This window comes from Amblyomma mixtum, chromosome 1 (genome assembly GCF_055824585.1).
Source record: "Amblyomma mixtum isolate Tamu chromosome 1, ASM5582458v1, whole genome shotgun sequence".
NCBI lineage: Eukaryota > Metazoa > Arthropoda > Arachnida > Ixodida > Ixodidae > Amblyomma > Amblyomma mixtum.
The window spans coordinates 86,773,282-86,885,049 of NC_143012.1; the positions used below are offsets into that span (position 1 = coordinate 86,773,282).

Here is a 111,768-nt window from a genome sequence, read left to right on the forward strand (position 1 = left end):
CCATCCATCCATCCATCCATCCATCCATCCATCCATCCATCCATCCATCCATCCATCCATCCATCCATCCATCCATCCATCCATCCATCCATCCATCCATCCATCCATCCATCCATCCATCCATCCATCCATCCATCCATCCATCCATCCATCCATCCATCCATCCATCCATCCATCCATCCATCCATCCATCCATCCATCCATCCATCCATCCATCCATCCATCCATCCATCCATCCATCCATCCATCCATCCATCCATCCATCCATCCATCCATCCATCCATCCATCCATCCATCCATCCATCCATCCATCCATCCATCCATCCATCCATCCATCCATCCATCCATCCATCCATCCATCCATCCATCCATCCATCCATCCATCCATCCATCCATCCATCCATCCATCCATCCATCCATCCATCCATCCATCCATCCATCCATCCATCCATCCATCCATCCATCCATCCATCCATCCATCCATCCATCCATCCATCCATCCATCCATCCATCCATCCATCCATCCATCCATCCATCCATCCATCCATCCATCCATCCATCCATCCATCCATCCATCCATCCATCCATCCATCCATCCATCCATCCATCCATCCATCCATCCATCCATCCATCCATCCATCCATCCATCCATCCATCCATCCATCCATCCATCCATCCATCCATCCATCCATCCATCCATCCATCCATCCATCCATCCATCCATCCATCCATCCATCCATCCATCCATCCATCCATCCATCCATCCATCCATCCATCCATCCATCCATCCATCCATCCATCCATCCATCCATCCATCCATCCATCCATCCATCCATCCATCCATCCATCCATCCATCCATCCATCCATCCATCCATCCATCCATCCATCCATCCATCCATCCATCCATCCATCCATCCATCCATCCATCCATCCATCCATCCATCCATCCATCCATCCATCCATCCATCCATCCATCCATCCATCCATCCATCCATCCATCCATCCATCCATCCATCCATCCATCCATCCATCCATCCATCCATCCATCCATCCATCCATCCATCCATCCATCCATCCATCCATCCATCCATCCATCCATCCATCCATCCATCCATCCATCCATCCATCCATCCATCCATCCATCCATCCATCCATCCATCCATCCATCCATCCATCCATCCATCCATCCATCCATCCATCCATCCATCCATCCATCCATCCATCCATCCATCCATCCATCCATCCATCCATCCATCCATCCATCCATCCATCCATCCATCCATCCATCCATCCATCCATCCATCCATCCATCCATCCATCCATCCATCCATCCATCCATCCATCCATCCATCCATCCATCCATCCATCCATCCATCCATCCATCCATCCATCCATCCATCCATCCATCCATCCATCCATCCATCCATCCATCCATCCATCCATCCATCCATCCATCCATCCATCCATCCATCCATCCATCCATCCATCCATCCATCCATCCATCCATCCACCCACCCACCCACCCACCCACCCACCCACCCACCCACCCACCCACCCACCCACCCACCCACCCACCCACCCACCCACCCACCCACCCACCCACCCACCCACCCACCCACCCACCCATCCACCCATCCACCCGTCCGTCCGTCCGTCCGTCCGTCCATTCATAGGCAAGGCATATAAACGCGGATCAGAGGCCAACCAAACCGAGCACAACACAGCGCCTGCGACGATGCGCTGACAACTGCTCGTTCTCCAAGTTCGTTACAACAAATCTGCAGCACGTATTAGAAGTTGTAATTACTGCCTGCTCGTGGCGTCTTGCCCACGCGGGGTTCTTCGTGTGTTTTAGAGGTTTTTATGTTTGTCGCGTTGTTGGTGGCAATGATTGCCTGACGTACTCTTAATTCTTACGGATCAGGTTGAGTTAATCCCATCCTACGGTGAAGGCTATAGGGCTTTACCCTACGACATCTGAAAAGATATTTCTCATTAGATATTTCTCACAAAGATATTTCTCAATACGCGAACCACATTTCATGTTCACAGCTTCAATGTAATCATAAACGCTACACCCTAAGATAAGAAATATAATTTTTTGTATTTTTATTTCAACCCAAGCAGCATAGCTAATTGGCCCAATACCGGAGACGTATTGGAAAAGGCCGGCCTAAAAAGGACCATATTGAGACCATCTATTTGCAATATTGGGCCGATTACTTGTGCTGTTTGAGAATGACAGCCTTTTAGAGGCACACTAACACGCAAATAATGTCCGCTTTGAAATACAATCTACCTGTGCTGACACCACCGGCGCCCCTTTCAGTGCTCTTTTGGTGCAGCAAGCATGTGGTGGACAAAGCATATGTCGTTTTCTGCTCTGCAGCTACCAGAAATGTCAAATGGTCCGCAGACATGTCCGGCAATGCTGAGGCGAACATTTTCCTGCAGTTGAGTGTCCCTTGTTCTTATTTTGTGTTCCGCTTTCAAACATGCAAATTTTAATTCCCCGATCTACTTTTCTCGATCAGTGCAATCTGTTCCTGCTGTCACGGGAGTGCCCGGCTGGTTGTCTCTGCTTTCCGGAGGTCCGTCGGCGTTGGAGCGGGACGTGTCTCGACCCTACCCGCCAGCTACCTCCTGGCTTCGGTCCTAGGCTCGTCTCCCACATACAACCAAAGCCGCGCGTCAGGCGCTTAGGCTCTTCTTAACCGCTTTTGGTAACGAAATATAATACGTTGCGAAGAAAATTTCTCAATTTTCTGTTTTACAAGCCCAGGAACGTCACAAGAGTGCGTAATAAATACCCAAGCTTTGATATTAGATAACTATGAACCTTCTGGTTTGTCCTCATATGTGTGTACAATTTGTGACTCAACACTACTTTCCAAGTTGTACTTAATGCTTGTTTCGAATCATTGTTCTTACTCAAAAGACCCCTATTAGCAAATTTGCCCAAAGCCAGCAGATTTCTGACCTTCCAAGGGTTCATAGTTGGAAAACTGCAAGCGAATGCACCCACCGACCACCCACCAGAGCTCCCCTTAAAAGAAGAAGCGCTGACCTTCAAGACAATTATCTGCGGCTAAATTTGCGTGCCTGAATTGTCTTGTCAGTATACGTCTTGTTATAAAGGTATCCAAAACTAAGAAGAACCTTTCACAGCAGAGTACATAACTACAGTAACCTAAACTGCAACCAAATATTCTCCCTGTGCATAAGGCAACAGCATTACAAAATTGCATATTCCGACTGTTTAAAAGCTAACTTAAGCCGCCGCGGTGGCTCAGCGGTTATGGTGCTCGGCTGCTGACCCGAAAGACGCGGGTTCGATCCCGGCCGCGGCGGCTAGAATTTCTTTGGAGGAGAAATTCTAGAGGCCCGTGTACTGTGCGATGTCAGTGCACGTTAAAGAACCAACCAGGTGGTCGAAATTTCCGGAGCCCTCCACTACGGCGTCTCTCATAGCCTTAGTCGCTTTGGGACGTTAAACCCCACAAATCAAACCAAACCAAACCAAACCAAAAGCTAACTTACCATAAGTTTGATCATAGCTGACGTGCTGCGTAGCAAGTAAGTATATTTCTTACATGCGACGGCATCTTTTTTGATGCGAAAGCATTTCATCACGAGGTCAAGCCGGCTCACTGATTTTGTGCGAAGCTTGACCTTGAGGTTGACCTTTGCGAAACCATAAATGAATAAATAAATAAATAAAATAAAATAGTGCGGCGACTGTGATTCTAACCCGCGGCGGCGCGAATAGGTCACGTTCGCCGGCCACTGCACGAGAGCGTTATCTTATGGCCGCAGCCGATCACGTCTCGTTTTAAACTGCGACGCTCTAGCGCTGTGCATTGCACACCGTCGTCTTCATCATGTAATAGTGGAAAGCTAGGTGGGCGGATGAGAACAAGAAGTTTGCGGGGTTACAGTGGCCGCAGCTGACAAAGGACTGGGTTAATCAGAGAGACATGGCGGCGGTCCTTGCCCTGCAGTGGGCCTAGTCAGGCTGCTGCTGGTGATGATGATGACTACTAGGGAGATAACAAACACTCCTGTCATCTGCATTGCACGTCGTTATCTTCATCAACTAACACAGCCGGAATGAAGATGACCATGCGGCGATGCCAACGACTACGAATCTCTTGAGGCGGCCGCCGGACGTTAGTGGCGAAGAGCTGGGTCTTGTGACCCTGGGTCTCTCTCCCTGCTGCTGCATCGATTAGTTGTGTACAGGGTGTCGAACCGGAATTTTTTAGAATTCGGTTCAGGTTCGGGTTCAGGTTCGGGTTCACACCTTTCGGGTTCAGTTCCGGGTTCGGTTCCAGAGCGACATTCCGTTCCGGTTCGAACCGGTTCGGACTGTACTAAACCGGTTCGAACCGGTTCAAACGGGTTCAGGGCAAAAAAAAATTAGAACGTAGATGATTTTTAATCAACCTTGTTATGGTGTTTACTTTTTTTGTTGCATCGATATATAAAATAAAAAATGCAAAAATTTGTTCCATTACAGATTTTATCACTTTACCCACTTTATTTATTGTCCGCGGCAAAACGACGAATTTAAGGCAAGAGCCGTAAAATGACATAAACTCGAAATATAATGTACGGCTATGTGCATGCTATAATCCGTCTGATGATATATGAGGAGAAAAGCCGGTGGATTTTGCATCTACAAAACTCTCCAGCTTGAGCGATTTCGGGGACCTCGTCGTGCGAGAAACTGATCTCTTTGAAGCTCGAGTCAGTCGGGAATTTTTCGTACGCAGTGCACTTACGCGGGCGCTGACATGACCGCCGCACCCGGCCTCTACGTTCCCGCGCACTATTGAGAAACGGAGCTGCCATGCATCGGCTCCTATATACAGACAGACACCTTTTCGTCGTCCCGAAACCGACTTGCCAGTCACCCCCCCCCCCCCCCCCCCCCCCCCCCCCCCCCCCACCGCCCTTTCCTACATGATACGGGAATATGCGAGAACCCCTCCACCTACCATTCCCCCCCCCCCCCCCCCCCCCCCCCGCCCGAAGAGAGAGCCTCGTGGGAGCACTAGCTCTCCCTAACACACTGAGCATATCAAAACATATTTTATTGAAATCTCCTCTTCGAAATAGCCTTTGTGGCTCGCGTTATATATCTAGAGCCCCTGTAGCTCAGTATCTTAAAAAAGACAGCTAATCGTGTATTCTTACTAGTACAGTGGGAAATTACGACTATGAATTGTTATGATGACGTCGACCTCTTTTATTCTGATAAACAGAGTATGATGAAGAAAAAAACACGCTTGAATAGGTTAGGTTGAGGCGCTTCGTTTCTGCACAGACGCAAATTGGTAACATCTTCGTTGGGATGTTGCGTTGAAACATTCTTGCAAGTGCAGCATTCTGCTAGGAAGAAGGTGTACTTGCACTGCATAGAATTTTTGTAACTTTTCCTGGGGGCTATCAAAGGGAGCCTGTGCCTCTACAGAATTTTTTGCGCCTGGTAGAGTCCGGTGAATGTGTCGTGCACCATTTGTTCACCAACTTGTTTCAGGGCATTTATCTTCTAAACTACAAACAAACCCTTTCTGGGAGCTGTGCTTAATAGGCGGCTCAGTGCTCGTCTGTCCTTTCTGGACAAGGTCGTGAGAGAACTTTGTGTTGATCCATTCGTTTTCTCCCTCTTCGCTTTTCCTTGGGACACCTGTACGACCTCTCCACAAAGCAGACGACAAATTTTGCTGGGCAAAGCCTCTCAAGTGAAAGAAGCGCGGTGCGTGTGAGAAAGGGGCATCGTCGAAATCTAAGCTACTGACCGTGGTCGTGGATCAAGTAACAGCAGCGATTTGAGAATTTTTAAAGCCTTGCTAGCCATCCGTGCTAGCTACGGGCTGGTCACGTGGTATGCATAGCCTGCCCAGACGGCTCCATCTTTTGCGCTGCTTCCACGTGCAGGTAGCGTCATACAGCGGCCAGTGCAACTGATGCACTCTGTGCCACGAGCGCTACGCTACTTTCGTCGCTGCTTGAGCACAGGAACGACAGAAGCAGCTCGAAAACACACGTGACCGGACGCATGTAGATGTGTGACAACGCTTCGTTGATCCATGGCTGGCCAGGTGTTTCCTGAGATATATATATATATATATATATATATATATATATATATATATATATATATATATATATATATATATATATATATATATATATATATATAACTACGCTCCTGTAGACCACAAAATTGCAAGAGCGCGGGCTGTGACGAAGACGAACACCAAGTACAAGCACTCCCGTACTCTCAGGAATCTTTTTTATGTGGCCGACCTTGCACCAGCTGCTGTGGACACTTCAACCACGATTAGTGATACACCCGTCGCTAAATTTGATAGTTGGCAGCAAGGGTCTCCATGAGGATTAACTGACCACCCTAGGTAGCCTGGAAAGAGCCGCTGCAGGATCTGCTTTGCACAAGTAGGCGCGCATAAAGCAGTTTTATAAGAAATAAACGCCACTTTTAATGGCTTTAGTATTTTTGGCTTTTATACGAAGAGTCAACTTACTACGAACATCAGATATAACGAACGGAATCCGCGTGACCGTCAGGTTCGTTATAAATGGGCTTTACTGTAGTTTCAATCGGCCGCATTTCACGCTTCAAACGTGGACCTTACGCGTTAGGACGTACCTTTGCGCTAAGGAGGCGTTTGTGCCGCGGTCAATGAATTGCTACCCGTGAGAGCAACAAGAAATCACTGAGCAACAAAATAATTGTTTCTTTTTGTCGTGATGCTGCGTTTTTTGGGGCATACTTCAGCAGTCTCTTAAAATGGACATTGAGATCATGCACTTCACAATAACATTTCTGTCTGCGACGAAAGACTCCGGAATTCCGTGCGAATTCTTCGTGTTCGTAGGACCGCTTAGCGTGTGGAACACCCGCATAATGGATCAACACGCAGAACCCCCGCGTTCAACGAGGTTGCTGTTCAGAGAATAGTGCTCTTTACCGCTGAAGGAATATGCTGCTCAAGCTCAATCTCCTGACTCATTCCGAAATTTCGATGAGCGGGCGGAGTAAGGGAGCCATGGTGGCGTAAGGACATATGCTGAGATCTCTGAATTCGACGAGATCAAGTAAGGCACGAGGAATGACATAGAGGTTCCTAATATTTCATGAAACAACGATAAAAAGAAGCCTCGGAGATGGCGGAGTAACCTAAGGCATCTCCAAACGGAGGTTTTCTGTTGCGCCGCCACTGATACGAATCCAACTCGGAGTGTGCATACTCGTTTAGCTGTCCTTTTTACTGCGTTAGCACCATGGAGGAAGGAAAAAGAGAGGAGAGGCCCTTTCCACACAACACCATGGGAGAAAAATGTGGAGGAAATCACGTGGTTTTTTTCGCGATCGGGAGGCCACCTAGTCCGGGCAGCTTAGCAACGGCGTCGTAGTTGCTGCTTGCAAGCCGGGCGGTAGCAGACGACCGCGGCGTAGCAGTTGCGGTGCGGCGTACTTTTCTCAACTGCTCGAGTTTGTTTTTGATCGTGCTCACAAGCTTACGTTGGCGCCGTTCACTCATATCTCATGCGGAATTCGCTGCAAAACTCTCGTTGTTGCGTGCATTGATTTCAACGCGCTCGACCACGATCGCACGGGCATTTCGTCAACTGCGTCACTGCTCGGAGCCGTCGAGAGACCGCCGCTGCTTACTGAGGAGCACTCGCGCTGTTCGTTTACCAGTGATTCAATACGCCATGCGCTAGAGAGGTCGTCGGCGTATTGCGCGGACGTTTCGCGTCCTGTGCGTGCAGTGTGCGTGTGCCATTCGCGCTCCCGTTTCCATCGGCAGTGAAACCTCGTTGCTATTAGGCGTGCTCTTGCAACGCTCTAGTGATCGTCACTGGTGTTAGTGTAACTATTTTCGTTTTTCGCGATTGCGCTTGTGTGATCAGCGGGGGCCATGACATCGGTGGAGGGCGATATTTTAAAGGAAGCCGCTGCGCTCGCTTTGCATGCTTGCACGCCCCTGTTATACGCCGCCGGTAAAATGAAAAGATAGAGACCCTGCGCTTAAACAATACCTTGAGATTTTTTTTTCTTTAATAAAGTCGAAGGGTTAGTTTTGTTCACTGCAATATCTACATAAAGACACGAATGCACACAGGATGCCGAGAACTTCATTTGTAAAAAACATTTATTTTCTCACCAAAAAACAACTCGCACGAAAAAACGTGGCTATTTACAATATCTTCACATCATATACAACAACACAAAAGCTTCTGCTCTATAGCAAAGTCATCAACTGCAAACAAATGGCATTTGTCAAAACTTCAACCCCATACGCAAACCTGCGCTCAGCTGCAGGTCCTTTAAAAAAAAAAGCACTTTTTATTTTCGCGATACCTTCATTTGAGGAGAATGCAAGATTAAAAAGTAAACTGACGTAAAAAGGTCTGTTAATAATGGGGTGAACTGTGCTTAGAATTAAAAGGAGTGCCATACGCCGTGCGACGGTGAAGAATAAATGGGCACTCTTATTTTCGTTTCCACATTTATTTTCGTTTCCATTATTTTCGTTTCCAATAAATAAATAAAACATGTGCCCCCCTCGAAAAAAATTTCTGGCTACACCACTGCTTGTATGGAATTCGCGCGGCTAGGGGCCCGCGTTTCTCGCGTGTGCTTAGTTGTCCTTCGCCCACCGCAGTAATTGAAAGCGACGGTCACTTCCCATGCTTACAAGAGTTGAACAGGGAGGAGATTTTCGATACCGGACGAATGCCCTTCCCGGGCATCGGTGGCCGTCGTGTGGTTTCGCGCGACGAGGGGCCCACGTTTCTCGCGTGTCCTTCACCTCACCCGGTGAAGGCTAATTTCGAGCGCTGAGCTAAACAAGCAAGTATACTAGTTTCATCGAATGCAGCCTTCAACTTCAGAGTCCCAGGGACGGGCGTTGCCAAAGGGGGGCCACCGCAGATAACCACCGTAAGATGGGCCACCGCAGTAATTGAAAGCGAAGGTCACTTTCCGCGCTTGCAAGAGCTGAGATAAGTATTTTTCTCGGCTGCTACTAATTGTGACAAGGGCCGAGCAGTTGGAGACGGCGCGGAGACGACGCAGTACGAAGCAGTAACTGAAAGTAGCCGCCTGTCTTACACGGGTATTTCCGCTTTATTAACTTCTCCGCTGACGAACACCGGCATAGGGTGCCCTAAACCGGCCGGTATAAGCAGCCAAGCGCCACCAGCGCGGGGATCTATGCCCCTGCGGTAGCATGCTCCTTCGTTGGCTTTGAAACGCGCGCGCAGTAGTCGAGGGCGGGACTTATGCGATGACGTCAGCCCGGACAAGATGGCGCCGAGCTGGTTTCCGGCTTCACAAAATGTCACGTGACGGCCTCTCCTCTCTTTTTCCTTCCTCCATGGTTAGCACTTTAGCCTCCCTTCCAAAAATAACCGCACTGTGCGCGCGCGCGTGTGCGTGTGTGTGTGTGTGTGTGTGTGTGTGTGTGTGTGTGTGTGTGTGTGTGTGTGTGTGTGTGTGTGTGTGTGTGTGTGTGTGTGTGTGTGTGTGTGTGTGCGTGCGTGCGTGCGTGCGTGCGTGCGCACACACACACACACACACACGCGCGCGCAGCCTCCACCCTTGATGCACACCCCTGCAAGCGCACATCCGGCCACTCACTGGTAAACCTTCACCCCTCCCACCACCCCCCATCACTCGCCTGCACCCGATGTAGCCGAGGCGGATTGTTGTGAATGCTCAACGTATGCAATTGCCCAAGGGTTCTACGAAAAAACGCCAACAAGCATAAGCCTCTCGTCACAGACACCAAGAAACGGAAGTATGACAGCGAAAAGTAGGTATAAGCCGCCAGACAGAGAATCCAAGATCAAGCAGTCCGAGAACAGTGTGATGAAGCGTCCTGCTAGCGACTGGCATCATGTTGTTATAAGCAGAACAGTTCGGTGTAACGGAATCATTTCATCGCAGTTGCATCTCATTGCAGTAGCATCTTTCTGGGCGTAATCACTATCACATGCAAGCGAACGCACGCATTTCGGCATTGCCCCTTTATGTAATCAGTATTTAATTTTTTCCTTATAAGTATAGCTTCACCACTGCCAAGTCTGCTTTTCCCTGCTTTTTTCCATCACGTGCAAAAAAGAATATTCGGATTTAAAAAAAAAAAAAGCTGCATCAATTTGTCCATCCTTTATGTGGTAATAACAGTAATAATACCTTGTGTTTGACGTGTCCAGTATACACGCCCTCTATACTGTGGACGCTGTAGTGGTGGACTCCAGATTAACATAACCAGCCAGAGGTTTTGGAGCGAGAGCTCTATCACGTCATATTTCGCCAAGGTCATCGAGTACTGCATTTTGACCTTCAGCAGATTGGAGCACCGGAGGTGTGGCTGTGACGTAAGACCACGTGGCTCACCGCTGCTCCGACCGCCGCTTCACCAGACGTGGTCATGGGATTGTGCACGTGACTCGGATGCGACGCAACCTTGGATCAGCAGCCGAGCTCCGCAGCCACCGCGGCATTTTTTTTTTTCTTTATTGCACCACTGACCCATCGTGAAGGGTTTTATTTAGTACCTGCTGTCGGTGACAACGAACGCTTGTAAAAGTAACTTTTGCTCTATCCTCTGCGGTGGCTCAGTGTTTTTGACGCTCGGCTACTTATTCGGTGTACCCGGGTTAGAACCCGGTGGCGTTTCGTTCGAGGGAAACGCAAAAGACACCCATGTGCTGTGTGGTGTCAGCGCATGTTGAAGTCCAAATATTACGAAGCCCTCCCCAACTGCACCTCTTCCTGCCTCTCTTCTTTCACTCCCACCTTCCCCCTTCCCTTGCCACTGTTACTGCGCCATTTCCTTTTACCAAAAACTACTGCCACAGCGTTTTTGGGTCGTTGCGCTAATGTTTCATATATTTGTGGTAAATGACGCAAATAAAGGGAAGGCATTCGCAATCGGTGCTTAAAGGACTGTGCACACAAATTTTATTGCGTGCTTTCTTCTTTCAAACGATGACTTAGATATTGGGATACGTGGATCGCCATACGGTATTCGCCTACGGCCGCTGAATAATTTAGAAAAGAATTTATTCTCCATGCTGTTTCGGTTTCATCAACCTAAAAATGCTGTGACTTGTAGTTGTGAACTGTCACTTTAGGCCTGCAAAAACTGTGATATAGACGCTGATACTTCGTTTTGACTCACTACTGCACATAAACCAGCCTGCGTCAAAGGCTAGAATTACAACAAACGACTTACGAGCAGTTACATTGCCGGTTTATTTCGTGCCTCATGTAACCTAAATTTAACTACAGGTAACAGCCATCGTTCTGCTGATGAAACTAAAACAACGACACGGAGAAATTCGAAAACAAATTATGTATTGGCTGTAGGCAAATACCACGAGGTGCTCCATGTATACCAATGTCGAAATCATCGTTTGAAAGAAGAAAATGCGCAAGGAAAAATTTGGTGTCTATAGTCCTTTATTGAGTTAGATCAGTGCTAACAATTTGATTAAAACCATATGCAAACATGAAAAGGAGAAGTAATAACTCAAGATTTCACATAAACCTGACTTACAGTGCTTTAGAATTGGCGCTAGTATATTACAGAAGAGTCGATTAGGTTTCTTTCCACACACCATACTTCATTAAATTTTGTCGTCTCAAGTACTGGGTGCCATTCTCCCACTTTCCAGCACAGACAGCTTGGGATGGATAAACCTACGCGCTAGGCTATCTCATTTTGTCTGAAAAAAAAAGAAGTGTGCCGGGTTGCAAAAAAAAGCGGGGCTGAGCCGAGCTCCGAACCGGTTCGGAACGGTTCCTTTGAATCGTTCCGGTTCGGGTTCAGTTCCAAGATGGCGAAAAAAATATGGGTTCGGTTCGGCTCCGGTTCCGGGTGAAAATTCGGGTTCGGTTCCGGTTTCGGGTTCAGGTTCGGTTCCGGTTCGACACCCTGGTTGTGTAAGAGTCCTCGTCGCCGGCGCTTCCCGCGTCCCAATAAACCGCCCTTCTAAATGTTGTCTATAGTGAATAAAGATCACTGACCGAGTCTGAAGATGACTGACGTTTTTGAACCACGTACGGATTCCTTGTTCACTGAGGAGGCCAAGACAACGTAGACACTTATATTTAGCCTCAAAAGTTGTTTCCAGCACCGTGAAAGGTAGATCCCTCTCGTCAAATCAGGACCAAGGAAGTAAAAAAATTGTCCCTCAAATATTATAGCAGTGCTGTGACAGTTTTCTGAACAATTCTAGCAGTAATTAAAAAGGCAGTTCAGGATGGCATTTGAAAGTGCAGCGAGCGTTTATTCACTGGCTAATTTAGCACAGAAGGTCCGCAAGAGCACAAAGCTGCGGAAGCCATCCGCCATGGAGGAAGTAAAGCGCTTAGGGGAGGCCCTCGCTATACCCGGGCTAACCGAGCTGCGCGCTAAAAGGTGTGCCGGAAGTCACGTGTTTTCGCAAGGACTGCTGGGAGTTTTTGGTCGACGGGGTAGCCAATAGTAACGTTGGGCACAGTGGCGTCGTCTAGTGCTCTGTTTGCTGCGCATGCCCAAGCGCGCTAAATCGGCGGCCAACTAGCGACGGTCACCACTCACGTCCATTTTCAAAGCCGAGTCTCCTGGGCGCAGCAGCTGGACACAGGTGCTCATTCCTTACCAGAGATGGAGCCACCAGTCGCCAGGTGAGGGGCGTGGAGAAACATGGTTTAAAGCGCACGCCGTCCTGAGTGGCTCAGATCACCGCACCCTTCACAATACTACAAACTTGAGTGATGCTTGTGCGATGGCTTGCGTAATGAGCATGCGCTAACTGCCGGCATATTTCCTTCTCTCCAGTTCACGGTACCTGGCGGCGACACATTTATTAGTCTTTCCAGCAGCCGCAAATATGACACGTTTTTCCTTTCCTGTTATAGTGACGTTGTCAGAGTGACGCTTCCGAATTTGGTTTTCAACGTGCTCCGCAATGGCTTTCGACCGTTTATTATTATTAGTGACATGAAGCGAGTGCTCTTTCAGCCGCCTTGAACATTTTCATTTTTCACTCATGTAAAGTTTATTTCAGTCGGTACAAGGTATCTTGTAAACCTTTCCTGCAGTTGCTGGAACGCGCTGCCTCTTTCACATTCACGAGCCGGTTCCGAAGCTTACTGGCCAGGATACCGGCAAAACGCTGGTCTTCTTCCGATAAATCACGTGATAGCGTCTCACTGATCTCCTGGACCTAAGGGACATCTGGTGCCGGATAGCGGACAGACTTGCATGCCGATTTCGGTGGATGTCACAAAAATTTCAGGGGGCACTTTGACTGTCTAAAGTGCGTTGGGGCGAAAGCGTTTTCCGCACCACTTTGACTCTGTGGCACTGATGTGCGTCACACATACTTAATACCTAATTACTGAGTAATGACAATTACTAATTAATGATCAATTACGGATTAATAACTAAATACTAATTGACTGCTTCGCCTTTAGGAGTGGAACGCGACAGCGTGTTGCAGCGCTGCCAGGGAGTCCACAGAATGCCACCCCCCATTCGGCGCGATGCCTTGCCCTTTGAACGCAACGCTTTTTGAGGAAAGGAAGTGGCGCTGTAACTCTCAGTCATCTCGGTGTACACCTTAACCGCACCGTACAGGAAGGGAGGAAGTGGAGTGAAAGAAGAAAGAGGGGCCGTAATGAAGAAAATGAAAAATTACCTGGAACTTTAGCGGCTAAAGTGGTGAAAGGCGAAAGCCTGAGTGCTGCATTCTGTTACACGATTGTTCCCTGCAAATTTTGTTGGTGCATTAATTAACTGCCAATTAAGGACGCTTAAGCTTCGCCTTTAGGAGTGGAATGCGACAGCGTGTTGTAGCGCTGCCACGCAGTACAAGGAACGCCACCAACCGTTCAGCGCGATGCGTTGCCCTTTGAACGCAACGCTTTTTGAGGAAAGGAAATGGGGCTGTAATTCTCTGCCATCTCGGTGGACACCTGAGCCGCACCGTAGAGAAAGGGAGGAGGTGTGAGTTAAAGAAGAAAGAGGGGCCGTAATGAAGAAAATGAAAATTGTATTTGAGGAAAGGAAATTACGCATTAACTGTCACACATATTTCGGTGAACACCCGTCAAAATTCGCGCGCGGTGACGTCACGACAATTTGGACCAATCTGAAACACGCACAAACACGCCTTGCTCGTCGGTAAATTGGTTTTTGAGGAAAGGAAATGTACCTGTCTCACATATCTCGGTGGACACCTAAACCTCGCCGTAACGGGAAAGGAGGAAGATCGGAGTGAACGAAGACACCGTATTCACTAGACGCACCTTTGTTCATTCCAAACCATCGAGCTGGCATGGCGGAGTGGTAGCGTGCTTGACTCGCACTCCAGAGACCGGGGTTCGATTCCCAAGCTCGGCCAATTTCTTACTCGGTTTTATTTATGTGGTCTGACTAGAAAGGTTAATTAGATTAATTGGTTAAGGAAGCAACTCAGTCAAACTTACTTGAAGCATCACTATACGATCCCTTTAATTGGTTACATGGTTATTAGCCAAAGGACAATTGGCCCCGTTTGAAATTCGCGCACTGTGATGTCACGACCGTTTCGACCAATTGAAAAGCGTGACATTTCTGTCGACAGCTCCTGCTTACAACGATGAGGCATTAAAGGCTTCCGCCTTAAAATTGTATTTGAGGAAAGGAAGAGGGAGAGATAGAGAGAGAGGGAGACCGTCGGCGAGGCGATGGAGAGCGCGCGCCGTGTGACGTCACCCGCTCTCGCGCATGCGCAGCTTGTCCTTTCCAGAGCTCCGCGAAATGGCTCGGCGACTAGCTTAGTGTTGCTCTCGCAACAATATACCAGATGTTTCGGAGAAGGCAATCATTAATTTTTAAAGAAAGGGTTTTTGAGGTGAAGAGAAGCTTCTTGGGGCGCAGTAATACCAGTATTGACGGACGTCAGAACACAAGCGAATCATGTCAACTAGCACAGTGGTGGACTAAATTCTAATGGCTAACTTTTTAACTATCCCCGGTCGGCACCTGGTTGCAATTAGAGATTTGTTCCGAGCCGTTAGTTACAGCCTTAACAGTTTTTAGAAATTCGTAAACGCGAATACCGTACGCGCTGTGACTCGACAAAATTTGACTCTTTCGACCAGTTACATACACTGGAGGGGTTGCTTTGCCTGCATGCTTCTCAAAGCGCATGTATTTTCACACGATGTACCCAAAATAAGCTGAGCCACAGCGGAGACAGTAACCGCGTTTTCGAAATTCTAGAAACTGATATTGGCTTTAGTAACGGCCGGCTATACATCACTAATTGCAATCAGGTACCTATCAGTAGCAGTTAGAAGGTTAACATTATAATTTAGTGAATCACCTCGGTAGTTAACATGATTCCCCTGTTTTTTGACATCCCCCAACCTTTGTAATACTATGCCGCAGACAGCTTCTCCTTACATCAAAAATCCTATACTTAAAAATTAGTGACCGGCTACCGTGAAACACTTGGTCTACTTCGTTTCATACATAGCATGGAACGCTGCCAAAGGTAGCGCGACTTTTCCGGCTAGTTACGTCCGCGCCTGAAAAGTGGTTAGTCATACGTTCCAACTACAATGATCATACACTGTGCCAAAGCTGAAGAACAGCAACTGGCAAGGACCTGCACTTCGTTTTACCTCTTACAACGTATTCGTCTTGCTCTTCATTGGCAACACTAGAAGAAAGGTTGGTACTGGGTGGAATGACACATGACTAGAACATCTATCCATTGTGACTTCAGTAGTGCCCGGAAAGTGGTTCAGTGTTACTGAAAATTACATTCATACTGTTCAGTAACTGAATGCCTCGTTGCCTTGACCACGAGTTGCAGCCACAAGCATTTCGTTCTGTGCCGTATTTCACGATATCGACTCCACTCTGCGGCGGCGGCGCCGTGCCTATTCCAAGGACGATATGCGCTAGCGGACCCGTGTCGATTGCTCCGCTGCGGCGGTGGTTTCCCGGCACAAACGCTTTTGTGAGATTCTTGCGGCAAAACTATATCTTGCGAGAGCTATTACATGACTTTGTGTTAGCTAGGTATTAGAGCCTCTAAGATTCACTTCGTCACTGTTCTAGTGCCAGCAACGCAGACAGCGAATGCTTCATAGCTTTCTTTTGTAGCCGCATGGCTGCGCTTGTTCGATACCATTGAGGAATTGCTCCAGTATTTCAAATTTACTCCTCGTTGAAGGTTCACCCGAAGCGTGGCGCCAACATCGTTCCCTCTTAGAACTATTGATCAAGAGAGCTATTGATACCTCTACATTGGATCAGTTGCTAGTCGAAACTTGCGGCAGACACATATAGGTCACGAGTCGAACTGTCAACCAACAAATACACAGGGGGCGTCTAAGTAAGTCAGTCGGCTTTGACAGTCGGGGTCCTTCTCGCTGACAAGTTCAGGCCAGGAAGTACCTATAAGGCGCTTTTGCCCGTAAAATGCTATCACGTTCTCCACACGTAATATAAATAAGTGGTGATTGGCTTCCTGCTAGAAGTTACCACAAACGAAAGGACGACAGGAAAGGGAGAGTTTTCACTTTTTCCCGAAATGTCATTTCGAGCCCAAGATTTTTCACCTGCAGCTTGAAATGAGATGAAACTACGTTTATGCGGACTGCCCATTTGTTAGAATTTAAATATACTTTGGACGCATTAATTGTGTATTTAAGAAAGTCAACTTTAAATACATTGGCAACATCCAAATGCGATTTCCCGAGACTGAATTTCGAGCATTAAATTGTTCAACAGCAACTTGAAGTGAAATATGCTTATGCGGACCACCCATTTGTTAAAATTGAAGTATATTTTGGAAGAATTAATTGCGTGTTTACAAAAGCACCATTCAAATGCATTGCCAACACACGAATTTTATTTCCCAAAGCGCGATTTCGAGCACTAGACTGTTCCACGGGAGCTAGAAGTGTGCCCCAGATGCATCTAAAAGGACTGCCCGTTGGTTAAAATTTAAGTATACATCGGACGAATTAATTTCATATTTACGAAAGTACTCTTTTAATACATTCACAAGGTGTTAAAACGGCATACATATTTTTTCACGCATTTGAAACTTGCTCGAAGTATGCTTTAAGTTAGGTATTTCTGGCAAATTTTAAGAATATATTTCGAATAGCAAGCGTGAAATTTCAGGAACTTATTTCCTACACATTTCTAGTGCATTCATGAGTACAAAATATGTTTAAAATACAATATAGATATCCCACCATATATTCCAAACTTATTAGTTGTCGCTAAGGGTTGCTTTCGCAATATGTTGAAAGGTGTAGTCGCCAAGTGGCATTGAAGACCGGCATCTCGGGTTTTCTGCATAAAGCGCGGAGCGTTTAATAGACAGCAATAATTGCTGAAATGAGTGTTGCATTTTGTCGGCTGTACATCAGAGTATGCCCCTAAATACGACGAGGGCCGTACAATACTGGTATACTCATGAATTTCGCGCTTTACATGGTCAGCTGTATTATTCGCTGTGCCTGTCATTAGTATTGGGACTATGTTACAGCACCGGACGGCAGCACGAGCCGGACGCATGTATTTTGTGGCTGGCAGTGCACATTTGTCCGGTGCTTCTCATTAGCCGAGCACACAGCATGGATTTTGACTGGCGAGGGCGGCGCTAGAAGACATATGGTTCTTGAGCAAGGAGGTGCGAGCTCTCTGGAGATTCACCGGCAACTAGTGCCAGTGTGTGGCAAGCAGGCAGCATCCAGCATATGCTGCCTTTCCACAAGAACCACGTCTACGGAAGATTACGCTCAATCCATTGATGATTTTGGGGAAAGGAGTACAGTACCATGCCCAGTATGACCTGTTCTTAGGAAAACTGAAAAAATGAAAATTGGCTATCAGGAAAGGAAATGATGCAATACTGTCTCACTTATCTCGATGGACACCCGAACCACGCTGTAAGGGAAGGGATAAAGGAGGGAGTGAAAGAAAAGAGGAAGAAAGAGGTGCTGGTGGTGGTCAAAACATTTATTTGGAAGGGACAGGAGGTATATTCGTTGCCGGAGCGGAGGTCTCCGGAATAATATCGACCACCCGGGGATCTTTAACATGCACTGACATCGCACAGCACACGGGCGCCTTTTTGCGTTTCGCCTCCATTGAAACGCGGCCGCTGTGTGGCTGGGTTTGAACCCGGGTACTCCGGCTCACTAGACGTGAGGCCTTAACCATTGAGCCACCGCGGCGGGTACAGCTGTTCATCTATTTAAGTTTTACCCTACCACAGGTTGTCATTGATTTTAGCTTATTTCACGAACTTCTGATGCGACGATATTGCAGTTGGGTACGTAGCGTGATCAAAAAAATTCTGGGGGCACTTTGGCTCTCTAAAGTGCTGCAAGGCGAAAGCCTTTGCTGGCGCACTCTTTGGCATTGACTGCGAGACTGTTTGTGCTGTACCAGTGCTTTATTTGACTACAAACTTTGACTACACATTACAACTACGCACTTTGACTGCCGACTTTGACTGCTTCTTTAGCACGACTCCCTGTCTGCTTCGATGAGTTCGGTTGTATCTATGGCTCTGTTCCCAGTAATGAGGTATGTATAATGAGGCCACACACGGACGCCTTACGCCCCCTGTCGGAGCGGACGACAACAATTTTATTAGTTGACGTCTTCTTCAAAAGAGGGCGTCAGGCATCTGTGGGTGATCTCATTACTGCGAATCCGCGCACTCTGACGTCATAACCATTTCGACCAACCGAAGAGCGTGACACCTCTGCTGACAACCTTCTGTCGACAACGATGAGGCATTACAGGCTTTCGCCTTAATACGTTGCACATGGCGGTATATTTCACGTTAAGTGACGAGATAAAGGTCTCTTGACACATGAGTGTGAAGACCGATAGGAAATGATTGTCATGAATGTTGGAGGGCGGGTAATCTGAGTCTATTAACCCCTAAATGATATTTCAGTTTCAAATTCCATTTTGCGAAAGTTCTTCAATATACTTTGCGGCCTTCGACGCAAATTTCTGTGACGATTCAATAAAGCTTCTGTTTTTGTTCCGCGCTCTGTCCCAGTCTCTCCCGCAATTTTTTCAGTAATTTAAAAGGCCAACGCGGCCCGCTGCAGATTCTGTGGCTGAGTCATTTAATAACACTTCTTTCTTCTTACAAAAACGTCATCAATACGCACATTAACACAGTAGTATGCCATGTGGCGAAAAAAAAAACTAAGAAATCAAGTGTTGGAAATTTGAACATCAAATTAGTTCCGTTTTATGCATGCAGGAATTTGACAAGAGCCAATAACTTATCATATGTATCTCTCTGTAGTGCGCTGTTCTTTCGCTTTCTACCTACGTTGGCGCTGATTGCAATACCACTGACCTTTGGTGAATGTTTAAACGAAAATAGGGCCAGTGCAGGGTCACAACCACAGATAGTTTTCAGCCCCTTGCCTGTTTCCATGCACACCGCGTCTCGACGAAATGAACTGCGTAGTTCTGTTCGCTCTTCTTCTCTTCATGGTAGTTGTCATGTAAGTATTACCTTGTTCGAGAGCTTGTAGAATGCATAGTGTTTCTAGCTTCGTCGTAGTTTTTCTAAAGCCTAAAGACACCCGCGTCTGCTCGTCAGATATGTCCGAACTGGAGTCATCCGCGCTTGCGCACTTGGTAACGGTAGTTCCGCAATTGCCCTCGGAGCTGTGGCCCAAAAATTTTAAGGCGAAAGCCTTCAATGGCTCATACTGTCGTCCGTTAACAAAGCGGGTCACACTCGTTTAACTCGGGAACTAAAAAAGATAAAAGAAAACCAAAATTGTTGCAGATAGAGGAGGAAAAATTTAACCTAGAAGCCAAGTTTGATGACTGTAGATTAATTAGTTCATTAATTATAGGCAAGAATGTCGAAATTGCGTCGAAATAGAGCGGACGCCGATATAGCCACGGAAACGGCGTGATGAGACATCCATCGGAAGTCGTCGCGGCATAGTGAAAATTGTCACAGAATGGTCTCAAAAACGTTGTAGTTGTGCCGAAGTAGATGAAAAAATGTGTAATTAAGCGTAATTAACCCTAAAGATCCCCGAAAGAAGCATAATTTGGACATCGATATAGCCACGGGAACGGTGTGAAGTCACATCCACCGGAAGTCGTCACGGCATAGTGTCCTCGGCTTTCGCCTCTAAACACTTTAGTTGCCAAAGTGTCATCGCAATTTTTTTCCCCATTTCGACTAGTTACGTGCACAGGAGGGGTTTCTTTGCCTCGATGCTTAAGAAAATGCATGTAATTTGGCACGATGTAGGCGAAATCTACTGGGCCATAGCGCCGCGGGTAACTGCGTAGTCGAAAATCTAACAAGTGATAAGAACACTACCACCGCGGTCTCACGCCTCTCAGTAAATGAGGCAAGGAATAATAGTTTGAGTTAACAATTCACTATTAGTTAACCAGCCTCCGGTTAACACGTCTTAGCTGTATTCTTATTTGCTACGCCGCTGACAGTTCTAAGCTAAAAAAATAGTTGTCGTAATTGAAAAAGTGTATTTATGACACTTGCTGGACATCTTGGATGAAATACTTGGTACACCTGCATTTGTCACAGAAAATTATTCAAACTTCAACCGAGTGTTCATTCTTCAATGTATCACACAATGGGGCCGATTCACGAGCACACTTCTCGAAGCTATTTACAGCATACAGGCAAAAAGGGGCGATAATGATAACGCATTGTCATCTTAGAATGTGGACTGTGTCACCCAATAATCTTTTTTTTTCTGAAGGAGTTACCCTAAGCATGTACCCAAGGCAGCCAAAGCAGACTGATTTTTTTTTCGCCACGGAGCGGGTAAAACAAAAACGCCGCAGGCTCTGGAAGCACAGTGGCCAAACTGAACGACGCCCATCTGCAACGTTTAATGGTTAAACAAGAACCTCGCTCCATCATCGAAGAAACCTACAAAACACTTGTCATGCATTCAGTCCTTCATTCATTTCACAAAGGACCTAGCCGCAATTAGCACAACTGTCCTTTTGATTGTTACTTTTCTGCATACCATATACATGGTGGCCGATGAGGCTGATTGCAAGGTCAACCATCCCTTTATTAACAGCGTTGACCAGAGAAACAGGTGTCAGCTATACTGTACCACTTCTGGGCATCTGCTGCAGGTGGTTCGTCCTACCCTAATGGGAAAGAAGCCAACAGCCACGGAAGCCAAGGCGCACAGGGGATTTTTAATTTATTTATTTATTTTGTGGTGTTGATCAATTTAGAATATTACTGAATATGTTATCGCTTAAAGCTAACTGATTAGAAAAGCAGAAGAAAAAACAACCACATGCCGCCGGTGGGATCCGAACCCACGACCTCCGAATTACGCGTCCGGTGCTCTACCTCTGAGCTACGGCGACGGCTGTCAAATCTTCTGCTTTTCTAATCAATTAGCTTTAAGCGATAACATATTCAGTAATATTCTGAATTGATCAACACCACAAAATAAATAAATTAATTAAAAATCCCCTGTGCGCCTTGGTTTCCGTGGCTGTTGGCTTCTTTCATATTTATAACGAGCCCCTCATACCCTTCCCTTGTTTGCTTAATTGCTTAGCGAGGGCCTCGGTTCTGGCAGCCTTGACGCCATAGGAAGCATAAGAGGGTTCTCACGCAGCTTCCACCCTCTCCGTTCGATGACGTTCTACGTCACAGCTGCGGTAACTCAGGACGTTCTACGTCCGCCGCTTATGAACGTGGGTGGCGCTGTTGAACACTCTCAAGGTTAGGTTACTTGCAAACATAAATACCCACGAAAGCAGAAGATTTGACAGCCGTCGCCGTAGCTCAGAGGTAGAGCACCGGACGCGTAATTCGGAGGTCGTGGGTTCGTATCCCACCGGCGGCATGTGGTTGTTTTTTCTTCTGCTTTTCTAATCAATTAGCTTTAAGCGATAACATATTCAGTAATATTCTAAATTGATCAACACCACAAAATAAATAAATAAATTAAAAATCCCCTGTGCGCCTTGGTTTCCGTGGCTGTTGGCTTCTTTCATATTTATAACGAGCCCCTCATCCCCTTCCCTTGTTTGCTTAACTACCCTAATGGGGTTGTTCTTGCGGGTAAGTATGGCAGCGAGGGCAGAAGAACTGAAATTTGGAAAGCCGGGGATAACATTAGCCGTCATATTGTTTTTTTTTTTTCAGTGAATATCTCAGACTCTTTCAAAACCCATTCTCACGAAATTTCTCTGGTACTGTGTTTTTACTGCTGCCCAACATTTTTTCTACCCTGCATCAGCACCGCAAGCGTCACGTCGTACGAAATTCAACGGCCACTTGAGGTGCTGATTTTAGACTTCGCTGTATTTCAGGGCAAATCCACCAGGCGCGGGATTTCCTGTTCAAAGACAATGCGCTGGAAGGGTACGATGAATATTGATTTATTTCATTTTATGAGCTTAAAACAAACTTGGAATAACTTATGTATCGACCCAGAATCTTTGGTTAAATTTTTGAAGTAGGACTTGCGACGGCTGGGTTCATAATGAAGTGCACGTCGTGATTTTTTATAAGCTCATTACCTCCTAAGCGGAAAACAACGGTCACACAATGTATTTCCAAAATTCATGTTTTACCTTTGTAGTAAACATAGCAAAAAGAGTACTGACTTCCTTCCGGTATAAATACAAGGGGACAGGGACATTGTCAGTGTTGAACATTTTACATGAACGTTTGTACAAAATTGTTCCCCGTTCTTATAGCAGCTCTTCGCTGAAGCATCTGCAAATAATTTCAAACCTATTCAGTAGGAACTGTGGACTGAAAAGTCAGCCCCGTTGGGACTACTGCTGAATGCGCCTCTTACTGCCCCCTTGCACCAACATAGAAAGCATAAAGCAAAAGAAGGTTTCTACGCACCCGACTGATAATTTACAGTATTCACATTATTAGATCAATAGGAAACAAAAACAGATTGGACATTCTAAACAAAAATAACGACCGCTGCTTTATTGAAAAGGTTTTTGGCAAGTCATTTTACACAAAGTGGACATTTAGAGGGAATATAAAACAGTTTTCTATATGTTTTCATTGATTAAAAAGGCAATACGCCCTTCAGACCCAGAGTTCGCACTGAATCACATCTTTACTGATCTTGCTTGTCTATTTGGCAAAGTATGAAGTCTGACTGAACGTTCTATGCATCTCCGAAAATATGAGTCAATTCGCAGACTTCCAGCATGTCCACTTGGCAAGAACTATGTAAAATATATGGACATTTGCTCGAGACGGTGAACAAAGCATCACGGCCTCACTGTATTGCGCTGGTGCCGAAGATTTATGAACTCGTATCCGCTAGATATTTTACCTTAAGACGAAAAGAAAACATAGGACTTCTGCAATCACAAAGTTGCGACGACGATACTGTGGTTTTGAATCACGAAACAGCTTCCTGATGATTTCACTGTCGCCCAAATCGAGTTATTTAAACGCGTCATAACAGCAAGTTTCAAAAAGCAAAGTTCAAAGAGAAGACAATAAGGCAAACCGCTCTCTAACAGCTGGCTGCCTACATAAAACTTTAAACTATATTGTGGAGTTAAAGTCCTGCAGTGACACCAGGGCTATGACGGACGCCGTAGTGGAGGGTTCCGCATTTATTCGGAGCATCTAGGGTATTTTTAGCGAGCACTAATATCAACACTGGTGATTTTTCATTTTGACTCCTCGGTCGCCGCGGCCGCGATCGAGGCAGAACTAGTAGCCGAACGCAAAAGCTACTCTGCTACTCTGTTAAATACTAGTTAAACAGCCTGCTAGTTAGTAGGTTTTAGCTGTATTCTGATGTAGTATACACTGCCGAAAATGCTATGCCGAAAAAAGCGGTCTTCTCACTAAAGAAGCCTATGTTTAAAAACTGTGTGAAGTCTTAGGTCAAACAGCCTGTGTACAGGTCTGTAGAGCGATGGAGACTTGTCATGTGATAGCCAAGGATCTCAATGTCGCTGACACGGACAACGCATTTGGCCGGGTTCATGACGACGCCATGTTCTTCGGTGTCTTAAAGGAGTAGGCGCAGGTGTTCAGCGTGTTCCTCAGACGAGGAACTGGCGACCAGCAGATCGCCGAGGTACGCGAACACTGAACGCAGGAACGAGTGACCTCCTTGATGAAACTGCAAAAATTGTCTTCCAATATTGCGCACACCAAAAGCCATGCGAACGTAGTCGGGGAGGTCAAATGGTGTTACAATGCCGGTGTTAAGTATGTCTGCGGGCTCCACAATACTCTGGTGGTAGGCCTTCGCGAGGTAGATCTTGAAAAGTATGACCACGAGGTGCAGGTCATCCACAAATTTGCGAATATGAGGGAGGGGTTATCGATCAGGAAAGGTACGCGCGCTAAGGACCCAATAATTACCGCAGAGGCGCCAGTCGCGGGGGTCACATTTTGGCCCCATATACAGTGCAGAAGACAAGCTGCTGGACGAGTAGCTAATAATGCCCATTTGTAGCAGGCGAGGCTGTCACCAGTAATACGACGAGGCCGACAAAACACTCTAGGGCATATAGCAACTATGCGGTGCGTAACGGTGTGGCTGGCGGACCGGAAGCTCCAGGTTTCTGGACCTCGCGATGGCGGAAAAATCCGTCCGAATCACAGAAAACGTTCATGTCTGAAGCAACGGAGAGGCTTTGCTAGCTGGGGTGGCCAAAGGAGCGAGGATACCGTTCACGGACAAGCGAGTCTTGTCGTCCACAAGTTGGTGAGATCGAACGTCTACAGCCAGGCCGAACGTGGAAATTAAGTGCGCTCCTAGGATTTTAAACCACACGTCTGCGCCAATAAAACTGTAACGGAAGGTGCGGCGTGACACCAAATAGAAGGTGAATAAGCGCTATCCATCGATAATGATCTGGGAGGCGCTCGCCTGCAAAGGTGCTTCCGTCACAGAACGCTGCCGATCAAGGCGGAATGCACGCCGACGTTAATCTGGTTGTCTGTGTCCACCAGAAAGGGTCATCCCGAGATCTCGTCGATGTGGAAGAACAGGACGCTGAGCGCAAAGAACGGGTCAAGGGCCACCATTAGTAACTCTTCGCGGCGTCTCCCGGCCACAGGAAAGACTGCCGCAGCGGTTCCGAACTTGCAGTGTTGCCAGCAGAAGCCATCATGGCCTGCGCTCGATCGATGTCTGGAAGTGTACGCCAGCACGGCTGTTGGTGAGAGCGATTAGGAATCGACGGCCACCACGCGGCAGCGTTGTCCGCGAGTTGGTCGATCTTGGCTTCGAAGCGTGACTGGCGGTTTACGAAAGTGGACAATAGTGCGGACTCGATTCAAGCCTACTCGGGCGGAAGTAGTCGGCTACACGGTCGGCCAACTCCGCAAACTTATTCAAGGTAAAAGTCATCTGCTGCGGCCAGGACGATCAGGAGGTTCTCAGGCAGGCGCTGCTGAGACCGTCCGCCTAGTAGTGGGCTGTTGATCTGCGGGCGGTTGCGGAACAGCTGTGGCATGCGATGGAAGAGCTGTGATGCTTAGCGGTCGACAAGTTGCTCTGCGTTGAGCATCTGTTGTAGGCGGCTGCTCTCTGAGATGGTCTCCCCGACCAGATCCGTAACCTTGAAGTGGTCGCATGGGGAGGAGGGGTCAGGCGCCTTCTAAACCTGAGATGGTCGACACGGCATGGAGATACTTCACGCGTGTTGTAGTGATGTGCAGAGAGTCAAACGCAGCCTCCGTTTGTACGAAACACAAAGGGGGCGGGGGGGGGGGGGGGGGGTGTTCTGGGGTCAAAATGGCAGCAGCTGAACGCAGACGCTGGCGATGTCCTCCGCGACCCCTGCATGAGCCCATATTGATCACGTCCGGTTCCATCATGCTGTAGAGGTACGGAGAATTGGTTCCCTGCAAGCTAAACGCGGCAAAGTTGACGCAGCGCCTCTATATACGATTAATTATTACTTATAGTCACGACCGCCGTAACCACGTCACACTTCGTTGCAATTCATATTTAAGAAAAACAGTGCAAAGCAGCAAAACAATAAAAAGAGCTGCAAATCTTCCCGTGTTTCAGTGCTTTCCAAAAATATCTAATAAGTATGGCTAAATAGTTTCCTAGTTTTTCTATAGACCGGCTTTTCGCAACATATGTTCACACTTGCCTTTTCGAGGTCGAAAAAAACGTTTTCCCACTCCCGAAATTCTGGGGAAATACAATGGCCATCGATGCCCATATATTTTATAAAACGGCCGTTCTTTTCGTCGGTTACTACTTGCAATTGTTAATGCCTTTATTTGAGGTTCAGCCAGATAGTATTAATAACTCACCCTCGTACCTAAGAAAATATGTAAGCCGTCTTAGACTGCGCACGGCCTTGTGTACTATGTAATCTTTTGAAGACGTGTAGTTTTTATTATTGCCCAGTCAGCTGATTGCTGTTCATGAGATCCCCATGTTATGGACGCTCAAGTGGAGGCGTGAAGTGGAGGAGTAAAACAACACGCGGAAACCTAGGCTGCATTCCATACAATTCAATTGGTCCACTGCAATACACGATCAAGTAGGCAAAATTTTCCCCTTATGCGGACACATCTGCGTGCTGGCCTTCCACGGTTTTGTGGTCGTCTCTGTGGGAATCACACGCGATTCTTCAGGCTGCTGCGAAACTCGGTGATTAAGCATTCGGCATTTGCTTAAAGGCACAACTGAGCCTACCATGGATGACTCAGCACAATGCGGGGCGATTTCAAAGTCGCTCTCCTTTATGAGAAAAGAAATGAGGCAAAGTCCTTTAAAATTTATTGGGTACCTCTCATTTCACTTCTCTAACGGCACATTGTGTTAGCAAGTACCGTCAGTGTTCTCAGCTGGAGAGTAGGCTGTGGCGGAAACTTAAACAACTTTTTGCGCAGTTGCCAAAAATGAAGTGGAGATCAGGAATTCATTTCTACAGTTCAGGACACAGGCACTGCAGCATTTTATACACTAGGCGTAAGTTGTTTTGCCTGTGGTGAGCTGAAGTTAGTTCTCAGGCACGTATTGTGTCTAGTGAGGCGAATACTTTCGGAGAACTTATTGACGGGGTCTAATAATTTTACTATACTTTTAGAGCAGGAAAACTTGACTTCTGAATTTTTTTCGTTCACCAGTGCCGACCGCAGCTAAGGGGACGAGGCTGTCCAGCTGGGTGTATCTGCTCCCCGCGGACGAATAGGCCTTGGATAGGACAGTGCACCGACCCTACCCGACCACCACCTCCTGGCTTCGGACCCATGTTTCATGTACCTGCGGGATAGTTGCAGCATATGAGACCCATAGCCGCTTAACAACTCTTAGCTACGAATTAATAACAATTAAGAGAAGAGGTGAAAAATTTCAGTTTTGCAGTAAACGTGCCAAGTTTTAGTAGAAGAAATTTCCAGCCTCCAAAATAAATCAAATACGAAACTTTTGTCCCGCGCTGCTGTCTACAAATGTTCACCCAGTATTTGTCTCACATTCTGACACCTACGAGGTCTGCCTCATCGTTTTCAGTCGAGCAACTAGAAATAGCAAATGTTCCTAAATGCAGCAGATTTTCAATCTTTAACGGGTTCATGCTCCAAAAAATGGCAAATTCAACACGTTCACAAGGCTGAAGAAAAGCAAAGCGCTCATGTTGACGAAGTTTCCCTGTCTGAATTCACATGCTCGGCATCAGATGGTGCCATGTGGGTTCTCACAAGGCGGTCTAAAAATAAGATTCAGACTTTAGCGGGCCGCGACAATAGACACCTTTATCATACCGTGTTTCCGTTACCTGTACAGGAGTACCGGGAGTCAGCGAAAAGTCAATGCGCATGCGCAAAACGCTTTGGCGGCGCCAGATGGCGCCAGCTACCACGCAGCAGCGCGCACCTGAAGCATCCGGACCAATCAGCGCGTGCTTACTGGCGGTGGGCGGGCTCCTGGCACTCTGGTGCCGCTAACAGTAGCACGATACTCGGTATGCTAAAGGTGTGTAATAGCAGCCTATCCTAAAATGGAATAAGCTTCATATGCTTAATGCAGCCGAAGGGGTTTGATGCGGTCATCATCATCATCATCATCAGCCTGACTACACCCACTGCAGGGCAAAGGCCTCTCCCATGTCTCTCCAATTAACCCTGTCCTTTGTCAGTTGCCGCCACTGTATCCCCGCAAACTTCTTAATCTCATCCGCCCACCTAACTTTCTGCCGTCCCCTGCTACGTTTGCTTTCTCTTGGAATCCACTCCGTTACCCTTAAGGACCAGCGGTTATCTTGCCTTCGCATTACATGCCCTGCCCAAGCCCATTTCTTTCTCTTGATTTCAACTAAGATGTCATTAACCCGCGTTTGTTCCCTCACCCACTCCGCCCTCTTCCGATCTCTTAACGTTACACCTATCATTTTCCTTTCCATAGCTCGCTGCGTTGTTCTTAACTTAAGCTGAACTCTCTTTGTTAGCCTCCACGTTTCTGCCCCATAGGTGAGTACCGGTAGGATACAGCTGTTGTATACTTTTCTCTTCAGGGATATTGGTAAGCTACCATTCATGATCTGAGAGAACCTGCCATATGCGCTCCACCCCATTCTTATTCTTCTAGTTATTTACCTCTACTCTACTTCTAGTTATAACATCTTTACTCTAAATATTACGATCGGTTGGCACCTCCTTATCGGCTATTTTTTAAATAAATGGATTGTAAGAACTGTGGGATCCCTTTCTATTCTTCATTCCTATACCACATGTATGCTCTGTGCTCTGTGTAATTGAATATAACTCTGAAGAGATTGACAAAGTATCAAAATTTACCCGTTCGATTCTATTCTCGCTATTTTTACGTGGCTGGCTTCGTGTTTTACGTTTCATGCGTCTACAGTGGTCTGTATAAACGTTGGCCGCATGCAGTACGCACTGGGCCGCAAACAGCCAGAGATCACATCATGCTTAGAGACTGCATTGATAACATCTTTCTGAAGCCAAGGTTTCCTGCAGTGCTGCATGAAAGGGACACCCTACCCTTTCGGGTAGCGGACAACTCTACCCATGTTTACGCAAAAGGCGTACTGGCGCTAAAAAAACGAAGACAACACACACAACAGGACAGGACTGGCGCCAGATTTTTTTAGCGCCAGTACGACTTTTGCGTAAACATGTCATGCTACAACCAACTAGCTCAAATCAAAGTATTGCTGGAACTCTACCCAGTTTTCATTCTTAGTAAAAATCGGTCATGAGGGTGCGTGCGGCTATGCTGATATTTCTTGGGCAGCAAAAAAATCATTTTACTGGCGATAAAATGGCTTTTTAGGTTAGTTACTCGCGACCATACGCGTTGAGGTGAGAAATGTGCCTTAGAAGTAGTGGTTGTACAGTACATTTTGCTGTTGAACTGATCGTCCTTGTGTCTTTTAATTTAATTTCGCCGTAGCTTTTTCGCTGTGTGGGCTTCTGGAAGGTGGTGGTTGGTGGTTGGGGGTGGCGAAGTTTGGGTCTTGAGGTGAGTGAAGTCGGTCGGTGGGCAGTCTCCTAGGTAGGGGGTAGGGTTTGGAGGTGGGTGGGGATTGACGCTTCTGGAACCTGGAGGCTTCAGTCGCTTAGGCTTCATGAACCGTTTTGGGGGCTTCTAACACAACCGTTCTCAACGAATGTCGCTCATCGTGCTTACGCGGTAAAAATTAACTGCTGATCATTGCTGGTTACATGGCCTGACTTAGCAACAACAGCTCTCCTGCTGCTGTACTTAGTTTTGTGGGTTTAAAACTGATCGTAAATACGCTCTCCCCGCATAACCGCGGCTGACATAGTCCAAAACGCCGACTGCGCCCGGTGATCGCGCGCGCTATACCGAACGCATGCCGACTGGCTGTCCCCTGTGCTAGCTCAGCAGAGCTGCTCTTTCCTCAGGGACCGTCCTGCAAAGCTGTTGGCGCCGTTAAACTTCACCTGAACTACTTAAGGGACAGTGGGCCTAATGCTCGGTTTTAGGCGGGCGCTGCGAGGCCATTTCCCTAGGCCCGCTATGCTGTTTTAATGCGAAAGCATTAGTCTGATTTCGAGAGAAGCCAGCAGCGCGCACGTGTGTGTGTGTGTGTGTGTGTGCGCGCGCGTGTGCGTGTGTGTGTGTGTGTGTGCGTGTGCGTGTGCGTGTGCGTGTGCGTGTGCGTGTGCGTGTGTGTGTGTGTGTGTGTGTGTGTGTGTGTGTGTGTGTGTGTGTGTGTGTGTGTGTGTGTGTGTGTGTGTGTGTGTGTGTGTGTGTGTGTGTGTGTGTGTGTGTGTGTGTGTGTGTGTGTACTGTCAGATGGTAGAGAAAATCCCGCCGATAGCAAGAAAAAATTCGCTGTGGCTTAGCTTGGTTAAGCCCGGTAATTGCGAAAGCAATATCCGTATACCTACGCCGCGGTGCAGCTGCATGGTAGTGTAGCTTGTGGTTAGACTTGTGGCGATGCATCTGTTATACAATCCAATCCAATCCAATGCAATCCAATCCAATGTAATCCAATCTAATCTAATCTAATCTAATCTAATCCAATCCAATCCAGTCCAGTCAGGCCACCGTTCATGTGCACCGCCGTCGCACACGGACGGCGCGAGATCGCGAAGCAATGTTAAGCCGCTGGTGGTTGGCACAGCTACTGCTTTCTAGCGACGTGAGTCGAGCCTAATCTCTTCAGCGTAACGCCACAATCGCGCTCCTAACGGAGAGCGCAGGAGTTAGGCGCCGGTGGTGGCACCGCCGCGGCTTGCGACGGCGCGAGTCAGTCGCCCTTCTCATCGGCGTGATGTCACACATAACGTCACACAGAGGTCAACTAAAGGTCACTGGTGGCACCGCCGCGCCACGGCAAAGGCTGAAAGTGCAAGTAGTAAAGCTTTCGCTTTAAAACTAGGGTGACATCATCAAGCGGCCGCATGACGCCCACAGCAGGCAGACCACGGCCACTCCAGACAGTCCTATATACTTACACTTTGTTCCTCTACATATAGACCCGCCGCGGTGGCCAGTGGTTACGGCGTTCGGCTGCTCACCCGAAAGACGCGGGTTCTATCCCGGCCGCGGCGGCTGAATTTAGATGGAGGTGAAATTCTGGAGGCCCGTGTGCTGTGCGTTGTCAGTGCACGTTAAAGAACCCCAGGTGGTCGAAATTTCCGGAGCTCTTCACTACGGCGTCCCTCATAGCCTGAGCCGCTTTGGGATGTTTAACCCCAATAAACCAAATCTACATGTAATCGCCACTGGCCGACCTACATGTGGGGCCAGTTTTCCAGACAACATTCGTACCAAAATTGTGACGCAACCATCTGTTGTACAGCATTCAGGGTGGTTTCATATGATTTCTAGTCACGTAAGCTTACATGTGCTAGTAAAGCTGAAGGCTAGCTTGCGACAAGGATTCGAAACGACGAAGTATGAACCTTTAATTGTATGCCCTCCCGGACTTTCGTATCAAAATTGCAGTGCAACCGTTTGTCGTACAGCTTTCCGGGTGCTGTAATACGCAGTGGTGTGTGGCCGTGTGTGTGGGTGGTGTCATACGTCACGCCGCCGGAAATGGCGCAGACATTGGAGCACATTGCCTGCGTCGGGGCATTCCATCCCTGGATTTCATTGCGGCCTGTTGTCCTCGTGCAATGAACATAGATTATATACTGTAGAAGAACTGCAGTTAATAAGAACGGTGAACTGGGCTAGTTGGTAGGAATTCATACTGAAAAACTGCGCAAAAAACGAAGACACAGAACGAGAAGGCACAACACACAGAAGGCAGTTGATAGTCTGCGCCCGTGTTGTGCCTTCTCGTTCTGTGTCTTCGTTTTGTGCGCAGTTTTTCAGTAAGAACTGCAGATTGGGATAGTTGGTGTAGATTCATAATGCTGGTTCAACAGCGCGAACGAACACAGTCCAAGGAAGAGACAAGACCCACAAGCCAGCGCTGAACTTACAACTAATTTTTTATTGGGAAGAAGCACGTAATATATTCACACGAAAAAAACAGACAACGCACATGCGCAATGTCAATAAACTCGTAGTGCTGGTAAAAGATAAAACCGCTTTAAACGCACGTATGCATCCGCACAACCGCTACCCACCATGTAGCATATTCATTTCTCGAAGGGAAAATGAGACAGATGGCGTACTCACGCACCCTTTATCTTTCCGGATAATATGAAAGGCTGCAGCTACTTTTCTAGTGCGCTGGTCTGAATGAACAAACAACACATTAGTGTCACCAAAAAACGGCGTGCATTTGTACGTGGAACAATGCTTCGCTAGGCTAGTTTCTTTCTTCTTTAAAGAATTAGCGTGCTCCATGAGCCGCACGGTAATGCAGCCGGCCAGTCTGGCCTATATAGGTAAGGCCACAGGGCAGGGGGATTTGATATACTATGCCAGTCTAACAGGGAACATATCTAGTTACATGATTTATGTTGCAAGCATTTCTTCTGCGCCCCTCCTTCTTTGAATCACCGCTCCCACTCTTCCTAGTTTGTTAGGAGCAGAAAAGATCATATAGGCACAAAAAAAAGCAAGAAAAATGTTTCCCAGCCCGTGCAGTGAACAGTGAACCATCAACGCTTTCGGATTCCCACACGCAAGCAGTCTTGGGTGTCTCAGCCGAATTTTTTCCGCGTGCCGCTCAGCGCCCGCAATCCGCACAGCCCCCCTTTACAGAATCAACGCCTACCGACTTTCCCGCCGCTTTCAACTTCCTGCGCGCGCTCCATGCCCGCCTGCTCTCTGAACAACATCTGCGAGTGCGGGCAGCTTGCACTGAGTGCGCTCGGCAGTGCGCCCTTTTCGCTGTGTCTGAGTTCACCAACTGCTGTGCGCGTCTTCCGATGTGCACCTGCGCGGGCGAGTTTTCCCTTCTCTCCTTCTTCCACTGTTTACTTTATTGTTTATGAGAACCTCAGTCAGTCAAGTGCACGGATCCGTTGATGACGCCAGTGCCGCTCTGCGTCAGCAGCGTAGCCCTGGCGGCTTTCAATTCGTCCATCTGAGCGCAGACGATTACGGGTTTGCATACGCGGCTGAACCATGTAAGTACAGGTTTTGAAGCTTAATGCCAGCAAAACCTAGCATAATACCCAAAGCCGAGAGTTCTTGGTGCTGGAGAAAAGCTTTTAATAATCAGAGAGAGTTTGGGGGGTCAGAAAACCTTGTCGCATGGTCGGTATCCTTAGTGGAAAAGTTGGATAACGTTCATGATGAAAAAATAGCTCAAAAGGAACACGAGGGACGGAAAGACAACGACGCAGACAAGGGTCGTTCAGATGCATGATGAAGCGTGATTTTTTCATCATGACCATAATACCCAAACTTCGTGCGCAGTTTCACCGCTAACGAGCCAGCGGATGAGGCGAGAAAATCTGCATAAGCCGTCAGGATAAAGTTGGACAGTACTGTAGGTCTCAGTGCAAAAATGAGTGGCCTTTATGGCCAGGTAATGCAGATTGTCAACGCTAACTGGCCTGCAATGTGCATTTGGAAATGTATTAGGTTCAAGTGCTGCTCCCATGCTTCAGTGTGTGATGATTGCGTTTCTGTATTGGAGGTTTACAACGAGTGATGTATTTGTGGTCACGTACTTCGGCATCTCAAGGTCTTTCGTCTTTTGTTCGACCTGCCGTAGGTTTGATCCCCAGTCCTCCCGCACACATGCCTTAGTATAGAGTACGAAATTAGGCCTAGCGTGCATCCATTACCTACCCGCAATGCTTCTGGTGGTACACGTCACCGCTGGCTGATGTATCATAACTGTTGTCGTTATTTCTGGTATTTCTAGATGTTTTTTTGATAGGCGCATCAAGGCGTTTGGTGTAGTGTTTAGAGTCGTGTTGTTGCAAGCGCACTCCCGACCTGAAGATGATGTACGGGCTATTACGGAGGCTTCAATAATCATGAGCATGACTAGTACTAAGCGGAGACCTGGAACCTTGGATTTCAGTGCTACTTTGTAATAGGCGAGAAAGCGCGATCCGAGCTCCACTGTTGTTTTTTCGCCAAAAACGCATGGCTAGATATTTATTTATTTACTTATTTCAAGCTAACGTCTCGGCCCAGAGGGCATTACAGAGGGGTAGTGATGCAGTGAAGCAAAAAATAGTGCAACATACGTAACAAACAGTGCGACAAAAATGTAACAGAGACAAAAAACTAGCAGCGGGAATGCGGGATAAGCAATAATGAAAAAAAAACGACATATACAAAAAGACAGGCAAAACTGAATACAGGCGTGAACAGGGGATTATTATCGGGGCTCGTCTGAAAAGCAGGCGGTAACGTGCGGTAACAATCTAGAAACTAAACAGAAAGCACTGTCATTGTGTGGGAAACATAGCTAATAAGTGGCAACACTCGTTAATGTTGGTCGTTAAAAAGGCAAAAGAAAGTAGAACACAATATGAAACTACATAAAACACACAACAATGTAACTGAAAACTTGCAAACTAAAGGAGTTAGAACAAAGAAACTTCTATGCTTTGTAATGCAAGCGAAACGTTTGTCCTGATAGTTATTTCCCACACAGTGAAATAAAAGAGCACAACTTTCTGTCGGCTGTGCCACGCATGCAGTCATTTCTGTGTACATGCTTTGATTTTGAATAACGTGAGTCGGCTGTGTCCGGGCGATGAATACAATTCCTGAGCTCCTTTGTCTGCAGATACGGCCTGTTCAGCAGCCTGACATTATCTGATGACCTTTACCCTTATTTTTCACTCACTTATAAATTCCAGAACTCTGGACGATGTTGGGAGCAAAATACACTTTTTTGTTTCGTTCACATAGCATTCGACGTTTCGTGGAACTGTGGCTTATGGAAAGGTGGACCTGGTGCAGGGCGCAAATTCACTGAGGCTTACTGATGGGTTGTTGTTAAAGCGTGTTTTAAAGATATGGCTGTTAGCAACAGGACCGAGGAGTACTGCATATATGGATAGTTTTTTTAAGGTGGGAGACTGTCTACGTGCTCTGATCTCCTTTCCCTCTATGCATCAAAAATGATAAAAATATATGGTATGTTTCTTTGTATAACGCCATTTATCATTCTCACTAAACAGCTGTGAAGAAACAGTCAAGCCACCTGACAGCCTAGAGCAAGAGATTCCTCTGACGATTCACAATGGGGCGAAAAATGTCACCACGTCACAAATGAGGCAAGTTCCGGTAATTAAATTATTTATGGAAAGACGGAGACTATCATAAGCTACCCTATGGTTTGTGCTTAAACCCAAACATGTAAGTAGTTTGCGCAGGAAAAATTTTTACAACCCAGAGAGATAAATAGGGAACACTGTGTGTGTGTGTGCGTGTGTGTGTGTGTGTGTGTGTGTGTGTCTCTGTGTGTGTTCGTGTGTGTGTGTGTGTGCGTGCGCGCGCGCGTGTGTGTGTCTGTGTGCGTGTGTGTGCGCGCGCGCGTGTGTGTGTCTGTGTGTGTGTTCGTGTGTATGTGTCTGTCTCTCTGTGTGTGTTCGTGTGTGTGTGTGTATGTGCATGCGCGCGCGTGTGTGTTCGTGTGTGTGTGTGTGTGTGCGTGTGTGTGTGCGTGTGTGTGTGTGTGTGTGTGTGTGTGTGTGTGTGTGTGTGTGTGTGTGTGTGTGTGTGTGTGTGTGTGTGTGTGTGTGTGTGTGTGTGTGTGTGTGTGTGCGTGCGTGCTCGTGTGCGTGTGTGTGTGTGTGTGTGTGTGTGTGCGCGCGCGCGCGCGTGCATGTGTTCGAATTTTGCCTAACTGCGCAAATCGACCGCCACATTGTTTTCAAACTCCTTTCTGTTCAGAGTGAGACGCACGGAGATGGGTGCCCTTTTCCGGGACCTGATGTGGGGTGGCGCTGGGCGTGTGACGTGTAGGCCTAGCAGGTGCCATGGAGTCACCACTCAAAAGCAACAGCTGCGCAACGACGCAGTCGCAATAAAGGCAGCAGCTGGAATCCCCGCATATATGTCTCACACCCCTCAGATACGTCGGCTCTGCATGTTGGTCAGCTCCTCCAGTGTCCATCGGCCATTTTTGCAGAATGTCAACACAGCTTCAGGGAGTGAGGCAAAGCTTCAATGTATACTCTTTTTTTCATGTAGGTTACTACCTTTCACTTCGAAAAATGACATTGTTAGCGCTTAATAGAGACAAAGAATTGGCAGTGGTTTAGCTCTGGTTAAACCTGGAGGATTACGAAAGCAACGAGGAGAGAGAGAGAGAGGCAATGGAGAGCGCGCGGCAGCGGCGGCGGCCCCGGCACGCTAGCTATGCGCCGCTACTGCGCATGCGCAACTGGCGAGCGCGGCGGCGGCACCTCTGAGTCCCCCGCGCAGCGACGGCGGCGGCGCGCCAGCTGTGCGCCTTGTGACGTCACTGCTCCTCGCGTATGCGCAGTATCGCCTTTCGTCAGTTCCTCGAAATGGCTTGGCTTCTCGCTTAGTGTTGCCTTCGCAACAAAAACGGCATCTGTTATCTCAGCGCCCCGCCATGATGCAAAAGAATGAAACAAGCGATGTTGATGATTGATTCATGGCAGTACCTCTGCAGGAGAAAGCATTGGTTGGGAAAGCAGCGCGCATCATATGCGCTTGGAGTGAGGCTATTCGCAGCAGAAGACAGTCGAACTTTGGTGAGTGTTTCAGCTCTGTCAACATATGTTGCCGCCACGCTAACACAATGCACTTTATACGGAGCGCAGTAATCATGGACGGACCGTAGCTGTGCCCCTCGCTGAGATCAGCACAGCGGCCAGAAAATGCAACGAACCAGCAAGGAACACACCTGCCTGTGCAAACTACTTCCTTGAGGCGATCACCTGCATGAGGTACGATTGATTAGTTTCCCTATAGCAAAACTCTTTTAGCATATTTAATCTTTGCCGCATGCATATTTCACGGTGTCTAATTAGAGCCAACCAGTTTTAAATGTTGTATTCACGATTACGCATTAAGTCGCGTGTTATTCTCGGCCTTACAGTCGGTAAAAGCAAGGCCGAATTCAGCTTAGTCTCTCTCTTGTCACTCAATGTGGTGTTTTGGCAGAGGTTGTCGGTATAAATGTAGAATAGCTCTGTTGTATGATGGAGGCATACTCCTATTACACAAACGCCCTAAGGCTTGCTTTAATTCTACAAAAAGATGATTCGAAAGTTTATTTATTTGATAGCTGGCATTCTGTTACTTTCAAATAATTCATTAGGGCAACTGTTAATAGTATTAAAGCAACGTTGAACTGTATGCAGTGAAGGTACATGCTCGCTGCTAGAAAAAGTGCTGCATATACGCAACATTCGTTGCATAGAATAGGTTGCACGGAGATGCACCGAATATGATCAGTCTTGATGCATTGCTTTTGTACAATACGATGACGCATTTTATTATATATGAACCCTCTGCACATCCTGTAAGCAATGCGTATAACCAGTGCTTGGAGCAGCGCAACGCGTAGGTGGCAGAAAATAGCAACAGAGACTTAACAGCGACTAAGTCCTCCAGAGAAAGTCTCACAGAGCACAATCATAAAATGGGTCAAGTAAGAGCAGACGATATTTTCAATCAGATTTTGAAGACTGACCAAAAACAGCCAGCGACAACAAGCGATGGAGGACACTTAAAGAACATAATATTGTATGATGAAAGTGGCTTTCGATCCGATTTTTTGCCGAGACCGCACAGCGAATGCGCGCCTCTTCTCCTCCAACCGCCAACTCCCACTACGCATGCGCAGTTCATGTTAGTTAGAGGCGCATGCGACAGATGGCAGCAGTTGTCAAGCACACGCCACATTGCAGGCACACCTGGATCCTCGTGGAACCATATCGAGCATGCGTCTCCCGCCAGCGTTTGCTTTCAACCAGTAGCAGGTGGTTCGCCATAACCGGGTGCGGATACGTATAAGTTTCTCTGCTTCTCTGTTGTCTAATTTCGGGTCTGGCGGGGGTACCAGTCTACGCTCCAATCTATAATGCTCCGTGATCTCCCCATATTTTAGCATGCACGCATCCATCCATCCATCCATCCATCTACCAGTGGCATACAAATTTTCGCCTGTTTACGGAGGGCACAGATCTTGTGAAAAAGGCGGATTAAGCAGATTGCAAAGTATGCTCGATGACCTATACAAGGTGCAAGGTGCAAGGTTAGGCTTAGAAATGCTTTTTAACACCGTGATAAACAAGAACTAAGCAAGAAACACGCACACAGACGAAGCGCCTAGTGCTCGTTTTTCGCGGTGTTCGAAATACGAAACGTTCACCAGCTCGCCCTGTTTTCCGTGCTACTTAGAAGTGAAATGAAAGAAAACTCTGGAAATGCTTAAAAGCAAGAGAGGCCACTCTAGGCTGGCATATTCAGGGGGCGGGAGACGTGCATACCAGGGTCAAGTGGCTACCATAGAATCAGATCATAAGAAATAAGTAAGCGGAGAATAATGCAATCCAATATATTTCCAAGGGCCTCGTTTATGAACCACGGCCTGCTATTACTATTATAGGGTCAGGTGTCTTACATAGATTATGATAATCCCACCTAGTATTGACAGGTGGCGCATAGCTGACGACGACGAAGTAGGGCTCGCGCCGTGAGGAATCTTCACGATTATATAAATTTATCTGGTAGATTCCTCTGCTAGAATGTGAATTCGCAACTTTTCCTTCTCCGTATTTTTTGTTTTGTACAAATTCTATCTCTGCGTCCCAAAATTTTAAATTTAAATATACTCCATTCCCTGTACATCAGTGCCTTTGTATCCGCTATGCACCCTGGCCAATCACCCGCCGTGGGTATGTGCCATTCAGCCTGAGGACATCATCATCATCATCATCATAATCATTTAATCTGTCGGCTTTGCTGCCTCAGCTTGCCTGGCCTTGTCTTTCTTCCCGCCTGCCTGGTATTAAAGCACCCATCGTCAACAAGTACGTTACAGTCTGGTGGATGCGCGGGGTGCCCGTTAGCCCATGCAAGAGGCCCCTCCAGGCAGCCGTCACGCCAGCCCTGTACCGCTTGACACCCCTGTACGTCGCTTCAGTCGGAGGATCCAGGGACTGCCTGCGGATGTTGGACCATTAGTGAGCGGCGCCATCGCGACAGCCGCACCTCCTTCTCTGCAAACCGCCGGTACACCTACACCTACACCTTGCAGACTCCGCGGATACCCAAGACGTTCCATGGGGAATTTTTTGAGGATGTGGAGGACTGGCTCCTTCACTTTGAACGCGTATCTGCGTTTAACCAATGGGACGACGCAGCTAAACTCCGGAATGTTTACTTCAGCCTCGAGGATGGTGCTCGCACCTGGTTTGAAAACCGGGAGGACGGTTTAATCTCGTGGCATGAGTTCCGTCGTCGGTTGTTGGAGGCGTACACTAGTGTAGATCGTTCCGAACGAGCTGAGCGTACACTACAATCCCGCATCCAGCTGCCGAACGAAAGCGTCAGCCGCCCCACCTACGCCGCCCCACCAAAACTACAGCCGCCCCACCTACGCCGAAGTTGCGAGGCGCCAGGCTGCCGCTTCGCCACCGCTGTTTCCAGTAATGCCTCCTGTGCCGCTGTCCTCAGTACCACCAGTGCCGTATTTCGACGATCGCCGAGCGCACTTGCGGAAGGCTCATGTCTGGCGCACACCTGACAACCGGCTTCTCTGCTGTCACTGCGGAGAACCAGGCCACCTCTACCGCAATTGCTCTTATCGACGGGCCGGTCTGCAGAGCTTTCGAGCTGATTCGCCCAGACCCCGGTTTAGCCACCGGCCCCCTGCCATTGACGACTTCCTCGCGGAACAGCGAATTTCAGCCCGTGCGCCGCATCAGCCGCGCTCATCTTCTCCAAGGCGCTCTTCCTCGAACCCGAGCAGCTCCTCGCGAGCGGCACAGGGTCGCTCGCCCAGCCCTCGCCGGGAAAACTGAGATCATCAGCGACCTTCGGGAGCGAGGTCACTGGCAGTCGCTGCGCTGAAGACCTCCCGCCGCCGCCGCTACGCTTCGACCGTGAGCAGATGGCACCGTCATCCGACCTAGACATCCCCGTTTCTTTGGACATACCTGTTCTTCTCGACGGCCGTAGAGTCAGTGCATTAGTGGACACCGGGGCCGACTATTTAATTATGATAGATAAATTGGCGACTCTTCCGCAAAAGTGCTTATGCCTTGTTCTGTGGTGCATCTTCGCACTGCCGGTAGTCATCTCGTTACCCCAAACGCTATTTGCACGGCTCGCGTTCAGATTCACGGATCTACGTTCGTCGTCAGTTGTGTAGTTCTCTGCAATTGCTCCCGCGATCTCATTATCGCCATTGACCTTCTGCAGGAGTATGGTGCTGTCATCGACCTCCGCTTAAGAACCGTCACCTTTTCGACCAGTAAAGCGACCCACCTCGCCAACTGTTGCCACCGCAGTGCCGCCCTTCGTGTTTCTGCAGTCAGTGTCACGTTGCCGCCACGGAGCAGTGTTTTGGTTGAAGTCACCTGCAACGACTTGCATGACGCAGAAGCAGTCACTCCTGCTTACTCAAGGCATCTGCGCCGCTCGCAGCCTAATAACGCTTCGTGGTGGCCGGTCTGCAGTCCTGGTCACTAATTTTTTGTAATGAGTACCGGTACCTTTTTTGCAGGAACTCCTATCGCTTCTGCCGAGCCTGTTATCGATATTCCTGTTTGTTTTGCGTCCGAGGCAGCCGGTACTGGCGAACCCTCCCTTGCAAACGTCGACATAAACTGCCACCTGTCTCGGGAGCAGCGACTGGCCTTGGAGCAACTACTGCTGGAATACAAGCCGTGCTTCGCTTTCGCCTCGAAGGTTCGTCAAACACCCATCACGCAGCACCGCATCATCACCTATGACGACGCTCGCCCTATACGACAGCAGCCTTACCGTGTTTCTGCTAAAGAACGTGCAGTTATTCAAACTCAGGTTCAGGAAATGCTTGACGATGGCGTTGTTCAACCTTCCCAAAGCCCGTGGTCTTCGCCTGTAGTCCTCGTTAGGAAGAAGGACGGCACTCTCCGGTTTTGTCTCGACTATCGCAAACTGAACAGTGTGACCAAAAAGGACGTCTACCCGTTGCCGCGCATTGACGACTCACTGGATAGATTGCGGCGCGCTAAGTACTTCTCATCCATTGACTTGAAGAGCGGCTATTAGCAAATTGAAGTAGACGGACGGGACCGCGAAAAAACCGCTTTTGTGACTCTAGATGGCCTCTATGAATTCAAAGTGCTTCCTATCGGTTTGAGCCCCGCCCCGGCTACGTTACAAAGGGTGATGGACACCGTCCTCACAGGCCTCAAGTGGCAAAGCTGTCTTGTTTACTTGGACGATGTCGTCGTTTTTCCGGAAACATCTGATCAACATCTCCAGCGCCTGCGGGCTGTCCTCGAAGCTCTCCGCTTGGCTGCCCTTACCCTGAAGCACCAGAAGTGTCATTTCGGTTACGAAGAGCTCAAATTTCTGGGTCACGTTGTGAGCGCTGAGGGAGTGCGGCCGGACCCCGAAAATACTGCCGCCGGCGCACGTTTTCCCGTTCCAACCGACAAGAAAGCTGTCCAGCGCTTCCTGGGTGTCTGTGCATATTATCGGCGCTTTATTGCGGACCCTTCCACAATTGCCGAGCCGTTGACGCGCCTCACCAGGAATACCGCCTCTTTTGTCTGGACCACTGAGCAACAGATCGCTTTCTCTACGCTCCGAAAGCGCCTTCAAACACCTTCTGTTCTTGCGCACTTAGGCGAAGATGCCGATACCGAGGTCCACACCGACGACAGTAACATCGGTCTTGGCGCTGTCCTCGTTCAACACCAAGAGGGCGTTGAGAGGGTTATCGCCTATGCTAGCCGTACTCTCTCCCGCGCCGAGAGCAATTGCTCCACGTCTGAAAAAGAATGTCTTGCGGTCGTGTTTGCCACCATGAAGTTTTGCCCTTATCTACACGACCGCCCATTCAAAGTCGTAACCGATCACAACTGCCTATGCTGGCTGGCAAATTTGCGAGACCCATCCGGACGCCTGGCACGCTGGAGCTTACGGCTCCAGGAATTTGACATCACCCTCGTCTACAAGTCTGGCCGCAGACACGAAGACACCGACACACTGTCGCGTGCACCAATTGATCTGGCGACGCAGCATCCGATGACGACAGCGGCTTCCTTGGTACTCTCACCTTCTCCGACCTATTGACCCGGCAGAGGGCGGACTCGGACCTTGGCCCTCTCAATGACGCCCTCGAAGGTAGCAATACGGCTATACCTCGCCACTTCTCTCGACGTCTTGGCTCCTTCTGTTTGTGGCAAGGTCTCTTGTACAAGAACTCGAGAGGCAACGATAGACCTTACCTTCTCGTGATTCCAGCCGATCACCGAGCTGACGTTCTTTTCGCCTGCCGCGATGAGCCCACGTCTGGCCACTTGGGCTTTTCACGTACGCTCGCCAGAGTGAGGAACATGTACTTCTTGCACGGACTTTCTGCTGCTGTCAAACGCTACGTTAAAAGCTGCCGAGAATGCTAGCGCCGGAAAACGCCACCACTTAAGCCGGCGGGTTTTCTCAAGCCCGTTACAGCCCGACGCGCTCCGTTCGGCGAAATCGGCATGGACCTCCTCGGCCCTTTCCCCTTGTCGCAGGGCGGCAATAAGTGGATCATAGTTGCTACCGACTATTTGACTCGCTACGCCGAGACCAAGGCGACCCTTGTCGCACAGCTTCCGAAGTCGCGGAGTCTTTTATGCACAACGTCGTCTTGCGACATGGCGCCCCTTCGAACGTGATTACAGACAGAGGGACGGCGTTTACAGCGCCGCTAATCGACCACATCTTTCGGCTGAGCTGCACAACGCACCGCAAGACCACCGCCTACCATCCGCAGAGCAATGGCTTGACTGAACGATTGAACAGGACCCTTGCGGACATGTTGTCCATGTACGTAGATGTCCAACACAAAACCTGGGATGAGGTCCTGCCGTATGTCACCTTCGCCTACAACACAGCCCTGCAGGAAACTACGCGCTTTACTCCGTTTCACCTTGTGTACGTACGTGAAGTCCAGAGCATGCTTGATGCCATACTCCCGTGCCCAGAAGATGACCAACTCGACCCAGACGCTCAACAATTTGCCCAACGTGCTGAAGAAGCCCGTCAGCTGGCCCGCGAGCACATAGGGCAACAGCAGAGCACCGACGCGCACCGTTACAACATTCGCCACCGATTGGTTGACTACAAACCCGGTGACCAAGTCTGCGTGTGGACTCCTGTCCGTCGCCAAGACTTTTGTGAGAAACTGCTCCGCCACTATTTGGGTCCTTACAGAGTGGTACGGCGTGTGAGTGAAGTTAACTATGAAGCGGACAGCCCAGCTCTGACATTGTGCACGTTGTGCGGCTTAAGCAGTACTATATACCCGGTGACGCAGACGCGTTGATTGCCTTGGAACGCTTTAGTTGCGGATCTTTGCTCGCTTTTTGTTTATTTTTTTCTTACGTTGACAGCGCTCTTCTTTTTCGTAATGGGGGAATAATGCCACCTAGTATTGCCAGGTGGCGCTTAGCTGACGACGACGAAAGGTTAGGAGACATTAATCTTTCCCTTAATGTCAATAAATGTGCTTTATTGTTTTTTCCGCTCTCTCGTCCAGTTAATATATCTATTGTTTACCGGAACCATGTAATTCCTCAAGTGCAAAGTATCAAATACCTCGGAGTAATTTATGATCCTTCTCTTTCCTGGGGGGCCCATATCGAGCAGATCACTGCGAAAGGAGTCTGAGCAGTCGGTATGCTGCGCAGGCTGATCAGTGTTCGTTCTGGCATGAGAAGGCACTCACTTCTTATGATTATAGAATGTACGTCCGTCCAGTCTTAGAGTTCGGCTGTGTTTCATTCTCTGGTGCGCCAGCGTATAAACTTCGCCCCTTGATTCTCTTGGAGCGGCAGGCGTTGCGCCTTTGTTTGGGCCTTCCAAAATTTGTGGCGAATTCCGTTTTCTACCTGGAAGCGCGTATTCCATCATTGGCTTCAAGATTTCGGCTCTTAACGGTGAAAACGTTTGTAAAAATGTGCGATTCCTCGCTTCATGCCTCCAATTTGATCTTCCTTCGTCATCCTCGGCCATTTTTCAACGAAACCTGGTCTCGTTTCCCTATCCCTCAGATATGTTTTGTGCAATTCCTCCTTGACCCCTTAAACGTCCGCATTTCGGACATCCGTCCGGTATGCGCCAACTCTTCATCTATTCAGATTGTCTTCGATGACATCATTCCAAAACATGCAAAGTTAATGCCTTTTCATTAGCTCAGCGGTTTATTGCAGGATTACTTGCTGTGCTTTAGATCTCATGTGCTCATAGCGACAGACGCCTCACAGTGTGAAGAAAAGGCCGGTGTTGGCATTTTCTCCATCTCCCTTGACTGGTCATTCTCACTCCGCCTTCCCGACTACACCGCTATTTATTTGGCCGAATTTCTAGCAGTAGTCTTGGCGTTGCGCAAATTAAACAGCTCTTTGTCTTCTGTCATAATTATGACGAATTCATTATTGTTGTGTTCCTCTCTCACCGCGCCTACAACATCTCAGGCACTTCGCTTACTCAAATGCTTGACTCTACCCCACGTGCGTTCATTACGGTTGGTCTGGGTGCCTGGGCACAGAGGAATCCATTTGAATGAGGTTGCTGATACCCTGGCGAAGGCATCTCTTCAAGGCCCAGTCGTATCTGTGCTTCCACCCAGCGCATATATTACGGCGGCCAGGTTTCGCAGGTATCTGCACTTGAAGGAATTCGCAGCATCAGCTCTGACCTCCTCTCCGGAATTCCGGCATCTCCTTTACCCGTGGTGCAGTAAAGGATGGCGATCACGCAAGCTTGAGGTTTCCTTCACGCGTCTACGTTGTCGCGTGCCTCACTTAAACTTCTACCTTTATAGATCTGGTATGGCGGTCTCCCTATTGTGCCCGTTCTGCGGAGAACCCGAAACGATAGATCATTTCTTGTTGACCTGCCGCCGTTTCTCCTCTTTACGGAGCCGCCTACCTCCTGATGTTTATCTGTAAATAAATGTTTTCCACCACCACCACCACTAGAGCATCCGCTGCGACAGCTAGGTGTAAGTCTGTCAGCTGGGGTTGCTCTCTCTCTTGGGGCTTCCTTCCTTGGGCACAGTAACTGGAATGTGCTCTCCGCCATGCAAAACTTCCTTACAGACACTAAACGGCTGCCGTCTTAAGCTCTGCTCTTTCTCATGATCAATATTTCTCTGCAACGAAAGCTTTCCGAAACATGGAATATTTAGCCCCGTTCTCTATTTCAGTCACCGATCTCACAGTATTTGTTTAGCTTATTTCAATTACACATCTGAATTTCTTTCATTTATTTTCTAATTACTATTATTATCATTATTATTTTATTTTCCCCATCATTATTTTCTTGCTTAACATTTTGAGCACCTATCAGTTGCCGCCTGTGTCTTGACCAATCCCCCGCAGTGGGCACGCGCCATTACTTAGAGGACAACAACAACAATCTGTCGCCTTTGCTCCCTCAGCTTGCCTGGCCTTGTCTGCCTTCCCGCCTGCCTGGTATTAAAGCACCCATCATCAACAAGTACGTCACAGTACTTTATGCTAAGGGCATTGAGATAAGGGGCTTAAACTTGAAGCCAACTGTAAATATCGAAAGGAGAGTATTATTTTTCCTTAAGCGGATACCACGTGGGTTTTGGTTCTATTACAGCGGAAAACTTTAATGCCTCATCGTTGTAAGCTGTAGTTGTCGACAGAAATGTCACGGTTTTCAATTGGTCGAAATGGTTGGGACGTCACAGCCCGCGAATTTCAAACGGGGCCAATTGCACTTTGGCTAGTAACCATGCAACCAATTAAAGGGATCGTTTAGTGATGCTCCAAGTAAGTGGGACTGAGTTTAGTTAATTGCTTCATAAACCAATTAGCCTAATTAACATTTCTACTCAGGCCAGATAAATAAATAAAACCGAGCCCGAAATTGGTCGAATTGGGGAATCGAACCAGGGTCTCCGGAGTGCGAGACGAGCACGCAACCACTCCGCCATGCCAGCTCGACGCTTTGGAATGAACAAAGGCCCATCTAGTGAATAGGGTGTCTTCGTTCACTCCCATCTTCCTCCTTTCCCGTTATGGCGAGGTTCAGGTGTCCACCGAGGTATGCGAGACACATTTTCTTTCCTCAAAGACCAGTTTACCGACGAGCAAGGCTTAGAGCCGAACGGGCGATGGCGTTCCGTGGACTCCCTGGAAGCGTTCCTAGACGCTGTCGCGTTCGAGGCGAAGCTTAACACCTTAAACCACACATCAGGGACACAAGCAGCAACACCGCGCTCAAGGCTCTCGCTTCACCGCACTTTAGGTGAACCGTGCGCGCCGCCGGAGCAGATCGCGGCGGCCACCGGTCAACAAAGTGTCCCCCTGAATTTTTTTTTTTTTTTTTGCGAGTTCAGTTACCTTCTCTCCGCATTGCTAAGATCTTCGAGAGCTGAGTAAAGTGCTACAATGAAAACATTTACGGTCTAAGATTTTCTACAGAGAAAGAAAGGGGATCTCAAGTTATAACACATTGTCTTGATAACCTTTCAAGATTTTGTAATTAATTTCTTTGCTTGCAAAAAAAATGAATTTTTGCGCTAAATGCAGTCAATTTGCTTTTCACACTGAAGACAATGACAATTAAATGATACGGAGGAGTGAAGTTCCTAAGTATTACAGTGAGTAGAGGAAGTGTTACAATAGCCCATTTAATTCCCGTGTAATATGCTAAAAACTGTGCCGGTTTATATTGCCGATGACACGAAATTTAATGTAAGAGATATGTGAATAAATGAATTTCCGACTGCTAGTAATCACTTTTTTATGCGCGTGAAAGTTTGGCAGTTAGGTATGGTGAAATTCGAGTGAGAATTTTCGCAATATTATCTTTTTTTCATTTCCATTATTCCATATTTACTGTAAAATGGAATGCCTTAGAGAGCTTCACGACTCTCTAAATATCCAAAGAGCCATTAGCTATAGGGTACCGCGTTATAATTTCAAACAATCGTTCCTAAAGTGTAACTTTTATAAGCTAGAAAATACCTCGAAACCAAGTGTAAAAACGAAACCTTACGTTCGCAGGTCCTTCCTGGTGGCGCAATTAGCGACCGGAGATGACTCTCCAGCGGACGTTACGATGGAGGCTACTTCTGTGTGCTGCAACCTGCTTTTCCGTCTCCGTCGTGTTTCTGTGGTACTTCCCTGCGTGCAACTTCAGGCGTTTCTTCAAAACTGGCCTGATAGGTGCGAGCTACTATATTTCAGTAGCCACACGCAAAAGAAATGAACGCTTTTCAGGTAGAAACAGTTCAGAAGCAGACGCTGCAGTAAGTTTCTCTCCGGAACATTTCCGTGTGGAGGATACTGGAGACCCGTACGCCTTCCGTTACATTCTAAACAAGCCTACTCTGTGTTCTGGCCCTCGAGACACAACACTCGTTCTAATTGTGGTTATCACCAGTTCCACTAACTATGCGCAGCGAAACGCTATCCGCAGTACATGGGGTAAAGCCGCCCGCCAGCGCGGCTACAAGGTTGTCTTTCTCCTGGGCAGACCACCGTTGAAGTCGCTCCAGAGCGACATCATTTCCGAGGACTCCCACTACGGGGACATCCTTCAGGCCAACTTCACAGATTCCTACCGCAATCTGACTCTGAAGTCAATAACTGTGGTCCGCTGGGCGAGTGTCTACTGTCCAAAAGCCAGTATAGTGCTCAAGATCGACGACGACATGCTGCTGAACGTATGGGGTTTCGCGTCTCGTGTGCGAGAGTTGCAAGGCGTGAAGAGGACCCTGTGGGGTTTGTTGTACGAGAAGTCGGAACCGCATAGGAACCCCAGCAGCAAGTGGTACGTATCCGCAACTGAGTACCCGAACACGACGTACCCGGACTTCCTTGCCGGACCGGCGTATATCCTGTCCGGGGACAGTGTCCCGCTGCTGGCACAGGGCAGCTCACGTGCGCCATTTATGCACCTAGAAGACGTGTTCCTCACCGGCATAGTGGCCGAGAAGGCGGGCGTAAGAAGAGTGCGTGATGAAGGAATCTTGAACTATCGGACGTCCTTCACGCCCTGTGAGGGACCAAGGATTTTGACAAGCCACGGTTACACGCCGGATGAATTGAATAAGGCGTGGGACAATTTGGTTGCGAACGCCGGGGCGCACAATTGTTCCGATGGCTAGTATATAAGCAGAGGTGCCAGAAACTCTATCCAGATTGTGACAACTGTGCCTCGATAGAAACCGTAAAACATATCCTACTTGAGTGCCCTGCGTATGCTAACGAGCGTGCGTACGTACTATGAACATTGCATGCAGAAGCTCTGCCCAGTGCCCATAACAATGGACAAAGTTTTAGGTCCCTTAGCCTGCTTCAGGCAACAGAGACTTGCAATGAACTTTCTTTTTACATATTTAAAAGACATTGGACATCTCGATAAGCTCTAAATTCACTTGCACGTTACCTTCATGCATTCTTCATGCAGTGAACTTCGTCAGCCCATTTGTCGAACTATGCACTCCATCATTCCATAGGTTACATCAATACTCGCCATTGCATCCTTAGTACCCATTTCATGGACGCATTTTATCTTTGTTTTTTTTTTCTTCTTTTACCTCTTCCACATTGCTCTCCTTCTGTCTTTATCTCCCAAATTACCCTCCCTGCGCAGAGTAGCATGCCAGCGTGATTTAAACGACGGCTAAATTCTCTGCATTTCATTAAAGAGTCTCTCTCTCTCTATAGCGACCACAGCTAACGGTCCAGTACGAGCAGCGGCTAGTCGTTAGGTGCGCGCATAAGGATAGATGCAACGCAAGCGAAAGGTAGGCAACCACATTAGAATGGACATTCGCTTATTATTTGCGTCTAAGGTGTACAGCTTGCCTTTTACACTATAGTAACGTCGCCTTCGTGTAAAGCGCTCGAGTGACGCAGTGACCTGCTGGCGGAGCAACATCTTTCGTGGTATGTGAGGTAGCGCAAAACGGGACAAGGGACAGAGAGAGATGCGCACAACACAGGCACTGTGTGCGTCTTTCTCTGCCCCTTGTCCCGTTTTGCCCTACCTCACATACCATGGATGACTGTTACCCCGACTCGCTAAAGTTTCTACCCTTGTGAATCACATCCCTTCCTTACATGCGGTGCACGTGAGGTGACGAGAGGCGCAGCAGAAGTACAGCCGCATTAACGTGATAACCAGATAAATGCGAAACTTTTCTTCAAATAATGCAGTATATGCTTTGCATTAAACTGTCATGGCCGTTTAGGCGTCCACGGTGGCTGCGCCGCTCGCCGAATCTTTCAGCTTTTAACTTCTGTCTACTTGTGTTTGTGTACTTCAGCGCGTGGCTAAACAGTGACGACACGTAGATCATCTGTAAAAGAAATGCGCACAGCGCCACCGGTGAAACAGGCGATGGAAATCGCCATTCAGTATTTCCTGCATTGCATTTAATTCTAGAGGATATTCTCAGAAACCAACAGGCTGCATGTTTTCTCGATTATACGAGCGCAGTCCAAGAAAAAAAAAATTGGCAGAGACACTAAAGACGGCTTACGTGTGGGAATACGAAAGAATTACTCTTTCTGGATGCATTGATTGCGTGTAATGTTTCTATATGTAATAAAGTTCTTTTCTACGAGTTTATGTCTGCGCGTATTGGTTGCGCACGAGACCGCAAACGCTCGGATACTCTCCCTGCACGGTGATGAGGTTGGCCGAGTTGCAACAGTTAGACGTTTAGTTGCGGTTCTTGCGCCATGTTTGACACCGCCCACACACACATACACACGGGAATGACACCACTCGGAAAGCGATACGAAGAACGGTTTGATCACAGTTTTCAATCAATCACCTTTATTTCCTTTGAGGAGGAGCACGGGACTAAAAGCTCCGAGAGCTTGACGAGGTCCCGACCCCTTACTAGTCAGCAAGCAGCAAAGTGACGGCCAGTCATACATCAAAGTTACAAAATAGACAAGTATCAAGGAGTATGCAACAATACACGCAGAAAGTGGCAAACACCAAAGAAACACAAACAAAAATGCCGTTGCAAATAACAGTATAAACAGAAGCTGTCGCGAACAAAATGGAATTCTTATTTTAGTCCTGAAAAAAAAACAAGCTGGCAAAAGCGTTTGACGATATCGTTTTGGTTGCAGGTAGGATCAAACTCCACTCGGTATAGTAAATTTAGCAGTGAGGGTAACGTGTAAGATAAAGATTGTTCATCATAGGATGTACTAGAGGTGGGCACGGACCACATTTCTTTGTATCTGGTTTGACGATCGCTTGTATTCACCTGTAGTCTTGCAAGACCAATTGCATAATCCATATGATATTTAAAGATAGCTTTATAGCGTACAATCAACCTATAATTTTATAAACAAAACACAGGAAGAATGTCGTACCATGAAAAAAGAGGGTTCGTGGAGAAAGTATAAAGTACATCAGCAATATAACGCACGGCTCTTTTCTGCAGCAAATGTAGCCTGCGCAAATTGGTCACACCAATTCTGACATTTCTGACGAAAGTGCGAAGAACTGGTTCCACGTGGAGGTCGGCCTCTGCCGAGTATATATAGACGAACGGCAAGTATACGATTGCAATAAGTGGTGGTGCTCGGCTTCCCGGGTGCGTCATACGGCCGCTGGATTACGTCACACTATATTTAAGGCGGAAGCCTTTAATGCCTCATCGTTGTAAGCAGGAGTTATCGACAGAAATGTCACGCTTTTCAATTGGTCGAAACGGTCGTCACGTCATAGTGCGCGAATCTCAAACGGGGCCAATTGTACTTTGGCTTGCAACCATGCAACCAATTAAAGGGATGGTATAGTAATGCTCCAAGTAAGTGGGACTGAGTTTAGTCAATTTTTAATTAACCAGTTATCCTAATTAACCTTTCTAGTCGGGCCAGGTATATAAATAAAACCGACTAGGAAATTGGTCGAGTTCGGGAATCGAACCAGGGCCTCCGGAGTGCGAGACGAGCACGCTAACCACTCCGCCATGCAAGCTCGATGGATTGGAATGGACAAAGGCGCGTCTAGTGAATACGGTGTCTTAGATCACTCCCATCTCCCTCCCTTCCCTTCCGGCGAGGTTTAGGTGTACACCGAGATATGCCAGAGAGAGGTACATATCCTTTCCCTCAAATACCAATTTACCGTCCAGCAAGGCGTAGAGCCGAACGGGCGATTGCATTCTGTGGACTCCCTGGCAGCGTTGCACTCTCAGAGGCGAAGCTTAACATCTTAACCACAGATCAGGGACACGAACAGCAACACCGCGCTTAAAGGGAGACTGAAGCGCTTTTTTTGAAAATCAGGCTGGCAGCAGCGTCTTACAGTTTTTCATGCTGTATGCTCGAATATCGCATCCAAATAAGGCAAAAACAAGCGCGAATTGCCTTTTTTAGCAGAAAAAATTACGAGGAACTTTAGCGGCTAAAGTGCTGAAAGGCGAAAGCCTGAGTGCTGCATTCTGCTACACGATTGTTCGCTTCACATTTTGTTGGTGCATTAATTAACTGCCAATTAATGACGCTTAAGCTTCGCCTTTAGGAGTGGAACGCGACAGCGTGTTGTAGCGCTGCCACGGAGTCCATTGAACGCCACCACCCGTTCGGCGCGATGCCTTGCCGTTTGAACGCAACGGTTTTTGAGGAAAGTAAATGGCGCAGTAATTCTCTGTCATCTCGGTGGACACCTGAACCGCACCGTAGAGGAAGGAAGGAAGTGGGAGTGAAAGAAGAAAGACAAAGATGGCCTGTAATGAAGAAAATGAAAATTGTATTTGAGGAAAGAAAATTACGCAGTAACTATCTCACATATCTCGGTGCACACCCGTCAAAATTCAGGGGGTGGGGGGTGCACTTTTTTGACCTAAAGTGCGGTCACTGATGTGTGGCTAAGATGGTAAGCTTCGCCTCTAAGAGTGGAACGCGAGAGTGTCTTGCAACGCTGCCAGGGAGTCCATAGAACGCCATCGCCTATTCGGTTCTACGCCTCACTCGTCGGTAAATTGGTTTTTTGAGGAAAGGATATGTATTTCTCTCTCACATCTCGGTGGACAGCTAAACCTCGTCGGAAGGGAAGGGAGGAGGATGGCAGTGAGCGAAGACACCGTATTCACTAGACGCGCCTTTGTTCATTCCAAACCATCGAGCTGGCATGGCGGAGTGGATAGCATGCTCGTCTCGCACTCCGAAGACCGGGGTTCGATTCCCAAGCTCGGACAATTTCTTACTCGGTTTTATTTATTTATCTGGCCTGACTAGAAAGGTTAATTGGACTGATTGGTTAAGTAAGCAATTAACTAAACTCAAACTTACTTGGAGCATCACTATACGATCCCTTTAATTGATTGCATGGTTAGTAGCCGAAGTACAATTGGTCCCGTTTGAAATTCGCGCACTGTGACGTTACGACCGTTTCGACCAACTGAAAAGCGTGACATTTCTTGTCGACAGCTCCTGCTTACAACGATGAGGCATTAAAGGCTTCCGCCTTAAAAGGATACTACAGTTTGTTCATTCCACGTATCACCTGAAAGCAAAAAAGACACGAGCAAAAAATTCTACGCCTAGCACAAGGATACGCCAGCGTGAAAGACGCGTATGCAGACCATGCGTAAAAGGTGCCAGCACAGCCTCGGCTGGTATTCTCGGAAAGGAAAGGGTGCGAACAATACTCAAGTCAATTGCCACCACCGGACGCGTCCTGGCTCGCCCGAAAGAGCGTCATCCTAAAGAAAAGGCAGCGCTGTGTCAGTACCCGGCGTAGGTTGGGGCAAGAAAGTATTAAGGCGGAAGCCTTTAATGTCTCATCGTTGTAAGCAGCAGTTGTCGACAGAAAATGTCACGCTTTTCAATTGGTGGAAACGGTCGTGACGTCACAGTGCGCGAATTTCAAACGGAGCCAATTGCACTTTGGCTAGTAACCATAAAACCAATTGAAGGGATCGCATAGTGATGCTCCAAGTAAGTGGGACTGAGCTTAGTTAATTGCTTAATTACCAATTAGCCTAATTAGCTTTACTAGTCAGGCCATATAAATAAATAAAAGCGATTAAGAAATTGGTCGAGCTCAGGAATCGAGCCCCGGTCTTCGGCGTGAGAGACGAGCACGCTATCCACTCAGCCATGCCAGCTCGATGGTTTGGAATGAACAAAGGCGCGTCTAGTGAATACGGTGTCTTCACTCACTCTCATCCTCATCCATTCCCTTCCGGCGAGGTTTAGGTGTCCACCGACAAATGAGAGACATACATTTCCTTTCCTCAAAAACCAATTTACCGACGAGCGAGGCGTAGAACCGAATGGGCGATGGCGTTCTATGGACTCCTTGGCAGTGTTGCAAGACGCTGTCGCGTTCCACTCTTAGGGGCAAAGCTTAACATCTTAACCACACATTAGTGACCACACTTTAGGTCAAAAAAGTGCCCCCTGAATTTTGTGACACAGTTACTGCGTAATTTCCTTTCCTCAAATACAATTTTCATTTTCTTCATTACGGCTCCTCTTTATCTATCTTCTTTCACTCCCACCTCCCTTCCTCTACGATGCGGTTCAGGTGTCCACCGAGATGACAGAGAATTACTGCGCCATTTCCTTTCCTCAAGAAGCGTTGCGTTCAAAGGGCAAGGGATCGCGCCGAACGGGTGGTGGCGTTCCCTGGACTCCCTGGCAGCGCTACAACGCGCTGTCGCGTTCCACTCCTAAAGGCGAAGCTTAAGCGTCATTAATTAGCACTTAATTAGCATTCAGGCATCAATCAGTAATTAACAATTAATTAGTGATTTGCCATCACTTAGTAATTAGTACTCAAATATATGTGACGCCACCAGTGCCACAGAAACAGCGAAGGTGGTGCGGAAAACGCTTCCGCCTCTACCCACTTTAGACAGTCAAAGTGCCCCCTGAATTTTTTCAAGGATTCGTCTTTACGCGAAATGACCAGCGCGTCTCTCCGAGGCTGCACAGCTGCAGAGTCCGAGGAAGGAGCCGTTGCTCTAGCGGTGGCGGAGGGCTATAGAACCGGGCGGTCACTAACAATACTTACGGACTCTCAAACAGCCTGCCGAAATTACATGAATGACAGGATAGGTCGTCACGCGCTCCGTATACTCCTCGCAGCGAGTGACAGAATTAAAAACCGGGAAGAATAAAACGACAAGGTCCGACACAAAATTGTGTGGGTACCGGGGCACACGGGGGTGGCAGGGAACCGAGAGGCCGACAGGATAGCTCGAGGATACATTACTTTCCGAGCTTCGGACGAGACCGCGGAACTCGCGCCAGCAGCCAGGGAATACTCGGCCATACTACAAAACTATAGAGGCAGAAGAATGCGATATCGCCCACCGCACAAATCTCTCAGCAGAGAGGAAGCTGTCACTTGGAGACAATTACAAACAGGCTCTTTCCCAAACCTACATATACTAAACAAAATGCACCCTACGATATACACGAACAAATGTCCCTGGTGCGACGAAAAACCTACACTATACCACATCACATGGGCCTGCCAAAACATAGACGTGGTCCCCAAAATACAAAACCCGAGTGCGGAGCAGTGGGAGACTCTGCTGTCCAGCGACCGCTGCGAAGACCAACAAGGTCTGGTACAGCGAGCTCAACGGGCGGCAGTGGCCAGCGGAGCCCTGGACTGAGGGCAACCGCCCACTGATTAGAGGCGGACGACTTCGACAGAGAAGACTCCTGGGGGTAGAACCAAGACGTCTCTGAAGATGCCCCCAAACCGCAGGAAAAACCATTAGTGTAAATAAAGTTTTCCCTCCCTCCCTCAAGGAAGCGATGAAGCAGCACAAAGTTGATGTCAAAATTAGCGAAGCGCAGTGGCCAAGCACTGCGAAGCATGTGACCACAGGATAGTGACGGAATCATTGTGCGCTGGAAACCAAGCCAAATACGCGCACAATTGGTTGCTGTTTCACTCGTGGCGCGTTAAGCAGAAGCCAGAATATATTAATCGCTGCCTCGGAAACGTTCGCCCTTCCTAGATTTGCAGTTCAGGTTCAGTGAAGTAGTGACCAACTATGTTTGTTTAAAAGCCAAGCTAGCTGCAACTCGCCCGCTGCCACAACTTGATGAAGAAACAAAGTAAGGTTGCGAAACATCGTGTTTTTTTGGCATTCATTTCTCTTAAATTTGCATCCGAAATCAGAACGTCGGACGCTTTCATTTTAATCGCTTAGCTACGATTAAACGAGATGCCGCATATGAAGAGCTTCGATGCTTGTTTGCTTTGCTTTATTGTGCTTTGTTTTGCTTGCTTGCTTGCTTGCTTGCTTGCTTGCTTGCTTGCTTGCTTGCTTGCTTGCTTGCTTGCTTGCTTGCTTGCTTGGACACGTCAAACCGAGTATAAAATCACTAACCGAGCCTTGTTGAGCACGCCTCAGGTGGTCTGGTCGCACCTAAGCTAGAGCAGCACATGCTTGAGCCTCTATTCGGTTTCTGCAGGGGCTAAGGGATCATGTTTCTACTTTTAGAAGAGGCGCTTCTTCGGAATGGTGACACGCCTCTCATGCGCGAGGAAATCAAAGGAACTGCGTCATGGTTAAGTGGGCGACAGAAAATCTCCAGAGATCACATTAGGGACAAGCTCTGCATGTAGCCGCTCTTACGAAAGTGCTTCGAGCAGAGTAGGCTTGCTTTGGTCGGCTTGAATTCTTCGTCACAGCAGCGAGCGCTTATGCTGCGAGCTTATGATCTTGCGGAAAACAGTGGAAGACGACACAGTCGCGGCCGTAGTTGTTCGTGGACACGGACGCAGAGTAGTACCTCGTGTTGAATCTGATTCTCAAGGTCGGCTGACACGCTTTGTACGTCCCAACGCACGCAGTACGAGGAACAACGCATGCAGCACAAGAAACAACGCGCGCTGAAAGCTCTCTCGGGTGCGCCGAAGTATCCCCGACTCCTCAACGTGACGTCACGTTGGCCGACATGGACGAGGTTTCCCTCTCCGCTGTTCTCCTCTCCTGCCGCTCGCGCGGGCGCGGGAGATTTAAACATCGCGTTTTTAATTGGTGATTGCGCCACTGTTTTAGCCAAAATCGAAAAAATAATTTCACAGACGTGATCAGCAATGACACTACTTCAAAACCCTAAAAAATCAGCTGATTCGAAAGCCGCCTCAGTATCCCTTTAAGGCTCTCGCCTCATCGCACTTTAGCTCAACAAAGCGGCCCCCTGAATTTTTTCTTGCCGTCGCTAGGATTTTCTGTATCATGTGCGAGCACGAGCTCACGCCGCCGGCTTTTCTTGTAATAAGACCAGTAATGTTTTGCCATTAAAACATTCGGTCTTATTCGGAATCAGGTTCGGCACCAACATCGGCGCGACTTCGGGAGAATCTGTACGGAAAATTGCCGTGAACTGCAGTTAAGATGGTCTCGCACTTTGTGCTAATACCATTAGAGGTGCCTTCGCTGGCACTGCTGCTTTCTGATTCTAACAAAGAACAGCAGTATAGGAGCTTATCTAATACTGGAATTATCTACTTAGTGCCCCATCCAGCGTGCTTCAAAGGTCATAGAGAACTTAGGTTGGAGCGGGGAAAATGAACGGGAATTGTTCAGGGCGATCGAGGGCAAACATGTCAAGGAAATAACTAAGTATGCCTTGATGTATGTTTAAACGGTAGTCAGAACTTAAATACATAGTGCAGTATATAAGTTTTAAAGATTGAGCGTTTCATCGGGTGTTTCAGCGATCAACAAAAAATTTCCAATAGTAGGATGATTGCAATAGAAAGAAAACCTTTTGAAGAAATAACTGTTATCCGCGATGGACGTGAGGGACTTCAATAATCTGGATAAGCAGAGAGTCAACATTTGAGCTTCGCTATCACACTTTCGGTCACGTTTTCGTTCTGATTGTTGATGGAAAAAATTTAGCTCAATGGAATATAATAGTTGTACGTAGAATAGACGTACATACACGAGGAAATTTCCATGTTATTTTTCTGACGAGGTAACCGAGGCACAGGTACTGCTAAAGGTCAAGAGCAAACTCACGTATATTTATAATTAGAGTGAATAGATGGTTAGTTTTCTCTAGTTTTAACCTGTTACAAGCCCTTTACCGGAACCAAGGAAGCGCTTTACCGGAACCAATAAACTGGGTAAGTAGAGAGTAATCATTTCAGCTTCGCTATCCAACTCTCCCAAAAATAACGTTTAATACCCTCAATCGGCTCGTTAATGTTAATGGCGAGTTCGTAGCCAAAAACGAGTTGCTAAAATTTCAGTTTTGAAGTTACAAGGAAAGCGTTCCTCTAGAGCCCTGCAGCACAAGCAAATCCGATGCTTTTTTTTTCCCTACAAAACTGAAGCATAGCAACAGATGCACGCAGAAGTTCAATGCAAACGCAGCATCCACTGGAGTCATGCGGGAGCACCTACGGCACCATATTTGTTTTTTAGTATACATACTTTCGTGGCTGTAAGAAAGTAAAAAGAGCAGTGGTGAAATGATTTGACGGCCTCGCCTTCCAGAGAACAGGATCCGGGAGCCATGGTCTGGACCAAGTCATGAAGTCGGGGCTCTCGAGAGCGCACAGCTACGGCTGCGGCAAAACTGGCGCTAACACTCGAGTGCGGTAGAACAACAGCACACTGAGACACAAATGGACAAAGCGGCACAGGTGCACTCTTAATCTAGTTCCACATAAGTTCCTTGAGTTTCAGTTAGTAACTGCAACTTTCCGCGTCCGGTGCTCTAGACCGAAATTCGGAGGTCGTGGTTTCGATACCACCGGCGGCATGTGGTTGTTTTGAAGCGAAAAGCTTCAATACGAGGGTCGGAGCCGAGCTTCGCGGATGCCGTATACCGTGTGCCGTGACGTCACGTTTCGGCGTCACTACATAAAAAGAAACTACGTCGAGGCTGGGAATCGAACCAGGGCCTTTGCCATTTGAAGCGGAGACGCTACCATTCCGCCATGCCAGCTCTTTTTTTTCTCTTTATTGCATGGAAGAACTTCCGTAAAAAGGGGGAAAACTTTAATCAAACTGGTTCGCGTCTCAAGTTACCGGGCTGCTTAATACGAGCCCGCCATAGCCCTAACTCAACACTGCATCCCCATCAGAACATCAAAATTCAGGGAGGCACACACATGCATCTAGGCACGGCAGCCAGCTTGGAGGTTCTTCGCGTGCAGCATATGCACTCCTCACCAAAGCACACTGTTCACGAAACACAGATTTGGACGACCTTGGTGGCTCGGCGTGTCTGTCCATCAAACGGCTTTTCCAAAGACTGAATAGTCCCATGAACACAGACAGATCATAAGGCACAACAGAGTTTTTCCCAACAGGCAGAAATCTAATAGTGTATGGTGTAATTTCAATGTCCCTCTTAAGAGTTCGTTGTAGTATGTCCCAAAAGAACATGGCATCACGGCACAGGATGAAGCAATGATCAATTGTCTCAGGCACGTTACACAGACGGCAATTCACATTCCAGGTACAAACATCTCCTTGTCATTAAGAAATGTCTTGACAGGCAGCGTCGCTGTGTGTAGTTTGAAAAAGAACGTTTTAGCGGCTGCCTGAATGCACATCCACCTAACACGCTTTAGAACACTAATGTCCAAAGACCCCAGATAAGGCTGCCGATACAATGGTGTTGGGAACAAAGACTCAGTGAGAGCCTGGGTCATCTGTTTTCTCGAGAGGCTATAGAGGTAATCTAAAGAGAAGCGCACAGTGAGGAAATTGAAAGTGTCATCAACCTCCTTAAGGAATCCCCATAAAGTCCCCTCACGAGCCTGCACAGTTGGTGCGAATAAGTAAGGCAAATGTAAACTAAGCAGCCTAATGAGCACAGCTACCAGAAACAGGTGATTTGCCGATTTGAAAAAGAAAAAACGGGAAACAAGTTGATGCACGAACAGGTAAACAAGGCCCACTCCACCACCCTCTAAGGGAAGGAACAAGTTGTCACGCCTCATGGGCTCCCATTGAGATCGCCACACGAATGTTGCAAATATTCTTTGTATTGCTTGTACCTTCCTCCTCGCACAATGCAGGACTTGAAAGACATACGCGAGCTTTGCAAACAAAAATATGTTACAGACCTGTGCCCTCGCAAACACTGAGAGTTCCCTACCCATCCAAGCCTGTGTTTGCCGCCGTAGAGTTACAATTTGTGAATCCCAGTAGGCTGTACAATTGTGAACTTGGTGCAGCGGAATGCCTAGGTACTCAAGAGGGCTACAGTCCCAGCATATGCCACCGAACTGGCTTGGCCTAGTTCCCCAATGACCAACCAAAAGCCTTTGGATTTCTCTAAATTAAGAGCCGCGCCTGATACATCGCAGAACTGTTTAGTCAAGTGTAAAGCCTCAAGTACACTCTTTTTTTCAGAACAAAAGAGGGCGACATCATCAGCGTAGGCTAAAACTTTAACTTCACATTGAGCCGGAGAGAAACCGCGGATAGCTGCGCTGTTAATTATACTGAGACAGAGGGGTTCCAGATATAGGGCAAACAACAATGGAGACAGTGGACATCCTTGACGAACAGATGATTCCAGTGGTATTGGTTTCGTTAGCTCCTGATTAACAATTACCCTTGTACAGGAGTTCTTATAGCACATCCTTATGCCTTTGAGCAAGACGTGACCAATATTTACATACTCCAAGACCGCGAACAAGAAATCGTGCCGAACTTTATCAAACGCCTTCGCCACGTCAATTTGAATCAGAGCTACTTGGCATGTCTCATCTGATACTGTCTCTAATACTGAACGTGCAATATGGATATCTGTTTGAATACTGCGGCCTCTATTACGACAGACCTGATGCGAACCTATCAAGTCCATAATGACGAGCTGCAGACGACTGTTGAGAACCTTGGCAAAAATTTTGTAATCAACATTGCAGAGGGAAATTGGACGATATCCCTCAACAGTTTTCAACCGATTAGTATATTTGCTTTTGGGAATTAATATTGTGTGCCCAGAATAGAAAGTGGGAGGCAGGACACCCACATCATAAGATGCTTGGAAAACATCCATCAAAACAGGCACTAGGCAAGGCGAAAATGTTTTATAGAATTCGCTAGTAATACCATCTGGCCCAGGAGATTTCTGGCTCTGCAGGGCAGAAATGGCTTATTGAATTTCATCCAAAGTGATAGGTCCCTTCACTATAGCACACTTCTCATCGTCAAGTCGAGGGAAGTTTCCGAGTAAGGAACTGTAATCGAAAACCTGATTTAAATCTTCGCAACTGCCAAACAACTTCCGATAATAGTCGAAGAAAGCAGCAAGAATACCAGGCGCATCGCTGTATGTGCGATCACCATACTGAATTTCCAATATTTCCTTCGCAAGAGCATTCTCTCTTTCATCACTCAGGTCCCGACGAGAAGGTTGCTCGTCAAGAAACCTTCGGGACCTAGATCTTATCAAGGCCCCCTTATATCTTTCTGTCGCAAATTGTTGAAGCTGCGCTTTTACGTTATTAATCTCTTCGGGATAAGCACCCGGGCTAACCTTCTCTAGCTCATGTAGCTCCGTTAGGGTGCACCCAAGCTCACGAAGGTGGTGTCTCTTCAGGAAAGCGATTCTTGCTGAGGCCTCAATTGTCAAGTTTTTGATCTCCTGTTTAAACAAGTCCCACTTTTGAAAAACGGACAGATCACGGCGTGACCATACGTCTTTCAAACTAGTAGGTACAGGACGCTGAAAGATTTCGTCTGAGAGCAGACAGTTATTCATCTTCCACAGCTCCCATCGAGGGTGAAGTACATGACGAGTGTACCTCCCTATCTGAAGATACACCATACAGTGCTCAACGTTTGAGCATGAATAAAGGCCCATCTAGTGAATGCATGGCTCTCATAAATGAAATTAAAGGAATAAATATGTGACAGCAAGAAAAAAATAAGAAAAAATAAAAAAGGAAAGAAAGATAAAAAATAAAATGGGAAAAAATAAATATAAAGAAAAAACAATAAAATGAGAAAAGAAAAGAAAATAAAAATAAAACGAAAAATAAAATATTAAAATTAAAGAACAAAAGAAAACAATAAATATTAAGAGAAATAAAAAATAATAATAGGAAAAGACACAAAAATAAAAATAAAAAAAAAGTAAGATAAACAACAAATTAATAGAAAACAAACAGTGCGCCAGAAAATGATTTCGCCTTGCAGCATTTTAGAGAGCCAAAGTGCTCCCTGAATTTCAACAGCGCCGATTTCCGTCTCCTCCTCCGCCTCCGTACAGGCAGTGTGTGGACGGCCGAACGCCTCCACCGTTATCGTGGTGCTCCCAGTGCATTGTGCGCCAACTGCGACGGCCATGACGTCAAACCAAGCGTAACTGAAGCTTTTCGCTTGTATATCCAGCCTTAACCAGAGCTAAGCCACTGCCGAATTTTTTAAAGCGCAGCTCTTTGGCGCCCGTTTCTGCGTTTAGCGGCGTCGCCGTCGCCTTCCGTTGTAACCAGCAGAGGACACCTTAGTCGCGCTTTAGGCTTCGAAACCTATGCGGGTGGTAGTGGTGGTAAAAAAACATTTATGTACAGATACACTTCAGGAGGTTATGTATGATGGTTGGTTGGTTTATGGGGTTTAACGTCCCAACAAACAGTGCGCCAGAAAATGATTTCGCCTTGCAGCATTTTAGAGAGCCAAAGTGCTCCCTGAATTTCAACAGCGCCGATTTCCGTCTCCTCCTCCGCCTCCGTACAGGCAGGCTATGAGAGACGCCGTAGTGGAGGGCTCCGGAAATTTCGACCACCTGGGGTTCTTTTACGTGCACTGACATCGCACAGTACACGGGCCTCTAGAATTTCTCCTCCAAAGAAATTCAGCAGCTGACCGAGAAGAGGCCAGCCCTCACAAGTACTAGGGACCCTAGTTCGGGACCCCAGTGACGTCGGCCGCCGCCCGGGCTCGCGCGGCCAAGGCCATTGGGCCTGCAGGTCAGAGCAGCCGAGCAGGGTCGCCTCCCAGTCCTCCCGGGTTGGGTTGGGTTGGAGGGGCAGGCCCACACCATGTGGTAGATGTCCGAAGACTTCTCCGCACAGTGCGGACAGCTGCCCGAGAAAGAAGGGTCGAAGTGTTTGATAGCTGCCGGGCAGAGCAAAGTATTAGTATACCGGCGAAGCAGAAGCCGCTCTCTGACGTCATGCCAGATGGCGCGGCGAGCGGCGCTGCCAGCTGCGGCGGTTGCTGGGTGGTGGTGGTGGTGGAAAACATTTATTTACAGATAAACTTCGGGAGGTGAGGTATGAGCTGACCCAAAGGGGGCCAGCCCTCACAAGTACTAGGTGGAGGTCCCTAGTTCGGGACCCCAGTGGCGTCGGCCGCTGCCCGGGCTCGCGCGACCAGGGCCCGTTGGGCCTGCAGGTCAGAGCAGCCGAGCAGGGTCGCCTCCCAGTCCTCCCGGGTTGGGTTGGGGTGAGGGGGGATAGCAGGGTTGGAGGGGCAGGCCCACACCATGTGGTAGATGTCCGAAGACTTCTCCGCACAGTGCGGACAGCTGCCAGAGAAAGAAGGGTCAAAGTGTTTTAGAGCTGCCGGGCACAGCAAAGTATTTGTATATAGGCGAAGCAGAAGCCGCTCCTCCGCCTTTGAGAGACCTTTACACGGGCGGGGATAAAGACTATGGCCAGATTGATAAAGTAAAGAAATGTCTTTAAACGAGTAAGCTGGAGAGAATTCGAGTTCCTGATCGTCGGAGTCGGAGGGGAATGTCCGGTGAGAGAGCGCGCGGGCGGCGGCGTCAGCTGCCTCATTTCCCTCAAGGCCCATGTGAGCAGGAGCCCAAACGATACGCCGGTGAGCGGGGTCCCCGGTATAGACGCTGTTTTGGAGAATGCGGTAGGCTAGATACGGTACCCAGCCCTGCTCGACGTTCCGACATGCCCCTCGCGAGTCGGAAATAATTGTTTTTGAATTGGAATGAGATGCAGCCAAAGCAATGGCGACCTCCTCCGCGTGTGTTATGTCACGGGCTCGGAAAGTAAGGCCGTTCACTGTTTTGGATTCGTGGACGACTGCGGCCGTGAACCATCCCCCATGGTGGGGGCCGGAGGCATCCACGTAGAATACGCCGGGTTTCGATCCATAGTGGCGGGCCAGGGCTTCCGCCCGCGCCAGGCGCCGGCCATTATGGTCCTCACGGTTCATGTTCGCGGGAAGAGGGCGCACGTGGAGGGCGCATCTCCACTGGGATGGAATACGTACGCGCTCTTCCATGAGAGTGGTATGTTGGATGTGTAGCCGGGCAAGGAGGCGGCGACCCGACGATGTCTTCGAGAGACGTGTGTATTGGTGTGTGTAGGCGGGAGCTTGGCGGGTAGCAGCAGCCTTGTCGGTGTTTTGCGTGGCGTTCGCCGCTATCTTGGCCTCGCGTCTGGACCGGCGCTCAAGCAGACGCAGAAGATTTGCATTGCGGATCGAATCCGCGGGTGCCGATTTGGGTTCCACAGTGACGGGAACGGTCGACCACGACATGGCGTCCGGGTCATAGCCGCGTTGCAGAAGTGTTTCTTCCATCTTGCCGAAAGAAGCGGCTCCCTCACAGCCGAACGCCGGCGCAGCCGTTAGGCTTAGCGTCGGCGCCGGAGGCGGGAAGGAAAAACTGCGTTAAAATTTGTAAAAGGGGGCCCACCTATATGAATTTGGTGTCCACGGGTGCCGATGAACTTGCCGAATCCAAAGGGCGCGAAATTGATGGGATCCAATGACTTGAGTCGTGGCTCCTGTCAAAAAAAAAAAAAAAAAAGCCGAAGCGCCACACGTCTTGCAGACGCCCGCCAGTAGGCGTCCCTCCCGGTTGCTGGGCAACGGGTCAGCTCGCGATGTGGCCACCGGCCACAGCGAAACGGCGAGAATACGGCCAATATAGCTCTCGCTACAAGATTGTGACACAGGTGTCCTTGCATACGGTTAGCGCTGCTGACTAGAGACAGAATACACGTTATTGTGAAGTTTTCGTGCCGCCCATTAAGTTGGTAGCTGGCTTGCCGCAGGAGGTCCATCTGGTCCTTCAACTGGTTCGAGGGGAACCAAGCATACCATGAACTAAGGGGTGGGTAGGGGTAGTGAGGTGGTTGCGTGACTGGTGTTCACTACTTTTTAGCGTGCGGTGACAAATACGAGAAATGGTGTCAATGCTAACGTAACAATATCAAGATACAAATTTTAGGGTCGAGTGGCGGAGAGCGCTTAAGTTAGAACTAACAGATATGTGAAAAGCACGCATGACTTCACACTTGGCATTATCTCACAATTCGCGTGCGAACGGTTTCGACATTTCCTTCCTTGAAAAAGAATTCGCAAGAGGCTGCGTACATCTGGAATGCAGCAAGTGTCGTCCATGCGCAGTAGGTTTACGAAAGATGAGGAATGATTGATAGAGACACTGTAAGTTGCCAAGGCTGCACTAAATCTGCGCTAGGCAACAAGTAATTTATTCGAGCAGTGAATCTACTGCTCACCTTTGGACTGTATCGGTATAATTAATACACTTTCTTTAAGCCAGCAATGGCAGATATCTACCAAAACAATTTTTGACATTAAAGATATTCATGCTTCCGCTATGCTACATTAGGCGACCATCTGCCATGATTATCTCCATGCCATGCGTCATAAACTTTCAATTTGATTGGTGCCGCAGTGTTTATATTCGTTAGGGTGATGCCGAATCTCTTCGCCGCTTTATTTAAAGCAATAAAAATTCATCTCCAAGGCTTCTCTTACAGTGAGTAACGGACTAGCTTTTACAACTCCGCAGGTTCCGCGCTTCTCCTAAATGAAATGTATAGTGCTCTTCCATGTTTTTCTGCGCCTTGTCTTTGTTCTCGTGGAGTAAGTACGACATTGTTCGCCTCCGTAATTAGTGACAATTTTGTAAGGCAATATTCATCTATGATCATTTCCAGTCTTCCAATATACTGTAACTCGATGGTATAGCGTCCACGTGCTGACAACTGATAATACTGTGAACTAGAATAGCTTATATGCATTCCTCCGCATGCGTTCTTCAAGGGATTGGTGTAATCTTGCGATGTATATAACGGGAGTAGTATTATTTCGAAGTAGGCTAAAGGAACCACGACGGTAACGTGAGCTGTATAGTGCCACAGCATGAATATTTTCCTGCAAACGAACCGAAAGCTGATGAGCGAATATTAATTTAGTGGAAGTTGCACGAGGGGTCCTTATCTCGAAGTCTCCGCCCATAGCCGTGGTCTTAGTGCAACTGGAATGCTCGCTATATGTGTTTAACTGTAGTTAGTTTCCGTATTAAATTTGTGGCTAGCAAACCAACCAGGGTCAAAGGCCCGCCGAGTTTTTATTTCCTTCGTTTTGGCAATTAACTTTTTCGATTCTGATGAGACCGATATATGAAAAGAGGGTATCACAGGGCAAAATTTGTAAGCTAAAGAAGATACCTAGAGTTCAGCTTGGGTTTTATGCGATGCAAACGAGCAGTAGCTGTTTGTACTGCTACGTAACTAAAAGTTGCGGGAGGGGGGACAGTAATCGTAATGGACGCATTCCTGGAGGAACTTCGCGCTGGCACGGTGAATGTTAATGACTTTTGTAGTACCGTGAAGCACTCTTTTAAGGCGAATAGACGATTTATACGCTTAGCAAGGAACAGACATTAAGCGAACAGCGCATAGCCTCTGGTCATTCGGCGTGGCTGTGGCTGGGAGGAAGTAATTTCGGCGGCGGCTATACTGTCAGGAGCGGGCAGTTCATTCTACTTGAATTTTGCAAAATAGACTGCATTTATGGAGCGGTTAAGGATAGCGGTATCGGGGTCCCCTACAGCAAATAAGGTATGTAGCAGCCCTCGCGTCGCGCTCTCACCGCTGCTCACTTTCTTAATAATGGTCTACAGACTGCATATTGACTTTTATAGACTCTGGTTTGGTTTGGTTTGGTTTGGTTTGGTTTGGTTTGGTTTGGTTTGGTTTGGTTTGGTTTGGTTTATGGGGTTTAACGTCCCAAAGCGACTCAGGCTATGAGAGACGTCGTAGTGGAGGGCTCCGGAAATTTCGACCACCTGGGGTTCTTTAACGTGCACTGACACCGCACTGTACACGGGCCTCTAGAATTTCTCCTCCAAAGAAATTCAGCCGCCGCGGCCGGGATTGAACCGGCGTCTTTCGGGTCAGCAGCCGAGCACCATAACCACTGAGCCACCGCGGCGGCTTTTATAGCCTCTGTTGCCTTCCTATAGATATATCCTTCTGTTTATTCATAGACTATAAACTGTCTATAGAAAAAGTATAATAAAAGGATACGGCCATAAATCTATAGAATGTCAATAGACCGTGTATGAAATTTGTATTTCCTATAGACTAGTCTATACAATTTGTATATATAAAGTATGTAGACTTCATAGACGAAAGTATGGACAGCCTATAGACTGCCTAAAAAAATTTTTGTAAGGGCAACTCGCTCCGCGTGCGATGCCCGTCAGTGGTTATCAAGCTGGCGCCAAGCGTTGCACCACTAGCAGTACAATGAAAAACAGTTGGAGGTCCAATACTGTCGGGCATAGTTCCACCCCGCTTTAGAGCCAACAAGTTCTACCAGCCAGAAAGAATGCCGAATGTCCAATGGCTTTGGACATTTTCTTGCTTCTTTCTCACCGTAAGTTCTACTCTGGTGACCCATGTTGCGCTAAATTGAGCTTTAACCTATCATGTTGACGGAATGGCCGGCAAGAACTCGGCAGCTGGCAACGGTATGCAGCCGCCAAAGTCCTTCTCGGGGTACAGTATGGGACAAAAGTCTCTGGACCATGTGCTCCTTAAACGAAGGCGATAGCTCTAATAATAGGCCGCGGATGGAGGCCACACTTGTGTAGGTGGAAGTCATAATTCTGTTCTTTCATCTCCACGAGTGTGGTGGTCAGCCAGCGGCTAATAACACAGCTGTCGGCTTCGTTGACCGAGCACACGGTCCAGAGGCTTTTGTCCTCTCATCAGCGGAGCCAGGGATGGAACGCGCCGCCTTTCACATTCGAAAGCAATCGGTTACTGAAAACCGACCACTTCTTTAGCACATTAATACTATATTTCTAAGTATATGCTTTAATAATGTATCTTGAGCCCTATTATTATTAAAAAAACTCTATATAAATCCTTAATAAAGCTTAAAAAACTGTATATAAACCCTGCCGCTCTTTAACACCCGGTCATAGTGGATGAACAAACTTTTTCTTTATGTGACGTTCTTTCTTGTATAAATATGCAAATTATAACTCCCTCACTGAAATTCCCTTAGACGGCTTGTGGACGTGCAGAACGTCCACGGGACTTCCAAGGGAGTTTCAGAGCCGTGTGGGCAGCTTTTCTCTATGGCTAACTTTTGTCCTATTCCAACTTTAAAGTTGTGCCCCCTCGCATGAAGGCAATGTAGCTTGCTTTCGGAACTAAAGCACCACTTCTGGACCTTATTTTCTTTTCTGCATATGCTTACCTTTCAGGGCGGGTTACGGAGGCCCAGGATTCTTTGGCCACCTGCACTGCGTCCGATCGGTAAGTTCGGCGCTTCTTTCTCGATTGCATGCAGTAAAATTGAATTGCGGTTTACTTTAAACCTGGAATTATTCATTTTGGTCAAAAAATAACGAAGTTTTCTATAACTCTATTCATGTCTCTTTTGCTTGGTCTATTTGCTTAAGTCAAGCTGCTTGGCTAATTTTTGGTCTTCCTACGAACTAGTACAACACACGTAGTATAAATATATGCTGCTGCTCTTCGCTTAATCTTGGTGTGCCTCGGTGCCATCGGTGAATATGGAGAAAACCTTGCCTAGGTAACCAGGATACATTATTCCCTAAGCACTTGATTTAAGCTCTCTATTTTTGTTGCTGTTTTTTTTTCGTTCACAACAGCAACATTATGACCTCGTTCTTATCCTGAGTGTTGCTAGTCATGCCACCCTCATGTGAAAGAAGGTAAAAATTTCGAGAAGTCACGCAACAATGCGCAAACCTTTTAGAAGTCTGCATCTGAAAATTCGCCCGCAGCAATGAATGTGCGATGCGAGAACGAGACCTTGCCTACCCCACCTCCTCTCCATTGAAGCGTAACGCGATCTGAGATGCGTTGAGAGTCGACGTGGTTATGCACAACGCTGACATACACGCCTCACTAGGAGGAAAATATGGAGCAGAATTTTCTGCAAGAGATGAAACCTACTGCGGCCTATCCTGAAAAGTGTTAGGTGCATTGCCAATCAGTGAAGTGATACTTACTATCACTGCTCGAGAGAAAAAGTTATCGGCGTGCTTCAAATAGGCAAAGGGGGAATCGGCCCTATAAACGCAGCTTTCGTGCGCAGCAACCGGTACTAATATTCAGCAATGATTTTGAGTTGATTAGACAAGTTGAAATTTATGTGCACGTAGAATAATTCATTTTCAACCCGGAATTAAAGTCTGCGAAGTGCAAAATAAAGCATTTTCATGACCTTGCTGAGCCAATCTGTGGTTCCGTGACTTTGTAATGCAGAAAATACAAGCTTGAAGTATTTTGTACTTTAAAAAAGAAAAAAAGTGTAATGGCTTTGAAATTCATTGCGAAATATAGTACAGAAATCATAATAATAACAATTTCCATGCATGATGGAGGACACTTCGGGTAAAAGTCGCTTGAGAAAGAGAGCGACTTGACTGAAGCCCGCAGCCTCCTTTACAAGGCAAGCAACGATACAAAAGAAAATAGACATGAATAACAATTGACTCGAAATGAAATACGTGCACAACATAAGAGAAAAAATACTCGCAAGTTAAAAATAAAAAGGGTCTTCAATTAGTTAAGAAAGAATAAGTTGCAAAAAAATTAACATAAGGCTCGTAAATTAAGAGTATAGAAATCAAGACCGGATTTATGAAACGAATTTAAAAGTGTTGGCAGAGTGTATGATAGTTTCTGTGTAGAATAAATGGATCGTGGTGTGACCATCTTCCATTGTTCCATGCATCTTGTGACGTAAGAATGTATGTTCATTGTAAGATTATATAATTTGTGACGGAATTTTAAATTCTCCTTTACCTCCTGCTTGAAAGCTTAAAGACAACTTGTAATGATAAAGGTTAATTACGGGTGTTATATTTGCTTTAGGAAATAAGTCTGCTGTGTGGGCATTGTAAGGTTAGTTAAATAGTGCTCGAACAAATTTTTTCTGCAGTATGTGTATTTTATCAGACTGGCTCGTAATGTGGTACCCCAAACGAGCAAACAATAATAGTAGAACTTTTTGGCGGGTTAGTTGGTACATTGTCTTGAAAGAATGTCGTACGCCAAAAAAAGGACGAAACAGGAAGGAAAAACACAGAACAGGAAACAGGCGCAACTTCCAACTTTAATAACAGGAAAGGAAACCAGGCGCTCTTTTATAGCCGCTGAGCTGCATGAGGGTGCGTGAACTAAAAAACAAATGCGGTGGTGGACGAGCGATAACAACACTACAACACGGGAAGCAATCTAGCTTTACATTGTAGCAGGTGTAAAGATTGTTTTCCGCAATTTCAAGAGACCAGGTTTCTAGCCAGGGCAAAAGAAAAAATCGAAAGAGAAGTCATTGAGGCTTTTTATATTGATCAAAGAAAAGACAACTGCGTTAGCACGCCTTCTGTTCTCCTCACCAGAAACGAACTAGCCTTTTTGGACGTTTTTGTTTAGATGCCCTTTGCAAAGTCCGCCTGCTTCCTTCAATCGGTTTCATGATTGTTAATATCTTAGAGGTAGTTCTTATCCTTATTCATAATCGTTCAACCTGTGCTATCATTCACGCTCGCATGAGTTATCAACATGCCTTTTGTAATAGCGACCTCCCTATGACTTGTTGTGCTGTGTTGTAGTGTTGTTATCACTCGTCCACCACCACATTTGTGTTTTTTAGTTCACGCACCCTCATGCAGCTCAGCGGCTATAAAAGAGCGCCTGGTTTCCTTTCCTGTTATTAAAGTTGGAAGTTGCGCCTCTTTCCTGTTCTGTGTTTTTCCTTCCTGTTTCGTCCTTTTTTTGGCGTACGACATTCTTTGAAAACAATAATATACCGTAGAAAAAATAGAGGGTGTTATAAACAAGAACTTTTACTCTGTATGGTAATATAGTTTTCAGCCGCAACGTCATACCAACCACACGTGATAACTTGCCGAAAAACGATTCTATATGTGCGTCCCAAAGCATACTATGGGTGAAAATAACTCCCAGTATTTTACACCTATCTACAATTTCTTTATTTCTCTTGTCATAAACAAGGTGAATGGAACTTATTATTTGCTTAGATTTGGGCCTGAAAATTGCAGGTTTGTTTTGTTTGTATTGATTTATAGACAGTTAACTTTTGACCTTACATGAAGAATCTTCAGGGCAGTGTTACCCTTGTTCTCAAGGTTACTGGGGTCAGGTGATGAAAAAAAAATGTACTGCCATCACTGCGTACATTACGTATGTTGCATCTTTATAGATATTTATTAGATCATTAATATATACAATAAATAAGAATTGGCCAAGAATACCGAGTAATATTCAAAAAACGGACCCCCATTAGCGTAATTTTGATTGTGCAGTGAAAATTTTCAGCCTGGCGTTCGCGGAAAAGGTGGTAAATTTCGCTGAATTATTAGATAATATAGAATAAAATTTTTAAAAGGTTCCTTTCAGGCGGCAGAGTCGAGTTGCAGAAATTTAATCTTTCAATTGTATAATTCACTCGTACAAAAATCCCATGAAGCGCAACTGTGCAGAACGCAATGAGCTGTATAATTTTGCATTTTATAAGCTTCAAACTGAAGCTTACGGCAACCCACGCCGGCGATGCATTTTTACTACCCTCTGCTGCTTTCACTTAAAGGCCCATCTCCATGGGCCTATCCCAGGCGCACGAGCGCAGCGCCTACGCGTATCAGCGTACGCCGGAGCCGGTCTGCGCATGCGCGAGGCGCAGACGCGAGCTGCCGCTGGCGCCTGTCCATGTCAGATATTCGCGCCTCGCTCGCGCCGGCGCCGGAAGTGGCTCGCTGGTTTGCGGTCGGCGTAACCAATCAGAGAACGAAGTTCTCTCGGCATCCGGTACGGCCCTTCGCGCCGTTTTCTTCGCCGAGCTGAGCTGGGCGCGAGTACCAGCGACAGGAGACGACAGGCCATCGAGTTGCATATGTTTTCGGACGCTTGTCCCGGCGCGGCGCTCGTGCGCCTCGGATGTTTCCATGGAGATGGGCCTTAAGAGCGCAGGAGTAACGGCGCCTCTCAGTTCGGGGAACGCGAGGCACCTAACACAGTAAGGTGTTGTCCAGATGTGAGTCCAGCCCATGCACACACTAAAGTCGACAGAAGCTACTCTAAGCAAATATTTTCACAAGCATAGCCCAAGGTGTTTGCACGGGCCGTTGAGAGAGATCAGTTTTGACCTGGCTACTTGAGTGTGTGGCAATCGCACAAAATTCAGCAAGCTTTGCTTTCTTGGCAAACATGAGTAATTCGTCTAACCTTGTCAATTCCCAGTGTTAACCTGATTTGATTGATTTCATTTATTGCGGTTTAACGTCCCAAAGCTACTCAGGCTACGAGGGACGCCGTAGTGGAGGGCTCCGGAAATTTCGACCAACTAGGGTTCTTCAACGTGCACTGACATCGCACTGTACACGGGTATCTAGGATTTCACCTCCATCGAAATTCGACCGCCGCGGCCGGTATCGAACCCGCGTCTTTCGGGTCAGCAGCCGAGTAAATCGTTCCCTCCCATCGTCATAGAAGAATGCAACAATCTTCCTGAAGCCGTTGTCATCGAATCTAATCCCCGCAGATTTAGGCAGCTAGCTGCTCTGCCTGAAACTTGAACTGCATGTGTCATTGCGTAATTCCCTACAAGTATTTTCCCACTTATTTAATTTCCGCACATTTTAAGGCTTAATTTGGAGGCGAAATTCTAGAGGCCCGTGTACTGTGCGATGTCCGTGCACGTTAAAGAACCCCAGGTGGTCGAAATTTCCGGAGCCCTCCACTACGGCGTCTCTCATAGCCTTAGTCGCTTTGGGACGTTAAACCCCATAAACCAAATCAAAATAGTCTCTAATTTTATATACTAATGCTTTGTTTGTCATATATATATTTTGTATTACTTGGATTAGCTGACGTTAATTTCACGCCAAACTTGTTATTCTTGTTATTTTTGTTCTGCATTTTTATGTTCACATGCATTTGTGTGATCGCTTCACAGCAATGCCTCCCCCCCCCCTTATGTAATGTCCCAGACGGGATCTTTAAGGGTACAATAAATGATTTTGATGATGATGATGATGAGCTAATGTACGCAACATGCGTAGCACTGACTGCTGGGTAGTTCCTCGCTGCCAAACAAACTACGTACGACAAATGTTAAAATACTCTAGCTGCCAACCACTCTCAACTCGAAATGTACCTTCTTATTGCGAAAGCGGATTTTATAAGTTTTTTCGACCAAATTTTCTCACCGTTTTGCGCTCTTTTCTAATAATGTGATGACACTGCTGTTCTGCCAAGTGTTTATTTGTAGGGTGTAGGTCTCGTGAAGCTTCCAGAAGGCTTTTTGCCTGCATCTGCAGCATTGAATATCTACTGTGTGATGATGACATAAATCGATTCTAACCCGACCTTATCCGAGTTTCTCCGAGGCTTCACACAAAATTCTTGGTTGGTACCGTGTTAAGCAGTGCTTTCGCACTAAAATTAGTTATTCGATAGAGCAATGAATAGTTTAGTAACACGCCCTCCGTCAAGCTTAGCTACATGCCTTTACCGTTGGAGAACCGTAAAGGTGGCAAATATTATCCTTCGTTGAGGCATACTCATTTCAGGCAGCGGGAATGCGCCGCATTTTACACGCAATTCATGCACTCTTTCTGGTTCGCAGCCCGCAAAGTAGGCGTGTTTGGAGTTTCACTTAGTCTTGTAGAACTAAACTTGTAAATCTTGTGGGGACGCGCTTTACTCCTCCCCTGGGGTTCGCTTCCCCGCAATTCACCCTCGATTCGTCCCCTGTGGTTCGCTTTCCCGCAATGCACACTCTTTAGCCGTGTTAGTTACTTTAACTAACAAGGGAGAGCGCCGGCGTCGCAGCGACACGAGCGCCACTGATGGCGTGTTTGCTGCGCGCGCGCCGGGGAGATGGCCCTCTTTGGCTCGGGATTTCACCGCGTTCAAACGTGTCGACGCGGGCTCCGCTCTTCGCCGGTGGCGGCCTCGTGGTGGGAACATGCTCCCGCCAGCTCGTCCCGTCCGGCCTCGGAGTTTTCCCCTTGCCCTAGCGTGGGCGAATGTTCACTCGTAACCGTGCTGGCGAGTCGGACGTCCTCGATTCATTAGCGTATTTTGTTGCGAGCTGGCGTTATTGTTGTTGTAGCAATAAATGCCTTGTGTGTGTCACCCAGTGTGTCGTTCCTTTGTTCCCTCAGAGCAAGGCCCGCCGTGGTCGGCGTGCGCTCGGTAGCGTACGCGACCACGGGGTGGGGTCCGCGCGGTTTTGAACTGTGTCAGCCGCGATTAAACGGGGAAAACGTATTTATACCTCCCCTATTAGAACCCCACAACCTTGACATATTTTCTTGTCTTTGTTTACGTGGATCAGTGCACTCCGCAACGAAGAGGGCGGGACTGCTTCCCTGGCTGTGACTGCTTCACAGAGAGGAATCGGCATTCGAGAGGAATGTGCCTCGACCCAACCCGCGAGCTACCTCCGGGCTACGGTCCCATGGTGAACGGCCCTCCGCCGCGCTGGAGATCGGCAGTGAGATGAGATGAGATCATGAGAACATGAGATCAGTTGAACATTTTATAAGTTGCGTTTCTTTTTATCAATAAACCTTCTAGATATGGATGCATTCTTTCCTTCGTATTATTTTCTATATGCCAGAGAAAAACTATTAAATGCCGCATTAAATTATTTACTTGGGTGATGAGGAATAGTCGGTAAGTCAGTATTAACCATTACTGCACGAGGCTGTCCAAGGTAAGCCTGAGTCAATGTACGCGAGCGTTTCCACTCGCCGTCGCGGTGGCTCAGTGGTTATGGCGCTCGGCTGCTGACCCGAAAGATGCGGGTTCGATCCCGGCCGCGGCGGTCGAATTTCGATGGATAGCGAAATTCTAGAGGCACGTGTACTGTGCGATGTCAGTGCACGTTAAAGAACCCCAGGTGGTCGAAATTTCCGGAGCCCTTCACTACGGCGTCCCTCATAGCCTGAGTAGCTTTGGGGCGTTAAACCCTCATAAACTAAACTAAGCTAGTTTCCTTCTGCGTAGCGATTCGGCTGCCACTCTAGGGGAATCCTACTGCAGTTAAATCTAGTTCTAATGAAATGGTTTATGAAGAAATAATGTATATAATGAAGTAATGACGGTTCCCCTTGGAAACTCGGTCCAGAAGGGCTATAACAAAGCTACGGCTATAACGAAGTTGTCGCCGAGCCTTTTCAACTTCGTTATAGCATGGTCCAACTGTACATGGCTTGAAGGTTTACCAGGAGAAGACAATCGGCGCTAATCCTCAGTTGTCAGTAATGCTGATAGCGTGAAGGACTTAAGGAAAAGGGTGGCTGAAAAAAGTACAATTCCAAGAAACATAGAAGGCATTTACTTCTATTTAATCTATGACTGTCGTTCCTCTTATTTCTTACTTGTAGTTTACACATTTCTTCTCATGGACTTTAACAAACCAGCCACCGTTTCTGATTAACTGTGTATTGGTTCATTTTTAATGTCCCAAGGGACTTCATACCATGGTGCCGTCATACCATTGTGCCGCCGAGGGGGAGGAAGGAAGTATAAAAGCTGCAAAAAAGCATTTACATGGAGTAATTTGGGTGAAAAACAAAATATGAGAAAATAAAATAAGCGTAGAGCAGTGTGCGGAGAAAAAGGAATTTGTTGCTGAAAAAGAAAAAAAATTAAAGGAAATAACTTACTACAAGCAAGCAGTTTTACAAAATTGCGAGGACACTTTGGCAACTAAAGTGTTGAGAGGCGAAAGCCGAGGACACTATGCCATGACGGCTTCCGGTGGATGTGACGTCACACCGTTCCCGTGGCTATATCGACGTCTGCGTTATTTCGACGCAATTTTTACATTTCTGACTATAATTAATTAACTAATTGCTCTACAGGCATCAAACTTGGTTTCAAGGTTCATTTTTTCCTCCTCTATCTGAAGCAACCGTTCGTTTCCTCCTATGTTTTTTAGTTCCTGAGTTAACACGCTGCCAAAGGTGAGATACCCTATGCTAACTGACGGCAGTATGAGCCATTAAAGGCTTTCGCCTTAAAATCTAGGAGACGAAGTCGCCGCCTCTCTGCAGCGTGCTGAACACATACGTGATAGACGCAGACAAACGCCGCCATGGGTTTGGCGCCCAGGCTTCAGATCCCGGCTCATGCACTGGCTTCGAAGGATATATCACCAGCGTCTACGTTCAACTGCCGGCATTTTGGCCTCGAACCCAGCCGTGTCGTTCGCATAAGTGGAAGCTGTGTTCGACCTTCGGCGCATCACTTCACTACGCGTGAAGTATATCCACGTCGCGTCGACCTTCTCCCTTAGGTGGCTGTCGAGCTCGACGAAGTTTTGAAGACGCCTGACCCTTCCTCCCAATACGATCACTTCAAGGCTACGGCTCTGGCCCAGAAGACCAGCTCGCAGCGCGTATATGCCTGATGAGGGCCTATAGGTACCTTGGAATGCAGATCCACAGTAACCTGAGCTTGACTAAACACAAGGACACTGTAACTGCTACTGCAAACAACAGGTTGTTCTTTCAGCTCCCTTGGGTCGTCATCGTTCCTGCAAGCCATTTGTTCTTCATAATCTAGATTACGCTTCCGTTACCAGGGACCAATATACTAAAACTAATATCAACAAGTTAGGAAAAGTACAGTCGAAGGGATAAAGGTTTATTTATAACAGCTTTAAGCGAGACTCAGTTACTGACTTATTACCAAGAGCTAATTTTCCAACAATGTGTCCCGCGCGGTTTTCACTGTGAATCAATACGAATTAGCCCAAATCGCAGCCTTAATTAGCCATATAAGGCGCCAGCTTAAGTACTTATTTCAATGAATAAAACTGCCCTATAAAACCGAGCTTTTTGAATAATCTCCTCCGCAATCGAATATACTACCAGACAAAGACATGCTTTAAATATTATTCCACTTCAGTCACTCCATAACTGCTATAAGTAATTTTTTCCGAGAACTGCAATTGACTGTAATGACTTTAGTGACATCGATGCTTCGAAATCACCAGTCACATCATTTCCTACCCTCCATGCTAATGATGTTTGATAGGGACATTTTTTTTACTTTTTCTGATTCAAAATGTACTGTTAATTTATGCTTCGCCATTGTTATGTGTCTTTGAATTTTCGTTTTTCTCCCGCACTTCTAGAATTCAAATATAGGAGATTCCAGTGTCTATAAATAAAAATCTAGAAATAAATCATACTATGATGAAAAAGTGAAACTAAATGAAAGATGGGACGCGCAGAATGTGGAGATTTAAAAAAAAACACACAATACCCTTATCTCTTCTATTTTTCGCTCTTTTCATACCAACAGTACTTGGTGGCTCGGCGCCTACGTGGATCAAGCACAGCAGCGCGAAAAGCCGAAGACAAACGAAAAAATTGCGAGGACACTTTGGCAACTAAAGTGTTGAGAGCCGAAAGCCGAGAACACTATGCCGTGACAACTTCCGGTGGACGTGGCGTCACACCGTTCCCGTGGCTATATCGATACCCAAATTATACATCTTTCGGGGATCCTAAGTGTAAATTACGCTTAATTGCACATTTCTCCATCCAATTTGACACAAATACGGCGTTCTTCCGACCATTCTCTGACAATTTTCACTATGCCGTGACGACTTGCGGTGGATATGACGTCACACAATTCCGGTGGCTACATCGACGTCCGCGCTATTACGACGCGATTTCGGCATTTTGCCTATAATTAATTAACTGATTACTCTACAGTCATCAAAGGTGGCGTCTAGGTTAGTTTTTTCCTCTTCTATCTGATGCAACCATTGGGTTTCTTCTATCTTGTTTAGTTCTTGAGTTAAATGCACGTGACATAATTTGTTAACGGACGACAGTATGAGCCGTTTAAAGCTTTCGCCTTAAAAAGGACCAACAGGATTGACACTGACGGGCGCTGCTGCTTGTCTCTCAGTGAACCTATCCTTTACATGGCCAAAAAAGCCCAAGCGACAATTCCACATTGCGCTTTCCTGTTGAGCAGGGAAGATATGCCCGTTCAATTCCTTCCTGGCGGAGTCCGTATTGGGCTGTTGCTTGAAGTTCAACTGCAAAGGTTCTAGAAATTGACGAACTTTAAATGTTCGAATGTGTGAAACTTGCAGGCAAAGCATGCGAAGTACTTTTGGGCTAGCATTTGAAATGGGGGCGTAATCGCCGACTAAAATCGCGATGTCCTTGAAGCTTCTCCGCAGCACACATCACCTAGTTGAGGGGAGCCTGGTGACGTCATCGAAGGTATCGGTAGATTTCCAACTCATAAACGCCTGCTTTGCAAAAAAAAAAAAAATCAACGCAATCGAAGGCAAAGCCCACCGCGCGTTGCTTGGAAGCATACAACGAGACATGGCAGGGTGTGGCTGACGGCAGCGGTAATTTGAAATCTTACCTTCCGTGACGTCAGACTAAACTTCTCTGCAGTCCTACGGTGCTTTGTGGAGAAGCGCAGAATTTAGTTGTCGATTACGTAACTATTTTAAATTCTTGTGCAAGAAAACTTGGCACGCTTCACCTACAGCTTATATCAATTTGAATCCTTGAATATTGTGAAATTCTCAAAAAGTGATGCAATTGTCCTTTAAACCTGGCGAAACCGGGGCGAAGTTGTTACTAACTTGTCATACGCATATATGGTAAGTTGCCAGGTCCTGAACTAATTATGGTGCTCAAATGCTTCCGTGTCGCCTACCCAAACTTCTAAACACTTTTCACAATAAACGCATGGAAATTCTCTAACTCTGTCAGAATTCTAATCGCTCATGAAATTTTACCTTTAATCAATATGTTCCACTACTTGCTATACATTTCACGCTGCATTATCATTATTTATTTTTTAAAAGCAATCAGTCTTTGTGATCTTCGTGTTATATACGTTTTTACTTGCATTGTATTGCATCCATTAGGGCTGTCACCGTGTGAAAATGCTCCATTGAGTGTGCGTATGCCTTCCACTGCTGTTGCTCGTACGGGAGTCGAGGGTTCCTCAAGCTGCTTGCATGCACCTTTTACCTCGGCTTCCTCCATCCTTGGTAATGGGAAATAAATAATGAAATTAAAGTTATGGCCACAAATTTGAGGTAACAGATTTATTTACTTATTTATTTACTTATTTATTTATGTATTTATTTTCAATACTCGAAGGGCCCGGAGCCATTATAAAAGAAGGGGCACACAAAATCGACGGCAGTTTCCTCGAATTTCCCACTGTCGGTGATTTCAGCGATGAAGGCAGGGAGGTAGTTCCAGTGATTTCCAGTTCCTGGAACGAATTCGGGGAAGTTCATTGAAGTACAGGGCTAGTCAAAAGTTCCCAGGCCACAAGGTCTGCTTTTAAGCAGTATATACTAACACTTAAGATGTCAATAAAGCGATCAAGGTTCTCAGAGGAGGGATTGACATTCCTCCTACCCTCTATAGAAATTCGGAGCTTCGGGTTTTTATTAATTTCTTGACTATACTGCTTAAAAGCAGACTCTGTGGCCTGGAAACTTTTGACCACCCCTGTCTAAAGCATCCTTCAGATCGAAACAGCTTCTTTTATACGCATCAATCCGCTTATGCGCATGAAAACGACGAAATGAGCAATCTCCAGTTCTCACCATGTCACATCGGCACTGGACGATAGCCACGGGGAATCTCGAAGCGGGGATCTAAGCACGTTCCAACCATGGGTCGCTTAATTTGCGCATAGCAGCGACAACCGGGCTCGCAGCCCCATCCTCTTCTCAGGAAGCTGCACTATTCCGGAGAAGGTGAAGGTTAACTGCCGTGAAAGCCACAGGAGAAGAAAAAGTGATATGTGGTACTAAACACCGAAAAATGTGAGACTAGCAATTTGGACTATAAAGCTTAAAGTTGGCGCGTTAACATATTTTAGCTCATCGCTAAAAATCTGCAAATGTCAAAGCATATACAGGGTGTTTCACCCCGTATATGCACCCTGTATAGAAGAGCGCTTTTTTCGGCATGGCATTGCTAGCGATGTAATACATGTGAATACAGTTCACTAATATTGAATAGTTAACTTTTTATCTATAACTGTGACAGAAGCCAACAGCCACAGAAACCAAGGGGCACAGGGGATTTTCTTTTTTTTTTAAATTCATTTATTTATTTTGTGGTGTTGATCAATTTAGAATATGTCATCGCTTAAAGTTAATTGATTAGAAAAGCAGAAGAAAAAACAACCACATGCCGCCGGTGGGATCCGAACCCACGACCTCCGAATTACGCGTCCGGTGCTCTACCTCTGAGCTACGGCGACGGCTGTCAAACCTTCTGCTTTCGGGGGTATTTATGTTTACAAGTAACCTAACCTTGAGAGTGTTCATCAGCGCCACCCACGTTCATAAGCGGCGGACGTAGAACGTCCTGAGTTACCGCAGGTGTGACGTAGAACGTCATCAAACGGAGAGGGTGGAAGCTGTGTGAGAACCCTCTTATGCTTCCTATGGCATCTAGGCTGCCAGAATCGAGGCCCTCGCTAAGCAATTAAGCAAACAAGGAAGGGGATGAGGGGCTCGTTGTAAATATGACAGAAGCCAACAGCCACAGAAACCAAGGGGCACAGGGGATTTTCTTTTTTTTTTAAATTCATTTATGTTAGGCTCCTTAAGTCTTGCGAGGCGTGTAGCCTACCGTAAGTAATATCCATATCGGTTTTTAGTATTTCGAGAACGCGATTACCTTCGGCGCTGTGGCCCAACAAATTTTGGCTGCATCACTGGCAAATACATGCGCTTTGGAGAAGCTTTCAGGCAAAGCAACCTCTCCAGTGAACTTAACTCGCCTAACGGAGCTCAACAAGAATATTTCAAAAGTTAACTATGCAATATTCGCTAACCAGCCTGCTAGTTAGCACGGCTTAGCTGATGTTCTACACCGCTGACAGCGCTGTGCCGAAAAGGGGTCTTCAAACTCAAAAATCCTATTTTAAAAATTGTGTAAAGTCTTAAATGAAACATCCGGTATATAGCGTTACATGGTTAGTATTGTGTCAATTCGCTTTCCATCCTCAAAATTCAAAACAATAATTGCTAAAATTTATAAAAAAAGCATTTTTTTCTAGTAGTTTCTCGGGAACAGTCCGCACGCTTTTCACAGTTCGCAAACGGTACGTAGAATTGGGTCAGCCTATATGCTAAAGTGGGCGTTAATGAAAACGAAAATGCTATATAGTCCGCACTCATACAGCATCTGCAGAGCTCAAAATTTTTACATTTAAACATGCGTAACTGGCGAACCGGAAACCACGATTCTGTGGTTGCGAGTTATATCACGGAGATAACGCCAGTTAGCATAGCCTATTCAAAAGCACAAAACGCCTTCATTAGCCATTCAGTAAATCCGCGTTCACACCAGCACTTTCTATCCAGAGTAACACAGAGTGTGACTGAAGTTCCTACGCGCTCAATATTCTTCGCAGGTACACGTTTCGAATCTCCCTTATAAAAATGGTCTACAGACGGTCTATAGACTTCTTATAGACTCTATTGCCTTCCTATAGATATTTATTTCCGTCTATTCATAGTCTATAGACTATCTATAAACAAAAGTCTACTAAAAGTGTATGGCCATTAATCTACAGATTGTCTATAGACTCTATGTACCATTTATACTGCCTACAGACTTCTCTAGTATTTGTCTACAGAGAGTCCAGAGACTTTATAGGCATTGTGGTAAACATTGGGAAATTTGAAAAGTAACACATCATTACGCTTAATGAGGCACACAGAACTGTGGCATTTTCCAAGATCTCGCACAAATTATGGATTTCAGATGGTTCAGTATAGCATTCCACAGATTTTAAATAAATACCACCTCACAATAGAGAAATTGCGCGCACTTTCTAAACTTGACTTGTATTCACTTTTTGTATAATGCTTGATAATACTTCTCTGTTCATTCCAATTCCTTATGTAATAGAGTTGTTTGCATTTTGATGTCTATTGTTTGCAGACTAGCTTAGCAGTCGTCATATTTGTTCGCTACTCTGTGCTACTAACCTTTGCCGAAGCGTTCGCTGTCAGTTATTGGGAGGTGGGGCTAGTCAAGCTACTAATGTGTAGCTTTTTTCCCACCTTCCCTACCACATCTCATGTATCAATTTTTGCTTTGTGATAAAAATAAACTTCAAACTTCAAGTCTGTGGGCAGTCTATAGACTGCCTAAAAAATTTTTGTTAGGGCGTGCCTAGATCATACAGCGTTGTCATACTGCGCGCCAGGCTCCGCCGCATCCCGTACGTTAATCCCGTTTCGCAAACTCTGAGCTCGAATAACTTCCCTGCAATTCTCCGAATCTGGGCAAGTGAGCTGTTTGCCCGCTTATTTACATTTGAATGTCTCTTGAGCACGATGGTACCAGCGGAACATCCTAGGTCCGGAGCGCAAATCTCGATCGTTTTTCTGAAAGCGACTTGGAGTCGAGCCGGTTCATGTTACTCAATGACTGAAATCGTCATTGCTGCAATGCTTGGCCTGCATTGACTTGGAGCACAAGTAGTACGTGCGTTATCTATTGTGTCATACCTGCTGAAAGATTATATGCCGCATTTCGTCCCGCGCGCCGCCTAAAGAATATGAAGCGATAATATTAATGAGTTAATGCCCTTATATGCGTAATTGGTCATTCCCAAATTTGCATGCCTATATTCCTGGGAGTCTCCCACCACGTAATGGTGCAGCGGTTGAGGGATGCGCCACTGCCCTGAGATGGCAGGTGCTGCCAAGTTGCTCTTCCCGAGCGACCTCTCCTGATCAACCATTAAATTAACAGCCACCTATCAGTGTGGTCAGCTTTCTCACAACCCGGTGGGCAGATTGTAATGACCCCACAAGGTCACGTGACCTGGGTAGTCCACCTAGACTGCTTCTCCGGGGGTGCCCACCTGGGCCACCGTGTTTATCGCGCGCAACGCCGACAACGCCGACGCCGAATTTCTGCGTAACGGGGCCTCTAACGCTACCGCGTTAAAAAAAATAAATGAAACCAAGAAACTTTTCAATATCCCGGATTAATAGACAAAGATATTGAAATAAGACCAAAGCTTTCTGCCTGGATTGTCTTATTTACGCGACTCGTTTTTCTAGCATTGAAATGCAGAATATGGATATTTCTCTCCAAATTTCCACCCAGGCTTCTGTTTCCTTGAAGCCGAATTCAAACGGCACACAACGGTTAAAATTTTATAGTTCTCTGCAGCCGTCTGCGAAAGATACATGGAACAGAGTGAGAACTGTGGAGTTTGTTATTGTTCTCGTTCTTACTGTAGTAAAAAAGCGAAAATATCGATGGCTAGAAGACAAAAGGCAACAAGCGTTTATGACGTCATGTTATCTGGCCATCGTCGATTTATACATTGTTACAGCCTTATGAAGTACAAACAAGCTAGCACTGCCTGATTTACAGGCTTCTTATTAAGCTTGATCGTATCCTACATCTAAAATAAGAAATCAAATCTCTCTTTTTTTTCCGATCCTTCGGCGAGTTACTTTGTGCTTTCTTAACACTTCGACAGAGCTCTCAAGCCATTTCGAGTTTGAAACTCATTTTTAAAATAAATAAAACATATATATTCTTCTACACAACGAAGTCGGAGAGTGGGGTCTTGCCGGACTGTTCCTCGTAGCGGAGGCCACAAGACGCTCCGTGCGGGCCCGAGTTCTAGTGACGCAACATAGAGCTCCCGTCAGAACACGTCACGACTAGCGCACGCGCGTTTGCCAGAGCCGGTCTGCGCATGCGCGCGAGACGCGAGACGAGAGGTGTGAGCAGCACCGAGCGCGGCGCTGATGCACGACGTACAGTCGGGGTCAAAAGTGTCTGACCCCACCCTACAAGTTCCGAACCATGCCACACTGAATTCGGGGGCCACCTGCCGGTGAACTCCTTGTGTCGAGACCAGAGCAGTGGGCCACTCTCGGCACCAGGAATGCACCGTCAGGTGGCGCCCGCATGCAGTTCGGCGTACAGGAACACTAGTTCTGCGCAGTTCGGAACATGTAGAAGAGGGGTCAGAGACTTGTGACCCCGACTGTACATACAAATTGCGCCCGCACCCATGCTTCAAGAGCGGCAACCGGTTTACAACAATCGGAGCATCGGGCGGCACACCCAAAACTGTCGTCTGCATGGCCTGAAATTGTTCCACTCGGCGCTAGACGGGGAGCTCCTGATCCCTTTTCGACGGTTGGCGCGGAGTGGAACTGGGATGCGCGTAGCGCAGCCTTGTCTCCGTGGAGTCTCCATTTAACATATAGGCATGGTGGCACCCTCGCTGCGAAGCGCTTTCTGTACAGAACTTTGAAATCTCTGGTCTCTGGCATCAGGAGGGACGCCTATTCCAGTAAGAAAGCACGACTGCCAACGCAACGCTATCATTTTATTTTTTTGTATCGTATGTCTCCAGCTAGGCGCTATAGTTTCTTAATGATGTCGGCGGCTTTTGCAAAGGTTAATCCAGCACAAATAACCCACTAAGACGCAAAATTTTACGTCGCAGCGCACGACCAACGCCATGACGAGTGGTGTTGGTCGACAAGGACAAAGTAGCGCCCTCTGCACTGTCGACCACGAAGTTCACGTTCGTCATACAAGCGGGAACAGCGTCTCCACTATTCTGTGTTTCTTGTTCACTGTAGTCATTGTGAAAATGCGAGCTTCCAAGCGCATTTCCGGTCAGGTTACCGCCTCTGACGTTGAAGTTCCAGTTGCTCGAAGTATTCCTTCGAGCCGTTATGTTGTGGCACCACAGTAGGGACACGCAGAAGAAAAAATTAGGCTGGTTTAAGCACGGCTTGAACATAGTTATACGAGTGATAGCTCTGTTAAGCATAGTTAGCCTGGCGCCTGAAGCGAACAGTACACGCGCTTCGTCCATGGCGAGACTGAGCGACCAGCGCCGGTGAAGCAGCGGTTAAATCCCCGCTAGTCACGTGGTACTGAAGCGGCGAGGCTCCGAGCGAGCGCAGCCACGACGCCTCTCCGCAGCGTGACGTGCGTGACGTCACAGGACACACCTCCGCTCCGCCGGCTGTAGGTCAAACTCGCGCCACATTTGACCTTGGGAGTTTGCCTCTAGATGTAGAGCTTTCGAGAAAGAGGAAGAGGACGGAGCTGTGCTGACGTGTCTCGCATGGGCTCCTGCCTCGAAGCCACTTTTCGGCAGAAAGCGTCAGCCTTCGGGCTTGAATATTTTGGACGACATCCGGGCCATTGTCCAGTGCCTGCTGAAGCCGGATTTTGCCAATCTACGGACACCTAGGCATATTGCCGGCTGACTGCCGGCCTAGCCATCGAGCTCGACCTAGCTCGTCACCTCTCCGCCGGGAACTGAGCTCCCAGGGACCTGCAAAGATGGAGTACGCCGTGGAAGGCGAGAAAATATCAGCATCGGAGCTCGAGGACGGAAAATGGGAAACCATTCTTCGGTACCGCGACCGACAACGAGGCCTGAAGAATAAAGGGCCCGCATCAACCGACGACGAGCCTGCGCAGGGGCACCGCCAAGGCAAGTCTAATTCCAATTTTCCATCGCGAAAGAACGGGAAAAAGCTACTTGCACTCAGCAAGAAAGCACTTCTCCCGCGCTTACCGACCGATGACTACAAAATCGTCTGCCGACCACAAGGTTAGAATCTGAGGGACTTTGCGCCCGGACTACTACTCTTCTGCGCCTGCGAGGTGTCCAGGCTGCCGTATGATACGGTGAAGAATGAAGACATTATCAGAGTCAATACGGCCAACAACACCTTCACGCTATGCACGCCCGATCGTCAACGGGCGACTGCATACGCCAAGATTGAAAAACTGAACCTCCAAGGTAAAACCTACAACGTTACGTCGTACGTGGCGGCGCCCGAAGACTCGGTAAAAGGGGTCATTTACAACGCCTACGCGGGAGACTCGCCCGAAGCGGTTCGCCAAGGCTTCGGAAACAGAAACGAAGGAATAGAAGTTGTGGATGCCAGAAGGATCGGACAGTCCAGAACAATACAAATCACCTTTTTTGGAAAGAAGCTACCCAGCCAAGTAATCTATCAGTGCGGCGTCTTTCGGGTCCACCCCTTCAGGGAGCAACATGAAGTATGCTACAACTGCAGGAGGGTAGGACACCGGGCCGACGTCTGCTACAAACCTACAACGAACCTTTGCCGCCGCTGCGGAGAAAATCACTCGCCTCCACCTGAGGGAGAACAGCCAACCTGCCAACCCGTCTGCATCGTCTGCAACGGGGGCCACAACACAGGCAGCCGGAACTGCAAATTCCGGCTGATCACCAAGAACAAACAAGGAACGCCCCATGGCAACCAGGCACCCAAGCAAGGGGACAACGACTCATCACTCCACGGACACCAATCTAGGCCCAGGAAGAAGGAACAGGGTGCTACCGGAAAAGGAGGCAGCCGCAGCCGGAACAACTCCAGCTCCTTCCTGCCCCTGGGGAACCCTCCAGGGAACGACAAGAGAAGCTCGAGCCGCGGACGCAGCGATAGCCGCTCCAATAAAAAGGTGAGCTGGCCAGCAGAGGCCTCCCAATCTATTGACGCTCGAGAGAAGGAGTTTCAGATCCAACTACAATCCCGAGACAGAGAAATTGCCAGCCTTAAAAAAGAGTTGGCTGACATTAAACGCCTGTTACAAGCGCATCAGGTACAGAATGCCACTGCGGCTAGAACGCCACCCACCGCGTCCCAGGCTTCGACCAATAATGCGATGGAAACGGACGCCATTTGCCACACTCCCTCCACCGCGTCCCAGTCTTCGGCCCATAACGCGACGGACACAGACGCCAGAATAGCAACTAAAAGACCGCTTCCTACAAAAGAAGGCGAGGAATCCAAAAGAAAGGCCGAGGCTTCGGAAGCCGACACCCCGCAGCCGTCGAAAGCGCCTACCAAACTCAGGGCAGACATCAATACTCTGTCAGAGAGAACTAGCGCTATATCAACAGAACAAGCAACCTTCCAAGGCCTCGTTACTACCAAATTTGCTGAGATAGATATGCGCTTTGCAACACTAGAGGGACAGGTATCCCAAATAGCCACCTGCATGCAGCAAATAATGGATAGGCTTACAACTATCGAGGCCCGCCTACCCCCCATCTTGGATCTGTCCACGACGCCACAACCATCTATAACCCAACATGGCACCACGCCAAAAATTTGAAATTTGGCAGTGGAACTGCAGAGGCTTCCGCCGCAAGCGGGCCCACTTGCAGCTCCACATCCAACAAGCACCGTCTGTTCCAACCCCAGACGTGATTGCATTGCAAGAAGCTAGCGGCAGGGCTACACTGCCAGGCTATAAAGCATATCTGCCACCTCATTATGATACTAGTAGCGCAGCCGGCTCCTTCACAGCCACTCTGGTGCATAGAAATATCACCGCAATTCAACATTTTATAAATGATTCGGAAGAAGATTACACCCTACTTGAAATAGTACCAAGGCAAAAAGGAGACTCAAATCTCTTCATCCTTAATGTATACAACCCGCCCAGAAACAAAGGCAATGGACTCCCACACTTGTTGATAAACACAGTAAAGCTGGCTGCTGGGGCTCAACTAATAATTGTGGGAGACTTCAACGCTCAACACCCAGCATGGGGATATACCAAAGCAACTCCGAAAGGGAACCTGCTCTGGCAAATCATACAGTCACTAGGGCTCACAACGCTAAACAACCCGAGCGACCACACACGCATGGGTAACAGTGTATGTGTCGACACATCTCCAGACTTATCCCTCTCTAAAAACGTCAAGGACGCAAAGTGGGTCAACACCGGGCAAAACCTTGGTAGTGATCACTTCATCCTTAGCATCACCTTCCCCACGACAAAACTTAAAAACAAAGCAAAAGAAATACGAACCACGGATTGGGACAAGTTCAGGCAACTTCGCGACAAAACAGCTCCAAAGGAGATCTCTAACCTTAGCGACTGGGTTATCTCCCTGAATGAGGATGTCAGCTCCACTAGCGTTGTGGTGCCAGTTGAGAAGGAGGAGCAGATTGCAGACTCAAAGCTGTTACACCTGTGGCAGGCACAAAAAGGTCTCCAAAAACGCTGGAAGAAGCAAAAACACAACAAGCGACTACGCAAAAAGATCGCTGAAATCGAGAGGCGAATCGAGGAACATACACTTACTCTCCAAACACAACAATGGAACCAAATATGTGAAAGCGTCAATGGACAGCTCGGAAATAAGAAGACATGGCATCTTCTAAGACACCTGCTCAACCCAGAACAAACACGTCCCGTGCAACAAAGTCAACTGTACAGACTCATACATAAATATGAGGGTACAACTGAAGACCTAATCAAAGAGCTAGCAGAACGTTATCTAAACACGGATGATGGTACCACTCAACCAGACTACCGGGGGACTCCAAATCCAAATTTAGACGCAGACATCACAGACGCAGAGGTCTGGTACGCAATTGGAAAACTGCGGACAACATCTGCGGCGGGACCAGACAAAGTAACAAATAAGACTCTCAGGAACTTAGACGCAACGTCGATCGCGGAGGTTACAGACCTTATGAACAAATACTGGCATGCAGGCAACATACCACCAGAGTGGAAACACGCGAAAATCACTTTTATTCCTAAAGCGGGTAAGAAACTCAGCACTGAGAATCTACGCCCAATTTCATTAACATCATGCCTAGGCAAACTCATGGAGCATGTCATCCTCAATAGGCTCCAAAACTATGCGGAGGACATGAACCTCCTACCTGAAACAATGTTAGGATTCAGGGCCCAACTATCTACCCAGGACATACTCTTGCAGCTTAACAAGGACATAATTGAAGCTGACGAGGGAACAGGAACGAAAGCAATATTGGGTTTAGACCTTGTTAAAGCTTTCGACAACGTCACCCACAAAGCCATTTTGACAAACTTGTCAGAAATCAACCCCGGAGAAAGGACGTACAACTACATCCGATCCTTCCTCACTAACAGAACAGCAGTGATAACGGTCGGAACAATAGAGTCTGCCCCAATCACACTAGGAAGTAAAGGAACGCCACAGGGCTCCGTCCTGTCCCCTTTCCTTTTTAACCTCTCCCTCATCAAAATTCCCCCCAAACTGGCACAAATACCAGACCTACATCACACGTTCTATGCAGATGACATCACACTTTGGGTAACCAAAGGATGCGAAGGCTACATAGAAGACACACTCCAAGCAGCAGTGGACATCATTGAGGCATGCGCATGGGAATCCGGCCTCACTTGTTCTGAGCAAAAATCTGAACTCTTCGTGATCCGTCGTAAACAAAGAGCTAGGCGTACCACGACATCCCCCCCGCAAATAAACGTCTATGTTAATGGACGATCTGTCAAAGAGGTACAGACCATGAGAATACTGGGGTTGTATTTACAAACGAATGGAAAGAATACTGACACACTCACTAAGCTAAAACGCACGGTAGAAGCGACGGCGCGATTAATCCGCCGCATAGCTAACCGCAGACAAGGGGTGAGGGAAAGAGATTTATGCCGACTAGTGCAGGCCTTTGCGCTAAGCAGGATACTCTATGCCACCCCTTATCTCAAATTTTCGAAAGCAGAAAAGGACAAATTGGATAGTATGATACGGCAGGCCTATAAGGCTGCGTTAGGACTCCCACTAAATGCCTCAACCGAAAGGCTTATGAGGTTAGGAATACATAACACCTACAACGAACTGAAAGAAGCCCATTTAATGGCTCAAACAGCGCGATTAGCCAATTCCAGAACTGGCCGGAGTATTCTTACCAGGCTCGGAATTAACTTTCAACCTACGAATAACGATGCTAAAGTAGACTTACCCCGCGACTATAGGACGGCCCTACTAATCAAACCACTCCCCAAAAACATGCACCCCGTACACCATGAGGGTAGAAGACAAGCAAGAGCCAAAGCCTTACATAACAAATACAGACAGTGCGCTGGAACACTTTATGTAGATGCGGCAGAATACAAAAATACCAATGCCTTTGCAATTGTGGTTGTGAACGAGAATGGTGACCACATCGTCTCGGCGACAATCAAAACGAAATCCTCTGAAACGGCAGAAGAGGCGGCTATAGCCCTCGCCCTAGCGCATACCCAAGGGAGCATCATCTTCAGCGATTCCAAAATGGGTATCAATAATTTCGCTAAAGGGCGAATTACAAACATCTCCCTTAGAATCCTTAACGTAACCAAATTCTCACCAAATTATTCCCAATTGATATGGGTCCCAGCCCATTCGGGAATCCGGGGAACGAGGCAGCCCACAATAAAGCCCGAGGTTTCGTCGACCGGGCAGTGGATGAGTCTGGCTCCCTGAATTTCACGAAGGACTCCATGATCACATATCATGATCTCACCAATCATTTTAAACTAGAGAGGAGAATTTTCCCCCCTCCAGACAAAAGACTTACTAAAGAACAAGAGGTTACGTGGCGTCGTCTACAGACGAGATCGATACGCACCCCATCACTCCTCGCGCACATTTATCCAGATCTTTACAACCCAAACTGCAAACACTGTGGCCAACGTGCTACCTACGATCACATCCTGTGGGACTGCAAAATAGAGCCACCTCCGGGTGATCTAGTTACAGCTCCTTCTCTCGAGCGGTGGGAGACCGTGCTGGCTAGCTCTGACCCCAGAACGCAAGTTTTGGCGGTGGAGTGGGCTGACAAAGTCGTCGAGGGCTATGTACTCTCGACCACTTAACGCGACCTCTTGCCAAGCTCTTCCCGGCGAATAAAATGTTTTACAATCAATGTAGAGCTTTCGCTATAAAAAGAAAGGCGGGGATAAATGAAATGAAAGAAAATGCGGTGATAAATGTGTGAGTAAGCCATCGTTGTTATTGCTGGACGCAGTGCTTGACGCAGTGATCTTAACAGAAAAGCCTAACGTTTGTGATTCCTCTTCGACTGTGGGGACTGTTTTAGTGTACTTTTTGCGTGTACTTGCACCATGGCCACAACTTAATAAATCCTTACCAACTCGCTTAAATTTCCACTTTTTTGCAAATTCTTCCAGTGCCAATAAGGTAATAAACGGCCAGAAAATAAAGGTTAGAAACTAAGTCGTGTCTAAGTCGTCAATCTAGGATTCTTTGACCTCCGAAATCAAACCAGTGAGAACCTGGGTTCTACGTACTTTTTAAGGCACCAATCCTGAAGGGGGTATTTATGGCCGCTGGTCGTTCTGAAAAGGCAAGGCAATAAATCCAATTAGAGCATTAAATGGCTTGCGAATGCGAGAAATTTTGCATCTCCAGGACAAATTGCAGGTTATGCGCAGTCGTCCCCTCATTAACAAAGACGCATTGGTTCCCAAGCAAAGCTGTCCAAGAAAGTAAGTCGCCCAAACCAACAATTCCTAAACTCAGCAAAAATATTGATTGAAGTGAACGATTTTGATTAAAGTCTATTTGCATAGACGTGTGCAGTGAACTGGAAATTATTAAAAAAATCTTCGGAGCTCGAACAGCACTATTCCGGGCACCGTTATTAAAAAAATAAAACACCATGCCATTACAGGTGCCTAACGATCCAGGAGGTACACAATGACTTGTGATGGCATGCTGACGTGTCTCCTGATACGACTGGTCACATCTCGCGAACCGATTCTACATAACGTTGCAGAAGCTACTAGAAGAGCTCGCCTCAGAAATTCATGAAATACGGCAAATGAAAAGGCGCATCGATCTTGCCATTGTACCCCCTAAAGCTCTACGCTAACGCTATTCTTATTAAAGAAGCCAGCACTCGCCGAAACCAAAAAAAGCATAGCAGGATTGTTTCTGTTTTTTCAAGCTCGTGGTGTTCATAAATGGCAAATTAGTAGTGTAACCATTTTTTGCCTGAAAGTACATTAACTCCGATGAATAAAAAACAACCATACGCTGCCACTTTGATCCCACTGGCAGCATATGGTTGTTTTTTCGTCTACTTTCAACTCCACGGCAGCATCTGGTTGTTTTTTCTTTTTGTTTCAAGTCAATTTAAGGCAAGAAACAAATGATTGCACTACTAATTTTTCATTTATAAGCACCACAAATTAAAACAATAGAAACAACTGGTCTCTGCTTTCTTGGTTTTGCTCACTGCTGGCTTCCTTTTTTGTATATATTCAAGAAAAACTTTGCGCAAAGCACGACGAAATACGAGGCGGAACCACGCACACTCACATGACCGCAAACTTGCAGCTGTATTTGCGCAAGTGCATTGCGCAAAGTTATCTTGACTATGTCGTTTCACCAACTAGCCCAACAAGCTTCACTACTAAGTATTGTGTGTTGCATAACGAGCCCCCTCATTTCCCTACCCTCGCCGCTCAGTAGGTTAACATCATGTTAACTGATAACGTTACACTATGTTAACTTATAACGGCAAAATTAACGCGGAAGAAGTTGGTTTCTGCAACCCGTGCGCAACAGAACTACGTACCATAAAGTCTGATGACATAATCACCATCATCATCAACAACGATTACAGTCACATCATATGCAAGCGGGGTGGTTTATTGCTGCAGGTTGGCGAAACAATGGCAACAGTGAGAGTTGAAACTAGACACAAACTGCATCGAAGCGCTGCTATCAATGAAATGGCGGATATTTGGCAGTGTGTGTGTGTGTGTGTGCGGGGGGGGGGGGGGGGGGGGGGGGTATAAAGAACTACGCGAACTAGATGAAAAAAAAATTAACTACTCTGTATTGCTAACCACCGTAGTTCACTCGTTTCTTGCCTTCATTTTCCTTGATTTATGACAAAAGCACGAACTTTAACTTTTCTTCACTTAGGCCAGCACAGTACGCTTCGTTATTCCTTAGACTGTTCTGTCATGGAAGAAGTGCCAATCACGCAAATGTTGAGAGCTGGGCGAGTTTGATGATTTCCGCGCGGAGGGCTACAAAATGTTCAAGCAGTCGCCTCATCACAATAGTCTGTTTTGGTTTGCATAAGCCACTTTCACTCTGCAACTTTTCCGCGTTCCTGCATTCACCGCTCTTTGCATGTGTGATGAAAATTCTTGTAGTCCAAATTGTTGAAGCGGGCGGAGTGGGTGAGGAAACAAACGCTGGTAGACGACATCCTAGTGGAAATCAAGAGGAAGAAGTGGACTTGGGCAGTGCACGTAATTCGAAGGCAAGATAACCGCTGGTCCTTAAAGGGCCACTGCCCAGGGTCCGGACATTTTTGAAAAACAAGCCCACTGCATAGATGAGGCATCGAAGATAACCTCTGCGAAATACTAGAGCCATGCGCGCCCCGAAAAGCTGCGAAAATTCAAATCAAAGCCCGCTCGTTCTTTCCTTCAACAAAAACGGGCCCGGCCCACTACTATGAACCCCGTTGACGTAATGGGGGGTTACTTTCGCTAAAGGCACTCCATTGGTGCATCGTTCTGACTGACGGGAGAAGGTTGGGCGTAGCCTTGGCGTCGCGTCGTCTGCACAACGCTTTCCGCAGCGCCTTCTGTTCTGGCTCATGCCTACAAACCCGCATGAAGGAACAAAAAAAAAAACTGCGGAGGGAGCGTGCGGCGACAGCCTTGAACCCTAGCGATAAAAAGTAAAAAAATAGTAAAACTGAGGGAGTTGGTTCGCCCCCCCCCCCCCCCCCCCCCCCCGCCGTGATCAAGTCACGAGGCGCTCTGCGTGCGCGCTCCCTTCTCAGTTTTTTTTCTTCTATGCAAGCCCCCCAAAACAAGGTTTTAATTAGTAGTGCAGCAGAGCCTTTCCCTCGCTCGCCCACTTGACCGCTCCGCACACACACGGCTTATCTCGAGCATCTTGCGTACGCCTTGACTCCAATGAACGACATGGGCTTCGGAGCGGAGAAAAGACACAAACACGCAGAACACAAACACACATGAAGAAAAGCAAACGGGCGGTTGCCGGGCCCGCACTTCGCCGTGTGTTTCGAACAGAACCGACTTCCGCCCCTCCGCTCGTGAAGCGGTGGGGAGGCCTAAAAAAAAATGAAAAGGTGGCTCGCTAACTGGGAATGACAAACAGATGTATGAAAGGATGCGCTCGCTAACAAATCTAGGTGGTCGAGCCGATCGCGCCTCTCGATCGTTCAGTGTGCGCGCCCGCAGCGCCCCCCCCCCTCCCCTCGAACAGACCCAGCAGCAAAAACCAAGAAAAGGATTCTATTGAAGGCGGGGCCATGACGTAGCCCCTGTGACGCACTCCACAGACACCACGCCTCCGGCTTACATCGGAGAAAGAAGGGGTGATTTTGCCTTGCCGAGCCTACTCGACGAGGAGCGGGAGAGAAAAATTTCGAGGAGGGAATGGAAGGAGAGGAGGCTCGCTCAAAGTGAGGTAGAGAGTGTCTGCGACCACGGGGTGGGCAGGGGCCCTTTAAGGGTAACGGAGTGGGTTCCAAGAGAAGGCAAGCGTAGCAGGGGGCGGCAGAAAGTTAGGTGGGCGGATGAGATTAAGAAATTTGCGGGAATATAGTGGCCGCAACTGTCGGAGGACAGGGTTAATTGGAGAGACATGGGAGAGGCCTTTTCCTGCAGTGGGCGTAGTCAGGCTGATGATGATGATGACGATGCCTTTGAGGGAATAAAGTAAGCCACCCTGGTCGTGAATCATCAGAATTCGGTTCAAAAGTACTGGGTGAAATTCAACGTGTTCGGCTTGGAAAAGTTGTGGATCACTGCGATAATTATGGGTGAAGTATCATTTCATCATGCACTAAAGGTATGGGCTTTACCCTTCCTTCACCATTAAAGCCATGCGTCATTAATGTCCGAGCACCGCTTAATAGCAGGTAAGAGTGACGAAGCGCCTTGAGGTTTTTTCAATCATCGCTTGCACCCCTTCCCAACTTGTCACTCCCGAGTGCGTTCATCTGCAAGTTCTCTACAAAAAACATGACCTCCACAAAACGCCATTGGCTCCAACGTTTTCACTATGCCACTACCTTACTTTTTTTATGCGTTTGTGTGGGTTACAAGGTTCTTCTTCTGCTGTTCGTACAGCTACCGCAAAATCTTTCTCTAGTGGTGTGTTCTTCATTCGACATTCGAAAATCAAGAGCTCGAAGGCTTTTTAATGGTGGTGAAAGCTTAAAAAAGTGTTTGTTCACCTTCTTCATGTCTAAATTAACATCATTTTTAGAATGCTTGAAGGCCCTAATTGTCTGGACGAGCACACATTCCAACGGGAAATTGTTTATGAACGAAATTTTTCGTATATTAAAAGATTCCACTGTAACAATCAATATATCCGCGGATCTCCCCTCGGTAAGCTTGCATTTTTTTTTTTGCTCTTAACGATTTTGCTTGATTAATTTTCTTCGTCCTTCATTGCTCCAACCGTTTGCCGCATAGGAGCTCGCATACCTTGGGATTGGTGAGTAGAACGGGAATTATATGCATTGATCGCGTTTGTTTTTACTTACCCGCATGTATTTATTCCGCGTGACAAGGAATAAATCATCTCTTTTTCTTTAGAAAAAATTTATTTACATATGTACACATGCCAAGGTTACAAGATACATTCACATTTACAAAAACACATGACATTAAGCATGTAAGGTGAGCCAATTAAAGAGGTACCATAAACATTTCTAAGTAACTAACAGGAATGGGCAATGTAAAATAGGAATGCATATATACCGATTGACAGAAGAGCGAAAAGTCGATAATTAGACATTGAAACATTGAAAAGTTGACCTTAGCGCCAGTTTGGCCTAAAAACCAACAAGACGACCGTTATTAACAGAAATAAATGGGCATGACCATTGTCGGAGAAACTCTTCCTCACCCAAGAAAAAGAGTTCCTCGGACAAAAAACTGATCAGCTCCCGTCGGAGACGGCCGAGAATTGGCCACACAGCGCGGCGTCGAAAGCCACTAGCGACCGCGGCGCATCGACTGCGCCATAAACTAAAAAGACCTGCAACTATTAACAGGCGAGCAAAACGGCCGCTGGGGAAGCGGCCGCGGGAGACGAAGCACGAAATGCCCTGCCCACGAAATCCCGCATGAACCGCGCGCCAAAAGACACGCGCTACAACACAGGTGACTGTAGCGTGGCGATTAGATTCCGGGACCTTTCAGAGCGTCAGCATGCGTCAGCTCAGCTCTATTACTCATTGTCGCGTTAGTATGAAACACAAGGCCGTTCAAATGGGACCAGTGGGTGGTACCATTGGTACACATACTGTGGACCACCTAATTGGCGCATAATGTTCGGAGTGGTATCAAACGATTCAGCACGTTACGGAGCATAAACTTACTTGTCGAGTCAAAGTGTAGGCTCTAATGGGGATTCGCACCGACGACCTTTGGCTCCCCAAACCGTGACTCCTTGAAACTTCAAACATCCATTACGGCCAAACTAACTGATTTAGGACATTCGAAGTGGTGTCAAACGATTTGTCTTCTTTCACTGTGTACGTTGACATCAAAAAGTAGCTATCAGGATGTAACAAAAATTTGTACCGGATATAATCAAGCAATGTTCGTTCGATATAGCTAACGCCCAATGCTCATATGCTGCCACAGCGTTTTGGTCATTTTTTTGCAAGAGCATGAAAACGGTAGCTAAAGCTATTTCCTGCTAACATGAAACAAATCTTGGGAGCTTTTGGAAGTAATTGGAAGCAATCAAGGATGCTTGACCGCACCCTCCGCAGCACTTACCAAGAAAATGGTGGATATTCGCCTAGGTAGCTTGATTTTTCCGCCGCTTCCAGCATCTTGTTATCTATTTCATAATGTAGTTCTTTACCCCGACTGTTGAATATTACTTTCGTTCCCATGAATTTCTACACCCACCGTTCTACTTAGAGCGTTTCAGTTTTCAACCGTACTCTGCGATTCTTTCATAGCCTTACTTACTTAGCCTTAGCCCACTGAATGCTCGCTGTAAGCACGCGTTGAGTAGCAGCGGAGAAATTGTACTTTCACCTGACAGCCTGCATGAGTGCTAATTTATCACTTGCCCTGCGGAGGGCTACGGCTCCTGTCCCGCCTTTATGCATACCTACAAGTCCTGTGCACATAGCTGAAGCTGAAATCGTTCTTTGGCTTCACTACGTACCCAGTTTGAGCCCAACCGGTATCGGCTCTTAGCAATACTTTCAGGAACTGAAGGAAAGTGCACAAAATAATACACAATTCGAATGCAGGTCAAATAACGGTTCGGAAGAGCGCTGCAGCGAATGAGGCAGTTTGCCTACTTCAGCTAATTCTTTGCTCTTCATTTTTCACGCAGGACCTTAAAGAGCAGCTGCATCACTTTTTGAGAATTTCTCAATATTCAAGGATTAAAATCTATATAGGCTGCAGGTGAGGCAGGCCAAGTGTTTTTGCACTAGCTTTTAAAATAGTGACGTAATTGGCGATTGAATTTTGCGCTTCTCCAGAAAGCAACAGAGGAGTGCGGGGAAGTTTAGTGTGACGTTACGGAAGGTACAATTTCAAATTACCGTTGCCGTCAGCCACACCCTGCCGTGCACTGTTGGACATGGGCGTCCGGAGGGGGGGGCAAGGGGGGGCGGCTGCACCCCCCTGGAAAATCCTCACTCGAACCGTGAGTGATGGCCGCACGTCAGGGGCGGCGGTGCGCTCAGCCAAAAGAGTAAAAGCGGCCCTGCTTCCACGCTTTGGGTCACATCTGCAAAGTGCCGCGTCCGGGGACGCGTCGTTGCAGACATACAGCGGCACCGGCGAGCATGTGTTTCGAGCCGTCTTGAGATGTGTGCCTGTTTCTTTGATCTCTAGAGAGATAGCGACACGGAGGCAGACAGTGCACACCCCGGCCACCGATGAATTCTTCAGGAGGGAGGGACAAATCAGCCGTGTCCATCCCCGCTTTGTCGGACTGCTCAGGGGCAAGCGGGCGATGAGTTGGCGCCGCTGCCGCTCGCTGTCTCCTCCGATCCACGGGAGAGCGCAGTTCGGTACAAGCGCCGCTTTCAGAATTTTCGGCAAAGGGGATTAGCTGCTTTTGTTCACGGCGACGCAGTCTCCAGAGGCGCCCCCACACCAGCGTTCCTTGAGTCTTCTCCGGAAACCAGCGCCTTTGGTCAAGGCAGCCCGATGGCGCCTGCCTGGCTCGCCTGTCACCTCTGGCTGGGCCTCAAATCCCAACAGCGCCCATGTACTGTGCGATGTCAGTGCATGGTAAAGAGACCGTCCGTCCCTCATAGCCTGAGTCGTTTTGGGGCTCTGAACCTCATAAAAACACACAAAACAAATTTTCCGACCGGAGTGGCGAGTGTCCCTTCCCCTCGGAAGTCGCGCGGCGTTCCTTGCGTGTGCGCGCCTCTTTGTTTGGCTTCGGTGTTTTTAGTGGCCGGTTGTCAACGAAGCTGAGAACAACCAAGACAGCGGACGATAAAACGACGAGCGGCGAGTAGTGTGTGTGCAAATACTCGACTGTGCGGTTGCGCGAGCAAGATGGAGCGAGGTGTATGAAGCTGCGAGCGTGCATTTATCTTGTGTTGTGTCCCCTTATTGCTTTTGTGTGTGTGCGCCCTCGCATCCTCCTCCTAACGACCACTCGCATCCTCCTCCTAACGACCACTTGCCCTTCGTCGCACGCTGTCGCCAGATGCCCCCCCCCCCCCCCCCCACGGTGCGCCCCCGCACCCTCCTCCTGTTCTGGGAAGCCACTCCCTCCCGTGGACGCTTCTCCGCTCCCTCCTTTCTTCGGGCGGCCAGTTCGGCTCCTGCCTCGGTCGACGCTGGTCGCACCCTCATCGGCTTTAAATAAACGAAGTCTTAAAGTACCGTGTGCGTCTTTCGCTGCATTCAACACAGCGACCGGACACGACAGTGGCGACGAGAAAGTGGATTCGACCCGCGCAACGCAACGCTATTGACAAGCCATGGCTACGCGAGGGTTTCCCAATCAGATACCAGAATTCAACGGCTCATCGTGGTCATCGTGGGTTGGACGCCTTCAGTTCTACTTTGAAGCTAACAACATCACAGACCCAGCCTTGAAGAGGGCCAACCTGCTGACGCTGTGCGGGGAGCAGACCTACGATACTGTCTGCGCCCTTATTCAGCCAAGCACACCAGCGGCAGTGTCTTACGACGACATCGTAAAAGCGCTGCAAAAGCACTACGACCCAAGGCTATCCGAGGTCTACAGCCGGGCTCGCTTCCAACGACGAGATCAACTGGGAGGAGAAACTGTGAGCGCCTACGTAGCCGCGCTCAAGAAGCTCGCTGCCGACTGCAATTTTGGAACGCTGTCGACAACAGCTACCGGGCAGGAGGGAGACGCAGCTTCTTCTGCTAACACCACCATGCTTCCCTTGGACATGATGTTACGCGACAGATTTGTGTGCGGACTGAGTGACGAGTCACTGCAGCAGCGCCTGTTCGCTGAGAAGGACCTCACATTCAGCAAAGCTTACGACATCGCCGTTCGAGCGGAGAGCGCCGGTCACCAGCAGAGAGGGATTCGCCGGAACACCGAGCCGGTACACCAGACAAGCAACCAGGTGCGCAAGCCTTCTGTTGTTGTAAAATCGGTCAAAAAGGCACAACGCTGCTGGCGGTGTGACGACCAACACAACCCCCAGGGATGTCGATTCCAGTCAGCCACGTGTAATTTTTGCCACAAGCGAGGGCATATCGAAAGAGCATGCATTACGAAACGGAGACTTGCCAAGATAAAGTCACCTTCCCAGCCTAATCACAGCGTCAACGCCTCAGAGAATACGCCGCTATCTGATCTCCATGGAACAACATCAGCAACACCATCTGTGTTGTACGACCTGAACACCATGAATCTCGGCACGCGACCGAAGATTTTTACAGAAGTAAGCGTACATCACCAGCTGATTAAGTTCGAGGTGGACTCCGGCGCAGCCTGTACTCTGATCAGTGAGGACACGTTCCGAACTTCATGGCCATCTGACGCACCCGCCCTGCAACAAGACGACACGCACCTGCGAACGTGGTCAGGACAGAATCTGCCACTATTGGGCTCTGCCAACGTGCAGGTTAACTACAACGGCCAGACCCATACGCTACCTCTGCTTGTTGTGAAGGGCACAGGATCAAGCCTTCTAGGGAGAAACTGGTTTTCTCCACTAGGCGTGATGATATGCGGCATACACCAGACGCCGAGCCAGAACATGGTTGAGCAACTGCAAGAGAAATACGAAAGAGTATTCTCGGAAGAGATTCCAGGAAACGAAGGGCCCCCGGTCACACTGGAGTTGTTGGACAACGCGCAACCCAAATTTCTGAAGGCCAGGCCGGTGCCGTTTGCTCTCCGAGATTCAGTTGAAAAAGAGTTGGACAAACTGGAGCAGCAAGGTGTCATCGAGCCGACGCAGCATTCAGAATGGGCCACACCACTTGTCGTAGTTCGCAAGAAGAACGGAACCATACGCCTCTGCGGAGACTACCGGAGCACCGTCAATCTTGCGACTAAAGCGTCCTCTTACCCGCTACCGACACCTGAAGAAGTATTCAGTGTACTGCGTGGCGCAAGAGTCTTCAGCACATTGGACCTCACCCAGGCGTATCAGCAGCTGAAGGTGAGCGAGTCAACTGCTGAATTATTGGCAATTAACACACTGAAAGGCTTGTACAAAGTCAAGCGACTGCCTTTTGGCGTAGCTGCAGCCCCGGCCATATTTCAAAAATTCATGGAGACAGTGCTTCAGGGCATCCCAGGAGTTTGTGTCTACCTTGACGATGTCATCATCAGTGGCACTTCCACTGAAGAGCATGCAGTGCGCCTAGAGCTCGTTCTCGAAAGGCTAGCAAACGCTAATTTGTGCAGAAGCAAATCGAAGTGCTGTTTTGCGGTGCCAGAGGTGCAATTTCTGGGACACCGAATTGATGCGGAAGGCATTCACCCTACCGAGGACAAAGTGCGAGCGATCACAGAAGCACGAGCTCCAACAAACAAGCAGGAGCTACAGGCTTTTCTCGGACTCTTGACGTTCTACGACCGGTTCTTGGAACAAAGAGCTACCGTGGCCAACGACTTATACCAACTCCTTCGGAAAGATGTGACATGGACATGGTCGCCACGCCATCAGCAGTCATTCGATGCCCTGAAAGACCTGATTCGAAGATGTACAGTCCTCCGCCACTACGACGAAAGGAAGCCTCTGCTTTTGGCTTGCGACGCATCACCGTACGGAGTCGGCGCGGTTCTATCGCAAACTGACGAGCAAGGAAGGGAAGCTCCCATCGCCTTCGCCTCACGTACGTTGTCGCAAGCAGAACGCAACTACGCGCAACTTGACAAAGAAGGGCTAGCCATCGTCTACGCGGCGACACATTTTCACCAGTACATTGCCGGCCGGAAGGTGACCTTTATAACCGATCACCGACCGCTATTGGGCATTCTGGGACCACAAAGGCCTATGCCACCAACTTTGTCTCCGCGAATGACACGTTGGTGCATCAAACTCTCAGCGTACGACTACGCTCTGGTCTACCGCAATGGGAGTAAACATCAAAACGCCGATGCGCTAAGCCGTCTGCCACTAGACGCAACTGTTGACGAACCATTTCCACCAGGAGACGTTCTGATGTTCGAAGCACTGCCAGAACCTCCGCTTACAGCAGGCACAGTTGCAGCATCTACGCAGAAGTGCGCAGCTCTCCGACTAGTTTACACAGCTGTTCAACAAGGCAACGTGCATAAACTCAAAGGGGACAACTTCGACGCTTACCGCAGGCGAGCTACAGAGTTGAGCACCCATCGCGGCTGCATCATATTTGGGTCCCGAGTTGTGATGCCGAGAGAACTACGCGCACAAGCTATGTCTCTCATCCACGCCGGACATCGGGGCATCGTTGCAATGAAAAAGTGTGCCAGAAGCTACATGTGGTGGCCTGGCATTGACAACGACATCGAAACAGTGGTGCGAGAATGCAAGCCTTGCCAGAGCAGCCGGAGCGCCCCGCCGAAAGCTCCTGTCCCAGAATGGGAAAAGCCAGACACACCATGGCACACACTGCACATTGATTTTGCAGGACCAATTGAGGGCTGCACTTTCCTTGTGGTCGTAGATGCCTACACAAAGTGGCTTGAGATAAGGCAAATGAGACAGACGACTTCGGCAGCAGTCATTGACAACCTCCGATCACTATTTGCAACGTTCGGCCTGCCGCGCAAGGTAGTGTCGGACAACGGAACACCGTTTGTGTCTGCGGAGATCCTCAAGTTTTATCGCGACAACGGGATCTCATCAGTTACATCGGCCCCCTACCACCCAGCGACAAACGGACAAGCCGAGCGCTACGTAGCCGAGCTAAAACGCGCCCTTGAAAGAGATCAGACAGGCTCGCTGCAGCGCCGCCTTGCGCGCTTTCTCTTCAAGCAGCACACGACGGTTCAGAGCACAACAGGCGAGACCCCCTCGAAAATGATGTTCGAGCGTGAAATGCGAACCCAGCTCACAGCCATCCTCCCCGAGCCAAAGGCAGAGACGTTCCGGGAAGAAAAAGCAATTCCGCGCTGCGGCACGCTTAATGAGGGGCAGCGCGTCCTCGCCCGACAGTTTCTGAAAAAGCCACGCTGGGAGGAAGCTACAATTGTCAGACGCATAGGCCTGCGCTCTTGGCTCGTCAACATACATGGCACAGTAGCACGCCGACATCTCAACCAGCTGCGTAGATTTACGACGCCGTCTGAGAGCTGTCCGCCAGCGGAGAGAACACGTGCACCATCTTCCCACATAGCCTGGCACCTCTTCCCGGAAGAAGAGACTTCGCCCAGGACAGACCTAGGAGACACAGCGAACAACAGCCAGCCTACAAGTGTTTCTCCCCCGAGCGCACAAAGCCAGCGCGCCTCCACGCGTGAGCGCCGACCCCCTGCACGATACCAGGCAACTTTCTAAGGGGGAAGGAAGTGTTGTGTCCCCTTATTGCTTTTGTGTGTGTGCGCCCTCGCATCCTCCTCCTAACGACCACTCGCATCCTCCTCCTAACGACCACTTGCCCTTCGTCGCACGCTGTCGCCAGATGCCCCCCCCCCCCCCACGGTGCGCCCCCGCACCCTCCTCCTGTTCTGGGAAGCCACTCCCTCCCGTGGACGCTTCTCCGCTCCCTCCTTTCTTCGGGCGGCCAGTTCGGCTCCTGCCTCGGTCGACGCTGGTCGCACCCTCATCGGCTTTAAATAAACGAAGTCTTAAAGTACCGTGTGCGTCTTTCGCTGCATTCAACACAGCGACCGGACACGACATCTTGTAAATAAGTTTTCGCTGCATACATAGTCATTTTTTTGTTTTCAACGTACGCATTCAACCGTTTTTCCAATCAATGTGTATATATTTTTAACACTACCAACCCCGAGGAACTCCATAGCCAGCTTTGTCTCGCGCGGTCCCGAATGATGGATATTCGACGCTTCTTCAAGCGTCAGCGGTTGTCTGACGAAGCATTATCCAAATGCGCCCCTGCAGATTCTGGTGTGACATGTGACAACGGTGTAGCATTTGAACAGAGTGATGCAAGCTTTTATCACCGGACAGTAGCTGATGTCGTCGACTCCATGGAAGGGACTCTGTCAACAGTGAGTTCAGGTGATGCAGCAGGCCGAGATGATTCCATTTCTCCTTTCTTGGGATTCAAGTCCGGATTTGACTAGAGCGATGCAACCTTTCATCACCGGACAGTAGCCGGCGTCGTCGTCTCCATGGAAGGAACTCCACCAGCGAGCTCCGGTCACGCAGTAAGCCGAAACGATTCCCTTTCTCCTTGCTTGGGATCGAAGTCCGGAGACAACATCAAGAAAACAAATAACTTGCCTCAAGAATATGACTTAGGAGAGTTTCTAGGCAAAGCTAAACTCACTGGCATACCGGACTTTTTGAAGTTACGTCTTCTTACTAAGCCATGGTCGCCAAATGTCACATATGATTTTAAGAAGGATGTAACACCTGGAAAGAGGCCTTTTCGACATCAGTGGCTGGGAGATTACGCCCCCTGGCTTGCGTACTCAGCGACAGCGAAAGGCGCCTTTTGTCGTTTTTGCGTCATTTTTCCTCCGCGTGTTCACCGGGGTACTCAAGGTAGTTTTATCGTGCGCGCTTTCAGTAACTACAGAAAAATGCACGAGGCGTGCAGGGATCACGTAAAATCCCAATGGCACCAGGAGGCAATGACGGCCTCACAGAACTTTATGGATGTGATGAAAGGCAAGCAGCTACCCGTTGTACAGCAGCTGAACAGAGCACTGCACGCGCAAGTTGAAAGGAACCGTGAGAAACTATTTCCAATAGTTTCCACCATTGTCTTTTGCGCGACGCATGACTTGCCGATTCGCGGCAAGCAGTCCGATAGTGGAGTCTTCAATGATCTGCTTGACTTTCGTGTAGAAGCTGGAGATACTCTACTTCAGGAGCACTTCGCTTCTTCTGCTGGCAATGCCAAGTACACTTCTGTCCGCGTCCAGAACGAGATCATCACAATCTGTGGCGACATCCTGAGAGAGCAGATAGTTACCGAAACTAACAAAGCGTTTGCTTTTTCCGTTCTTGCTGACGAAACTGCAGATATTTCAGGAAAAGAGCAGATGTCTATAGGCGTTCGCTTTATTGACAAGGCGGAAGTCGAAGTGTGCGTTCGAGAGCAGTTTTTGGGATTTGTAGAGCTGGAGCAATTAAACTCCGCTTGCATCGCCGCGGCAATCTTGAAGCTTTTGACGAATGTCGGACTGATTCTTTCGAACCTCGTTGGACAGGGGTACGATGGATGCTCTACAATGGCTGGAAAAGAAGCTGGAGTGAACAAAATTATACAAAAACAGTTCCCGAAGGCACTATTTTTCCACTGTGCAAGTCACAAACTAAATCTCGTCATCAACGATTTGAACGACGTCTCTGAAATTCGAAACACAATTGGGATAATCAAACAAACCATAAACTTCTTCCGCGAGAGCGTGCTCCGGAGAAAATTGGTGCCCAACATTCCGATGCTGTGTGAGACAAGATGGTCTGCAAAGTACAAGTCTATTAGGATCTTCTCTCAGCATTACGTGGCCATAGTCGAAGCACTCGAGCAGCTCGCGTCCACGGAATCATGCTCGAACGCTGCAACTAGACAACGAGCTCACATCCTCTACTGCGCAACAACAAGCTCATCTTTCATCGTCTGCTTGCATATTGTAGCGAAGTACAGCGCTCGGCTCGAACCAGCTACGAACATTCTGCAAGGTGGCCATTCTGTGCATGGCCACATCACTGAGCTACAACGTATTTTTCGCGGCCACCGGACAAACGCTGTAGAGGAGTTCTCTAACATCATGAATGCAGCAAGGGAGGCAGCCAATCACTTAAATGTGGTGATATCTGTACCAAGACAAGTCTCTCGTCAGGCCCACCGAGACAACTACGGGATTCAGTCGCCAGAGGAATACTACCGTGTGGCAATATATGTGCCGTACTTGGACTCCCTCACTGCTTCTTTAGCTCGGCGCTTTTCTGAAAGCAATGAGAGGAGCTTCAAACTTCTCCAGCTGCATCCATCAAAAATGAAGCACTTGAGCCGTGTTGAGTTCGCTGTTCTCGCCGAAGAACTCCAGTGCTTTTACGGCATCGACAACTTCAAGGAAGAGGCCATCTCTTGGTACGAGATGTGGTGCAACAAAACTGGGGACCCATCAGAAATAACTTACTGCGAGCTTCTACATCAGGCCAAGACATTCTTCCCTGGTGTTGCAAAAGCCATTGAGGTGGCTCTGGCTTTGCCAGTTACTACCTGTACGGTCGAACGCTCCTTCAGTACAATGAGGAGAGTGAAAACGTGGCTACGCTCAACGATGACAAACGACAGACTGGACGGCCTTTGTATGATGAGTGTGCACCGAGAGCGTGTAATGAAGCACAGAAATGAATTTATCACCAGTGTCATCACGCAATTCGCCCAGAAAAATCCGAGGCGTCTACAGTTTCTGTTCAAGGAAGACTGACTGAGTGACTGTCGTTGCGTGTTTGTGAACATATTGTGCTGTGTGCTGGTCATCAATCCGGGTGTGTCGAGAACCCGTATGCAGCAAGACTGAGCACTCTTCTCCACGAAGTGATAGTATCTTTTTGCATTTTTATTAATTTTAATTGTTTCTTCGTTGATAAACTCCAATGTATCTCTCCTAGCCTCGCTTTAATTTGCTGTTTGTAATTTTTCTTTCATGTGTGTATTTTACTTATTTATTTTATTTGTATATAAATAAATAAATTTACTCCGCAAATAGTGCCTTTTTGCTACGAACATACCCCCCCCCCTCCGGCGCCAACAACCAATGGGGCCCCCCCCTGCAAAAAATTCTGCGGACGCCCTTGCTGTTGGATGCTGTCAAACAACGTTCGGCGGGCTTTGCCGACTGAGGCGTTGTTTTTTTCTTTCAAAGCAGGTGTTTGTGCTTTGTAAATGCACCGATACCTTCGATGACGTCATCAGGCACCACCCACTTGGTTTTGTGCACTGCGGAGAAGCTTGAAGGCCGTCGCGATTTTGATCGGCGATTACGTCACCATTTCAAAAGCTAGCCCAAAAAAGACTTGGCATGTTTTACCTGGAAGTTTCACACATTCGACTATTTTAGGCTCGTCGATTTCTAAAGCCTCTGCAGTTGCCCTTTTAGGTAGCCATGTGAGCGGGGCTTATATTTGAAAAAAAAAAATTATTGGCGAAGACTTACTCATTCACTCATACTGACTCAGTAGGTGATTATGAGTTATACTCACACAGTTGGAACGATGATGAACAGTAGAAATACAGAAAAAAGCACAACTGATCTCATTTTGTCCGATATCATCACGTCCGTGGCCTCAGAAACTAGGCGACAGCTGCAACTGAGGAAAGGCGGTGACAATCAGATTGTCTTAAAACTGCCAGTCGAATAGATCTTTATTATCATAACGAGCTGAAGCAGCTGTCGACACAGAAAGCTCTGCTATCGCGACAGACGTTCCCACGCACCTGTCACTGATGATGGAGCGGGAGAAGAGAAGTACATTGAGTTTGTCGTCATTTATTATGCTAAGTTTTTCTCTCAGTTCTTAAAGGGCAGCTGCACCACTTTCTGAGAATTCTGCGATATTCAAGGATTCAAATCTACAGGGTCTTGAATATTTGGGGGCCGGGTTTTAAAAAATTCCTGTGCAAAATCTGCTACCCCATTCGAGATGAAATAACATTCACAAAGTAGCAAAATGTGGTCTACGTTATCTGATAAGTGATTCAACATCGGTAGTTGCCTAGATTTTCTGGAATGGATGGCAAACTGCTCTCGGCGGCGTGCACAATTTTCGCAGAAGCGAGTCGAGAAGCTGCGTTGACATGGTGCGCCATCTGTCGATCACACGATCTGCACCTTCGAAGCAAGCGCGCCAACGTAGCGCGCCAACGTCCTTACCGGAGATGACGGTTGCCTCGCCGCTCGACAGATGGCGCACCATGTCAACGCAGCTGCTCGACTCGCTTCTGCGAAAATTCTGCACGCCGCCAGAGCAGTTTTCCATCCATTCCAGAAAATCTAGGCAACTACCGTTGTTGAACCACTTATCAGATAACGTAGACCACATTTTGCTACTTTGTGAACGTTATTTCAGCTCGAATTGGGCAGTAGATTTTACATAGGAATTTTTTAAAACCCGGCCCCCAAATATTCAAGGCCCTGTATATATAGGCTATAGGTGCAGAATGCCAAGTTTTCTTGCACTAGCATTTGAAATAGTGACGTAATGGACGAATAAATTTTGCGCTTCTCCTCAAAGCAGTGGAGGAATGCGGGGAAGTTTAGTGCGACGTCACGGAAGGCATGATTTGAAATTACCGCTGTCGTCAGTGGTTTTTTTCCTTCAAAGCAGGCGTTTATGCGTTGGAAATGTACCGATACTTTCGACGACGTCATTATTCGTCCCCCCACTTGGCGTTGCGCGCTGCGGAGAAGCTTGAAGGCCGTCGCGATTTTAGTCGGCAGTTACATCACCATTTCAAATGCTAGCCCAAAAGGACTTTGCCTGCTTTACCTGTAAATTTTCTCACATTCGATCCTTTTAAGCTGATCGCTTTCTAAAACCTATGTAGTCGCCCTTTAAATATTAAACCGCGATGGCTGATACAAACACTGGGAGCACAGCTTCTCTCTCATGTAGCCGCCCTCACATGCCATTGCATTTACCTTCCTTGATATGGAGGGAGTTTGAAAGAAATCGCAGTTTCCCTATCAGGGATCGTACATTAAGGCGGGGGCCTTTAATGCCTCATCGTTGTAAGCACGAGTTGTCGACAAAAATGTCACGCTTTTCAATTGGACGAAATGGTCGTGACGTCACAGTGCGCGAATTTCAAGACACGGCGCACGTGGACGTGGCAGAACATGCGGACAGAGACGCCTTTTCTCTGGCAGTTGTCGATCATCGAGGTTCTCCCCTTGCATCGGCGACAATAGATAAAACAAAATTTCCGGAGGAGGCCGAAGAAGCTGCCATAGCTTTAGCCATTACTTCCACCACTGCCAAATGCATCATAAGTGACTCCAAAACAGCAATTCGAAATTTTGCAAAAGGAAGGGCCCACTCAGCAGTCATCAAAATCTTACAAAAAATCTCCAATACCCGCCAGATTACATTGATCTGGGTCCCCGCCCATTCGGACCATCCTGGAAACGAGGCGGCGCACCAATTTGCCCGAGGATTCGTGGTTAACCGGTAGGTGCGCTACCCCGAGCTCAGGTCGGCCAAGGAGCGGATGACAACATACAAAGAAATTACTACCCACTTCAAGAAAGAAAGACAGATCTTCCCAGAACCACATAAATCTCAGAGTAAAACACAACAAGTCAGTTGGCGGCAGCTCCAAACAGACACTTTCTTTAATCCGTACATGTACTCCATATGGTTCCCGGAGCAGTACAGCCCCGTCTGTTCTCTCTGTGGGCACCAAAAGGCAGACACACCGCATATCCTATACTCATGTACTCAAGACAAGCCATCGCACAGTCTGCAGCTCTCTACCCAATCTCAGTGGGAGGCTGCGCTGCTCAGCTCGGAAACGGAGGTTCAACTTCGAGTCACCAAGCGAGCCGAAGAGGTCGCCGAACGACATCGTCGGTCGGCCACCTGGCGTCCGGCCTAGAAGAGGAGCCCACCGCGGGGAGGGGAATGCCACCCCAATCCGCACCTCTTCTTTAATAAAGTTTACCTCCTCCTCCGCCTAGTAACCATGCAACCAATTAAAGGGATGGTATAGTGACGCTTCAAGTAAGTGGTACGGAGTTTAGTTAATTAACCAATTAGTCTAATTAATCTTACATAAATAAATAAAACCGGGTAGGAAATAGGTCGAGTCCGGGGAATCGAACCAGGGTCTCTGGAGTGTGAGACGAGCACGCTAACCACTCCGCCATGGAATCAGTAAAGGCGCGTCTAATGAATACTGTCTCTTCGTTCACTCCAATCTTCATTCCTTCCCGTTACAGCGAGGTTCAGGTGTCACCGAGATACGCGAGACAGATACATTTCCTTTCCTCAAAAACTAGTTTACCGACGAGCAAGGTGTAGAGCCGAACGGGCGATGGCGTTCTGTGGACTCCCTGGCAGCGTAGCAAGACGCTGTCGCGTTCCACTCTTAAAGACGAAGCTTAACATCTTAGCTACACATCAGTGACACAACCAGCAACACCGCACTTAAAGCTTCCGCCTCATCACACTTTAGGTCAACAAAGTGCCCCCCTGAATTTTTTCAAGTTAATTTTGTACATACTCATCATGTATTACGCTTTGTCCTTTTGCTATCCTACTTGGCCAACGAGGACCTTTTGTGTCTAGGTCAACAAAACAGTCGATGCGCTTATTGCAGTCAAGAAGTTGCCACCCAGAAAGCTTTACTATGAAAATTTCTGCCTTCGGGGTTGCGGGGCGCTTCCCTTGAAGCAAAGCTATAGAAAAGTTCACCCACTGATTGTTCTCTCTAAAACTAGATTACCTCGCTCTTTCAGGCTATGATTACGTTTTTCCGGCAACAATAGAAGCGCTTAATGGCCAGAAAATTGAATTTCAAATTACTGCCGCCAGTGCTTTCAAATTTATTGCGTTCTTAGCGAAAAAGGTCAGGTCGCCACAGCTTTGAAGTCAATTCGATGTAGATTACCCTCTGAAATCCGCGTTAAAAATTCACACAAAAAAATTTAATTGCGAAATAAGCCGCTGATGGCGAAACCTATACTCATTTTTCATCTTTCTAGCTTATCAAAGCTCCGATTTTGGCCCTTTCGTGGTTATAACGTCTTATTCTATTGATGCCTAATGAGCGCCGCATTAAATTCTTTATTTCTCTCGGGATCATCACCCGGCAAAGAACTGGATGTGAAATCCGTTGCACAGAAGAAAAACGAATTATAAACGTACTGCTCAACGAATTGTGCAATGCACGTTATTTCGATGCCTAAAATATTGCCACCTAGTATTGCCAGGTGGCGCATAGGAAGTAGGGCGACGACGACGAAGTAGGGCTCGCGCCGTGTGGAGTCTGTCGCTGTTGTTGCCCCAGCTTGCCTGGCCTTCCCTTTCGTGCCTGCTAATAAAGCCCCCCTTCGTCAGCAAGTACGTTACAGTCTGGTGGAGGTGCGGGGCAAGATCCCTGTATATGTCTAATACTCCTCCGCACCCCTGTGCACCGTGCAGAAACCAAGGCCTACCTCCCGAACACGGGCTTTTGGAGTCTGCAAGAGCACCCACCCATCGACCTGTTATGCCAGTTGCAGCCTACTATACCTTGCAGAATCCGCGACTGCCCAAACCATTCCATGGCAGTCAGCTCGAAGACGTCGAAGACTGGCTGGTCGAGTTTGAACGCGTGGCCTCGTTCAACCAGTGGGACGACGCAGCCAAGCTTCGAAACGTCTTCTTTAGCCTGGAGGATGGGGCACGTACGTGGTACGAGAACCGAGAAGATGCGCTAACATCATGGCATGAGTTCCGCCGACGCCTGCTGGAGACCTACACCAGCACGGATCGCCGAGAACGGGCTGAACGGGCTTTGCAGTCTCGCATTCAAATGCCGAATGAGTCTGTAGCCATGTACGTGGAGGATATGACTCGGCTCTTCCGGCGAGCTGACCCGGCCATGCCCGAAGAGAAAAAGGTGCGCCAACTCATGCGCGGCGTCAAAGAACAGCTCTTTGCAGGCCTCGTGCGCAGCCCACCATCGACCATCGCTGCATTCCTTGCCGAGGCCGCGACGATAGAAAAGGTTCTTCAACAACGTTCTGCGACTTACAACCGGCCCGTGCATGCTGCTGCAGTCACCGAATCGTTTGCCACCGCCGGGAGCCACCCTGACGATTTGCGCGAATTGATTCGCACCATCGTGCGTGAAGAGGTCCTCAAGTTTTGCAGCCCTTCGCAGTCTGCACTTGGTTCGATTTCCGCTCTTGTTCGCGAGGAGGTGCAACAGGCGTTCAGGGGTCCTACCGTCGAAACACCACCTCTGCCGGGAGACTACAGCCGCCCCACCTATGCCGAAGTTGCGAGACGCCCGGCTGCAGCTTCGCCACCGCCGATTCCAGTAACGCCTCCTGCACCGCTGTCCCCAGTTCCACCAGTCCCGTATTTCGACGATCGCCGAGTGCACTTGCGGAAGGCCGATGTCTGGCGCACACCTGACAACCGTCCACTCTGCTTTCACTGCGGAGAACCAGGCCATCTCTACCGCAATTGCTCTTATCGACGCCTCGGTCTGCAGGGCTTTCGAGCCGATTCGCCCAGACCCCGGTTTGGCCACCGGCCTCCAGCCATTGAAGACTTCCTCGCGGAACAGCGACTTTCAGCCCGTGCGCCGCATCAGCCGCGCTCATCTTCTCCGCGGCGCTCTTCCCCGAACCCGCACAGCTCCCCGCGAGCAGTACAGGGTCGCTCGCCGAGCCCTCGCCGGGAAAACTGAGACCAGCGACCTTCGGGGGCGAGGGAGCTGGGAGTCGCTGCGCTGAAGACCTCCCGCCGCCGCCGCTACGCTCCGACCGTGAACAGATAGTACCGTCATCTGACCAAGACAGCCGCGTTTCCTTGGACATACCTGTTCTTCTCGACGGTCACAGAGTCAGTGCATTAGTGGACACCGGGGCCGACTATTCAATTATCAGTGATAAATTGGCGACTCTTCTAAAAAAAGTCCTTACGCCTTGTTCTGTAGTGCATCTCCGTACTGCCGGTGGTCATCTCGTTACTCCAAAGGGTATTTGCACGGCTCGGGAGTATGGTGCTGCGGGAGTATGGTGCTGTCATCGACCTCCGCCGACGAATCACCACCTTTTCGACCAGTAAAGCGACCCACCTCGCCGAATCTACACCCCGCAGTGCCGCCCTTCGTGTTTCTGCAGACAGTGTCACGTTGCCGCCACGGAGCAGTGTTTTGGTTGA

The 111,768-nt window shown here is 47.9% G+C and overlaps 1 protein-coding gene across 8 annotated transcripts; it reads left to right on the top strand.

Annotated features, from left to right (window-relative positions):
* Positions 1-32,875: 32,875 nt before the first annotated feature.
* On the top strand, positions 32,876-73,882 carry LOC149367119 (beta-1,3-galactosyltransferase 5-like). Of its 8 annotated transcripts, XM_089554275.1 has the most exons (8): positions 32,876-33,100; positions 35,123-35,218; positions 36,586-36,667; positions 36,737-36,862; positions 45,568-45,626; positions 47,168-47,329; positions 67,592-67,643; positions 73,723-73,882. In XM_089554275.1, the coding sequence occupies exons 6-8, from the start codon at positions 47,200-47,202 to the stop codon at positions 73,850-73,852; spliced, it is 312 nt and encodes a 103-aa protein (XP_089410401.1). In that variant the 5' UTR covers positions 32,876-33,100; positions 35,123-35,218; positions 36,586-36,667; positions 36,737-36,862; positions 45,568-45,626; positions 47,168-47,199; the 3' UTR covers positions 73,853-73,882. The 8 variants fall into 8 exon arrangements, 7 of the variants coding, with proteins under 7 accessions (XP_089410401.1, XP_089410396.1, XP_089410381.1 ...); XM_089554249.1 differs by lacking the exons at positions 67,592-67,643; positions 73,723-73,882 and adding an exon at positions 37,829-37,918 and having other exon boundaries at positions 32,894-33,100; positions 47,168-49,803; XM_089554244.1 differs by lacking the exons at positions 67,592-67,643; positions 73,723-73,882 and having other exon boundaries at positions 32,894-33,100; positions 47,168-49,803.
* The last annotated feature ends 37,886 nt before the right edge of the window (positions 73,883-111,768 follow it).

Coding starts and splice junctions, on each gene's coding strand:
- LOC149367119 (XM_089554255.1), top strand. CDS start 47,200: ATGACTCTCCAGCGGACGTTACGATGGAGGCTACTTCTGTGTGCTGCA.